Here is a 144179-nt window from a genome sequence, read left to right as displayed (position 1 = left end):
TTAATGTTGTACAATCGTGGTTTGTTATTGTCGTATGTCTCGTTGGTGCGTTTCCATTCTGTGTCTAATTGGTTATGAGAAATGCCTCTAAGTAGCCTCAGTCCCAGCGTTGAGCGTTTTCATAAAATGTAATTGGACACGCGGCAAAATCCTTGAAGTTATCTTTCTCGAATAGGCACGAGTGTACTCTTCGTCTCGTTTTGACGAATTTGTTTACCGAAACATAAAATCTTTTACAATTGCATCATGGTCACTTATTCCTTCCGTTACATATAAATGTGTTACTTTTTCAGGAATGGTTTATTGAGCAAGGATCAAGAATGCTGTTGACCCTCTTTAGTGCTCTTATAATTTCACTAATCGCGCTGGCGGTGAAGGGTAGTCTCGCGTGAATAGCGGTTTCTTGCAGCGGTATTAATGCAATTTTTGTCCCAGTCTATTGAAGGAAGATTTATGTCACCACCAACTATAATGTCGCATTTCATGTTCTTGCGGATGAAAGGCGTTAGTTCGTTATTTAAGGCACTAATGACATAGAGAGTGTTTGTTTTACCTTACTGCGATCTAATCAACCAAACATTAACTTTTCCTCCTTCTATAGAACTTAAGACTCGGGTGTTAAAACATGTCATGCACTCGATGAACATGTATACAAATTTACACGTAAAAATAATAACAGCATCAACATAAGTTGTGGTGACTTCAACCTCCCTGGTATCTATTGGGACAACAATAGGATTAAAACTCGGACCCGTGACTGTGACTCTTGCAATTCATTATTAAAATCAGTGCCGAAAAACTCCCTTCATCAAGCAATACCCATACTCACTGGTGGAAAAAACATATTGGATCTATTTCGCATACACAAACCAGGTCTGATTCTGTGGATAGGAAATGACGAGGGCTTGAGTGACCATTAATCCGTTATTGTCAACTTCGACGTAGAAGTAAAACAGGTTGCCGAACAAAAAAGATAAATTTATAATTACCTTAAAGCAGACTGATAATGTTGTCAATTAATTAAACTCAGGTTCAAAACGCGCTTAGGTCCTATCAGAATTGAAGAAACTTGGACAAAATTTGTAAATGTTATGCAGAGAGGCATCAAAGACTTGATTCCTATAAAATACTTTCAAACAAATCGCGAACCTAGGTGATACAATAATTGAGTCAGAAAAGCCCTTCGAAAGCGGAGAATTTTACATTCTAGAGTAAAGAAAGCAGGGGAAACATATCTTCCTCGGTGGATAAGCATTATGGACATGTGATATTCTAAAGTTGAATACAAAACATAATTATTTAGTGCCGTGCTAGAATTATAACGTTAAGTACTTTGCGAGTATTCGGACACTGACCCTAAAGCTTTCTGGTCGTACGCTTGGGAAGTAAAAGGGGGTGAGCACACCGTGGCTTGCTTAAGGGATTGTAACAATATAATTTATTCTGACAGTGAGGGTAAAGCTAACATTCTAAATACATTGTCTAAAGTGTTTTCATGAACGATGTAGCCACCGCGTATATACAAGAATCAATACATTCTGAACCCATGGCACATACAACATTTGAAGAACGAGGCATTGTAAATTTGTTCATTGAGATTAAGCACAACAAATCACAAGGTCCCGAAAATATACCAGCTAATAAAACATTTAGCTCTTAACACCGCCCCATATCTTGAGGTTTGATTTAATAAATCCCTTACAGGGTGTAGTGCAAAGTCCCCAAGAATCGGAAAACTGCGCAAAAACACCTATTTTTGAAAGTGGTGACAAGGAGGAACCCAGCAATCACAAACCAATTTCTCTCTCATTTCCATGGGCTGAAAAACTTTGGAGCACATTTTTGTCAGCTCCATAATGAGACACCTCGATAGCATTAAATTTTTAATTGACAATCAACAAGGATTCAGGGGAACCCGCTCATGTGGGCACTAATTCGAATTATTCACAAAAGACTTCATTTTCTAGGGTGAAAGTGGCAGGCAAGTGGATGCGATATTTTTGGAATTTAAAAAGGCATTTGATAGAGTTCCCCATGGTAACCTTATTCATAAATTGAAGAACGCAGATATAAAAAAGAGCGCAATAAATTGAGTGGAAGACTTTTTTTCAGAACGGGATCAGAGGGGTCTTTGACGGCGCTAGTTCCGACAGCGTACGAGTGACCTCGGGCGTACCTCAGGGAAGTGCAATCGGACCACTGCTTTTCTTGATATTTGTTAATGATTTAAACCGTGAAGTAAAAAGTAAAATTAGAATGGCAGCGGATTTATTGGGATATATTTGGGGATGAGGATAATTTAATACTGGTACAAGATCTAGATTGCATTTCAAAATGCACAAAATGCGGATTGTTATTAAACCATAGCAGATTTTCAGCAGTTAATTAATTTGAAAGAAAAACGGGAGTTGTTTGCAAATTAGTTCAATTTTATCTAGAAGTATAGTTAAAATATCTTGGTGTTACAATCACTAAAGATTTAACCTGGGGGACCCGCATATGTAAAATCAGCGGACTAGTAATTAAAAATTGGAATTTATTTTACGGATTATTGGCAAAAGTGACTCGAAGGTCAAGGAACGTTGTTACCACGCTCCTGTAAGGCCTCATTTAGAATACGCATGCAGCGAGTGGGATCCGAGTAAAAAAGGCCTAAATCGGGAAGTTGAGCAGGTTCAACGCTAGGCAGGCCGTGCCGTTAAAAAACAAACCTCCAGTCTTAAGCGACGTCTGTCGGATGAACCCACGCTGCTGCTGGAAAACAGTTCCGCCCCCAGTCTGGTGGCGAAAGAGTTGTCCATCAACTCACGTACGAGACGGTGATTCCCGAAAGCAGCATCGATTCAAAAAATTACTATCCACCCACAGCGTCTAGGGAATAATTAGTTCTTCAAACTCACTTTCACTAACCTCGTTTGTTTAGTAGTCAAAATCCTTCCCGCCAGTCAAATTCCTCGTCTCTCTCTCAGAGTGGGGGGGGGGGGGCACTCTCGTTACATTCAGCGTTGGGGTAAATTTGTTTCTTGTGTCCTTGGGGGCGGAAAACATTGTCTATTGCAAGTCCATATCGTAGTTTAAATTCACCTTCCTACTTTTCAAGTTTAGTTTGCTCGTTATTAGATACATTTTTACATCCTAAGATGCATGAGTATGCTAGTTGATACCTCATGTATTTAAATGTGTGTAAGTTAAAAAAGTTTTTGCATCAATGTATATGACACTAAGGGTGTAGGTTTGCATAAATGTGTTGATTTTACATGTGTTTTTGACCTCTAATACGGGTGGTGGTCAAACACCCAATGCCTCACACCATTGCGGCGGCTCGCGGGGTATTCTGTAGATGTGCAGTTGACATTAATGTACTTTTTGAAGCCTTCTTTAATAAGCAAGCTAAGTTACTGCTGATTTGGCCAATGTGCCTCTGACCACTACCTTCGAATACTCCATCGATAAATGAATCTGGGGTGGAGGTGGAGGCAGAAATAACGCCATTGGTATTAACAAATGCTCGAAAATGCGGTATGAGTATTAAACTGCAGAGTTCATTGCAAATTTATTCCCTCCAACTTCAAAGATTTAATAAATCTGTTTGGGCGATGACCTTGATATTTCACAAAATGTTCACTCGTCTTGTAATGCACTCGGACATGTTATTTCCAGCGTAATATTTGTTTGAGGAAATGAGTTTAGACAATGTAGGAAGCATAGCGTTCTCCCCCGTCTTCTCTTGTTCGTTGCTGTGCGTATCTTCCGCCGAGTATTCCGGGTGACCCTAGGCTTCCGCAGAGAGTTAAGTTGACGTTTCGCTCCGACTATTTGGCGATGTCTCTGCGGTCGCGGAGTGCGCCGAGGGCGATGGACGCATCTGGTCACGAGAGCGTGTGCAAAGGATATCCTGGACCGATGAGAGAAGTTCAGCCACGTCTAGCAAGTTCACCCTTCATCCGATGTGATGCATAGCGGCAAGATGCCGGGTCGAGCTTGACGTCCTTTTCATTCAAACCTTTCTTGCGAAAGAGATCGCCACATAGCCGTGGACGAAGTGTATTCTGAGTCGTGGGTTGGTTTAAGCTGAGGATTAAGAGTTGTTCTTTGGGGTCTAATATTCCTTTTCTGTGGGAATCTCCATTTGCAGTTCACTCGACGAGTAATCCCGAGGCTCAACACTTACTTTAAAATTATTAGTGTATTAGTACCTGTGGATATATGGTTAAAGTTGAAGAACTTCATCTTTGTCCACAAAATGGAAAGAGTAATGAATATGCAAAACGTAGTAGGACTAATGTAATGAACTTGGGGAGTTTCCACGACAGTAACTTTTGTCGAAGGAATCCACTTATGTGTAATGAAATGTAACAATTTCAAAGTGCGAAAATCGTTCCTCATGACCAGGATTCGAACCAAGATCCCTCGAAGTCCGACCGACTGCTTCAATGAGTTGACATTTCCGGGTGTAAAAGGACGCCTCTGTATCTTAATTGACTAAAGTAGTCGGCCAGACTTCGAGGGATGCGGGTTCGACTCCCGGTCGAGGGGAACTGTGATCAACAGTGGCTATGAAGGGGAATAATCAATTCCGTTGATTTAATTAGTTTTTGAATTATAAAACGTAGGCCAAATAAGGAATGAATAACTGCGTTGTTTTACGCCATATTAAAAAAATATTAATGGGCCATCGTAAAACAGGAAGCCTACGTGATATGTAGTAGTACGATAGGTAATTGTTATTTGTGGGCGTTTAAACCTATCTCTACTTTTGCAAATTTATCAAATATTTAATGAGAACCTTATAGAAGTTAATATCTATCCATTTTTTGGCGTCTTTGCATCTTCTTTAGCTTTTCGTGGTTGGCGTTTCCCCACGGCTTCGCACCTCGCGTGACCATCTCTCGGAATACTTTCTTCATTTTTTCTGTGGCATCCTCCGGCAAAGTAGACAACACACGTAATTATTGATAAAAGTGGTGCGAAGTACAGCACGCCAGAAATATAATGCTCCGATACTTTTCATACTGACATTAAATGATAATCTCTCAACGGTGGGTGTGGTTTAAAGATTTAGATGAAGATGGTTGCTTCCATTAACTGCACCACCTGTGATTTCCCCCTTAAAAAGTTACTGACAGCGAGGGAATCTGATCTTATCGACTGGATTTAAGATGGGCTAATTGATTGAATCCCCCCGTATTTGATTCCTAGAATAATTAGTGGCATAACGTTGAAAGAACTATGAAATCATCCCGCTTTTATGCGCACATCCTAACATGAGGTTTAAAGAATATTATTATTGGATGACCATGCAAATTTAATTATGTAATATGAAGTATAACTCTATGCAAAAGTCACTGAATCATTTACACAAACTTTTCAGCCGGTGGTGACCATACAGCGGCGTGTTGCTCGCTAAAACACAACGAGGAGGGAGGTGAAGAATTTTCTGAATTGAATAAAGATCGCCATCTTCCTATTCTCTGCGGAAACCCTTGGGCCAACGAAACCAAATTCAGCATATGCTCAGCTGGGGCTATCGGATCGCATTGGGCCGCGAAAGGCAGAGCAACTGGGACGCTCACAATATAGGGTTCGCGTGGTGGCACAGGAATCCTCTCGATTGCCTCGAGGCGCCTATTAAGGGTCGGTCCCTTCTGCGGTCGACCACGTTGAGGCTGCGATCTGACAAGGTCAGTGCGGAGGGCTTTGTGATCGACCGCATGTATCGCCACTATATGGGATAGCGCTCGCATTATGAAGAATAGAGAGGAATTTCCATGTGTAGCATATGAAGATTATGAATATCTTTGCAATTGATATTAAAACCCCACTTCGAAGAAACTGCCTGAGATTCTGTGACAGTAATTTTTTACCTCAAGTCATCCGCTGATACGAGTTAAAATGTAACCGTGTCAATGTTTTAAATTGATCCCCATCATTGCTAATGTTTTTTACACTCTTAAATTGTTGCATGCAAATCCATAGCTATAAAGTTAACATGTTTTTGATCGATAATACTGGGAAAAATCTTACTAACCCCTATGGATTTATTTAGTTGACTCTTCAGCCCGATTAACACCTAAAGCCATCCTGAGGAATCATTGACATTAAAAAAAATAATAATTATTATTATAGATTATAAAAACCGGTTGAGGTAGGTTTTGTATGAACAAAACTACCAAATAAATATTTTGTTCCTCTTAAGAAAATACTACCCAACATTCTCCTCTACAACAAGCACCTCTTTATCTCCCTATACTTATTTCCTCCCTTCATCCCGTTCAATTTCCCTATCGTATTCCTGCCCTTTTCCTCGTTTGCCCAGCATTCTCTCCTCTATTACAGACTTCTAAACCCCATTGCCATTCATTAGGTTTTGCGTCCATATTACCTGTCTTGTAATTCCACCCAACAAACCCCTCTCTTCGCCCATCATACCAAGTACTTCCTCATTTGTTTTTTTCTCCGTCCATTTCACCTTCTCCATTCTTTTCCACACCCACATTTCAAAAGCCTCCAGTCTACGTCTATCCTCCTGCTTCAATGACCACGTTTCCGCGCCGTACATAGCTACGCTCCATATCACCGTTTTTACGACTCTTTTCTTAATATCCTTACTCAACGTCCCTGTTATCAACTCCCTCCTCCTTGTGAAAGCCTCTTTGCCAAGCGCAATTCTTCTCCTTACGTCCCTACTACTTTGACCGTGTTGGTCCAAAACACTACCGAGATACGTAAACTGTTCTACCTGCTCTAGTTTTTGCCCTCCTATTTTAACGTTTAGCTTAGCCTTTTTCTTTATTGTAAATCGCATAACCTTTAAAAACATAATACCATAGTTAATTTATCCTAAACACTAACAGATTAGCACTCCCGGTTGCATATATTAAACGCTTAGAAATACTCTCCACCATCATTTTGTATTTTTTGTTCATTGTTATTTATTCAAAGTGTACTTAGTAGTTTTAGTGGGGGCGATTGCGGAGGTCATTTGCGGTGTTAAGGACGGATAGGAAAGAAGGAAGGGTGAAGAGAAACCTGGCGTCGGCTTTAGCCTACTCTTAACGAAAGGCACCAAGGGGTTCGCAACTTAACGTCCCATCCGACGGACATCGTACTCACCCAAAGTGCTCTCCACTAAGCACCTCAAGTAGGGGTCGGGACACCCCTGAAAAATACCTGCAGTCTTCAGTAATCAAACCCGGTTCCTGTTGGAGGGTAGACTGTGCGTTGGCCAACGCACCATCACGATCTCCTCATAGTGTCCTTTCCATCGGACTAAAAGACCAAATTATAAAGAATTGTGGTCTTAGCAAGACGTATTTATGGCGTGGTGCTCTAAGTTCACGGTGTATATAATGCAATATATTAACTTAAATGGTTGTATTAAATCTTGTTCGCATTTTCCGTGAGTCCTTGGCGTCCACGGATTGAATCTTTTCGTAACAAAGCAGAGATATTCTAGATTTGGCTTCACGTTGGTTATTTCAGGCTTAGCATTATTGTGTCGAGTTTGGGAGACGTAGGTGAAAATATTCTCGGAAGGGTTGCAATTTTATCCATAAGCACGCCTCACCTTTAATGTGCGTAGCAGAGCGATCGATGCTTTTGCAACTCGTATCAACCAATGAAATTCTTAGAGGATGATTAATGTGCCAAGAATGACAGGCATTGTTCGAGAAAAATATCATAGACGCGGCAAATTAGGTGCATGTATGTAATTTCTAAATACGATCTAATTATGTTTATCCCGTGGGGCAAATGAATGGTTTTTATAATTATCCAGATCAACATTTCATGCATCGTTGGTAAATGCAGTTTTCAAAGCAGGTTTCAGCCGCTTTGCTCTGATATAGAAATACCTAATTGAAATATCTCCCTTTCTGTATGTGTTAAGGTTATGGTATGGCCACAGACAGAATTCACGAAAAATGCAATATATCCTTTCTCCGGTTGGATAAATGGAAAACGATTTTTTTCGATCTTTTGCAGGACAAAAGGAGTGTCGGCATTGGGCATGTAACACCTATAAAACATATACACACAAACCTGGAAAATATGATGACATCATAGTTGTAAAGAGAACCACGCCATATGAGCAATATCACAGCAGCGGGCCCCGTCAGAATTTAAACCGTACTAATTGAGACGTTACTTGAGACGGAAATTCCCCGTGGTATCGACTGAGATGGCTCGAAAAGCAAATGAGAAACACCCAAAGAATAGAAATACCCACGGATTTCACCAATATTCAAAAAGGAGGAAAGAAAAGCTTGCCATAACCGTATAAGTGACAGCGTAAAAAGCTCATTTGAAGGCTCTACGGACGGATAGCTTAATTTAGCTTGGAGAGGCAATGGAATGATATAGAAGGACACAATTTTTTTTAAAGAATTTTGATGAGTATTGCGAAAAACTTAGAAACGCATATAGATTCAAAATGGCTTATTGCGTCCGTCCAAAGTATATAATGATGGATATTATGGATTGGAATGACCTGAAATAAAATTAAAGCCATTAAAGGGTTATATAAGACTGAAAAGCTACTGAGAATTTGAAAAGGAGTGCATCCATCGAATTTGAAAGAACAAGGATGCTGTATTTCACGTGCAGAATCCTTCAAATTGAATTAATTCAACAATTCATTTAAATTAATTTTTAATTTATTTATTTACAAGATACAGATCTAATTCTATTAAAAATTGGTCTTCATAGTTCCTGAAAGTAGGAGTTCAGTTTGATGATTCATACCTCTCTACACAATTATTGGCGGAGGACTTTGGCAGTCATTGCAAAATATGTTGATGATACTGCTTATATGGCACTAACCTTGACGAAGAACATATGTTTTGGTGTTCAGAAAAAAGTTTGAAATGAAGGGTTATTTTTCTGTAGGTTACTGAAGGAGAATACATATTTGTATGTTGGCGTAAGCAGCGTGAAATATGCAAAGGTCTAGGCTGTGTTCAAAATTCTCAAGAAACTGGGGTCCGCCGCGATCATACAACCGAGTATGCCAGGATGGCGGCAAAAATCGCATAACCCAAGATCAAGGATGTATGGGGAATAAAGGGATAAAAAATGAAGCCAATTGCTAAGCCAAGAGTAGGAAACAATCCAAAGAAAATACATATTTTCAATATCAAAGGATACTCTAAATAAAGTGATAAGGGAATGTTTGAATATACAGAAGATTTAACGTGATCGGATAGAAGGAAGAAGATCGTTGCGAGAATGAATATCTGCGAAGAATAGATGAGAATCGACAGTTCTTGAAAATATGCAATTGGCAGCTCTGATTAAGCAGCTGAAGGGGACGTCCGAGAAAGATAGATACAGAGGAGACATGGAGTGAAGGGAGGGCACTCACGGGGGGACGATGGAATGGGAACAACAGGCATAACGCAGTTTGATGTCTCGAAGTTTGCGGCGGGAAAAAGGCCAAGGCGGTAAAAAAAAGCAAAATGATGAACAATTGCCTTGACTTTGATAAAAAACATAACATATATATTAAAGGGTTATTTAATGATAATTCTATTCTATTTGCGGCGTCAGAAGTACGAGTATTTAGGCTGAGTAACATATTATTTTGTGATTTTCTTTAAATTAAAAATAAATAGGTTGGAAAGAACTCGGGTACTCCTTTCATTGGCGCAGAAAACTCTACCTCGGGTGGTTCAAACCTTTGAAACCTTAGTCGTGATTCGTGGATCCTACGCTATAGTCATCGACTAACTAAACTATAATATTATGAGGAACACATCATTCATGTACATAATACATACTGTATGCTGGCAATTATAACCAGACACACCTTTTACAATAGTAATTCACCATTTCCGGATGCGTCTTCCTTCCCTCCTTCCGTCCAACATCCCTATCCTATTTCCATCCCTCTCTCTTTCGCCTAACATTCTCTCTTTTATCGCAGTCTTCAATATTTCATCGCAAATCAATGCGTCCTTAATCCATCTTTCGTGCCTCGTTTACCCCGACAATATCCTCCCCTCCCTCCCAATGCCCCACTTTGTATTTGTTTGCCTCATCAAGGTTCTAAGAAGTGTTTCTTAAAATCCTTGCCAAATGTCACTGTCATCAGTGCCCTCCCCTTCTGAAAGCCCCTTTGCTTAACGAGTTTCTTCTTCTTATGTCCCTACTACTTTCTAAATGGAAGAAGGGACCATTAGGTCTCAATTCCGCCCAAATAAAGACCTCCATCTATCTATCTACTACTTTGACCATTAGGTTTAAAAACCACTCGAACATTATAAATTCTTCGACGTACTCTATTTTATGACCTCCTGTTTTCACAAATGATATAACGTATCGCACGTATTTTTGGATGCACTCAGCGATGCTTGAAAACCCTTGGCTGACTGACTAACCAGAGCCTGATAATTCGATGACCAAACTAATTTATGAATTTCCCACTGACTTTCATTCCAATGTCCAATTTCCCCATGCCCTCTTTACTTTTTCTCTACATATGGTTTGAGTAGTAGTAGTTTTTTGGGGAGGCGACCGACAGCTGAGGTCGTTTGCGCCATAGGGGGTGGATAGGAAAGGATGAAGGGTGGAAAGAAACCCGGCGTCGGCATTAGCCTACTCCCAACGAAAGGCGCCAAGGGGTCCGCAGTCTAACGTCCCATCCGACGAATGGCGTACTCACTCAAAGTGCTCTCCACTAAGCACCTCAAGTAGGGATCGAGATACCTCTGACAAATATTCAGCAAAGCCAGATTTGAACCCGGGTCCTCTGGGTGGGAAGCCAGTACATTAGCCCCCACACCATCTCGATCCCCTTATCTCGTGTCGCGTGGCTATTAGGTTCTGAAACATTATTGATCAATCCCGAAGCAATTATTTGCGCTCGTATCCGCCCATTTTATAATGATCATAAGCATTATAGTTGCTGCGAGAAAATCAAATTTAACGATTCAAAGCTTTCAAGCATAGATTTTTTCTTGTTTGGCGACTAACTCGACATCTGCCGAAATACTTCGGCCAAATACGTAAACGCTAAGATTAGACCTATAAAAACTCTCTCTCGACGTTTCCCTTGACATTAAATCAGTTCCTCGCCGATGTTTTGTTCTTCCACAGCCTTACTTGATTTCAATTTATTGAATGTCTTCCAAAAGGGTGCGTTCCAAAAGTAAATCGATTATTTTTTTAATGACCTTAATTGAAGACCTTATTGGCCTAAGAATTGACCTTAAAGGCCTTTAGCCACCTCGAAACTTGTGAGTCGGACAGAGCAGAATCCCCGTAACCCTCGCGAATCATTTCGTTAGTCTCCTTGAGAGAATTTTTTTCATTACAGCACAAAACGTATTAATCGAGTACCGTTGCTCGATCGTCGATTCCATTTTTTTCGTGTCCCTCATTATATTTCTCTAAAACCCTCTTATACTCCAATTTTTTCTTTCTCCTATCCTACTATCTTCTCTGTTTCACCCTTTTCAATCGGACGCTACACTTACTATTTCTATCAATTGATGATCTGAATCCACTTCCGTAGAAGTGTGCGGACCAATCAGGATGTTCCAATCTATAATGTAGTCTACCTGATATCTTTCTGAATCGCAGGGCGTTTTGCAAGCAAACCTACACAATTTGAGGAGTCTAAACAATTTTTTACTCCTCTCTCCAGTAGAACTCTATTTCTTTCTCACCTTGATCCAAAACCGCAGACCCCCATCAATCTGCCATTTCTTTCTTCGCCTACTATCACGTTTTAGCTCTGATCATTATGAAAATTTTCCTTCCAAGAAAAAAGCTATTATTTTCTTTAATTTATGATACATCTTACCTCTTTCTTACTCCTTCGATTGCTTTGTTGCACATATCCCTAAACAATAACAAATTTGTTGGTTTATTTCCAGTTCTCAATGTTAACTCTGCTACTTCCTATGTTTCTGTCGAATGTTATTCCCACCTATCGCTAGATATCTGATCCTCAGCTATGTACTGTTGTTTAATTCCCACTATCCTTCCATCTCAATTCGCAAAGCCCAAATAGTTTTTCATCATTTCTTGCTTTTTTTTCTAAATTTTCTATCCTTAACATCGGCCTAGTATTCTTTGTCAATGTTTCGACTTGTTTGGACCTCTTTTGTGCTCCATTCCGCCCCGGGGCGATATCGTGAGATGTCGACATTGCCTTGGAACCCTGCATCTCTCGTTGTCTAGCACAACATTCGACCCTTATGGCCGTGTTTCTTCCTGCCCAATACTCCTTCGAATAATAATGTTTATCTTCGGTTATAGTTTAATAATTGAGACGGCTTCTGCTTACATCTACTTGATATCCCGTTAGATATCGGGAAGGTGTGTGGCAGGGGGAGTATCCTCTGCGAGGACTGTTCAATAAGTATCACGACTTTTGCGTTTTTTTCAAAAATTATTTATTTATTTATGAATATCTATTTTGTCCCCTTCAAAGTAATCCTCATAAGATATTATGCACTTGCGCCAACGTTTTTTTTCGATCCTCGAAGCACTTCAAAAAAAATCATTTTTTGTGTTCTTGTTCAGCTCCTCCTTCCATGCAGTCTTCCTTATCTCGTCAATCGTAAGCGTAGCGTCGTCGTTTCATGGGCCTCTTCAGTTTCGGGAACAAGAAAAAGTCGCTGGGGGCCACATCTGGGGAATTCAGTGGCTGCGGCATCATTAGTGTGTTGTTTTTGGCCAAAAATTCGCGCACAAGTAACGATGTGTGAGCAGGGGCGTTGTCATGGTGCATAAGCCAATTTTTGTTCTTCCACAAATCCACAGGGGCGTTTGTGGCGGATTGCTTCGCTCAATTGCGCATATTGTGCAGGTAATATTCCTTGTTTTACCATTCTACCCTGTGTTAAGAACTCATAATTTACTACGCCCCTGAAATCGAAGAATACTGTAAGCAACACTTTCATTTTCGACCGAAATAGGCGCACTTTTTTGGGTCTTGGCTCGTGCTGCAGCTTCCATTGGGATGATTGAGCTTTAGTTTCCACGGCATAACAATAAACCTATGATAAGTCACCTCTGGGGCAAATGTGGGTCGTCTCGGACAGAGTCCTATACCTCATTAGCAATTTTAGTGCGTTGCTGTTTTTGGTCGAAATTGAGCAATTTTGGTAAGAATTTAGCAGCGACCCGTTTCATGCCCAAATCATAGTTAAAAATAGAATGGCACGAGGCAATCGATATGTCCTCAGCAACTTCTCTAACGGTGATTTAGTCAATACTATTTTCTTCACTTCATCAATGTTCTCGTCTGTTGTTGACGCGCTCGGGCGTCCGGCGAGCTCTTCGTCGTTCACCTCTTCTCGGCCCTCTGAGAACATTTTGTACCACCGGTAAACTTGTTTCGATCCAAGGTAGCTTCTCCATTTGCCACAGTAAACATTCCGAAGGCGTTCGCGAACTCAATTTCGTTTTTTATACAAAATGTGATACAGATTCTTTGATCCATTCTTTGGAACATGCAAATATCGGAGACAAGGCAATTCACGTCCAGGCAAATCAGCAGTGTGCAATTAACTGGAGATTCAAAATTGCCGAACTTTTCGGCATAAGTGAGAGACATAAGTACCAACATAACGCCACAAAAATATCGAAAATGAAATATACGCCATCCGCGGAAATTAAAAAATCGTGATACTTTTTGAACAGGCCTCGTATATTTGGTTGTATTTTTTCCTTTTTCATTTTGTTCATGTTTTCATGGTGCCTATGATATGTATTTTTGTCTGGCAGTTTGTTTGTTACATAAAATTCGTGGAAAATATTTCATATGATTTTTATTGATCTTCAACATCGTGCAAAGTACAAATGAGTAGTTTCAGGCGTGATGTGGAGGGAGTCGAACATAATGAATAACTAATCGTGGCACTTTTCCACTTGATAAACCTTGACCTGATGATGATGTAATACTTCGAAACCCGGTCGTTTAATGAAATTTTATCAAGTGGAAAAGTGCTATGATCAGTTATTCATCGTGCAAAGTGTTGGGTAGTCGTGCATAACTACTTGAGTATTTTTTCCTCACTAATGATTGTAAATGCCAATCGGCATGAGTCCACCTTGGACCGCGCACGATTCGTCGCTCGAACGCGAAGTTGCCCAAGAGGTGCCTCTCGCATAAAAAGGCGTGCCCTGGCGTGAGGACGGAGGCTGGGAGGGGAAGGGGGCCGAGAGGGGATTGAGGACCACTTTTTTTTCCTCGTCTCTACGCGACGCCTCCGCTCATTCTCCATGGCGACGTCGATGTTTGTTACCTTTGTTTATGCCCGCCTGTGGATGTGTTTACGCTTCGCTTTAATTTTATGCAGTTTGCTTTACTCAGTCGTAAAAATAACTCATGACCTCATTCCACTGCTATCTAACCTCGTCTAACCTTCGCGAGGGCCCATTAGGAGCGATTTCCCCGAGTCAAATGGCGCCGTCGGTCTACGGGTCTTCTCACCTTTGTCCCTCGCCGTCGGGGACTACGTGGTGCTTCCCGGGGGGACCCAGAGCGAAGGAGGGGGTGGGGATAGGAGGGATACTTTTAGACAAATACCCGAGGAAGTGATTGACTTGCTTTCCCGATCGATTACGAAAAAAGGGCGACGCTTTAAATCAGGGACCTTAAGCTTTCTACTGCGAAGGAAAGTGAAATTGCTTCAAGTTGCGATTCCAATTTCATCATCGAGACGTTCCCTTTGATCATCTTTATAACCGAAGTGAATTATTTGGAATCGTTGGAATATTTTTGGTTTCATCAACACTACAGGAAAAGCCCTAAGTTTTGTTTTTTAGATGAGGATGATACCGATACGTGTCGGAAATTCACCCATGGTGTCATAGGAAAGGCCTAATTCCTTCGTTCCCAAGATGTTCGGTTTCCGAGTATGATCGGCCATCGAAAGGGCACGGCTTGGGCGAAGCGGAGAGAGGTTGCCTCCTTGGGCTGTGCCCGGAGACTTCCGCTCATTGCATTGATTTCCATGTTCCACCCAATGGCAATAATATTTAATCCGGAATTTGCGATCACCGACATTTGACGTTTTTCTCACCACATGACCAAGCATGTTTCACAACTATTCTATGAGGGCATGCGAAATCTGCCGCTTGTTCCAGAATTCTGCCGTTGACAGTCATTATACAATTATTTCCCCAAACCATTTAGCATTCACTCATGGTACCTACTTTCGTTTTCCTAGTGTTTGCCATCTATTGCATCTAATAGAGTCATATCCAGCCATGACTACTGCATCGTTGGCAAACGAAAGACCGCATTCCTTGTCGCCTGCAGATTAAACACGAGAGTAATCCCCCTAAACATTCATCCATGAAAACATGGAGGAGCCATAAGCGTAATGGACATCCCCACTCAAGGAATCTCTATGCTTCACCGATCTCAAATCAATCTTTAATGGCCTATTATCACTTGCTCCGACGAGACTAAGTTCATACGTAGACGGTACTTACTGCGCCAATTTCTTTACATCATTCTTTACTTGTCATGCTGTCCATGCTCTCCCAAAACTTCCAAAAAGTGTTCTCATGCAAGTTTTTCATCATTTATGTTCGATCGCATGTGCCCTCTGAGTAAAAACTTGCGCACGGCACTCACATCCGCAAATTTATCAATTTCACCAGCAATTCTTACTTTAAGACATTGCGATCTTTCGAATATGCATTACAAAGCATATAACCATATTTACCCCTCTAGAATTTTTCCAACTTTCATTTAATTCCTACTCTTTTAATGAGCACATTAAGGATCTCCCGTTAGTCATTACTCAGTACTGTTGCAATGTTAAAATTTTATCCTTATCCCTTCCAATAAAATAGGGTTAAAATAAATAAATAATTTCTCAATTCTGATGACAAATATCATATTAAGATACTTCAGTATTTCGCATGATATACCGTTACATCATCCATACTCCAAGTTTCTTCCTTCTCGGCACTACGTGTTACTTTATTTGGAATTATTTGCAATTTTTGCACTTTGGTTGTCTATGCTTGGATCATATAATTGTTCCAAAGAGTCCCTCCATCACACTATTACCCTGCTTATGTCTTCTTCAGTTTATTCTTTGTCGCTTCCTTTGCCATGCCCTCACTTTGGTTCACTTTTTCAGTCACTTCCCCACGTTTATTTTCCACAAAACCAACGATTTTCATTCCACAAAAAGATGATTCTGCAGTTTTTGCTTCTGCCTCTCCCATTCATACTTTCTTTTTTCGCGAAGTTTTTCCTTCATTCTTTTTTTCTAATTAAAACTAGCACAATACCTTGTCACCTGCCTTACTTCCAGATAAAATAATCCTATTATGAAATTCGTTTTATGCCCTCGTAAAATATCTCCTCTGTTTTCCAAGAGATATCACTATTTATTCTCCAGACCTTGCCTTCAGCACGTGCATAAGCTTTCCGCCCATTCAACAAGTCATTTTTTTAATATTTTCCCCAGTGCCGCTCTCACACTCCCCGTTGCCATTTACGTATGCACTTCATCGCTTTTTTCCCATTTGTCGTATTCAACCTGATTGGAGAGCCTAGTATCGTCAAGCCGGTTCAATTCATTCGGTTGCATTTTCGTGATGTATTTTCAGCGTTTAATAAAAAAGGAGTCAGCCAACAATGCTGTTTTACTTTAATACGTTTGAAATAAAAACTTGAAAATGATGATTACCCATAATTGAGTTTCAGAACTTTGCAAGTTGAGATATAAATACTATAACTGAACATAATTAAGTTACCTATGTGATAATTGTAGCTTTAATTCCTGAATGAGAACCAGATAGTAGATAGTGCGGTGAATTCTTAGCTTAATAGCTAAAAGTAGTAAAAGGAGATAATAACATTAATTTTATATTAAAAATCCTCTATCCGGAAATGATTTCAGAAAAGAGGAGTGCCGAAATTCAAGACATTAATCAAATAAACTACAGTCTTAATTGCATTTTTTTCACACGGGATTATATCTGTCCTAAACCTTATCAGGCATTGTGTTGATTGCAAATGTTTCCACAAGTTCACTTAAGTACTATACTTGTGCAATGATTATAGACTTCAGCGGCATGCTCAATTGAAATGCTGGGGCATTAAATTTTGCCCAATTTAAATTAGTAGCAGCAAAAAAAGGAGGGTGGCCTGGAGTGAGGAAGAGAGCCTTACTTCCTTCTTCTCCCATTGCGGAAAGACACCGCATAGAGTCGAGGCGGACCGTCGACGGATCCGTGGGCTGGAAGTCAAAGAAGGAATAAAGCTCCGCTGCCTTGAATGGAGCGTGCGTGGGCGCGACGCTGGGAGACGGCGGAAATGAACAGCCTTGTTCCTCGCGTCTCATCTGTCAATGCCGAGGTTTCATCGTGGGATGCGGTATCTGCTGCATGGGGTTCATGTGTGTAGTTGGGGGCCTCTTTGGGCGTGTGTAAGCTTAAGTACTTACGCATTAGAGGGGTTCAGATAATACTTCAACAATGTTTCTCATATTGTAGATAAAGTGCATTATAAATACACGTTTCCGAATCCAAATTCAGAACATCTCCCACTATGCTGCGGGTAAATTAATTTTTATCCTGCGGTGGATTAGAGAACAAAAACTGGATATGTCAGCTGGGCGCCTAAGGTAAAACACAAATGCGCATGACTGAACACTCAGCAGTCTCGAAATAATAAAACTTGTTATGGCATCGTTTCATGAAGACCTATGAGTGGAGTCATGCATGTCGTGGATAAGAATACGAACAGTTGGATCGGCGGTCAGAATAAAGGTAGTTGAGATAAATTGCAATACTAACGCAGTAATAAACTAATAATTTTGTTGCAAGATAAAATTCTATACACTGTATCTATTAATAATTATGATGCCTCTTATGACTTCCCTCCAGATTTCTAATCTTGGCGTCCACAAAAAATAGTTGCATAATTAGCATTTAGAATTGGTTGGAAAAATTTGAGCTAATTTTTTGTTGTCCTGGTGCGTTAAGGAAGCCATTTGGGTAAATTATGTACTATTTTTAATTTGTCGTCATGTATTCAAAGGGTAGAAATATGAGAAATTAATTTTCAGAATGAAATTAACCTAAGGGTAGTGGCTTGAGCATTCAAATAAAGGTTGTCATTTGCCCGCATTGAACTAATTATAACTTCCACGTGGAATGAAAGGTATTAGATATGCTTTGTTGCGAACTAATATTATTTGATACCTCGTATTAATTTAAATCTGTAACGAAATAATATCCTATTGCAATAAAGCATTTTTGATGATATTTCTATGGAAGAATGAATGGAAAATCAGGTAAGATCTGGAAAAATTTCATCGTGATGTTTATCATGGTAGCAGATCGACCTCTCCTCTGCTTTCAATACCTTACTGCCGCTGTAGATCACGTTTAGGTATGCAATGGGGACACTGTACGCGTTCCGCCAAGCGGGAAACTCGAAGTCGCCCATTCGTCACAACTAGATGACGCGGAGCATGATGTTTACTGTTCATTAAAATTCCTTGCTGCAGTTGACATGGAAGGGAAATCCATTAAACACAAGCGGTCAGGTTGGGACTGTTGTGGCATTCACCTGGCAAAAGTAAAATTATGGGCTACAGAAGCACTTACACATCCTTGCTGGACAGGTCGTTTGTACGGACTATGGTTGAGCAGAAAAATTTGGATGCATTTCTTTCTAATGAGTGATTAATGCCCCGTGGGAAGAAGGGAGTGCTTTTGTATGCCATGGTTCATGGCATGACCTCTGAACCCTTGCGCAAGGTTACTCATCTATTATAAGTTTCAGAGCTTGTTCATCTAAGGCAAATCTCATTTCAAGTTTACTGGCGTTATGACTGTGAAATACAGAAGTAATATCTTAAAGAAGACTGGAATACTGATTATTTACTCAAGTAATTACCTACTTCTTTCATAACAAAATCAAATTTTTTAATGCAAACTTTCTCTGCTCTCAATGAGTTTTTGTCACATATATATATACGGTGCCGCATTGTAGACAAGTGGGGGTAAATTCCGCAATTCTTGGTGGTTGATTCTTTACCTGGCTTCGGAGGAGATCTTGAAGTTCAAAGAACAAAATTTCATTATTTACTCAGATTCATTCAGTGTTGTATGTAAAATGACGACAAATTAACAGAAATTAAAATGATCTGTAATTGAACTTGTAAATTTTTATCTCCGGATGATATAATTTTGAATAATTCAGAATGTTCCCAGAGTTCAGAAAGCTTATGAATGATCAGAAGTTTGATAATTGGTTGAACATCTTCAAGCCTGAGGAAAAAAATACTTTAACGGTGGGCTTCTCCTTTAAGTTTTCAATGATCGATTTATTTTTATTTATTTATTTTATTTTTTTTGTTTTAGAAAATTATCACATTCGAGTTATTTATCTGGAGGTTTTTGCAGGTTATTCTCATTTCCCTTAATGTGTGGGTGTTTTCCTGAATTGGGTTTAGTCCTCATTGAGAAAAGCCTTATTCTTTACGTTTTTCCCACAATTTTGTTTACCTCTCTAAACTCTATGTACTCAGGCATATTAATTGTAAGTCTATTGCCATTATCTAGTCCTTTTTGTATCATTTAGCTTTCAAATGTAATCATAGTTTCATTGAATGTATTCAACGATGGGTAATATGAAAGAAGGGACTGCCATAGTCATAATGTCAACCGAATAAAGCCGAATTATTATTATTAGGTTATGCCATGGGTATCTATTTGGATATCTAGTGCGTTAACCTTACATAATGCTCCCTGAATGGCACGTATGGCAAACTAAGGCTGCAAAATAATGGGATACAATGCTCATTCGGTTATTTTTGGACTCTGAAAGGCTAAAATTATTCTTTTACTGTCCGGGAAAAGTAGAATTTGCCATTTAGTTAGAATATATGAAGTAATTTAAGTATTTGATAACATTTGGGCAAACTAAGCGATAAGTTTGCTAATGATAGTCGCATAGAAATAAGAATTTACAGTCTCTCATGTTACGAAAACGCTATTATACGAGGCCTTTGCGAAAACTTCCTGGACTTTCAAGTAGGGTGGGTTGGAAAGCAGAGCCATCTTCTTTTTTGATAAAAAGTCACGAGTTCCGAGAGAAGAATGAGCCCAAGTTTTGTCTTGGTGAAAAAAACGACTCGCGGCTTCTCCAAATTTTGCGGGACGTTTTCGACTGATTCTCTCCCTTACGCGTTTGAAAACCCTCAGATAGCACTCCGAGTTAACTGAATGGCCTTAAGGTGGGTATTCTTGGTTCAAAACGCCCTCTCCATCGAAAAAAACAGCCAGCATCACCATCGAGCGAACTTGTCGAGCTTATTTGGGAGTTGTTTCACCAATCCATTGTGAAGATTGCTCTTTTGTTTCGATGTTATATCCATGACTCACTCATCACTACCTGTTATGAACCTGGACAAGAAGGCTTCTCTCATCTTCTCCAGCTCGATCAAACACTTCCTGATTGACTGGAACTCTATTTTGTTTCTCGTTTGATGTCATCCGTTGAGGCTCGAATTTTGCGGCGACTCGATGCATCCTCAATTTCTCAGTCAGAATTTCAGAGTACGAACCAATCGAGATGCCGCACTCTTCTGCAAGATCCCCGACAGCTAAACGTCAATTTTAAACGAACGAGATCGTTAACTTTCTCAATAATGTGGGGGTCATGAGTCAGCGTTGATTGTCTTCCGTAGTACTGGTCGTCTTCCACTGATTGCCACCCCTGTTTGTGCCGGGTGAACCACTCATAACACGCGGTGCCTTTCGCAGCATCCTCACCATAAGCCTAGGTAATTGACCCAAATGTTTTTCTAAGGGCTTTGCAGAGTTTCACGCAGATTTTCAGGGAACACGCGCTGGATCTTCAAAGAGCTCATTTCCGCGGATTCAATTTTTCGACGCACTCCACGAACACCCTATCACATAATCGGCCGTAACTAATCAAGAAAAGAAGATATCAACAAAGTGATTTTAAATGATTTTTTGATAGTTTCCGCAAACACAACGATTTCAAGCGGATTAAAAATAACCAACTGGAGGCGAGTTTTTCAAAAAGTTGGGAACCTTTTAAACAGCCCTCGTGTTATTTTCAATATCATTAATTAAAAGAAAATGGTTATAAATGGGAGCTATTTTGCTAATTTATGATTTTTATTCGCATAGAGCCTATCAGACCCAGTTAGAAGCAGTAATAAATGGAAACACCCATTTTTCTTTAAAAAAGAGATCGTTCCTTATCCAATATTTTACTTATCCATATTCTTTGTTCAAAACTTTTGCTATAGGTAAAATATTACGCTGAGTAGCAAATCCATCAAGTTCTTTTTATGTAATCGTTATTTAATGTAAGTAAAGGTTTTCTGCTTATTCAATATATTATGCACCTATTTCATAATAAATGTCTATATTCTTGGAATTAGTTACGTATTCTACGTTTCAATCACCGAAGAAATTAATAATACTCTCATTATGTTGACTTGCTTCATCTCACCCTGCGGATTTATCAAAGTAATGATTCATGAGTAAGAAGAAGTAAAGAAAGAATTGTAAGGAAACTATTTCTATGACAGAGGAAAACAATTCAGGAGAAAAATTAACTTCTATCATTACACTTTTACTTTTCCATGATTGTGAGGGAACTTCCTATCACGGGATAAGAAAAAATTAAATAAATAAATGACTAATATTTTCTTTACAATAGTTATTGGTAATTGAAGAAATCAAATGCAAAATGATTATTTAGGAAGGAGGAGAAGAGAGAAATTGAAAAAGACAGTATTAGGAAAAGATAACGATAAGGTGCTAAAATATTTTGAAAATAACTAGTTAAGTAGATGGAATTTTTAGTACCAATCCTCTGATAATCACCTGCGCTGGTTTTTTCCATGAAATCTGAATTAAAAAGGATAATGGAGCAGAGACCCTTGCTCATATTTCATTTGAAAACAGAACGGTATGATACTTATTTAATATCGTGACTGCAGGCTTACCAATTAATTAGAAATTTCCAGTACTAGTGGTTACATATCTCCATATCACCTCAAAATACGCCCTATACGTGAATGAAAACGAAGTAGGTTTAAGAACATCTCCTGAAATATTAATTAAACCTAGAATTTACAATGTTAAATGCATATAAATATATTCCTAATTGTCATTTAAATAAAATAAATTAGGCATAGAAAAACCATAATAAATTTTTATTATTTATAAATAATATTGGATTATTGATTTTTTTAATGCATTGATCAATGAAGTATTTTATTTCAACACAAATGTGTTCTCACATTTTAACACTGCGCACATAAATATTGCTTAACTACTCGTCAACATTTATATTTTTCTGATAGTTAAAAATAAATCCAGGTGATATGCATTAGTCCCGAATAAAAAAATGGTGTTTCAATTACAATTTCTTGGGAAAAAAGGTCTTTGTCGTCTTTTGAATCTGGTACGTAATCGGGAAAGTGAAAGTAGGTAATGAATGTATTATCCAAACGATTTGAATGGCGATACATTACTTTCCGGGAGGAGAAGCAGCTCAGTGGGTGTTGGTGTACTCTTCTTGGCTCAGCAGCGGCGATGATGGAAATTTTACTAGCAAGGAAAGCAGTTTTGGGAAGCATAAGTGGTTCAAACCCTTTCGCTCTTCTCCATCGGATGTGGTGGCCCTATTTCATCTATCCAGCCCCTGCTTTCCCTAGCATCTGCTTTCTCTCCATCCCCGTCGCCTCTCCTCCCTCGCCCGCCCCTCCCACTTCATGGCGTTCCCGTGCTCATATTTTGCGAAAGGTTTATCGCTTGACTACGCCTATGTCTGGCAGCATAAAAACTTTTTCTCAGCATGGAGGCGATTAATAACTTATAATAAATAACATGTACTTTTATCTCTTTCATACTTATTTTAAGTAATATGATTATTTTCACTGAAAAATTTATAAAATTCGGTCAATGGCGTATTGCGGTCATTGACTGGCCGTCGTAAAGGAATCCCAACTGTGTAGATAATAATGATGCTCACTATTATATATTACATTCACTATTATAAGTATATTATGCTTTTACATTAATGTATTATATTATCATTAAATTAAAAATAATAAATTAAAGCTGGAATATATATTCCTATAATAAATACTGCTTCCTATCAAATTGCAGTTATTCCGCAATAATTCTCCTGAAAACACTTCAAAATTGAAATTATACGAAAATTAAATATGCCAAATGCACCTATTTGAACATTTTCCACAGTTTCCTCTTCCCGATGAAAATTTAAGAGCTATGGTGAAGAATTCATTTATTTTTTTCCGAGGTGTATTTGAAAGGGAATGCCGTTTTCCTGTATTTAAATATTGGCGAGTCAGAAGAGAGCTGATCGCATGGATCGGTATCTATTGATTGTTTCCAAAGTCACTGATTTTTGGTTTTGAGTCAGTAACCGTTTGACTGTCGGTGAACGCAGATAACTAAGTCCGCGAAAATCATTTCTCTGGTCATTGGCGAAGTGCGTGCTGGGATCTGCCTTTTGTGTTCAAGAGGATTATCCGCTGCCCCAATCCATTCATGGAGATTTGCAGCTATTGTATGGACCTACATTAATGAGATTGGAGGAACGGTTAGAAAAGGGCCTCGAGACTTAAAAATTGGCCGTAAAAATATTTATGATATAGAGCGGAGTTGCAGGCCCAGTATCCCAACGGATTCCTTCAGCAAGTGGACTAAGAACTGCGATCTAATCGACGATTACTGATCTGGCTGATGAATTTTCTCTTTTGAAAGCACTACTCTATAATTTACTATTACGGAAAACCTCGGCTATGGCAAATCGTGTGCAAATTAGGCACCCAAAATGCTTGCTGACCAACACAAAGAGCAAATAATATTGATTAGACGAGCGTTTTTGGACCACTAACTACAATATAGAGATGACTTGACCTTGCAAATATCTACTGGTTCCTCTTCTTGCGCATGAAAAAGTGGCTTGGTGGAAAACGATTTAAATATGACTAGGAACTGAAGACCGCCCCCGTCGAGTGGTTCCATTCTCAGGTGGCAAACTTCTATGCTGAGGGATTAAATAAGCTTTACGAAAAGTTCTTAGAAGTGAACTGATATTACGCCCTAAAGTGATCTGCGTTTGTATGAAACGAAAAATTTATTGGTGTGAATGGAATCAGTGGGTATGGTTAGGAATTAATGAATGATGATTAATGAAAGAATGTTACCAAAGCATCTAATGATGTTTTTATTTAAACACATATTCCTCAGGATATTTGTAATGTTTTACCACTTAATTTTTGGTAAAAATGCAATGTGGCTTACAGGCTGTTAGACGCAGCCATAATGACAATTCAATGCTTATTTTTTCCAGGTTTTCTCTCTTTCCTCACTAAATATAACTTAGTTCATTAATTATTCCTTGTTTAACTTCTAATAAATGGTATGCTATTTTCATTTCAATGTATTTACAATTTCCTTATATTGTGAATAAAATTTTAATTTTTCAGGCGAATAATGTTTAATTTTAATCTTATTTTAAGTGAAAAATAGTTTTTCAAACTTAGTTTATGGAGTTCATATCCCTTCTTGCCATCTCGTTTTCGCATTTTAATGTTGATTTTATATTGCCAATGGGTTCCTCATCTATGAGATTCAACATGGGTATCTCGTAATTTATTTCGTATAAGGAGTTTGTTTTGTCAACCACAAGTATTTTCTAAACTAGCATTCTCAACCTCACATTAGCAGAGGCTTTATTTGTACACACGTACACTTTTGCATGTTAACTCATCTGGAAACATCCGAGCATTCCAGAGAATGGTAGGATTCGACTCATAATACCCTCACTTAACCCAGTAATACGCGTATACGTGCACTTATTGCCACAAAAATTAGTGACTTCTCAGAATTTGGAAATTGGTCATTACGCCCTTCGTTATTTTCAAAAACTCGCGTAGTCTTAAAAGGTCACAATAGTGTGTGCTCTATACTCGTATTTAAAGGTTTTCGTTCCAATTACGGGCTATTTATCTGCATGCAAAAAGCTGATCCATAGAGACCAATTTCAAGAAAGTGAATGGAAACATTGAAAATCCATTTTTGAATAAATTATATCCGAAATTTGAACGGGAATCGGAAAATGATTGCTGAATTTGGATAATATGGTAGTGCCTACGGCTTGTATATAGCTGCTGTCAACATATGGTTTCCTTCTTTGATACAGTCTGTTGGAAGCCAGGTCTATTTCCAGCGGACAACGGTGGATAGGTAATCGGTTTGAATACCTCTAATTCGATTTAAAATTATTTAATTTCGGATTTGATTCAAAATGTGTGGTGAGGAATTTTTATGGAGTCCTAAATTCACTCGTCTTAAACACTCGGACAATTCTCGTGGTGCAAGTAAATGTAACGTAAATACGAGGGTCATCCGGAAAGTAGTACCCGTTCGTGAAATAAAAAGACAAAAGTAAATATTAACAAACATAAAAAATTTTATTTGAAAGAGGATACTTTAAACTACTTCTCAACATAATCTCCAAGCAAATTAAGGCATTTGTCATAACGTGTGACAAGTTTCTGTATTCCTGCTGCATAGTCCTTCGCCGCCAGCTCATTGAGATACAGGGTCACTCCTTCTTTAGAAGGAGCCTTCTTTAGAGAGGGCGAGGGACCCATCTTGCACAAATTTTTGCATAATGCAGATGGTGTTTAACAATTTCATGAACAATTGTTCGAGAAACATTGGGAAAATGCTCACAGATGTCATCAATTGTGACGCGCCGATCGTTCCTCACGAATTCGTCAACTGAGCTCACCAGTTGGTCTGTAATGACAGACGGTCTCTCCGAACGCTCATCGTCGTGTGTGTTCCACCTCCCCATGTTGAAGTTGCGACACCACCGCCGAACAGACGACTCGTCCATTACATTGTCTCCATACACCTCCTTTAATTGGCGATGAATATCACATGGGCGAACGTTTCTTGCATTGAGGAATTTAATCACTGCCCTCACTTCACAACTGGCGGCGTTCTCAATTTTTTTAAACATTGTAAACAATCACAGAAACAACACAGGCAATGCTAGCGTCACGCAACTTGGCTCAGAGAAGGCAGACAAGCCACTGAAGCTATCTGACCTCGTCCAGCGGCTACTCGCGTCGTCAGCACTTCATGCGGCACGAACGGGTACTACTTTCCGGATGACCCTCGTATAATACATTCAGGATTCGTCGATATTAATATAAAATACTCTCTAAACATCCTGTAAATTGTAAGATAGGCAGTTTGATTAGCAGCGCATGTATTGCACCACGCAGTGACTTTGGTTTATCAAGGAATTTTAATGCGTAGGATTATACGAATAAGCCACCCTAAAAAAGCCACTCAATTCCTGTTTTTTAACAATCTCTGCATTCTCCATGTGAAAATTAACTTCGTTCGCATTTGGCCAGCCGCAGCCTCTCTCGTGTCATGCAAGTAACCAAGAGTACCATACGAGTTCCCGAAAGATTAGAGAACGGCGGAGACCAAGTCTCCCCAAGGGATTAATTCAAGTTTGGTCCGGCTACGGATTCCACAGCCGGTGTTTGGCACGACTCGCAGCCGAAGGAATTAGGCGGTATCTATAGGAACGAGGGTAGGCAAGCCTGTAGGCAGTTTTGGGGTCGGTTATGAATATTTGAACGCCCAGAAGAAATTTGTGCAGACAGGGTGGAGATTTTGACCGAAAATCTTATCTTCGGATATAATTGACTGCAAATGATTGACGCTACTAATCGTTGATCCAAATAAGCGGTAACAGCGTCCCGCATCCGATATATATATAGATTTCCTTATTATTCCTCAACGTTCAGGCCATCATTCGCCAATTACGGGTATACAGTTCAGAATGCCAATTTAAATCTTCAGCATTATCAGTTAGAAAGTTTTAGGACATTATGGATTGAAGTTGAATATTTTTAATTAATAGATAATTAGTTAAACGACTAAATAAGAGCAAACTTTTGAAAAGGTAGAGCATCTGACTCATGTGGGATACGCTAAATGAGATGGATATTGGAGGAAACGTATTTTCATATAAAATACTTTCTTAGCATCTCCTAAATCATAAGATAAACAATTTGATAGGAGCGTATTGAATGCACGACGCACAGAATTGGTTTTACTGAAGAATGTTTATGGGTAGGAATATAGGAATGCACAACAAAAATAATGCTCTTCAATCCCTAATTATTCCAGCAATTAATGCATTCACTAAATGAAGTCAATCATGGGATATAGAGAGTATGTCTTTTCTTGGAAATGGATAATTGGGGGGAGGGAGGTGACTAAATATAGATGTTAGGAGGGAATTAGTGCGACTCATATGAAGCCCATACATCGAGGAGGACGTCTGGAAGTTTCTCCATCCAGGAAGGAGTGCTCTCCAGCTTAGAAAGATGAAAATCGAACTGCGGTTGCTGAGGAGAATGATTATAAAGGATTCGAAGAAACAGTAAACAAGTGAACCATATGGTTTCGGAAGTGAGATGGTTTCTGAGAGAAGTAGGAGAGATACAGGAGTAGAAGGATTGGATGCGCGCGGCGATGGTACGAGAGTATTTGTTGGAAGAATTGTGCGTGTGAGAGAGAGAGAGAGAGGAATCGAGTGGTTATTAGTTGACAAACTTTTCGGAGTTGGAAAGAATTTTGATTTCAAAAATAGTCAGTGAAGCCAAATGGCCTTCATGTTAAACAGAGATTAGGTCCACGTATTCTTCCTAAGTTCAGAGCAGTAGGGCAAAAATTATGTTTTTCCTCCTAAGGCCTACATCTGGATTCCAAACACTTGTGGAGTACCACCTCTTCTAATCGCCACCATGAGGACTGCTGGTAAAATTTGTTCCTGGTGGTGACCGTTCGCAGTGGTGGATAATTTTATTGGAAAATCACTTATCGATTCGTTGGTCATTCTTTTAATAGTCGGAGCCTATCCCCCAATTTGGTCATTATTTCTCTTCAGTTACTCTTAGGACTGATGGGAATCAATAATTTTGTATTTAGTTGAACTATTGAGGGAACAAAGTCACAAAATGGAAATTTAGGCATTTGAATTGAATTTCGTATGAGCTTCATCGAAACATTCAATGACTTATTCACTTGGAATTTCCATGTGAGAAAACACGTGTATAAAACGAGGAAGATGACATTAACGTTGCTTCTGAAACTCACCATGCCCAAGTTAAATAACTGAACAATTTTCTAACAATAAGAGAGAAACATCCGCAGTTTACAACAATTCTTTTAAAATAAATTGGCATGATTGATTGATAAGTAAATTTCCAGGATATAGATATCAGTTTCCGGGGCCTGGAAGACATAAATATTTTGGAATAAGCTATTCGTTAAAATATATCAAAGTTCTATTGATGCAAAGAAATAAGAATAGCTCTTAACCAACTAGCAATAAAACAAAAATGTGAAAATTGCCCTGAGACGATTTAATTCAATCATTTAATGTCTATAGTAAAGTGCTGAAATTGCTGGCCGTGTTCGTGGGTTGCTAGGAAAAGCTGGGTCAAAATAAATGGGCCGTGTTCTCAGAAAGAAAATGTGCATGTATGTCGCCGAGGAAAATCGCACCACATCATAATATGTCATCATCCACCGAAACGACGGCCAGGATGCGTCGCGACGTTTCCATCCCTAGTGCCAGACTTGGGCCGGCGAACAAGACTTTGCGAATTTTTCCTTGCCCTCCTTCTTTAACATCTCCCGCGCGCAAGATGTATCGTCCCAGCGGAACTTACACTGATTTGACAAAGTTTTCCCACCTAATTCCTCACTCACAAATGATACCAATTAGTCCACAAAAACTCTCCCTCCCACGGTTGCCTACATCATAAATTAGTTCCGCGCAAATATTGTATACTCCCACGGACTTATTTCAATTCCCTGAATGCCCTTCCTATTTCACCAACAAATATATCCGGAAGAAAGACATCCTTATCTACGTCATATTCTCCTTCTACGGCTATGCTTGCTGTTTTAATATGTCCTTAAGTGCCTCTATATACTCTGCTTGCCGTTCTAATATGCTCTTGAGTGCCTCTATATATTCTTTCTTTCTCCTTTGAATCTACCCTGGTTGAATAAACAATATTCCTTTCTCATCTCCCAGCGTTTAAACGCATTTCCTCTGGCAGTGCTTTCCCCTCCCTGTATAGCAAACCAATTTAATCTTACCTCCCTAATCTCTCCAAGCCCTCACACGGCGTCTTCCACCAAGCTTCTTTCACTCTGTTTGTTTCCTGCCTCTCTTCGTTATTTATCTTGGATGCATCCTTTCTCCCAGCTCTGTGTTTATTTTCTTTACTACCCTTCTCTCATCTTTCTATTAATTCACCTCGTTCTAAATCCAAAGATGCCTTGTCCTTTCCATATTTACTTTTACCATAGTTTATTATGCGGCTTCCAATATCCATTTCTTGATATCTAATATTTTTCAGCTATTTTTCGTCTACTACCTCGTTCGCTGTTCTCAACTTTAATTTTTTATAGAGTCTGTGGATACTGTTTTCATGGTGTACACCTTAATTCTTCTTAATTGCATTATCTAGGCCTTACTTTATGTATATATATATATATATATATATATATATATATATATATATATATATATATATGTATATATATATATATATATATATATATATATATATATATATATATATATATATATATATATATATATATATATATATACACACACACACAATTCGTTTATTTTGAAAATGCCCCAAGTCTACTTGTCAATTATTTCCGGTTGCCTGCGGTTACATTCAAGTACAAGCGGTACAAATTCAAGTTATTTATCAATAAACAATTTGAGATTTTTTTATATACCAAGTAGATACGATAATTCTGGACACTTGAGTTTTCAGAATCAGTTCAGTAATCACATATTTTCCGAAGGCAGTGATGAAAGTAATTTTAATTAATTACAACAAGTGGACCTTTGAATTAGTTGAATAAGCAGTACGTTTAATTAAGACAATTAAACAAATTTAATATAACACTTGACATTTAAAATTTAATTTTAGATATTATGTCGCCCATTGGGAAGAACAAAACGACAAGATCTTTTATTTCACACAGTGGAGAAGAACAAGTAACGAATGATTTCAAAGAAAATCCAAAGAGAAAGAGGATTATAGATCAATTTTCGTCTTTAGGGGATGAAGATACAAATAACAATGGACAAAAAATTGATGAAGCATGCATCCAAAAAGTGCGAAAGATAAAACGGAATTGGGGAAAAAGATATCGTAATCAAACTGGAAATATTGTCCCTTCAAAAGTTTTACAACAAAAAGATCGCCGTTGTCGAAAAGCTAGCATACAAAACGAACTTTCTTCTTACGAAGAAGAAGAAAGAAAGAATATTTTTGATAAGTTTTGGTGTTTGGAAGAATTAACTAGACAAAATGTTTTTCTTTTACGGAGCTATCAAGCGAAAAACTGTGGAACTAAGACTTCAAAAAAATGTAAAAGGTTCGCAGGAAATTGGAGTTATAGGTATTTGTTAAGTTCTTAAAACAGAAAAGTTCTCGTCTGTGAAAAAATTTTTTTGTTACCTTTAAATTAAGTGAAGGCCGCTTAAAACCTTTATTAAACCCTACAGATGCGGGAATTGATGTACGTGGGCATATTGTTGGATCGTCAAGAAAAATTTCTGAGGAGGAGAAAAAGCACATCCAAAACCATATTATAAGTTTTCCTAATTTTGAATCCCATTATACCAGATCTCATAAACCTATTAGAATATATTTACATCCTAATCTAACTCTTAAGAAAATGTTTCATTTATGCGAGCTCCATTGCAAGGAAATAAAATTAAAGCAGTTGATGAGTGGAGTTACAGCAAATATTTAAAAACGTTTTTAATTTAAATTTCCACCAACCGCCTAAAGATATATGTATGAAATACGACTCATTAAACATCAAAATCAAAGCATCAAATGATGATGAAGGGAAGTATAATCTTGCCGAAAAACTCGATGCCCATTTAAAACTAGCAGAATAAACTAGAAAGTCACTAAAACAGGATCAGTAACAAGTATCACGTAATTTAGATTGTTATTTCGCTCAAATTGCCAAATTAATTACCCTATCCAAAGTTGACTACTTAAGTAATATATTATAAACGCAATATATACGTTCTAAATTTGGGTATTATATGTATATATTATCTGTAAAGCGATAATATTCACATGTACGTTTGGGATGAAACTATTGCATTGAGAGGTGCTCAAGAAGTAACTTCATGCACCCGAAACATATCCTAAATATTTAAGAAGTTAAAGACACATTATAGCTTACAGTGACGTGTGCAGGGTGAAAAAGAACCATTAAAGCAGTTTTGGCGAGGCTAAAAATTGCCCAAACTGTTGTAAATAATGTGGAAATCATATATCACAAAAATTTTAATATCAGGACATTCGTCTTTACCGTATGATATAGATTTTGGTGTGGAAGAAAAGTCATTAAAATATAATTTAATATTTGTCCCCCCCCCCCAAGATCATTACAAATTGCAATATTTTCAAAAGTGGCGGAGAGGTAACTCCATTGAAATGAAATGGGACTAGAAGAATTTGTTTTAAAAAATTATTAGAATACGTATTTTCAACGGTAAGGAATGCTAACAGAGAATCAATAAAATGGTTAAATATGTTGGATGTGTTTGTCCGAAACGAACCAAAAAAAAAATTTCTATAAAACATCAATGAATGAGAATGTAAACTTGAAGTTCCTGAATTTATTACCACGCCGAGGTAAACCAAGAAAGTTCGAAAATATTGTATTGACACCGTTTTAAAATGTCAGGCTAATAGCAACAGCAAAATTAAAGGATAGAGTTGACCTATTACGATACATACCACCGGAAAATCATGATTTCTTCAAATACCTATAACACATAAAATTTAATGGGTAGTATATTCTTCCTACCTTCATCGCTCCCTGCATCCCTTTCCTCGTTTGCCTAATATTCTCCCCTCCATTATAGTTTTCAACATCCCACTACCATTTAATACTCCCTTCCTGCCTCCTTAGGATTTTTCCCAACCACAATACCTAGTACTTCCTCATATGTTTTTCTTTCGGCCCATATCACCTTTTCCATTCTTCTGCACACCCAGGAAATCCTCCAATCTACTTCTATCACCCTGCTAAAGTGACCAGGTTTCCTCGCCGCTCATAACTACGCTCCATTTCAAAGTTTTCACGAATCCTTTCTTAACATCCTTACCCAACGTCCCTGTCACAAACTCCCTCCTCCTTGTGGAAGCCTCTTTGCCTAGAGCAATGCTTCTCCTTACGTCCCTTCCACTTTGACCGTATTGGTCGAAAACACTTCCGAAATACGTAAATTGTTCTACCTGCTCTAATTTTTGCTCTAATATTTTAATTTTTAGCTTAGTCTTTTTCTTTCTAGAAAACCGCATAACCTTTGTTTTGTTAATATTGATTCTCATCTCATACCTGTCGCACTGAATTTCCAATTCACTCAGCGATGCTTGCAACCCCTTGCCTGACTGAAAAACTAAAGCTTGGTTTTCAGCAAACCTAACTGATTTTACGTATTCCCCTCCCACTTCATTCCTACCTCCAGCTCTTCCCATGCCTCTTTGATCATTTCCTCTGCATACAGATTGAACAGCAACGGTGATAATGGACAACCCTGCCAAACACCTCTTCTTAACACTGCCCATCCGGAGTCCCCGTTCCCCACTCGTACCTGAGCAGTCTGAGAGATGTACAGGTCGCGGATTAGCCTCCTTTCCCTTCAATCTATTCCTATTTTCTGCAATATAGTCATTAGTTTTTCCCAATTCACTCTATCAAACGCCATTTACTTCTTACACCGCCCTAACTTTTTTAAATAAATACTCCTCCCTTATGTAATTTCACGGGTAAGCGTGCTTGCTAGCCATTGCGCTCCTTCCCGCTATCTTTTCCGAAGCTCTTTGTTATAAAACGTTTTATCGCGTCGATAGCGTCAGGGCAAATGGCATTTGCGTAATCAGGGAGGGGTTTGGTGGATGCTTCTATAAGTTTCGACGATAAGCCAAATATGTGCGAATGCATATGTCGAAATGACTGGCTTTTACATTCACTTTATAAATCACATATTTACCGCGGCAGTTATTGAGGAGTGCGGTGATTATTTGTTCAGTCGAAGTGCTCTTTTCCAGTGCCATTGCAGTACTATATGTCATCTCTGTAGTTGTTCAATGTAGCCAAACGCAGCTCTTTTCAGTTTTTTTGCTATTCTTTGACCATTACGTACCTGTAAGTTTCCTATTTGCTTCCCTCTTGGTGATTAGCGTTTCCAAATATTCGAGTTAAAAATGTCCGATTGCCTGCCTCCACTGAATGTCACAGGCGCTTTATCAATTATCAATTAAAAAATATGGGACTCTCCCTTTGCTTTCCCTTTCCAAACGTCATGAATATCAATGATTCATTCAATTTATTACTGGCGTTCTATTTTTTATAAGAGAAATGGTAAATACGAATCCATATTGTGATTAATATTTCATCTTTATACGCGCCACATACATGTATTTCCAATGACTGCGGCAAAAACGCGATGATTCAATTTCATTTAATCATTTGGTTGAGGCTAACTCGCTCACCGTTTCCCAATTCATTTTTATATTTACCAATAGTTTTTATCGGTGGTTTGTGCGTAAATGAATTCTAGATTCAACAGTCACTTGGTTCCATTTTCTGGCAATCCCACGATAGCTGGCCGATTGCGAATTTGGAATGCTCAGTTCTCGACTCACATTGACAAAGATTACTCCCGCGTGATCTCGGAAGTTTACTGTCATACTCGGTACGCACATTGTCCGTCCCAAAAAATAAGTATAATTAATCGGGGGAAAACTTTATTGCAATTCAAAGCACAAATTACTAAAACTCTCCAAATTGCTTCGTGATTTGTGACGAGCAAAATATTTTTACCGTTTACTGTTTGTTACTATTTTACTGTTTTATCGTATACATTCATTATATAAAGAATCGTCCACCACTCTAGTTTTTAACTATATTCCTTAATGTTTTTGTACTCGTTGCAAGTATATTGTCTAATATTTGCTAAATATGAAGCAACATTTGTTAAAGTGGCACCTAGCATAGGCATCCAAAACCTGGTATTTTCAAGATATTGCCATAAATAGACAATAAGGTTTGACTTGGGAGAGGAACTTGGTTCCTTGTTTTAGCCAAATATGAAATTAAGCCCGTTATCTGTCAAAATGTGCTGTAATGGTTTTTCAGTTTTTAGCGTTTGTCTACTTATCGTGGCTGCCTTATCAGTTTGCTCTTGTCCATCGTTGAGATAAACTATTTATGCATTTATCTTTCAAAAACTAGAAAGAGTTCAAGAAATATGAAATAAGGGCTTCATATTTCTTGTTCCTAAAAATATTTTTCCTTTTAATGGATACATAATGGGAACTCCACTACACAACTATTTCAACACTAAGATACGATTGAAAAGGTCCAAGAAAACATTAAGACAGGCTAGATTTAAAATGATTCTTCAAACACTATGTCGAGATGTGGATCGTTATTTCTTTTTCCACGATAATTCCACGAGTTGGTGGCATGGCACATTCATTGTTTGAGCCCCGCCCCTGAATATATAAGAACGCCGTAAGTGCCATGAGGACACCGTGAGGACAAAACAAGATGTCGTCTCGCGAATCAAACTCAGTTTAAACGGTGTTGTTTCTATCTGTTTAAAGAATAGGGAATAATTATTGCAAGAGTATTATATGTCTCGCGTGATTCGTACTTATTTGTAATATTTCATTTTATGGTAGTAGTTGTAGTTTCTATTATGTATCAGTTTTATGTTTTCAAATAATTAGTTCAATTTAAGTACGCATGGGGTTAACATTTTCTGAATCACTGTTTGACAACACTGTATTCTACGTAAAATATGAAACAAATATGCAACGAAATTAATGGGGAATAATTAAACTATTAATTCACGAATGAATGATACCTTACTGAAAGTAGCTTCTCCGCGGTAATTGTTTGACAAAGCGCCATATTTATTATTAAATCAATAAAACAGGATTAATTTCAATTACTAAGTGGGTAAGTGTTGCAATCCGTGCGTGGTAATACTTATTAGAGGGCTCAGGAAGTGTTCCTTCCGGACGGTGGAGGGGGGGAGCAGGAGGCGGGCGAGCGTTGGTCCAGAATTTAAGTTTCTGTGAGTTAAAGGAAGGAAGGGAGTGATTCGACGCGTCATTCGGCCTGGTCGGGGGGAGGGAGGGGACACGCGGAGGGCGGACGAAGCTCCCTCCTTCTTCTTTCACGGCCTTATTTAGTTACATCTCGCTTAATGCCCTTTCTATCTCATCATCGAGTATGCCTGGACCTAAGCTATCTTCCTCTACGTCAGGTTCCTTTTCTGTGCCTAACTTTGTTGGTCTAAGTTCTTTACTGTGCAGTTCTTCTATATATTCCTTCCATCTCTCTTGGATTATTCCTGTGTCAACTATTATCTTACCCGCCTTATCTCTAACTGTTAGCATAGATCTCCCTTTCTTATTTCCCGATAAAGATTTATCTCTGCTGTACAGCGCACCGATTTCACCCTTCCTCTGCAGACTCTCCATATCCTCGAATTAATTAGGGATGAACAAATTCTCGTAGCGTCTGTGCGGGAGCACAGATGGGAGATCTTATTTATCAGCAGCATGTCCTCTTGATGGAGGCAGGGACACGTTGGAATACTTGGGAATTTAGTGCATTGGGACTTGAGGAGAAAAGCTGGCAATGAGCAATGCGAGTGGTGAAGAGTGAGACTGTCGGAATCGTGCTTTCTCACCTCTCGCACTCCCGCATTTCTGCGTCCTGTATTGACTTCCTTTGACCAGTGACTTCACACGATAAACGAGAACATGGCAGTAGGGAATAAGAAGGCGCAGGTGTGGTGATTTTGATCAATTTTAAATTAAAACGGTCGTTGGAATTGAAAACTTTCTTTGAACGTCTATTGACCAAACAAATGTTTGTTCTGTCATAATTTAAAAGAAAAAGTTTCGATTTAATGTCTTCAAATTATTCATTTTAACACATCTTTCAGAATTCGCAATATTTGCAAACAATTATTATACCTGATTTGAAATATTGGACATTTTTCCGGAATTCCGACACAGTTTCAATCTCTCACGTCGAGTTTATTGATCTACATAAAAACTGATGATAAATCAAGCCGTTTTATTTGTTTGTTGACTCCGTTTCGTATAATTATAGAATGACGTCTTTTAACTCTCTTCAGACTTTCTACAGCGAGAAACTGTTTATGAATTCTGACCTGAAATATCTTTGGTTATTCGTTAAATCTCGTTTTTTAGAGGCAACACTTTTTAAAATTTATTTTTTTCACTAAGACTGACTCTCCGTTTTTATTTTTTAGTTATTCTGATTAAAAATAGAGATTTCATATCTTTTATTAAACTTATCTCTTAATTATCATCATCCATTCATCCGTTCCTCTCGTATTTACTCAAAGCACTTCGACTGGTAGTACGTCATCCAGTGAGTATTTGCGTATCGAGAGCAGTAAGTATACGAGAGGCTGGCAATCGCTTACCATACATACTTTACCTTTAATTTAGATACACCATCACCTTTAAGTTTCAAATAATATTTTTTAGCGTTAAATTCCACTTTCTTTCTAGATGAGAGTTTTTGTGGCTAGAACAATGTTCATAATTTCTCTATACCTATTATATCGTTGTACCTGGTTTGACAGGGATTCAATCACAGAAATATCGATATCTGGCGGAAATACGCTTTGGCACTTCTGGGCATAGGGAGTCCGCAGTGCGATGGGATATGAGTGGATATCCGAAAAACACTTCCAATTCATTCCTCCATTGTAAGAATATTTTTCGTAAGAAAACCTTTTCATTTAAGAATTCGAAAATGGTTGTACGAACGTAGCCAGCGGACCTGGACTATGAAATTAATACGTGAAGTTAGTAAATGAATATATTTTTTTCGAAAATTGATGGAGCAAAAACACTAATAAGATATTGCAATAATACGCACGAGAAAAAATAGTATTGTTCATATATAAGTAGTACCGTTTGATGCATTTCTTAGGAAATATATGAATATGATTTACATTGCTCTCATTGAAATAATCCAAGGGAATTTGTCTATTATGAATGGTCAACCGAAGGAAATTGAAGAATTTGATCTTATTTTTGTTTGCCAATACAAAAAGATGAATACTAATGGAAACACCTTAATAGCTATCAGAATGAAAGTCTATTTCGTCAAAGTGTGGGATTTATTTTTCTTCATACGTTTCGCAGAAAAAATAGTCTCCATATTTGAGTTTCCCAGAAGTTCCGCGCCATCCAAGAGCACAAGCAAATCCTCCGGAGTCCGTAAATGTGTTTGGCCCATTCCTTCCTTTAGATTTTACTTCCGTTTTGATGAAACGTACCAAAAAAGAATCCCATAAATTTTCTCAGACTCTGCGGCGTAAATCATGGAAAAATATCAAGAATGTAATCGGATATCAAATTTACCAAAATTCTCCTTTACCGGCTTCCTTTGAGCCTGTGAGGCAATTAATTTTTCGGAATAAAATCTTTGAACCATTTCACTTGCGAACTCTGAAGGTAAAATGAAAATTGGCGGACCTAGTCGGATTAATTAGAGTCAAGTTATAATCGGACTCAACATTGGGAATGAACTTTATGGTGCTTTCCTGGCATATAGTACTGATAAAACATTCAAGGGTTCTCCTCCATATGCGGCCCTCCACCTTCCTCGTCTTTTTCAGAGCAATTGCGATTCTCCTCAACCACTCCATCACGATGAACACTTATTCCAATCATGAACTGATGAAAAGACTTCTTTCCATTAAAAGGATTTGGCTCTGGTTTTCTTGTCTTTTGACGATTTCAACATTAAAACGTTGTTTATTATTGCTTATTTGTGATGTCCGACCGGTCTCTTCTTTTCCCTAACGGTCTCCCTCTTTTCAGAGTCTTCAACATCACATTATATGCATGCATAATGCTTTGCGTCCATCTTTCCTCTCTCCTTACGATTTATCCCAACGATTCCTTTTCCCTCCCAATTATGCCTACCGCTTCCTCATTTGTTTTCCCTTCTCTCCACGTTACCTTCTCCATCCTTCTCCGCACTCACAATTCAAAAGCCTTCAATCTGCGCCTTTCATACTCCTTCAAAGACCATGTATCCGCGTTTTATAAAACCACCGTCCATGTTAACTTTTTGATGAGCCTTTTCATAATATCCTTACTCAACTTCCTTGTCATCAATTGTCGGCGCTTGTTAACCTATCGCTGTTATGCTTCTTATGTCACTACGACTTTCAGCATTTTGGTCCAAAACACTTTGTAGCTGGTAGAAAGTCAACAGAAGACCTATTATATTTTATTAGCTCCTATTTTAATACTTAACTGTAGTTCTTTTTTTCTCGAAAAATTCTAATTACTGCAATGGCATCGTGCGGGCCTCTCCTATTTCTGTTTTCATCCCCCAAGTAATCATGTGCCTTTGCCTTTATCCTCTTTTTGATGATCCTCGGAACCACACAAGCTGTCTGCAAAATTGAAATGCGATTCTCATTTTTGGTGAAGTGGATTGAACGCAGATCCGAGGAAATCTTTTGGTCAAATTTTACCCTCTTAAACTATTCTCTTTCTCTCTTGTTCTCCTAAACCTTTAAGTAGTTCTGTAGAACTTTAATCTACCTCCACTACGCACATAAACTCCTCTATGGCCCTTTCTATTCCGCCATCAAAATGTCCTGACATCATCTTCTTAGCCATCTTCTTATGTAAATAGCTTCTCTTCTATGGGTAAAATTGCTCTTTGTGTTCCTCTGCGTATCTCTTTTGAATCATTCCTGGATCGAATAATAATTTGTCTATTGTTTTTTATTGTTGCATTAGTTTTTCCTTCATACTACTAGGCAGTGATTTCATTTTATTTTGCAAAGAATCCATTTCACCCTTAATTTTTAAACATTTCATAACCGTGCACTCCGTCATTAACCAGGCCTCTGTTACTCTGTCACCGTAATAGTTCCAACCCTATTATTATTATTATATTATTTATATTTCCTTCTGTGCTTTATCTACATGTCCATTACCCTATCTGTCCTTTGTTTACATTGTTACATTTCCTTCTATCATAAATCATTCCAATGCTCTCGTCCAAAATCTATTAATTTTTAATCGTTTCCTTATTTACTTTTCCGAGTGTTTCGCTTACGTTTCTCAATATTTATTTTTGATACGTCCTTATTTTTCATTTCCCTTACGCATCTTTCTGTCCCTACTTACGATGTACTCTACTACTCACTCTACTGCTTCTAAGGTCCATTTTCTTGACCGTCTTCCCTGTGTTGCCCTGGTAAATCTGAAGTTACATTCCATTATTACTTAATTATGATCTGAATCAGCATCCCCTCTCAGAAAACTGCGCAAAATATTCACAATTCCTAAATTTTAACTGGCCATAATTCAGTTTAACTTATATATTTTTTATCTCCGGCCATTATCCAAGTAAAGCAACTACCGTTGATGGTCGTAAACATTGTTTTTTGTGATTAACCTCTGTCGCCATCAAAACTAACTGCTTTCTCCCTGCGGTCATGCATCGTACCTAAACCGTAGTTCCCCACCTCATCACCATCTCTTCCTTCGTCAAATGTCCTCATCTCTTCTTATCAAATGTTTCCCTGCAGGAACAACCCCAATTATGACCTCGAAAGAACCCTCGTGCACTCTGTCGAATTCTTCTTCCTCCCTTTCATTTCTTGTTGGCATGTAGATCTGATCAATGACAAAGTTCGTTGGTTCCGCTTTTGATTCAACTCGGTTAGATTCATTCATTTGCTTCTTCTAGGTTTAATACACCTTTTCTCATTTTTATGTTCAATATTTTTGCCCTCTTTCATTGGCTCTCTTCCCATTTGCTGTTTATTTCTCTGGCTCTAGCTCCAGTAATCCCCACTATCCTTCAATATCACTCTGCATAAATCCTGAAGTATAAATATATATATATATATATATATATATATATATATATATATATATATATATATATATTCTCTCTCTCCATCTCACGCTTTATATTTCCTGATTTATCTGCCCTCAACATCCTCCTAACATTTCATTTTCCTATTCTAACTAATGCGGTTTTGTTCTGCGCAGCTAATTTGCAAGATGAAAACCGCTGAAGCCTTGTATCCTACGCTGCGCGGGGCGACACATTACCGATTGCCAATATTTTGCCGGATCATGTTTCCTCTGTAGCTCACATCGTAACTTCTAGGCATTAGTCATTGAGTAGGATGCACGTTGCCTTCCTCAAAAGGCCTTCTTTAACGTGTCACCATCGTTCAATGGCCTGGGGTTAGACGCCTTTGCATCCGCCTCACTGGGGAACAGACGCTGCTGCCCCGACCACCTTTCGCCTAGATCCTACCTTTTGACCTATCTGGTCTGGGTGACCCTATCTGAAGCAAATATCACTGCTTCTGCCAGCACACCTTTAGGGGTCATCAGAACGCACAGATCTAATAATTATGAGTTATGGGTAATTATAAACAATGCTGCTTTTGTTACGAATAAAAATTAAGTTATGGTCATAATCATTCTCAGTGGCATTTAAATTTTACATGTGTGCGTTTGTTTAATATCACGGACGCAATAAACCGAGTTCATTATAGGTTTATTTTGAAAAATTACGAATAATTGTTATGAAGAGATTGAAGATTCAATAGTAAGTTACGAGAAATAAAAGTATTAACTAACATCAATTCTAACTGCTGTAATAACTGCGGCACAAACGGCACTGCTATTGATAAAAATAAATAGTACGATTCATCAGTTTCAATATTCCTATCCGATGTCTCATGAAGAATTACTTAATCCCCACTCTTTCATCTTCACGTATTAATTCTTCAGCTGAAAATAGAAGTGAATTAAGTGCGTAAAAATGATTTCTGTTTCTCGTAGCAGATATAAAACTTGTGTACACAAATACTGTAAAGTGCCTTTTGAGTAAAATCTCGTAGCTCTTTGGCTGTGGTCATTGGAAAATCTTGGTTGCATACTTTTTTCCAAAAGAAATATTTTAAATACTTTCACTTATAATGAAACCAGTAAAGATATTGTTTTGAAGAAGTTTTGGCCTTGCGGTTCTTGAAGTATTCCCTCATGTAAAGTGGCCGACCATAATTTTTATCCGTTTACTTAGCTGACTCAATTCGTTTGAGATTCGACGATTTAACCTCTATCATTGAGGAGCTGGCGGGGCTGTTATTAGATCTCTTGTATTTGCTTGCATACCCCCGCCAGGACGTAAAGGGGCGAAGGTGGCGGAGAGAGAAAATTACGAAATATTCACCACATAGAAGACACACACCGCTGCTCGGAACTTCTCTCGGAATGAACGGCGTACTCGTGAGTTTCCCTTGATGTCGTTACCCCCGTGTAGTCATCTATTTTAATTCTACCAAATAGAGCGACCGGAGGCCGCTTCCTCGCTCTCGAGATAAACAGAACGAATGTGTTCCTCGTTCTCACGAATTCTTTTCCAGAATACGAGCAAAAGTTTGCTAAAAGGGAAGTCTTTGCGAAGAAAACGAATTTTCGTTAGAGGTCCAGCGCCACCTCTCGCCAAAAGAGCTGCAGCTAAGGACGCCCTTCAGACCGACCATTTTAGACATTATGAAGCAGGCAATTTAAATTAAGTCAATAGCTTTACTTTTTAATTTGAGAAATGTTTACAAGAAAGCAAATGTTCGTCTTCCATTCTCAATCAAGCAGGGAATGTCTGTTTTTTAATATGCACTGGAGCGTCATATTAAAATTGTTTACCAAACGATGGCAGAACTTACTTTCATTAACGCTGTTTATTTTCTCGAAAACTACACGAGGAGCAAAAGCAGAGGATTGTGCAAACTATAGGTGCACATTGTATTTTCAGGGTTCGATTGTTATTAGATTGGACGATTCCAAGTTTGGAGTGCATTTATTCGCTGAGAATGGATTTCGTAGATACATGTTGACATGCCCCATGTCAACGTAATTATTGCTATATAAGTGGAGGGATTAAAATTGGCCGCCATCACCATTCACCACATTCCTCTTCGGTCTTGTATACACCCTCTTTTGTCCTTTCCGGAATTTCTTTGCCTCCTTCAAGTTCTTCAAACTTTTTCCTTCCACCAAATAATTAGATGCGAACTAAAAAAGACTGCACAATAGGTTACTGAATAGTAACCAGGTTATCATGACTTATCTCTAGGCGTTAAAGAGGATGGCCCGCGCTGGCTGGTCCAGGGGGATCGCCTTGGCGCTCGCTATATTAATTTATCCTTCGCCATTGATTAAAACCATTTGGATTCGCCAATGTTAGGTTTCTGGGTTCAAGACGGTGAGGAATGCGTTCCTTTTCCATAGGTATTGACACCCCCCATCGCCACTCTCCCCATTCAGGGGCACTTTCTTCTTCGTTTTACCTTCGGTTTTTCTAGCCGTTTTCTTAAAGCTCTAATGCCAAAAAATGACCTAAACCTAACCTGGCTCGGATATATGAATGACATTTTTTGATACAGAGAGTACTGGTATTTCCATATCCACAATAAATTCATTGAAAAAATACGTTCATTTCTGAGAATGCTCGTATTTTCTCCATGCAAAATACTTCACTAGCAACGTAATGAACAACAACTGATCGTACTTTTCCACTTGATATGGAGTTGGAAGATGTCAATTGGAAAAGTGATACGATCAGCTATTCATTATGTTCGACTTCCACCACATCACGCCTGAAGCCACTCAATTTGTTCACTGACAACTTTACATTTATCAGGATGCTACAGAGGAAAAGAGTTAAAATAAATAAGGGAGGAGTTTGGAAAAAATTAGCGATTAGTTAAGATTAAATGAATCCGGTAAATATTGCGAGTAACGGAATAACGAATGTACTGTGACAGAAGGAAGAGAAGTTGTTAAGCGGTGATGAGGGAGGTCGATGATAAATAAAAATGGTTATCATATGGTTCTTAATTCTAATTTTATAGTGAATTCACTATTTGGATAATTTGGTATTTGTAAAAACATAACATAGGTTGGCTCGCTGAAATCTCTTTCTGTCGGTGCAAAGATTATGAAGCAATCGCTTAATAACCTTCCTCGATTAGCCCTCCGCATCTGCGCAACACCCCGCTATCCTCCGCGAGGGAAGTGTCGCGGTTTGTGTTTGGACACCAGCCATCCATGCCTAAATGTGAGCTTACACATAAATATCAGTAAACATTTACTCACGCACCCAATATTATTTACATAAACCCATAAAAGTTCTAATGTTAAGAAGGGCCCATTATCTAAGATAAATGGCATTAATCGTAATTTCCATTCAGTCATTTATGATGCTTTTATCATGATTCAGTCCAGGCGAGACAACACAGAATAAGAGTTTGATTTTCCGAGAGGAATGCGTGTTTTCGCACTGCTAGAGAGAGTGATTTTGAGGATTGGCAAAAATGTGGCGTTGAATATTTTTGCTAAGTATGATTGATGGTGGGTTTCTCTGCAAGTAATTTGGAACAGGTACTCAAGCGTGTCTGGCATTTAGAGTAATATTGAACAAGTATGAGTAAAAAAGAATGATGTATGAGTTGCATGATTTATTACAGTGAAAATGAAAAACCTACTCTTTGGAACGATGGTAATAACGAAATAAACGTGCCTTTATAGAGAGAAGGACCCTGGCAATCATTGTGCATCGGAACTATCTTGGAAGAGTTGAGCATGAAATTGATCCAAGACGTAGGGGCATATGAAGAAGAACGTTTTAGAGCAGGAGGTTTTTACTGGGAGAGCGAAATGAATGACTGGGAAGTTGAGTGAGGACATTAAGAAAAGTCTCGTTAAAACTTGACATGGAGAGTGATTATGAACGGTGCAAAAAAATGGTACTTAAAGCATTAAGGAAGCCGAAGATTTGAAGAACTGTGATATGCGGTGGACGGTGGAAAAAACGGAACGGACTAAAAGAGAACAAATGAGGTAATAATAGGTAATTGTGAGAGCGCAGGGCATGGGGTCCTTAGGAGAGATTCAAAGCAGCCAGTGAAGACGTATCCTGAGTATTTTTGTTGGCACTGGAATGCTGGAGACTGTCAACGAGGGGTGAACGTTTGGCAAGCAATCAAGGGGAAGGAACCGCATTGGTATTTTGAACCAAATGAAGGGAAGAAAGTAGAATACTGTGTTGAAGACGGGCTTAATATAGTTTTGCATGTCATTTGTTTTGTGGAAGAGGCAAGGGAGTTATCGTTACACCGTCGTAGAGCGTGTTTCCATAGAAAACTTACACTGAGTTAGGGCGTGTGGCGGGGGGGGGGGGGGTGTTAGGGCGCCAACCGTAATTAAGAAAAAAACTACATGCATGAGCCACAAAATCATACATCCACAAAACAAACCTGGCATAGATTCATGCAAGAACACTTACATCCCACACACAAGCAAACACTCAAACTACCAACTAACATACACATGCACCTACAAATATACCTGATATATCTGCAATGTTTAATTAAGTTCCGATTTGTAAATTCAATGTTTTTAATATTTCTAAGTGACACTTCGGTTTTTTACTATTATGATTTCTGATTGTTCGGGGAAAGAATGAGTATTTGTATCTATCTGTACTGGAATCTTTTTGGTCTGATCTACCCAAGTAGTGTGGGGCCATTATAATTCCTTCAGTGTCATAGTTAAACTTGTTTATTCTGAATCTTTCTCAAAGTCTAAGCCTCGCCTGTTCTCTCTGCACTTCAAGTGGCTCCCAGCCTAAATCCCCTAAGAGACCTGTCACACTTGTGCTCTTATTATGACAAATTTGGCAGATTTTCAGTGGACTTAATCTAAATCTCTTTGGCAATTTTTTCCCAGGGATCCCTAATACTTGCGGTTTATTCCAAATGAGTTCTAACTAGTGCAAAATAACGCCTCTCTTTGACTTTCTCATGAAACTTCCCCACCACCCTAATGGTTGTCGCAGTTAAACGATTGGGCATCGATGTTTTTCGGGCCGGCCGTTAGCATGGGACACCGCCGAAAGACCCTTCAGTCGAAGACTCCGCCACGTGGGCGGATGTGATCACCGCCGCTCCATTGCTCCGCTCTACATCCGCGCGAAGTGGCGCCCCGGGGGCGCCGAGGGGAGCAGGGGGTGGGGCGAGTGAGATTTGACGAGTGGAGCCGCGAAGGGGTTGGACGTGGGAAAACAAGCGAAAGGGGTGAATGCGTCTCCCCCCTCGTTCATTCCCTCGCGGTCGTTGTCCTTCCGACGCGGAACTTAACGGAGCAGAGAGTTTCATTCGCGCGCCCCCCCCCCCTCCGCCCTGCCTCCCCCCCCCCCCAACGCCCCTTGGGCACGCGGGCCCTGGGATCGATGGAGCGCTTGCCTTGTTGAATGCGGCACGTTCGGCGAGGAGCCGACGGCAGAGGGCGGACTTCCCCCACCCCCTCATTTCCACTCCCCTCCCCCCCTGTGTGTGTGTCCCGTGGCTCAAACACAGTCGTGTACTATTCACGCCCCCCTCTCTATGTTGTGTTAATTCGCGGATTTCAACGCCCTCTAAGGGTAATGATTAGCAACGAGGCGGTTGATTCATTGTGGATAGATCATTCGCATTCCTGAGCTGAGCGAAGAGTTGGGAAGTTGTGAAATCGAGCGACTCCTTTAAATGAGATTAGAAAAAAGTAAGAAATAACCGCCATAATAGTAAGTTTAGCGTGTGAAATTGAGGCCATTATCAGTGTACACATACCTATCCACTAAGAGGTGCCTTAAATATGATAATATGACATAAAAGTTTGACATTCGCAAGGTTTTATGTTATATTAATGCTGCACCATTAAAAGAGCAAGACCGACAGAATCTACTGTGCGAATTACGAGGACTCCGACTCTACTTGTAACCTTGGGAAACGGAAATACAAAAATATTTTAATAAACTCCAATGCATAAAAAAATTCTTCTATAGACCGCATATATTAATTTGATGAGTGTTTGTGTTGAAGCTTTATGAATTCGTATTATAAATATCTGTGGCCCACTTTATGTAGCACGTGTATATCTTTAATTACCATATCTTGTACTAATTCTGTTATGCGAAAATACAATGGCATCGCATATAATTTTCGTAAAATCTCTCGTATCTTATAAAAGTTTTGGGTCAAAGTCAATGTGCAATATGCATGGAATATTCAAAAAAATTGAGAATGAAATTTTTATTCGCGGATTTAATTTCAAATGACTCCATTATGGATCGCTCAGATTCATCGGAGCTGAATGATTTTTCGGGTACCTAATCTTCCTGCGAAACCACATGCGGCTCTTCCCTCTTTCCCCCTTCCTCATGTATGCACTTCACACACCGTTGGGCTTGGTATTGGGTGACTTCTTCTCTCCTCTATCAAACCGACTTTGGGTGGATAGCTGTTGAATTGAGAAAACATTCGATTTAATTTTATGTTGTCATCAAGTTGCAACATATTTCGTTCACGTACGACAGAGATGGAGATGAAGACGCGACGCTGCTTTGAAAGTTTGGTTTCCCATGCCCAAATCGCCTGCAAGACCCAAATAATAGTTTACGGTAGTTTCATGAAGAGTGAGGAGAGACGATCTATTGGGAGTAGCTAGAACCGGGTTTCGAGTCCCTGCTCTGACGCAAACCTCCACCTACTGCTGCCACCGAGAGAGAGTGATACACCATTAACAATCTCAGAATTAAAGAAACTCATTTCTTAATTCTGAGATTAGATTCACCTCTCACATGTTGGTAACGGGATAACTGCATATGAACATTAATTTTTCACGGTCGGTTCCTCGAATCCCACAGCGATATCGTAATTATCCTGCAAAAATCAATGCAAAATGCAAATATGTAAAATGTAAAATATCATCCTTTATCTCGTTTGAAACTAGCCTCATAAACCTTTCCTTAGTTCCTGAGCAGGATAAACACCGCATTGGAAAGTGTTTTTGGTCATCACGAGGAGGCGTTGGGAAACTAAACATGTTTCAACTGCAACGGCTACCAATATACTAATACCGGAGTCGTATTAGTATAACTTTTACCGCATTTTTGTCCTGTAATGGCCTAAAAATAATGCATAAATTAAAATATAAAACGATAATTAATGCAAAATTCATAGCCAAGTTTAAATTAGTAGTGATATCGAATCCTAACAATGAAAATGCATGCAGGTTGTTGACAAAATATATGTTCTAACAATTATAATTATCTCCACGCGTGCCGCCATCTATATTTTGATCGCTAAAACTACGAGGAAAAACGATATTTTAAATCAATCCATTCTATCATAAATCTCCCTGATTTAACGTTGGTGATCTGATCTATCCATAGTAAATCGTAGCTTTTAATATGCCCTCAACATCCTCAGATAAGTGCAGATAAGTAACCGGCTTCAAATTTACACAATAAATTGAACCTGTATTTAAGACCTCACTCAACTAGTTGCTCTCATCCCCACTCTTCCAATGCTCTACGTTCCACTCGATCTAGTTCCGTAATTAAGCCTATTTCATGAAGATTCCATACACCTGCAGCATAATCAAGGTAGGTCTTAACTAACGCAATGAAAAAAGCATTCAATACATAACACAATAAATGAAAGCAACCAAGAGCCTGTTGTGCCGTAATGTTCCAAGAGATAATTGCGCAAGACAGAGAATGTGCGAGAGCGCACCATGTTATTGTGGGGAACGCATGATTCTGGAGTCAGAGCAGAGTAATCATCGCTGTGTTTTTGAGCTCACTAAACCAGTGAAGCCGAATGGTGGCCGGCATTGGCTCTTGCGACCATGTGCTCTCAATGAAATCATTTGCTGTCCTAGATCGAGTCCCTATCACGATGCAACTCATCTGCAGAAAATATTGCAAATCCCTGAGTTACGTCATATGCATAGTTTATACAAAAGGTATCGAGAAAAGTTTCGGAAAAAAAGATTTATTTCACATGTTGCTACAAGGCCTCGAAATTTTCAAATTGCATCCCTTTAGCGTCGACACCCTTTTGCCAGTGGTTTTTCCACGACTCGAAGGTTCCCTGGTAGGCGGATTCTGGAAGGTCCATAAGGGTAAGCGCACAAGCTTCTTTGACGGCACTAAGGGTCCCATGGTGGTGTACTTTGATAGAGGATTTCCCTTTTTTGGGAACAGGAATAAGAGTCTGCTGGAGCGTGGTCGGAACTTTTCAAAAAGTCGCGATATTTTTCAACGCGTAGCGGAAGGTCTTCGCAAGCAGACGCACGACTCTGATCTTGGTCGTCCAAAGTCAAGACCTTCGGGAGGGTGATTTTAGCGCAGATCTTTCGCATCGCCAAATTTTCGGTGATAATGGTGTGCACTGTCATCTTATCAATATACGATATCTGCGATTAATCGCAAATGCTGTACGTGCACAGATATCGTATCGCATATTTTTTATCGAACCCGAATCCCTCGATTTTCCGGGCGAGGCATTCTCAGGCACTCCGAAATTTAGGGATTTTAAAGGAGCAAGATGTTGTGAACGAGTAACATGTCTTAAAAGTTTTTTGCTTTCAATCAGTTTACAATAATATATAGAATTTAAATAGGACGTACAATGAGGTCATATTTCCGTCAAAAAAGGACTTTTTCCAATTAACGCAAAACTGTCACAACCGATTTGTTTTTTTTATTGGCTCAGGAATGTCAAATGAAATTTTGCGCCAGATTTACAAAGCGAAAATCAAACAAACGATGTACTGTCAAAATTTTGATGTTTTTGAAAACAACCTCCTCGTGTCAGCTTTTGACACTGTTTCCAAGAGGCAAGAATAATTTATGGGTTTATGTACATTCTAGGGAATAGAGAAAATATTTGATGATAATACAATGTAGTATATGTTACTATTATTTCAATTCTATGCACATTTGATGAAAATCTTAAATTATGCATGTCATGATTAAAGGCGACCTAAGGTCGCAGTTTCAAGTTATATGGAGAAATTAACCTCAATGTATCCATTGATATCAGACAGTAGTGTTACATTGGTGATGAATTACACTGATGCTTATTATGGGTGAATGGTTGAAAATTGTTCAGCCTATCCAAAATTGAATTGCATGGCTGGAAACAGAATGCGTAGCACAACACTTGAAAGTTGATCTATATTCATGTTCTATTATTTAATTTTCCTTTTTCCGAAAAGATAAAACAAAAATCACTCAAATACATGTAAACGCACACATATGTATGTATGTATATATATATATATATATATATATATATATATATATATATATATGTAATTATATATATATATGTATATATATGTACATATATATATATATATATATATATATATATATATATATATATATATATAAATATACACACACACACATATATGTGCGTTGACATATATTGCTGAGTGAAAAAGTGATTTATATAATAAATTTGTAGTAAAGTATTTGTTTTTGATCGTATTATACGTCTAGTATGAAGTATAAATTTTTCCAGTGTATATCTTCCCATATACGGGCACTTTTAACCGCAAATTGGTATAGGTTTGTTTGTTTAAATTTCAGGTGAAAAGGTATAGAATCAGAGTTTAATGTTTTAGGTTCTACATTAAGTGATGAATAAAGATTTTATTGAGTAATTAAGTGTATATCAGTTGGTTTTAACTAATGTTTAGCCATTTAACACAATTTAGGTAGTTTGTCGCTCATAATCTGCTGTAAGGCAATTAAATGTTAAACCTCTGATGGAATTAGACTGAAACCCCCCTGCGTATTTTCAAAACTGCTTTCCTCAGACATCAACAGAAGGAGCGAAGCAGCGGAGGTTAATGAAAGGAGTTGCATCCAATTTTATTTCGTTCCCAAAGTAAATAATGATTTTAACTTAAAACCGTATTCCCTCTACTAAGAAGTCTTGGATTAATATTTAACCTTAGGATTTACTTTCCTGGGATAAGGCCATTTACAAGCGATAAGGAAGCATTTTCCATGTGTGCGTTATCATTTTTTGCTAGCTAATTGCGAGACCATAGAAATTGTAGCAGCTTTCCTGAAAAACATTCTACCTTTAATAATATCGAACGTAATCGTGCTAAAGACTGTTAGATGTGCTTCTGATACCGAATAAAACGTTTATGTAATTGATTGAATTTTTTAAAGTTGACAACATTAAAAAAACTGGATTTTCAGCATTTTTGAGAAAATTTTGAATATATTGGTATGGTATTAATTTAAATCTTGTTTTATGCATTTATGAACGTTATTTTTCTAGCTGGAGAAAGCATGATAAGGTATTTAACCATTTTTCTCTGCACGTAAATTGTCTTATTTTGATTATTTGAATATTTTAAAAGAAATATATAATTTTTAACGATAACTTTAAACGAACTTAAAAATATACTCTTTATATTGTGTGGATAAATAAATAAATATGCATAATATATGAACACATAAATGCATACACATACATTATATATATGTGTGTGTATGTATGTATATATATCCTCAAAAATACTATAATATCGTTTACATTATAGAATTAAAGCTCATATCTCTCGATCTTTGTTGACTGTTTTTCAGTTTAATTGAACATTAGCAGTTACCATAGCAGCCGTTCTGATAAATAAATACGAAAGCATGCCAAAATCACCACCTAGGTGTCGAGAGTCACCTTTTGTCCAAAGTAAGACGATTGTGACATCAAAGGAAATGGCCAGAGTTTATTTTTGAAATTAATGATGCCAAAGTTTATGAGTCGTAATTTGTTGGCTTCGTGTGCTCAATGATCCCCTAATAGCTAGACCGCGGGAAGCAGTTAATTGACGATGTAATTTGGAAAGGGATTCCTTCCTGGAATCGGAAGAAAGCGAATTTATACTCACGAGTTGAGTTTAAGACCCAATAAAAGTCGAGGCGGCACGATATCATGATGGAATCGCTGTCTGGAGGGTCAAATTTCTCAAAGGAGGAATAAATTACAGCACTCAAGCTAGAGTAGTCATTGTGGGGAGTTAACTTGCTCTATGAGGTCTAATTCATGGATTGGATAGGAAATATAAAAATCACCTCTTTGCTCCGATTAGCGATTAATTTTTCCTTTTCCTGCAATCAAATAAACAATATGCTTTTATGTTCGTGATAAACAACTGTAAAACTTCAAGGAAATCATGAAGGAATTATTAGCCGTATTAAGTCACAAGTATAGTATGAAATTAATTGAGGAAAAATACCTCACAATTGGAGAATGAAAGGCTAACGACAGTCATTTACGTTATAAGAATATACTTATCACGGTGTTAGGTTTTCAAGCAACAAACGAAGACAAGCAAAAGTTTTACAGGAAGAATTCATAAAAAAGCTTTTGAATTTTGAAAGAAACAATAAAAATCTTATGGTATGAATTCAATACTTGGCGATAATTGTCTAAATACCTTATATTTTCAGTAACCTAATAAATCAATAGCGAGCAGCATTGGAATGGTTTGGAAGACTAGAGTATATATATATATATATAACATAACACAAATAGAAAAGAATAGACACATATAAAAGAACACTTACACGGTAAATTGTTCGAGCTTTCGGCCCTCTCAGGGGCCTTCTTCAAGAGAGACTGAAAATATGCTATGGATCAGGAGAGGGGAAAGAGTTATGGGCGTGGAGGGGAGGTGTGGAGGGGAGGTGTGGAGGGAATGCTGGGAGGGAAATTAAATATGGCGGTTAAGGGTGGGAATTTTGAAGGAACGGAAGGATAGTATGTAGGCGGATTCACGAGTTCTCACCTCTATGTTGGTAGCTGAATCAGGTAGGGATTCTAGGATGCTGAGGGAAAAACACTGGTCGAATGAAAGGTTGTGGGAATTAGCGTGTGAAGGGATAGGAAGAGAAGAGAGTGAGGCAGAATTACAGGAGTACCGGTGATTATTCATTCGGATGGATAAGGGGGTAATGCATTCACCTATGTAGAAGGAAGTGCAATGTTTGCATGATAAAAGATAAATAATATTTTTTGAGAGGCAATTAGCGTGGGAACGAGGTGGGGGGGCTATGAGGGGATGTAGGGAGAGGGGAGTAGGCATAATAAGAGGACAGGTTTTACATCGGGGGCGGTTGCAAGTTGGGGAAATATTGGGAAATTTGTCACGGGGGGGCGCCAAAGGGTTGGTGGATCTCAGAAGGTTTTTGAGATTGGCGGGTCGTCTGTATGCGATAGATGGGCATTGGGGTAGTAAGGATGAGGTCGCGTCATTGTCATGTAAAATTGGAAACAGTTCTTTAAGGAGGGTTTTCAGTCTGTGTGATCCGGGGTAATAGGTGGTGCAAAGGTTGAGTCCTGCGTCAGATGTGGGCTTGTTATTGTGTGGTGTGTGTGGTCGGGTGGAACGGTGGATTTTATTTCGTAGCAACTTTTCTGGGTAACCGCGTTTGAGGAGTGCAAGGTGTAGATTGGCAAGGTATTTGTTGAGAGTGGCTGTGGTGTTGCAAATTCGGTGTCCGCGGATAGAGAGAGAGTTAGGAATCGAGCGTTTCGTGTGTTGAGGATGACAGCTTGTGTGGTGTAGGTATTGCTGATGGTTAGTGGCTTTGATGTGTACTGAAGTAGTGAATTTGTTGTTTTGAAGTAAGATGTCTGTGTCAAGAAAGGTGATGGTGGAGTCTGAAATGGAAGAGGTGAATTTAACCGTGAAAGATGAATTTAAGGCGGATAAGAAGTTGTTGAGAGAGTCAGAGCCATGTGTCCAGAGAATAAAAATATCGTCTATGTAGCGGACCCAGAAAAGAGGTTGAAGGGGTTGCTGTGACAGGAAGGTCTCTTCGAGATGGCCCATGAAGAGATTGGCGTATGATGGTGCCATCCTCGTTCCCATCGCTGTGCCTTTTGTCTGTAGGTAAAAACAATTTTGGAAAGTGAATGCATTTTTTGTTAGGACGAAAGTGGCAAGATTGAGGAGAAATTCCAAATACACAAGCCACACCGAGTTTCTCACCTCCTGCCTGTCCTTAGGAATCGTTCCCAACGGTCTAGTCATTTCCCTACCACTATCTGCTACTCTTCCCGATATCCACCCCATACTTAATGCATTTTCTTACCAAAAATCTTTAGAATACACCCACCTTATCCTTATGCAATACCAATGCATTCGTGAACAACACAAATCAAACCTTTTTTCCCTCTTTAAAATAATCTCTTTAGCTTCTGCTCACCTAATTCCACAACTCAACGCCATAATTTCGTCTGGCCTACGTTCCCTCCAACAAAAACGTCAAACTCTCCTTAAAAAGCTGTCCAACTTGTATATTTCCTACTTCCGAGTTGGTCTCAAAATTCCACACTCTCACCCTTTCCCGCCACCTCCTCCTCAACCACCCCCACTCTTTCAATATAAGCCTGACCTCCGCAGCATTTACAACCTTCCCCCTCCTCCCAAAGGCCCTCCGGTTTTTCCAAAACGCCAGCCACCACCGAACAATCCCAACACCCCCCCCTCCCCTCCCTCCGACAATGCCCATGACATTGTAAACCTTTCAAACACCAGCCTTTCAGACAATGAAATATCCGTTCTTAGCAAAGGCCTATCCTTCTCCCCTACACCAAAAATAAACCACATAAACATACTCACTGATACCCTCAATTTCTGCCGAAACCTTCGATGGCGCGCCTTCTGGAAATTACAAAGTAAACCTTTCAGTAACCGAAAAACCAATCCCGCACTTGACAAATTCCGCCCGGCTTCAACTCATGAGCCAAAACCTCTTCCTAGTAACCATCCTGTCGAAATTTTTATACGTCTTCTCATCGAAAAAGTTTCCAATCAATCCTTCAGAAAACATCTCAGACCGACGTGACGTGACGTGACGAAGGCTCGGCCGTCGTCTTCAGAATAGCGCCCCCCGGGGAGAGTGGAGAAGACTTGTGCGAGGGAGAGGTGGGGGAAGGGGAGGTAAGGGACCAATAGGAAAAGAACAAGGGGGTGGGGGGGATATGCAGGCAACCATATGATGCATTCAGTGGGCTTGGTTCAGCCCGGGCGGTTTAAATGATTGGGCCACCCAGATATGCGCCATCTCGCGGGTTCTCACCTCTCCCATTGTATTTATTGCGAATGCCAAGAGTTAATTCTGAAAAGCGTTCACCGAATTCGAAAGGAAAAGATTAGCGGAAAATGTGAGAAGTAATCCGAAAACATTTTCTTTTAATATTAGAAAGACTCGGGGAAATAAATCTAAAGGAAAGTCACTCAAAAACGACGCAGGCGAAAGAGTAACAAGTAGTTTGGAAATGGGAAACTTATTAAATTCCTTCTTTCAAAATGTCCTTCAAAATTCCTTCTTCAAATCGTCTTCAACAATATCCCACCAAATGTTTCCAATAGCTTATCAAATCGTTCCCTTCATCCGATGCTCAAAATTGAAATTAGTATCACATGATGGAAAAGAACGTTTGCCAAAATATATGAAGCTTAATAAATCTTCTGGGCCCGTCAAATTCAGGAAATTGAACTCACTCATGTCTGTCTGTCTCGTTCCATTGCCTGCGTGAGTATGCATCTTCACTCCTTTTCCACGTATCTTTCTCGGTCGCTCTTCCGCCTCTCGATGAAGAGCCGCTGATATCAAATTTCTAGGGCCATCGATCCTCCTCCCATTGTTCGTAGATTTCCGCACAGACTTTCTCTTGCCTTAACTAGTTTAACCTCATGTATGAGCGAGATATGAACGGTTTCCAACCTCAATATGAAAAAGGCAGCTTTATCTTTTTTTCTTTAAACTTTATCAAATCTTGAGCAATATGTTTCCGCATACGTTTCAATAAATTTATCTCATTTTCGCAATATCTATTGTTTACTGAATAATCCGTCGGAGGTGTAAATACAGCCATTACTTTTCGAGGTTATTGATTGTTCAATCGATCAGGGAGACTCCTGATGAGGGAGTCGTTTAAGCACACACGACTTCTTTTTACTCGGCGCCATTCGGAGACGTTTCGCCCTCGACTGAGCGTACCTTCTAAGCTAGTTCCATCACCGCCGTCTCCCCGCCCAGTCCCTTTGCATTTCGGGAGAGGTCTTTGCGATTTCGTTCCGCCCTCATTCAGGGCGGGATTACCGTTTCATCCCGTGCCTCCTCCTCTACCCCCAGAGATCCTTTCTTTCCCTCCAAAAGAGACGGTCTCCCCCCCCCCCCGGTCTCTCCCTCGCGGGCGGAGGACGAGATGTGAGTCCTAGGGGCGGGGGTGGAAGGATGGTAGGGTTCCCCCAAAACACCCACCAAGAAGTCGATTTTCTTGGAATCCCGCAGGTCTCCGCACTCGTTTGCTTCTTTCCGGCTGATTATTCTCCCCTCAGAATCTCTTTGGGGAACTTCCGCGTGTTGGACTCGTCCGGTTTCAGGTAATTCTACCTCTAGATGAGTGCATCGTATTATTTTTTACAAATCACTATCATTGATATCTGCATAATATTCGTGCAAAATATATCAAGATTAATGATATAAAAAAGCCACAAACGAAGAAATCAACTCGGAGGTGGATTTGGTAGTTGTCGGTGAAGTTCACACAGTATTGATCCCTTCGGTGTGTGTGATGTCCACATATCAGAGTAATAAGGGGAGCCGCTTCCTTTGCCTGATCCGACAATGGTTTCCCAGGAAGATCTGGCACTCGAAAACTCACAAACCTTGAGTGGAGTTGAGGCTGCCCGGAGGCGTGCTCGCGGATTGAACTCCGGCACAACGTAGTCCAAAATTCTACCCCGGGATAACGACGTCCCCATGATTACTAATAATGTCGCTAATATTTTTTGATGAATTATTTCTTGAATTATTATAAGGTAATTTACCGGTTAAGGTAGGTTCTTGAATGGACAGCTCCTAAATAAATATTTTGTGACTCCTAGCTAACCTAACATTCTCCCCTCAATTACAGTCTTCAACATCCCACTACCGGTCAATACCCCCTTCATCCACTTTTCCTTCCTCCATAGGATTTCTCCCAACAAACCCCTCTCTTCACCCACAATACCAAGTGCTTCCTCATTTGTTTTCTTCTCTGCCCATTTCACCTTCTCCATTCTTCTCCACACCAACATTTCAAAAGCCTCCAATCTATGTCTATCCTCCTGCTTCAATTTCCGCACGGTACAAAACTACGCTCCATTTCAAAGTTTTTACGAGTCTTTTCTTAACATCCTTACTCAACGTCCCCGTCATCAACTCCCTCCTCCTCGTGAAAGCCTCTTTGTCTAGCGCAATTCTTCTCCTTACGTCCCTAATACTTTGACCGTGTTGGTCCAAAACACTACCGAGATACGTAAATTTTTCCACCTGCTCTAATTTTTGCCCTCTTATTTTAATGTTTAGCTTAGCCTTCTTCTTTCTAGAAAATCGCATAACCTTTGTTTTATTAATATTGATTCTCATCCCATACCTGTCGCACTAAATTTCCAATTCACTCAGCAATGCTTGCAACCCCTAGGCTAACTGACAAACCAAAGCTTGGTCATCAGAAAGCTGATTTTACGAATTCCCCGCCCACTTTCATTCCTACTTCAGCTATTCCCATGCTTCTTTAATCGTTTCCTCCACATATGTATACATTGAATAGCACTAGTGATAATGGACACCCATGTTATCTTTTTGAAACTGACGCTACATTTCATCGCAACTAAAATATGTCAGAGTCCACATCCGCTCCCGGGAAGCTGTGCGAATTTATCACACTCTTCCTAAACCTGTGTCTAACCAGGATATATTCTAGCTGATACCTCTCTGAGAGACCTGGCATTTTCCATGTATACCTGCGACTTTTGTGGTGTCTAAACCAAGTGTTGGTGATGACTAACCCCAGTCTCCTGCAGAACTAGCGTTCTGCAGGAGACTGGGGTTAGTCATCACCAACATAATATACTACCTATTAATAATGAAAAATAATATACTACCTCCTGTTCGCAGGTAGAATATTATTTTTCATTACTTTATACAGCAAAGGTATTTGAAAGCTTTTTATTGTAACATAACATTATTCAAGAAATCGTTTTTGAGAACAATTTGACTTTCATATCATTGTCACAAATTTATATTTCCAAAGTATACATGATCCATTGTGAAAGTACTGCGCATGATCAAAGACACGATCATACTCCACCATGGAAATGCCCTCAGCCACATCATCAGTCAGCTCAGTCCTTCATCGTTACCAACTTCCTGGCCTGAAATACCACCCCGGTGATCCTCCAGCCCCCTTACAGTCCCGACTTCGGGACTGTAATGGGGCTGAGGGACCACACGGAGCTCGCTTACGAGCTTCATGTGAGTATTTTATTTTCCCCGACTGAAGAGACAACTGAAAGGAGACCCTGGATAATGCCCAAAATCCGCATTTTACTCAGCACTCCTGAGAGACATTTTCGTCGAGGAGTTTCAGGGTGCCTTCCAGGCGTGGCGACATGTCTCCGCAAAAGTATAAATGCAGGGAACAGTATTTTGAAGAATTTAAAGCATGTACGATCAAGAAATCTATTTTTCCCAAAGAATGCGCATTACTTTAATAGTAGACCATGTAATTATTTCATTTGACTCGTAAGGCATAACTGATGGCTGCATTGGATTACCAGAGCGATCATTATCGAATAATTCACGGCGAAAGGAAAGAGGGCCCAGGAGAGTGGTGGCCATATTATTGATCAAGAAGTAGTTGGAAGCGCAGTAAAGGCAGGGAATATGAGTGATGAAATATTATTAGTGGACGTAAGTGCTGAATAAAAGAACTTGGACATTTTTCAGATTTACATACCAGGAAGGTAACAATGGAAAAGAGGGAGGTTATAATGTTTTCGTCGCTTATTAAAGTCGGGTTGCATGGTGGGTCCATATTGTACAAGTCCATTGAGTCGCGAAACTTATATCGGCGAATAAAATTGGATGAGTATGACAGAGCAGCCCAGGGCCGGCGAATCCGATAACGGAGAGAAATGCTGTAGGCTCGATTTCTAGAAGCGCCCATCAGGCGTCAAAGGGAAGCGAGAAATTCTTACGGGGTGGTAGTGGTTTAAAACAAAAAGGTAGACGAAAGAATAGTAAACAAAGAGAAAACAAAGGTGATTTACAGACTTAATTAGGCGGCAAAAGCTGAACAAAGGAAATGATCATTCTTCTGATCTGCAAAATCCGTCAAATAATCGTTTGGGAAAATAAATGGAATATGATTAAGTCAATGACATAACACTAGGTGTTTCTGGATGTGAGACATTACTATTGTTGAGTGATTGGAACGAGATCGTAGCGATGGAAGGGTAGACAAGGTAGGGAACTAATGTGTTGACACGCCAATAGCGTTCTGCAGGAGACAGCGTTTAATCATTACGATAATCGTGTTCAAATTGGGTCGTTCAATAACTTCTTAGAGATGGCGCTCGTGTTTTCGGGAAATGTAAGCTATTATTAAGCCTGAGTTCTCACTGTATTGATGTTAAAATTTTAGCGATATCCATCTCTTGGTTTTATCCTCAGAGTTGACTGAAGAAACAAACTTTTATTAATGTATTTGCAAGAGGAAAAAATGAGTTTAGTGCGGTAATTATATTTAAATTTAAAATACTTAAATGACTAAAGACGGAAAGAGATCATAGACGAGTTGGATGAAGTTCGTGGCACCTTTACTCCTAAGTTCAACAGATTCAGGCTTGAGGTCGTGGAAGTTCATCATAATGAAATAAGGACAATTTGCACTTTTCCACAGTTTATTTAACGTACGACGCGTTTCAACTCACAGAGTCATCATCAGGTACAAGACTGTCTTGTACCTGATGATGACTCTGTGAGTTGAAACGCGTCGTACGTTAAATAAACTGTGGAAAAGTGCAAATTGTCCTTATTTCATTACCTTTACTCCTGTTTTTACGACTGTTTACAAATGGGTAAATGATGTTCAATGTGGCCGTATATCCATAAATAATGAACGACCAGTGGAAGTGACTTCTTTCAAAATTATTGACAATAAAATTGGGTTTGTTTGAACGTCGAATCAAAGTTCGTAAAATAGTTTAAGCCAGACGCATGTGCCAAGGTAGTGCAACGTTTGCAATGTTGCAAGTAAAATTGAGTGTGGATAAAATCTCGTCAAAATGAGTGCCACGTTTTTTCTCAGCAGGGAAGAACTGGAATTGTTTCGTCGACTCTTAGACTGGTTTGTCACTTTTCCGTCACATTCCTAGCGATATTCTGTGTCGGTATAAAATTGTGGAGAAAAAATGATCACATTATTAGCCTCCGGAGACTATGGAACAGAAAAAAAACTGGTTTCTAAAGGTAGTCTAGCTCCAAAGAAGGCAAAGACGGTGAAATCGGCCGACAAGGTGAAAGCCACGGGTACTTGTGATGCCTAAGAAGTAATCTGTGTGCATCAATTACATGCGAAAAGAATACGCGGGGAGTATTATGAGTCGACATTGCATCGTTCGAGCGATGAAGTGAAGAAGAAAAGGCATTAAAGTTCCGTTATTACAACACCCACTCTATTAACCTAATTTCGCCCTCAGTGATCGTTTTAATTTACAAACTTGGAAAAACTTACTCAGGGAAAAGGGATTCACGTCGAAAGAGGAGCTAATATCTCACGCATACCTATTTTTAGGACCTTCCAAAATCCTACTTTTTTGACGGCTTAAATAAGTTTGGGAAAAGTGTGCCGAGCTTAAAGCAGATTATGTTGAAAAGTTAAAATATCTCTTCAAAATAAATTGTTTTTCTATTTTTTCAAATGACCCATTGAACGGCTAATCACGGCAGAAGACTACATTTTAGGAACGAGGGATGATGACCATTTGGAGGGAACAAGAGAATTTTGTAGGGGTCTGAGTTTAATCATAACGAAAATCTTTTTTTAATTCGTAAACGAATTTATTATGCGTGGAAATTTACCAAAAATTCACGGAGATATTAGTTAAGCAATATTTTATTTCATAAAGTACCTAGGGACAGCGTAGATAACTCGCACAGTTCTTCAGGATTTAGATACAGATGTGGTTTCAGATTCTACTTAAATGCTAATGAAGTGATACGTCGTTTTGAAATGGATAAAACTGGAATGACGAGTGACCTGTAGAAATATAGAAGCGCCGATAGGAACAAATAGAAAGAAAAATGATAATTCGGAAGGAATACTTATGAGTTACGAAAAGGAGTCGAGGTACAGTGAATGAGAAACGGGAGCACGTCAGAAGAGGATTTCGCTACCACATATAAAACTATAGGAACAGTAAATAGAAAAAAAGAGAACTATGAATTACAGAGACATCAGTAGAGAGTTTATTGATGAAAGGAAATGAAAGAATAACCAAAGCATTATGCAGAGAAAATTTATAAAGAATCACTTAAAAAACTGAGGAGGGATACTAAGAGGACGTAAGGAGTGTGGAGGGGGTCGAAATGCGAGGACGAAGAGAGTTTGTAAAGGAAGGGTGCTGTGTGTAGAAAAGTGAAAGCACCTTTGGGAAATAAGAAGGAAAACTCCATTAATGATTTTTCAAGAAAATTATAAATGGAACTAAATCATTTAAACAGAGATGAAAAGGATGCGGAAACGATTGAGATTTTTAGAATGTGAGACCTTAGGCATTAGTTTTAGGCATTGTAAAAGGATATGACGGAAATGGTGAATACAGACTACAGCTAGGGCTACAGCTTAGGGCCTGAAATACCTAGTTGCGAGGTAGAAAGTACATTATAGGAATTGAATTCATGCAACACCTTGGAGTTAGTCAATGTTGCCGACCTGATGTTTGAAGGAAACATTGAAAGAAGAGTTTTAATGAAATTTTGTTACACTTTGGAAGAAGACATTTCGCATGAAGGTTTAAATTATCTAATAATGGGATGTGTACTCTTTTAACTCACCATTTATTTTGGTCAGTCAGTATTCTTAATATTTTAAGGAAAATATAGTTGTAACTCGTTGGTATTTTCTTGTATTACGAACCTAAGTTCAATGACCAATGGTTGAATTGGGACGTCTCCTCTATCTTGAGATTCTGAAAAGTTTACCAATTTATATTTTCCTAATGGCTTTTTGAATGGTAAGCTCGTTTTATTTTATGCAACTGAGTGCAATGAGTGCACTCTTCACAAGGTCACAAGCTGTTTTTGGAAGAGGCTCAAATTAAAAGACTTTTTATGAATACTTCTGCACGTATAATTCCGCCTTCAAAATTTTTATTTTAAAATTTTGAAGGCGGAATCAGAAGGCGTAAAATTTTTATTTTAGCTTGCATGGCTAAACTTTTGCAGAGGAAAGAGAAAGGCTGAATGCAGTAATAAGGCGTATTAATGTAGTAAAAAGTTAGGAAAAAAGGCAAATCAAAATTCTTATCGCATATAACGAAGCTCAGGGATTTCAGAATGCAAATTGAGGTGATGAAAAAGGGATCAGCAAATCTGATTTTACAAATTCCCCGCCCACTTTCATTCCTACCTCCAGTTCTTCCCATGCCTCTTTAACCATATCCTCTGCACACAGGTTGAACAGCAACGGTGAAAACGGGCAACCCTGCCTTACACTTCTTTCTAACACTGCCCATCCGGACTCCCCGTTCCCTACTCGCACCTGAGCAGTCTGAGACATGTACAGGTTACATATAAGCCTCCTTTCCCTCCAATCTATTCCTATTTTTTGCAATATACCCATTAGTTTTTCCCAATTCACTCTATCAAACGCTTTTTCGAAATCTACGAAACAGGGAAATACCTCCTGGTTGTGTTCTATATTCCTCTCGATTAATAATTTAATTGCTGCAATGGCATCACTCGTACCCCTCCCATTCCTAAACCTAAACTGGTCATCCCTTAAGTAATCATTTGCCCTACTCTCTATCCTTTTGTTTATGATCCTGAGAACAACTTTAGCTGCGTTGCATATCAAACTTATTTTTCTGTAGTCCTCAATCGTGTAGACTTTACCAGTTTCGGAATAGGAATTAAACTGATCTCACAAAGTCTTCCGGCCAGATTCCATCCTCATAGATACTACGGATCAGCCCATATAGCCCCTTCCTCCCACATTTTCCTAAACATTTTAATAGTTCTGCGGGAACGTTATCCACCCCCACGGTCTTCTTTAGTTTCTTCTCTCTTAATGCCCTTTCTATCTCATCGTCTAATACTGTATGCCTGAACCTAAGCTATCTTCCTCCACGTTCTATTCTTTTTTAACGTCTAACTTTGTTGGTCGAAGTTCTTTATTATATATAGTTCTTTTATATTCCTTCCATCTCTCTTTAATCTTTTCTGTGTCAACTATTATCTTACCCCCCTATCTCTCTTTGCATAGATCTTCCTTTCTTACTTCCCGATAAGGATTTAGCCTTGCTGTACAGCGTACCAAATTCACCCTTCCTCTGCAAACTGTCAATACCCTCGCACTGCGTCTTCGACAATTCTTCTTTGCTTTATTTGTTGCCCGCCTAAATTTATTGCTTAATTCTTTCTACTTTATTTTTCCTAACTCTGTATTTACATTCTTCCATTTTCTCCGCTCATCCATTTATCTAATAATCTCATCCGTGATACATGGTTTCCTAGTCCTTTTAGCGTTAACGGGTCCAATAGTGTCTTTTGTGGCTTTCGATAACTCTTTCTTGATATTTCACCATTTTTCTTCGATAGACCAGAGCTATTTGCCATCCTCCATGATTTCCTATACCGCTTGTTTGTATTCCTTCCTTTTCAAACCATTTAATGCTTTTACATTCCATTTTCTAACCCGCCACCCCTGCCTTGACTTTTTGAAACGGGCGCTACATTTCATAACAACTAAGTTGAGGTCAGAGTCCGCATCCGCTCGCAGGAAGCTGTGCGAATTTATCACACCGTTCCTAAGCCTGTGTCTAACCAGAACATAATATAGCTGATACCGTTTTGAGTCACCTGGCATTTTCCATGCATACCTGCGTCTTTTGTGGTGTCTAAACCAAGTGTTGCTGATGACTAGCCCCTGTCTCCTGCAAAACTAAACTGCTTTCTCCCCGCGGTCATTCCTCGTGCCAAAACAGTAGTCCCCCACCTCATAACCATCTCATTCTTCGCTTACCGTCGCATTCCAATCCCCCATCACTATCAAATGTTTCCTAACTGATCGTACATCCTAGCGACATCTTCTTTCTCATGGTTGTTCGGTGGCATATACACCTGCGTAATATTCAAGTTCGTCGGTTCTGCTTTCATCATTACTAGTAATATTCTATCAGTTACCTGCTCTATGTTGACTACGCTTCTTCCTACCTCTTTATTTAATACTATGGCAACCCCTCGTTGGCTCTCATCCCCGCCGCTGTATATTATTCTATACCGATCACTCAAGTAATCCCCACTATCCTTCCATCTCACCTCGCATAGGCCTAAAATACCTATATTTCCCCTTTTCATCTGTCGCTTAATATTCAGGGGATAATACTTAGGGGATGATCAGTTTGGGTTTAAGAAGGGGAGAGGTACGCGCGTTGCCATTGCAGCAATGAGATTATTAATCGAAAGCAATATGGAACACAAACAGGAGGTATTTGCCTGTTTTGTAGATTTCGAAAAAGCGTTTTATAGGGTGAATTGGGAAAAACTAATGAGTATATGCAGAAAATAGGAATAGATTGGAGGGAAAGGAGGCTAATCCGCAACCTGTACATGTCTCAGACTGCATAGGTAAGAGTGGGGAACGGGGATTCCGGTTGGGAAGTGTTAGGAAGAGATGTAAGGCAGGGTTGCCCATTATCACCGTTGCTGTTGAACCTGTATGCAGAGGAAATGATTACAGAGGCATGGGAAGAACTGGAAATAGGAATGAAAGTGGGCGGAGAATTCGTAAAATCAGTTATGTTCGCTCATGACCATGCTGTAGTTTGTCAGTCAGCCAAGGGGCTGCAAGCATTGCTGAGTGCAATGGAAATTCAGTGCGACAGGTATGGGATGAGAATCAATATTAATAAAACAAAGGTACTTTCTAGGAACACTAACTTTCTAACAACTTTCTAGGAAGAAAAAGTCTAAGCTAAACATTAAAATAGGAGGACAAAAACTAGAGCAACTAGAACAGTTTACGTATATCTGTAGTGTTTTGGACCAACAGGGTCAAATTAGTAGGGACGTTAGGAGAAGAATTGCGATAGGCAAAGAGGCTTTCACAAGGAGGAGGGAGTTGATGACAGGGACTTTGAGCAAGGATATTGAGAATTGACTCGTAAAAACTTTGATATGGATCGTAGCTATGTACGGCCCGGAAACGTGGTCATTGAAGAAGTATGATAGACGTAGACTGGATGCTTTTGAAATGTGGTTGTGGAGAAGGATGGAGAAGGTGAAATTGACAGAGAAGAAAAGAAATGAGGAAGTACTTGGTAAGGTGGGCGAGGAGAGGGGTTTGTTGGAAGAAATCCTATGGAAGCAGGAAATGTAGATGAAGGGGTTATTGAGTGGTAGTTGGATGTGGGAGACTGTAATAGAGGGGAGAATATTTGGCAAACGAGGGAAGGGGAGGGACAGGATAGGGGTATTGGACGGGATGAAGGGAGGAAGGAAGTACTCGAGATGAAGAGGGATATGATGTAGGGCAGGAATGCGGGAATTTGTGTTTTGTTAGGAGTTATAAAATATTTATTTGGTACTTGTGTCCATCCAAAAACCTACCTTAACCGGTAAATAACCCAAAATATATATATATATATATATATATATATATATATATATATATACATATATATATATACAGATGTGGATTTTTAAACCAATCTAAAGACGGCATTACCGTCGTCTTCAGATTAGCTCCTCGGCAAAACACAACACATATAAACGCTGATATAGATTTTTAAAGCATAAAATTTACAAAGAAAGGACAATCACATACGCAGAGGTTAAGTTCAATAGGTATCGGGATTGGTTCTCTGTAGTCTCAACGGAGCGATGGATGGGGGTCCGACCGGCCGACTCGGTAGTGGGGTCCCCCACTTTTCAGGTACACTTTAGTTCAGTCGCCTCCGGGCATGCGTTGAGATAGGAGGTGGATTTTCGTGACGTGTGATTGTTTGTGGTGTCGTCGCGCCAGAATGGAGCGCACCGTCGAGCAACGCTACGCTGTGAAGTCTTGCGTTCAACTCGAGGAATCTGCATCGGAGACCCTTGAACTCAGTAAACAGGCTTATGGAGATGATGCCTTTTGCCGCACGGTTGTTTGTGAGTGGCAAAAAATTTTGAAGGAAGGTCGGGAGTTCGTTGAGGACGAGCACCGCGTCCGACGCCCGACGACCGTTCGAACCGATGCTCAGGTGGCCAAAGGTAAAAACCTTTTGGACTCTGACAGACGTTCAACCATCGCCCTTATCAGTGAGGAGGCCAACCTTTTAGTCTGAACCGTCCACACCATTGTAACAGAGGATCTAGCGATGCTGAAAATATGCGCGAAGCTGGTGCCGAAAATCTTGAGCGAGGAACAAAAACTGTCGCGGGTGGACATTTCGCAAGAAATTAAGCAGTGTCCGGGAAGATGAATATTTTCTCGATAACATTATTTCCGGCGATGAAGCGTGGGTGTTCCAGTGCGACTCGGGAACAAAACGTCTAAGTTCAGAATGGCACGCGCAGGGGTCCCCGCGTCCGAAAAAAACCTCGGGCATCAAAATCCAAAATCAAAACCATGCTGATTGTTTTTTTTCGACTGACGTGGCATTGATCACGAGGTGTTTGTGCTTGCTGGAACGACCGTGAATGCTGCGTTTGACTTGCTAGTGCTGGGGCGCCAGCGAGATCGCATGGCGCGCGTGCGACCAGCCTTTGCGAAGAATTGTTAACTTCACCATGACAACGCGCCTGGCTACAGTGCGATTGTTGTGCCGCAGCTGCTGACGAAATTCGGCGTGGCCACTTTGCAACCCCCCCCCCACGGCCCCGACCTGGCTCCGCCGGACTTTTTCTTGTTTCCACGAATAAAAAGGGAGCTCAAAGGATATCGGTTCGACTCCATGGAGGCGATCCAAGCGACGACAGCAAAGATTCTCAACAGTGTTCCGGAAATCGACTTCCAGCGGGCTTTTGACGAGCGGCAGACGCGCCGTACTAAGTGAATCGATGCAGAAGTAATGTATTTTGAAGATTTTTAAGTAACTGTAAGGATAACTGCAATAAATTTTGATTTTTGGAACCAGGCCCGATACTTATTGAACGGACCCTGTATATACATATTTATATGCCTGTAAAATATGTTTGGCGATTTTTTTCTCAGTCATACTTCAAATGAATTATCTACGGTCGATTTCCCCCAGGAAATAAACGTTGAAATCATCTTTATCCTTCGAGTGGACGTGCACTGGCACGCATCGGAGTAGAGGGGAGTGAATAGGCGCCGGCGGTCGACTTCGACGATTGGACGGGTAGGGCAGCCTCGTTCGACGGTGCGGATGAAGTGGCGCCCATCTTATCGCTTCTCCTCGCTTCCCACGACCTCTGCTGATGTCGAACTACGAGTCGAACTCGGAATAATATGAATGCTTTTCGTTTTGTCGGTGGTAGGTAAACCTATGAGTATTGTAGCATTCGATAATGTACGGTATCCCGGTGTTTTTCCAAACGGATGAAATTAGTATTGCCTATGATTTACCCTAAATACGGTCATCACAATAGATTGGCCATTGAAAACACGAAAGAATGCTCCTCTCTTATGCCATGAATTACTTTACATCTCCATTTGTTGAACAACGTAGAAAACCCCAACCAGCGTAGTAATCTGACCACATTGGTGACTTTTTCTGAGCCAATGATAACATTTAACACTCATGAACTTGTGGCTCACGCCAACCCCATGGATTTAATGAATATTTGTGCATCTCGTATATCGTCATGTGTGTAAAGGAACAGCTTTCTCTTTATGACTTCTTCTTCTTCATTGCCAGTACTTATGTCAATATTTCTTTTTCCGGCGTTACGGTGAATTATTTTCTTTTTTTATGTAAGATACATGTAAGATAAATTATTGAATTCAAACTAACATTATTAATATAAATTATTTAAAAAAAATACTCCATTATCAATTAGGCCATGAAGGAACAAAATATACCTTATTTGTTCTAAAATTGCACAATCGAGTATGTTCAATTAACTACTGAGAGGCATATTGCTCCGTTACTACGAGGGAACTTTGACAAAAAATATGCATGATGTATAATGAACTGAAAAATTTCTTCTTGACTTTCCCTGTCTTTTAATGCGATTGCTGGATTTTTGACGACTTAAATCCAGATGCATACTTCAACACAGGAAGAAAAAACACCTTTTAAGTTAATAAAAAAATACCTATTTTACCATTGTCATCCTCCGCCACCATTTTCTTCAATCATCATACTAAATTCTGGCACTTCCTGAACAATATAGGCACAAGCAAGTTGTGTTATGTCCTGACAATTTAGCTTAAATTTTTTTTAAATTATGATTTATCCTTCAAATTGTTGACTTTCATAATTACGCTAATGTCATCAGCGTGCTTTTTCCATTCTTCATAGGACAAATTTTTATGAAGCGGTCGAGATGATTATTATGAGGCTTATCCCTAGCGTCTAGCCAGGTGTCGATTGAATGCTCTGTTGAGGAACGTCTGAACTAAGAGGATTCCAACTTGCCCAACCGCACTGCACTTATGAATAGGCGAGTGAGTCAGAGTGAATTCCTATAACCCCAGCAATTCGAGGACGACCTCTGTCCTCAAGCAGGACTCATCAATTCTTACAGGAGTAAGTACTTTAGGCAATGGTCCATCACTTAGACCCCAATAATTATGCTTTGATGTCAATTTTTACTCTGGATGTGCATTTATCAGTATGAAAACCACTAAGCTATTGCAGCTAAATGAACAGGTTTTTTGTGCATCACTATTCATGCGCTTTGAAGTTAAAGCAGCTATAAAGAATGTAAATATCTCTGGCGATTCAACACTTCCTCCGGCTTTCTCAGATACTGAAAATAGTTCCTCGTATTCTGAATCTTTATTTCCCTTGGCACCAAATACTCGTGTTAAAGTTTCACTTTGGCAATATATCTTCAGGAAAAACATATTTTCATTCTAAAAATCCCTGATTTCCTACGTAAATCCGACAATTCACATAAATAATGATTCTCATCTTGGCATAAGCCGTCCCTCAACGTGAGGCGACGAAGGCGCATGTTCCAGCATTAAATATGAATTTCCCATGGGAACTATTTCTCACGCACCCCTTGCAGGTGACCTCTGTCGACTGAGCGCGAAACTCTGCTGACTGCCAATTCCCTGGGGCCGCCGTAAACGTAGTCGTAGCATGTGCATCATCCTACTGTCGGGTCAACATAAAAGAGGGGTGGACTTTCAAAGTTTGCCACTCTATTGACATTTGGCACAGATAAAGGTATTACTAGGACTCTCAAAAATTAATATGTTCACTGAATTGGTGGTAAAAATTGGGTGGCGTGAAATTAACCTAATTGCATTAATTAATTTTTTATTTATTTAGTATTAGTCCGAAAACAGCACATTTTGGCCCTTACATCGAACTACTAACAACGATAACAATGGTCGCATTAAGCAGCATTAAACCACGAATATTGAATAAAAACGTGAAAATAAATTCACCACTTCGGTGGCCAATAGTAAAAGTAAACATATTTGTTTCTTTTGGCGCACTGACCCCAGATCCTTCGCAATGAATTTCAGGCCTACATCAGCCGCAGAATACCTCACTTTCTCCCGGCCTCGATGAAAGGCTGCTGCATTTATACTGAGATGTGGAAGTTTCAAAATAAATCCAAAATGAAATTCGTGTAATTTTATCGCTAATTTTGCATTTTTGGGCCATAATTGTTTTCCTTGCATGCCTATATGAAAAATTAACCTATGATTTAGAAAAAAATCATCATGTGATTAAATAATTAAAAATATATTATTGCCTTGATTTAACTAATTAATAATATCCCCTAGAAATAATTGAATATTATGTGTGTGTATGTATGTATATATATATATATATATATATATATATATATATATATATATATATATATATATATATATATATATATATATATATATATATATATATATATAACGATTGTACGGAAAAACTCACACGAGCGGCAAAATAATGGGCTAACACAATAATACACAAATAGTGTTGCAAAGAAACACTTGGTGACATGACATGGACGTTGAGTAAGGATGTTAAGAAAAGACTCATAAAAACTTTGGTATGGAGCGTAGCTATGTACGGCGCTGAAATCTGGTCATTGAAGCAGGAGGATAGACGTAGACTGCAGGCTTTTGAAATGTGGGTGTGGAGAAGAATGGAGAAGGTGAAATGTGGGTGTGGAGAAGAATGGAGAAGGTGAAATGGATAGAGAAGAAAACAAATGAGGAAGTACTTGGTATGGTGGGCGAAGAGAGGTGTTGGTTGGGAGAAATCCTTTGGAGGCATGAAAAGTGGATGAAGGGGGTATTGACCGGCAGCGGGTTGTTGAAGAACGTAATTGAGGGGAGAATGTTAGGCAAACGAGGAAAGGGAATGACAGGATAGGGATGTTGGACGGGATGAAGGGAGGAAGAAAGTACTCAGAGCTGAAGAAGGACCTGATGTAGAGTAGGATGTTGTGTTTATGCTAGGGGTTACAAACTATTTAACTCGTAATTATATCCATCCAAAAACCTACCTTAACCGGTAGATTACCATAAATAAATAATATATAATATATATATATATATATATATATATATATATATATATATATATATATTAATGTTAATATATATATATATATAATGTTAATATATATATAACGTTAATATATATATATATATTAATATATATATATATATATATGTATATGTGTATATATATATATATATATATATATATATATATATATATATATATATATATGTATGTATATATATATGTATGTATATATAAGAAATTTTCTAGTATGGTTGTAAAATATTTAGGAAAAGTAGTAATTCCGCTATCCTCTATCGTCTATGGTAAAGTTTCCGTTAGGCTCAACACTAGTTCTTCTTAGTTTATTGAGCCGTTGATTGATAAGACGCGTAAATCTCCTTGCTTCATGTCGCCTACATGCAGTGTTTTTTTTGTAAATAGCCATTCAAAATTACCTAAAAGCTAATAAATTCATAAATATTTCGTATTTATTCCACCATAAGAATTTGTTGAATTGTGCATTGTGCTATGAGTAATTTGCGGAACTTCTTATTTTACTAATACTTCGATTCTAGAATGCAGCCATTAAATCTTAATAATTTACAAGCAATGTCTTTAATATTTCATATCACTTTGACCCATTTTAATCACGATTACTGCGGGTGTAAAAGAATTTCTTTTGTGCGTTTACAATGTCAATATTTCGAATTGCCCTTGTGAATCCATTGAACCAAATACAATGTAGCGGCACTTCGGCGACTGCATTCCCTCTACCAATGAGGCAGCCTTCAAGTTTAAGGTTTAACTCTTCGCCGTAATCTCTTGTTTCTTTAGTCTCTCACTCTAACGCTTACGGTGATTGTGTCTGATCAATGATGGGTTAATCCATTGCAATGTTTGATGAAACGGTGTAAATTGAACTTGAATAAAATTTTAAGCGATTACCTAGCGTTTGAACATCAAATCTGATCCATATGAATGTCACTCATTCCATCAATGTGGTCTTTTGACCTAGTCAGTCATTCGATCAATAAATCATTAATCCACTCATTCGGCACAACGAAAACTGTCGTTACTAATCGTGATTTTTACGCGTCAACGCTAAGTGATTAAATGACAGAATATACTCCTCAATCGTCTAATTTCTATTATCCTTTTCCCGTGCATTCTTGAATCAGTGTATTGATTGGCATACCTTCCTAGGACTTATTACACCACCTTTCGGTGTAATAAGTCCTATTAAGATATTTATTTTAATACGTGATACTTCCCTGAGAGATATTGCGCGATAAATTTATGCGTCGTACTTAATAGCTATTAAATGTGTTGACAGGGTAATAATTTGATGACTGGAGTGAAAAATCACCCCCATGCCTTTCAAAAGGGATGACTAATGTCTAAGTGACGAGGGTGTGTACATAATACATGCGTTCTCAATTGACGGTATGCTCATGAAACATTTCGATTTCTTTTTTTTTGCTGCAGGTTTGGGTATCAAGACATTCAAATAACGTGACGTTTTGTATCTTATAAAATGAAGGCTAAAGAAGTCATCAAAGCTCACTTGCATTTTCGGGTAACTTTCCGTTCATTGCTGATTGGCACGGAGAAAAAGTTTTTCGGAAGTTGGGAAGCTGTCCTCTTCAAAGATGCACACTTTGCGGGACTATCTCCTTAATAATGTAACATATGCGCTCTCTAAGAATTAACTAATTTTTGCTACTTAGTTTAAAATATATTCTCTTACACTATTCCTTACTCTTGGTTCCCATAAAGTGTATGTTCATTGATAAGGATAGTTTCCCAAAAAAAAGATACACATTTAGAGTGGCTCCACATAAAACTCGACTATCTCCTCTGATAACATTGGTACAACTCCTTTGACCATTCAAGCGTAATTTCACCCATAGAGAGAGATATATTTCAGTAATATCATGTACGTTCCTGCCTTGGCGAGATAACTTCCCCGGCCTTCCTTCCTTTGAAGTGCTTCGAGCCGATAAAATAACAAAGGAGGGCATAGGAACTTGAATTTTTCCAGCGTAAATTGGAAATCTTTATGCCAGTGGAGTCAAAATATCGTCTTGGTAACTTCTGTTCCAATGGAGCAAATAATTGGTTTTTGATGGTGAAGAAATGGTCTCACCTTGCTTTCAGCTTGAAAGATGATTTATATCACACGCAAAATTAACACATTCACGGCCTTTTCTATAAGTTATCTCATTTTTTCCATTAGGCATCAATTGAAATCACCTCTAGGGGGATAACGTTTAGACGCTGATTTTGCTTTCCTCATGAAGTTATTTATCCAATATATTTAGAATTGAATATGGAGTTATGAATCTTGTTATACAACTAACTGTTAATTTCTTTTATAAGAATTTAATATGAAAATGAACGAATGAATAATGTAAAAATTTAATGATTGGATATAATTTCCTCTGTGTTAGGGCGAAATGATATTAAACACTCTAATGAATAATTTCATTGTTATTAAATTAAATGAAGAATTTAATATAAGCTTTGAATGATTGATAAGCGAGCTCTATTCCAACAAACAGCCGGTATTAGACTCGGAATGAATGCCTAAATACTAAATCTGCCCTGATCTTGACGAAATCTGATTTTTCCTCGTCAATTCGTATAATTTCAAAATCTCACTCAAAGCCTCTTGCCTTTTGATGCATGAAATTGAAAGAGCATTTATATCGGCTCAAAACTTGATGGCGCTGGAAGAATTACGATTTTCAGATGCTTCTGCTATGTTGCTCCACTTTTGCTCTGATGCAAATACAATAATGCTCGAGGAATTGCAGAAAATACTTATGTCTCTTTTTTGAATTATTTTGTCCCTCTTTATTTCATTTCTCTTTACAAATGATTTGTGATCATTTCAGGCAATTGATCGGATCATTTTTGCAAGTTTTCATTCGAGACTCCGTGAAATACAAGCAGGAGTGAAAGGGAGAGAGAGGGAGTGGATACATCTGTCCTCATCGCCTGGAAAGATGATGAGAGAGAAGAAAGATTTGCGTTTAAGATATGATTGATAAAGGGGGGAAGAGGGAATAGGGGAGAGATGTTCAAAGAAGAAGAAAAGAAATACTCAGAAATGGTGGGATGAATCTTGTGGTGGCAGGAAGATGTTGCGCACAGAAGGGTGGATGAAGGGAGGTGAATATGCCTCCCGGGCGGTATGGAGACGAGCTAAAAGTATGGGGATTGAAATATTTTGGAGAATAAACGAGCAAGTTGAAAGAAAACGTAACAATTTTAATATGCTTTCAAAATCATTCTTTCGATATTTAGACTGCCGATACCCCCTGAAATCCGACAGTTTCCGAGAAAGTTCCAAAACATTTATAACTTTCAAAATTCAATCTCTCTGCTAATTTATCTTTTTATTTCTATTTCACCGTTCAACCTTTGGTGCGCTGTAGATTTGATAAAAGTCGAATACTGTTTTCCTCGGATATTTTTCTGACCTTAAATTTCTAGATCCTTTAACTTCCAACCTAGACGAAAACATAAATGAAAAGCTCGAATACGTTGAGAGATACCCACCGAATCAACAATATCTTTGATGGGAGGAAAGGAAATAATACCGCGCCGGGGCATGTGCCCTATGCTACGCATCCACGTATTGTGTATTGGGCATTATTTGCCCTGGCAGTCGAGGTATAAGTACAAAGGAAATTTGTATGGCTTGATTGATTTCACGGGGTGGAGAAGAATTGGAGCGTTGAGTGTCCTTCCTATTTCCTCGCTCCCTCTTCCACCCTGGAGTCTTTCGCCTCCCTCTGGGGATAAGGGAAAGTAAGGGGCTGGAGTTCTCTCGACGCGCTTCCTGAAGGGTGCAGCTGGAGCTCTGGAGGAGGGCTAGGCGGGTGGCTTGGAGTGGGATAAGCGGGGGCAGTGTGCATGTTAGCGGGAGGTTAGAGGGAGGGAATGGGGGGAGAAATCCTCGCCGGCCCGTGCCACGAATCTCGTTTCTCTGATCAGGAGCATGTACATGTTACCCGGCAAGCGACCTTCTTGGATGCTTTAGGCGAGAGTATTGGGCACCTCTTTCATTCAAAGTTAATAATCTGCGCAAAACGGGTGTCAGTGAATAACGGAGTGCTTATAATTTACTCAATGAACATACGCATATTGTACAAACGGCGTTGCTTCTATTCGATATACATAAAATACATAAATAAAACTAAAAGTTTCAAGCTAGCATGGAATTGACTGTAACTTGATGGAAGAAACCTTCATCAAATTCTAAAAAAGTGAGCGAATTTAACACTTTTCCTCCTAGTTATATAAATAGAAGATTTATGACCGATTTAAGCAAATTTTGGTTATTTTCAAGAACATTCCATGTTTGCCATTCATACCTTAAAAATGAATTAATTGTGGAACAGATATTATCTTCAGGGTCAATGTGATCCTTTCCTATTATGTGTCCATCCATTACTCTGTTAGTGGGTCCATAAACTCCCGAGCAAAACATTTCGCCTAAAGAATCTGGCTTTTTGATGCATTAAAACCACTCATATATACGTAGTTTTTGCATTTTATCTAAAAGATTAATATTTTTAGTATTTGTATGGGTATTTGGAGGTCCGTGGTTCGACTTACGGCCAGGGAAGCTTTCTTTTGATTGAGACTGACACAATTTTACCGTTCCCAACCTACTATATGTAGTTTGTACTCGTCCTTAATGTGTATTTCTCTCTCTTTTTACCTGTATTTATACCCGTGTGGAAATATGTTCTCGCAGTTTGGTGGGTTTTCATGCTTAAATGAGAATTGGCCTTCCTTTATCTACATAAAAATACTCTTGAAATGACGTCAATTAGACGGCATCTTGGTTTGTTTGCAATGAACCATGGCGGCATAGCCAGTAAGCGTGCTTCAAAATTCAAGGATTACCTTAAAATAATGCACAATGCATCCTTCAATTTTGCGATGATATGAGACCCAATTTGTTGGCTAGAAGAAGCAAAGTCGCTCGCCGATATGAGCCATCAAAGGACCATCTATATTTTTTAAAAATTAATTGAACAGACGGGAGGTGGAGGGAGTAGAAGGACCGGATTTAAAGCCCTGGTCAAATTTCCCTAGTTTTTGAGGCACGACAATTGACATCCTCTGCAGTTATAATTATCCCACGGCATTCAAGATGGATGAGTGTCATGGACTTCTAGTTTCCTTACCCATCGGATATGGATGGAAGTTGATGTGATTTTATCGCTCTGATTTCGACTTGAGTTAACTATAGGGTAACTTTTAAGATGCAACCAAATAATTTTCTCAAGCCTACTCGCTCACCCAACATCACTTTTTCCATTCAATCCCCCCCCCATTCCTCCGATGAAACCTCTTCCTGCTGCCCAAAATTCTCCCTTTTACCGCGAATTATCTTAAAATTATTTTGTACAACTCAATATTTCCGCCATCAATATTTTCTCTCCCTCTGGAGGACCGCCCCTAACAGTCCCGTCCTATCCAAAGCTTCTCCTTTGTCTGCCCTCTTCCCCGCCGTTCTCTCTCCATTCCTCTTCTTTCCTCTCCATAACCTCAAATCGCCGCGTATACTTGTACTCAAAAGACTAGAGTTTTAATTTCGGAACTTTTCATACATGTGTTTTCAGAACAAAGGCAGTCATCGTCAAGTTTTTCATTTTGTAGCTTAGTTTAAGAGCAGAGGATCGGCTTCTTTCCGTCGAAAAATGCGGAAGCAATGGATTTCATTCGTCTCCTTTTTTGCGAGCTCTACGTGAAATTAAAGTTGTCCTCCTATAGTCCGTGTCTCCATTGCACTTTTTTCCGGATCGAGATCAACATTTTCTGAGTAAATCTCGCCGCATTTCTTTCTCATGAAATCTTCTGATAATTATCGATTTATAAGCAGGTAAGAGATGTTATGGGCAGGCAAGATAAGAAATGAAGAAGTATAGCAAAGAGGAGAGGAGGCAAAAAGACACTAAGCAAGAGAAGAGCAAGGTGAATGGGGCATGCCTTGAGGGTTGAAGAATTTGTTTTTTTCATGCGCTGGAAGAAGAAAAAGGGACGGGAATATGAGACGACCAAGATCAAAGATTGAATGCGTTGGCCTGCTTGGCGTAAAGTAAATGGAGAAGAATTTAACTTTTTGCGCCATCTAAATATTCAAACTCAACAATAACTTATGTGTGCCATTGATTGTGTATGTATTATTAGTATACTTTGGCGTGTTTGATCGTCGAGGCAAAATGCCTGCGGGGTATTCGCTAGTACTCTAAGTTTTACGATCTTTGTAACGACACCTTGATTGGTGACGTGACATACCACTATAAGTCGTATTAAATGATTAAATTAAAGAATATATGTCTAACTCTTCTAGTGACTTGAATAATTCCTATATAATTCGATAAATCTTAGGAAATTGATTATATTTCAAAATTAAATCACATTTGTTAATAAATGTTATTCGCTGAAAATCATTTCTAATTTATCTTGTTGTGTAGTGATTTTTTATCGCTTATTTTTATTTTGATGAATCGCGATTAGAATGGCGATTTACAAAATTAAATTACGAATTGTCATAAGCTTTCATTACGTGATTAATCTGCGCATACTGTCTTACTAGTATATTAACTTGATCATATCTATGGATGACAGCAACATCAGTATATTGCTTTTAAATCCACCATGCTGTATATTTTCGGGGGAAATATTTCGAGCCTAAGCAGCAGACAACTCGTGGTTTTAGTATTTCGTAAACTTTTGTGCTCGTAACAAGAACCATTCTTAGTAGAGTTAGGTGAAACATTTTTTAGACTGGAGTATTGTCTAATTTAATTATAATTGACTCAATAATACTGAACCAGGCCATTTTGAAATCCGAGAAACGAGGGTAAATTACGTTCGAACACAAGAAGTTCTGACTAGACCTGAAGAAAATCTAATTAAAGTTTGTAAACTTAATTCTATTCATGACGAAGCAGTAGTTATTAGTCCAAAAAACACCTTGAACCGCCCCCAACATTTCCTTAATCCGAATAATTGGTGAACTTCTCTTTCAAAAACTCGTTTAGTTTTATTTCCTTCTCATTAATAATTGCTAATTATCTAGGAACACACAGTTTCGAGAGATGGCTAAAGGCAATTAGTGTTTATAAACAGTGAGAAGGAGCAGTGAAAGACATATTTGAGTGAGAGGCGAAAACTTTGGTCCCGCTGATATTTAATGGAAATGAACATTTAATTCGTTAAATCATTGTGATAACTTGTGTTTATCAGAGAAAAAACCTCATAGCAGTTTGAACTGAAATGAGAATTTGTATATAATCTAGACAATAGCATCCTGGAAAAAATCATTGGGGAACAAATGTTTCATAAAATGAGAGCGGTCCTTGGTTTGATAACAATATCTTGAAACTGTAGGAATCTCTCATTATTTTTTTCCAATTTTGTAAATTGTCATCGAACCTTACTGATATTTTTTGATGTTGAATTGGAGAACCACCCTCGTCAAAGAAGAAAGTCATAAAACTTTAGTTTGCATGGGGTGGTTGGATTGCAGATAGTGTAAAAAGGTTAATATTTGAGAACCGGGACTCTTGTTCCAAGTGGAAACTACGCCTTCAATTGCCATCAATGGATCACCGTCGTACTCACGTTTTGAAAACATTTCTCTTGCTTCCATCCAGGTGCCGTTATTCCCTCTTCCGACTTCCCGATTTCCAAAATTTCTGATCATTCTTTCGATGGGGAAACTCTAAATGTCGGATCACGTTTCTGTTGTTCGTTTTCTCTATAAATTCGCTCACGTTTTGCAGCATCATGCTTATGGCAAAAGTTATACTTTCATGACGGGGGCTATTTGCCTGAAAAGCACGTTTCCAAAACTGGCGATATGACGTGAGACCTCGTCTGCCAAGGACAGAAGGGCCTTTATAGTTATCCGGGGAAGTTAATTTACGGCAAACGCCCATTGAGTGCAAGCGCAGGAGGGAAACGCTTGCTTAACTCCTGTTCCAAAGTGAACCTCGTGCGCTCAATTGTACATGTACTCATTTTACGCGGAGTAATTGATTGAAAAATAACAATTTGATTGATTGTCTTGGCCTTGTAGTTTAAAACAGCGTAAGCAGTAGTAAATTCAGTGTCTAAGGAGTAATTAGTTTTTCTCAAATGCATGTACATTCACTAACCTCGTGTGTTTTTTTGTCCAAATTCTTCCTGTATGGGACTCCCCTTAGAAGAACGTAGTGTTCTTTACAGCTTTTCTTGCCATGCTTTGTTTGTTTAAAATTTGTCCTTCCAATCCCTCGTCTCTCTCTGCAACGGGGAAGGGCTTCGCTGCCTGCCCGCTTCGGTGTCTCACATTTCCAACTTTATCTACGTCTTCGGGGTTGTAGACTATGAGTCGCATCTCCATGTGGTAGTTGCAACTCCCCTACTTACTTTTCAATTCTAATTTCCCACGTTATTGAATAGATATTTACTACATTTATAAGTGCATGTGTAAGTTAGTTGATAGTATACGTATTTATATGCATGCAAGTTACTAAGGTTTTCGCATGAAAATATAATTTTTGGGTGTAATTGGGTGTAGATTGGCATGAATTTGTTGGTTTTGCAGGTGGTTTTATTCTCTTCAACGAGTGGTGAACAAGTACCCCCCGCCACACGCCCTTGAGGTGGCTTGCAGTGTATTATGTAGTTGTAAAGTGAAACTAGTGCGTGTGCTGAAATTTTGGAACAATCCGAGTCACGAACTTTGCTTGTATTTAACATATATTTTATTAATCGCTCTTTTTACTCTTTAATCTTCCTTTTTCAAGTCCATAAATTACCAAACAGTTCATAAAAAGTGCATTGAAATGAATTTTAGGCATGCCCAGCATACTGGGACTTAGTATCGTATTCCAGTTTAGGCATTCCTTAGATTATTATTACCTCAAATTCTTGGACTACTTTCTCAATACAAGTAAATTATTCTGAAATGGGGAGGAAGAGCAAAGGATAATTAACTCTCTGTGTTAATTCAAATGCAATAGGAGAAACACAGATAACTCAGGGAAATGAAAAATCAAGTTTCTCCTTACGTTAGAGAATGCTTTTCAAAATATATTTACACTGAAAAACTCACTTTGATAATACTAATCCTATAATCCTAAACTCCGGGTGAAATTTCGTATTCTAGGGGCCAGGTGAAAGGTGTACGTATGCCCACCTATTTATTGTCTTCTGTCATATTGCTGCTGCAGTTTTTATTTAGCATTAGTCCAACAATCGAGGTCAGTGTTTTTAGACTTGTGGACTGAGCACTTCTAAGTATCTTGATTGGCCTAGGAAAGTTGAATTTTCATTTCTTTTAAAAACATTTTTTGCCTTTTCTTGCATAGAACTGAAAGAAATGTCATACACTCTCGTTTATCTTTCTTTACTCTTGAGTAAGCAAACTTGTTCACTTTCCGGTAAATGCGATCAACGCCCCAAGGATTTGGTAGTAACACAACCACCACCTACGTCCCTGGAATCATATAAAAATAGATACAGTATTTATAACTGCACTATTGATCTCTTCCAGTCTGGAACTGCAAACCTTTGATTTCCTTGAAAATATTATTTTATTATACCAGAATTTTTAACTCGCTACAGCATTATGTGCTTTGTCTGCTTATCCAGCATCTTTACGTTCGATTTTAGGTTGGGGTTAGTAAATTCTTATCATCGATTTAAGTCTGAGAGAATGCTTAAGATGGCACTCGCGATGATATTTGTTATTCTATAATTAAGGCATTCGCAGTGAAAACTTGTGATTCAGCAAAGTCATAAATATGGGTATTTTAAAATGAATATTACTGCATGTACGGTTTGTGTATAGGGAGTGCAATCGAAAATCTAAGGTTTGTTACTAGTAATTCGGGGAAAAAGATGTATACGCTTAAATACGGTAATGAAATTCATCAAATAAAAGTCGCTTCATGTCGTTCCAGAAACCACAAATTCAACGAAAAACCAACTGGAAGGAGCGGAATCACCCCGCACCGCACCTGACGCAGAAAAGCGCGCCAGGTGCGGTGCAGGGCGATGCACTGCACCTGGCGCGCTTAACGAACAGCCAAAAAAAAAGTAAACACATTAGATGAGACTCCACCCTCCTGCGTTTTATCTTAGCTTCATCAATCTTTTACAATGAAATATATTGGTGAGGTTTCGGGTGACCCCCTAAAACGTATTTTGAATGACCTGAACTTTCGCTTGCTAGCTCTTTGTTTTGCTTCTCCAGCCTTCATACCTTCCGCTTACCATATTGCTCTCTATGAGTTGTTTAATCTCGTTTTTTTAATCTTTTTAATTTAGATAGCAGAGATAAGTTTCGGTTAAAAGAGGCTTCAAGCAAAACTTATCTGTGCTATCACGGCTACTAGCATCGTACTCTGCCATCTGAAATTACATCCACGCACTTTTCTGCCTCTGGCAACATCATTTCTTTTCTCGCCATATTTAAAACTTGAACTCTAGTCTTTTTCTCGCTCTTTATCTCTCTCGATTCGTTCTCTCTTTCCTTCTCTGATGTCGCGGTCAAACTTATTTTCCGATTTTTTTTCCGTAACAACATTTCAAATGTCTAATGCCAGCAAAACCGTTTTATTAGGTCCATGTGCATCTTGTCAGGTTCGCAAATAATATAAATCGGTTTCATGTTTCATTTGTCTTGATGATGTTCATTGATTGTCTGTTTCTGGCAAATATCACGCACCCTCGTCGTTTGCCAGAGCAATCCATCTCAATCTGACCACCGCGTTTCATCTCACTTCATCCTTTCAAATCCATCCCCGGCTCGTCTCTCACGCCCCTGAATATCTCCCAAAGGAGATCCATCATTCATCCATTCTATTTCTGCGTATTCCCAAATATTTTCCATTCGCCATTAAGTTTTTTAAGAGTCCACAGTCGCTATTTTCAATTTTTATTTATCGCTGTTATTTAAAAAATATAACTTTATCTCTACCCCTTTTATATTTTAATCTGTTGATCAAACGTCTTCCTGATCTTTCAGATGAATTTAGTATCCTTCTACATGTAGTCGGCTGGTCCAGGTGGCAGCGAAGTAATATTTTTGCCAGCCCACGCAGTGATCGCGGGTCCAATGCCATTCTAAATGGGCTCTTGCATGTTATTGTCTTCAAAATAGTATTTAGGGGTTAGGTGGAATCTCGCCTCGAATTAGTCGTTCAATAAATAAATATACAAAAAACATCTCGAAAGTCATCAAGCAAATTTCCCTCTTCAAAGATCAAAGCTCAATTACCATGATCTGTTTCGTTGAATTCCAATTTATGTAATATTTTTTCTTCTCGATTTACTGAGGATGCCAATCATTTATGTTATCCTCTTTGAAAATTTGTTTTTATCTTCGCATTTCTCTTAGAAATCTCCTTACAAATTAATTAAAAAATAGCAATTTTCCACAAAATAAAATTTAATGCGACCGGTTTCAATGTTACTACATTATCATCAGGTGACATTTAAACCTCAGAGTCCAGTATATATATATAAATATATACTATATATATATATATATATATCATATATATATATCATATATATATATATTATATATATATATTATATATATATATATATTATATATATATATATATATTTTATATATATATATATATATATATATATATATATATATATATATGATTAAAGGCAAGTAAGGGGAGGGTGGAGGGGAAGAGGGGGGAAGGTGGAAGGCAGCATGGGTGACTATGTGAGTGGGGGGGGAAAGGGTTGGGGAAGACAAGGTGCAAAGACACTGGGAGTCCGAAGAGCGCGTCGTGGCCGAATGGAGGGGTGGTGTCTCGTTGAGGGTGTCCCACGGCGCGGCGCAATGCTCTTCGGGCCGCGGAGGAAGAGGACGGGATCGGGGTTTTTTCCCCATGGTCGTGGTCTGGGAACAAGGTATCAATACACAAATAAGCACTGAGTTAAAGGGTAAAGATTGGGATCACTGTATAGTTTTAAGGGGGTGCCCTAGTGAAGTTTTAGGGAAAGGGTGTAGGAGGGAATGTTATCAATAGCACATACACAATTTTATTTTTGTGGAAACTTGCTATTTTTTAATTAATCATGATATTCCACCATATCACGCCTGAAACGTCTCTTTTTACTCCTTCCAAATACTTTTAGTAGCGTCCAACAATTTTTTACGCTCCAGAACAGCCTCGTTTGTTCTACTTGACACTTTACTTGGCTTTTGTGGGTAATTAAAATGTTAGAGATTGATTTGTTTCAATTTCATTAATTCTAATAGAGTACTCTAAATGTTCTCCCTTAATGCACTCACAATGGCGGATCTTCTTTATCTGATTACAGATGGCTGTCTGAACATTGGTGATTAAAATAATTCATATTTGCGATTACCCAACAACCTCTGTAAATGTACTTGTATCTTTAGTTCATTCTCTTATATTATATTTTTGGTTACTTTCTTATATTTCTTTTGGTTGATGGTGAATATGCGTAGCAATGAAGTACAGTGTGTTTGTAAACTATCTTTGTGTTATTTGATAAGACTAAGACTATTTACTGACTGTTTACATATCCTTTATTGTCTGCTAAGCGTCATTTTTCAATTCTGATGACATCAGATAAAATGGTATAGATTAAACGTTTCAATTACACATGCGGTAATTATATTATGAACTTAGATGTGTCATAGGAAGCAATATTTTATTAGACCAAATTCACATAAATAATTTTCTCTATAATTCCTCTGAATACAATTTTTTCATTATCTGTGTTCCTTAAACGATCAAATCATTTTCAAAATAATTTTATAATAATTCCTGAGTGCACACTTATAATTGCTTGTTTTTTGCTCAAGTAATTCAAAGAAATTTGCTATTTCACTTTTAAGCAAGCAGTTTAAAATTCTTAAGTGAGAATGTATTATATTTTATATTTTTATCTTTATATTTAAATGCATGAAATTATCAAACGATTAAATTAATTAATTAAATAATTAAATTAAATGTTTAAATATCTTTAAATGCCTGAAATGCCTGAAAGGTTGTCGTTTGGGAAGAGTAATTTTACGGTAAATCAAGTTGTACGCTCTGCAAGCAAGTGTGGAATATTGTTTAGAAGTTGCGTGATTATAGTTTGATAATGCGAATGTACATGGAATGTATGTGTAGAAAGGCCGTGGCACAGTTACCAGTTTCCCATGAAGGTTGCTTTTAATGATGATTGAATGAGTAGATACTACGCATGAGATCGCTGACATTAGCGACATTTAATATCCTAATGGGACATTTAATACCCTAAAATTTTCTATTTTATGAAATACCTCAGGAAATGGTAGCAGAGAGGTTACATTTTAAATCTGAAAATTTTATTCACGGGTTTTAATTTCTGCCTCCGATTCGCTTCGCCTGTAACTTCGGCTTCCTCGTAGCCCTTAAAGTATTGTGTGTAGCTAAACGTCCAGGCGCTCATGCTTGTCTTAAGAGGCGATAAAAGAGGTTCTGCCCAAGTTAATGGGACGGACGGAAGGGAGCGGAGGTGAGGTGTTAATGTGAACAGGAAAGCCAAAGTAATTTTTTAAAAAAGTTCAGAAAACGCTTCTTCGTGCCAAGAACGTGACAAATTGTGTGATTTTTCAATACATTTGAAGGTTAATGGGCTTGAAAAATGCTCTGAGGAGACGTAGCGCCCCGACTCTGGCACGAAGCAAAACATGTCGTAATACTGTCAGAAAATCGAGCAAATACCATCACAGAGATGACTTTAAAACTCAGGAGAAAGGAATATTTTCTTGCAGTGGACGATACAAAATTAAAACAAATTTCCTTCCAACGACGGCGCCAAAGGAAAAATTGTTTTATACTAATTGGTGGGCATCACGTGTTGGCTATTCGACGTTTAGACGTTATGATATCGTGACTTTACATCATTGAAATATTGATAATGTTGAATTTGACGTCAATGTCGATGTCGACGTTCATATTGCGTTGACAATAATGGACAGCTCAACATCTAGTGCTGATTCGACACTGGTATTATCTTGTCTCTTAAATCGGCCTATTATGTCCATCACAGAAGCAATTTATTTTTTGAAAATCCGTTTCGTAACTGTCCGAAAACATTCCACGCAAGATGAAATCAAATAGAGAGAGGAACTCAGTCATTCCTACTAAAAGCAAATTGTTTGAAAGATACAAGTACTTTTTCAATTGCTGCTTTGTTATGTTACTTTGCCGATGCGCGTAGAATCTCTCCATATTGAGTCATAATGCTTGGAAATGTAGTAAATTATTTGTTTATCTCTTTATTGTGCGAAAACATATGTTACTTAACATAAAATCGGCTCGCGTCCCCGAATATGATGGAATTCATTTTTAAAATAGACATCATTATCGACGTAAATATTGCTTCTTCATTAATATCGTTATTGATATCAATGTTCTGATTAATTTCGATGTCCACATAAAAATCACCCTCCATACAAATAGTATGTGATTTGTCAATTGACAGGCCAATGTAAAAGTTCTAGTGGACTCCAACTCCACATCTATAAGTGTCCCGCAGCCCTAATGACGCGTCTGGAAGTGGATAAAAGTGTTTCGAAGGAGTTGATGCGAGGCGGAAATCAATCAAGAGAGATGCGAGGAGTGAGCAATGAGGAGAAAGAGACGAGGGAAGGAGAAAGTATGAATCAATTGTTCCCATGGTCAACGCTCGAGCAAGAAACATTACCTTCTGCCTAACGCTAAAAGGATAAACGGATTTTACTGCAGTACTCTGCCAGAATTATAGTGATTCAGTACAAGAAATTAAATGCGGTCGTGCGCCAAACATTTCTTGTTTCCACACAAAGTTTACTATTTGATTTGAATTACCTTGAAAGTTTAATGATAACGAATATTCGATTCGTCCCGCCAGTCGTGCGAATCAACCTACTCTAAATTACGCATATTGCTTATCTTTTTATCATCGTGAGTTTTCACGGAGGAGACCTGGAAACCATCTGAACTAAATTTCGTATATGATTCAAGAATTTTGTTGTCTCTGAAGTTATTTATGTATTTTTAAATAAATGTACCTCTTCGTTATATTTCTATAGCTCCTGGCTGATAACCATATCTATGCATGTAATGCATATTGAATAAAGTATATTTATACTTCGAGGAATATTTTACGGCATTGCCTCTAAATTTACTTAATATGCATTCAATTTATTTTTCAACTTGATTGCAAACAACTTAAGTGCCAAAGGTGTTAAAAATCCAGTCACTTTGGGTAAAATACCTTATTGAATATCGCAAGTTCAATATAACCGTATTTGGGAACAGTATACTGTACCTATTTTAGTCAGTTAAATGCAGAACTATATGCCTGAAATATTTTTATTCCAATGATATTTACATTCAAAGAAAATGTAAAAGGTCTTCTGTTTACCTATAACTTTTGGAGTTGACTGAAGGGTTTAAGTGAGTTATAAATGGTGGCAATATTTTTTTGAAGATGGATACGTAGTCTGAATTAGATTTATGGATTTGAAAAGGTATCAGGGAGGAGGTACTGGAGAGGATTCGCTCCTCACGTGGACTTCTTGGCCATTTCTCTTTCGGGTCTTCCCCTGTTCATCCACTTGCCCGGTAATTCCAAATAAGAAAACTTTCTCAAACACTCCGAAGACTCCGAGGGCAGCTGCTCCTTCTTCCGTGGGCTTTCCTGACCTCTTAGTCAGCAAATCGCGGTATCCGAGTTTAGGTTCCACTCAAAAGGAATTACGTGGGTCAGCTCACTCGGAAGACGACCTTTATACTTCGTTTTGACTTGAAGGCGATTCCAAAGCTTATTCATCCCATCGATGTGCTTTTATTCATCTGAATGAGCCTCAGCACCTAGCAACGTGATTGATTCAATCATTGCCGGAAGTTTGTGGGATGAAGTTGCCAAGGTGTCGCAAATTCCGAAGCATTTCTATGATAGAGTTTTATTTATCAAATAAATGAAAAACGAAAAAGTCAATTTTGCGGTATATTATTTGTCTACTTTTATCTTGCGTTTTGGAATTGAATGGCATGTTTAAATCGATAGTGTCAAGAGTTTCTTACCACTCTTTCCTATAATATACAGGGTTCGTCCGGAAAATAAGTGTACTGAGCTCAGGAAAAAAAATTTATTACACTTTTACATATCTTAAGCTAATATTCCTCAAAATAGGACCCTTGTGAGTCGATACACTTGTTCCAGCGGCGTTCCCGTTCCTGGAACGCTCCCGCGAAGGCATCATCGGGAACCTCTCGAAGACTCGTCGTCGACCTCTTCTCTGCCCTCCACGAACATCTTGTGCCATCGAAAGATCATGTTTCTGGACATGGCTGACTCCCCGTAAGTTTGGTTAATCATACTGACAGTTTCGGTAGACGATTTCCCAAGCTTTACCGCAAATTTGATGGAATAACGCTGCTCCAAAAACTTCGGCATCGCGTTCCGTGACGTGGGTCGAGCGTGGAGGTTCGCGTAAACAGAGCTCCTCACTACACCACAGCTCAGAGCCGACTGCCTTTTTCAGCGTCGCTTGCCAACATACCCCCCTCCAATCGCAGCCCGTCAGAGCGGTGCTGGGCGCGCCTGGAGCGGCGCGCCCAGCCCAGGAGTCAGTACACTTATTTTCCGGACAAACCCTATATATTTGCTCATTGGTTGGTATGGAAAAACACCTTTGGCATATGCATAGTGCCGGAATCCGCATGACTTGTTTCACCCCCGGGCCTTTTAATTCATAATTTCATCCCTCGCCTACGCTAGATATCAGCTCTGCCTAATCTCTGGCAAATACCTCTCCGCCAGCGCTTCAGTTTGTACCTTGTTGAGAGAAATAGGTGTTTTGAGAGGAAGAAGTACAGGCATTTTTCAGTCAGCCAACACCTGAACCATTGGCGTACACTTGTCGACGATGATTTGTACTAGAATACTGTTAAAGACAAAAAGAAAGATTTATATTAGTCATCGCCGGTCGTTATTAGCGATAACGCTGACCAAAATCTTTGGTGATGGCGTAATTTTAGGTAATTATCAAAACTTCACCTCATTTTATCGGCACCAAAGTTTAAGAAAATGCAGACTGTAATCATGTACGCAGTGAATAGTATGAACTGCTTGTATTTTGCGGATACATGTGTGCATTCGCAAAAATTTACGTATAATTACCTAATATTGATAGCAATTTTCGAAGATTTATTTACCAATTATATTCTTTTTAAGAGTAAATTTGAAGCTAATTTTAAATGTTTTGCTTTCGGATTCGTAGTCTATTGGGCTCTTGGAGTGAAAGGAAGCGTCACTGTTCACAAAATACAAACGCGACAATTTTTTAAGCATGATATGATGTAATTTATTATGTCATTGTAACATTTTATGCATGGCTAAATAACCCAAAACAAGTGCTTAAACATATAGTATTCTTCCCCTTATGTCATGTAAGTAAACTTTAATATGAAACATTCATGTCCAATAATTACTAATATTAGGTGTATTATATAGTATAAGTATTTTTGCATACATAGGAGAGATAGGTTGAGACGAAGTGGCTCCCGTGAATCTTTGGCTGAAATGATTTAGCAGAGACGGACTTGACTGGTCGGTATGGTCATTTTAGGAACGGTTTGGCCCCGAAATCGCTTAAATGATATATGCATGACAAATTCTTAAAGAGTAAGAGCCGAGAAAGCCATGAGTCACTAAGGTCAAGGTATTGTTTAGGAAATGAAGTCGCATGACCCAAAGAACATGCTAGAAGTAAAGCGTGTATTTGACGGAGCTGAGTATACAAGGAAAGGGCATTTTGGAAGGGAAGAAGCAACGGGAGATATTCAATAAACGGAGTGCTACGGAGCTATGTCATATGATTCAGCAAGGCTTTTTTAATAAAACTATGGGTTGAAGCCAGTGTTTTGAGTGGTACAGTCGTTTTAAATCGAGCAGAAACTCGACAGATTCGCCAACTGGGCGGCCTTCACCTCGGCAGACCCAACCATGCCAATTTGGTGCGTGCAAATCGCTGTTAAGCTGTTCGGGAGATAGCCGAGGAAGTGAGTATTAGTTTTGGATTCAGTCCGACAATTTTGACCGACGTTTTGGGTATCACGCGCGTCGCATCAATTTTCGTCCCTAAGATGCTGACGCGGGTGCGGAGTTTTTCGCCAGAACTGGAACTTCCGTGATCCCGCAGCTCCTCTACTCTCCAGACGTGGCTCCATCAAACTTCGTTTTGTTTCCAAAGTTAAAATGAACCTTGACAGGGCGACGATTTGACTCTATTGCGGACATGAAAACTAAATGTACGGTGGACCTGAAGAGGATCCCTAAGAGGGCTTATCAGGCAGGGTTATTGAGCTGGAAGGAAGGTTGGCAAAGGTGTGTCGTCAGCCAAGGCATGTACTTTGAGGGTGACAAGTTCGATTAAGCTGTATCCGTCTAAATGAACAAGTTATAAAATCAGTCCTGTCTTGCTTTGATCACACCTTGTATTTTTGCCACAATCCGTACTGCCTTAGTACTGTGGGACCAAAAATATAATATCAACATTATCGATAAAGAGACCGGATTCCAATCAATGGAAGAGATTTCATATGTAATTAAGCCGCTGCTCATTCAGTGAATCTCTCTTTTTCCCATTTTCTTTAATGTATGAAATCAGTCAACGGAGGTGTTTGCAATTCCAGCCAATTAGTTCGGCTTCCTTTGAAAACACCTTTCTTCTCGTCACATTTTCTTTCTCGTAATTAATTGGCTTTATCGCTTAAAAATAGGGTTTCTCTAAATATTTTTGAATATCTTACGTGATTCCTACACATTTGATGAATATTATACGCTTTCGTTTTCCAAAGGAAATGAGTTATCGAAGTTATTTTAACTCTTCCAGTATTCAGAAGCAGTCTTCGTGGCATAACATAGCAAACATTTAAACGCTGTTTTATCGCCCCACATACATATTTACCGATTAAATACTATATTTTACTTATGCTTTTTTCGCACAATGACGATATTTAATTAAGCAGGAAAAGCGTGTGTGTTATAAATTCAAGAACGAATTGTGATACATAGGTCATCATTAACTGGGATTTGCCCCCTCATTTGATTCATCATGAGTTGAAGCAAATGCAGAAGGGTATAGGTTAGGTTTCTGGGTTTGATTCTATGCAAGTGCCATGGTATTGTACTATTGGAAAGTATTCGACAATAAATATCGTATTATATGCTATTGCTGCTTATCCTGTTTAGGCAGGCTGAATTTAAACATGCTCTAAAGGGCTAACGTTATATTTAATTAACTGCCGCATCGTACGGTACTTAATCTATTAGAGTTTTTACGAAGTCAAGATCTCATGATTAAACAGGGACTAAAATGATTATTATTTATTATTATTAAGTTATCTACCGGTTACGGAAAGTTTTAGGATGGACACAACTACTAAAAAAATATTTAGTGATTCCTAACAAAATAAAAAATCCAGTATCCTACACTACATCAGAACCCTCTTCATCTCTATGTACTTTCTTCCTCCCTTCATCTCGTCCAATATCCCTATCCTGTTCCTTCCCTTTCCTCGTTTGCCTAACATTCTCCCCTCTATCACAGTCTTCAACATCCCACTGCCAGTATATACCCCCTTCATCCCCATTTCCCGCCTCCATTGGATTTCTCCCAACAAACCCCTGGCCTCGCCCACCATACCAAGTACTTCCTCAATTGTTTTCTTCTCTGTTCATTTCACCTTCTCCATTCTCCACACCCACATTTCAAAAGCTTCCAGTCTACGCCTATCCTCCTGCTTCAATGACCACGTTTCCACGCCGTACATAGCGACGCTTTATATCAAAGTATATACGAGTCTTTTCTTAACATCATTACTCAACGTCCCTGTCATCAACTCCATCCTCCATGAGAAAGTCTCTTTGTCTAGCGCAATTCTTCTCCTTACGTCCCTTCTACTTTGACCATGTTGGTCCAAAACACTACCGAGATACGTAAACTGTTCTAACTGCCCTTGTCTTAGTTCTTCTGTCGGAACGCGCAAGCCCTCCATTACGTCAAGGTTGTAGTCCGGGGAGGGGCTAGAAGAATTACATAACCAAATGCAAAAGGATAAAATAACCGTCACATGAAACATTACGTTTATTTGCATATCAGGATAATTTTGTTTGCTGATGATGGCGAATGAATCCTACAATATGGGTTCCAATTTTTAGACAAAACCGTTTACCTAATTGGTATTTTAAAGATTTTAAAAATTTCTCCTATTTAGCCAAAATACGACATGAAAATTCGATAACCTGATGAAAACCTTCCATTTTGTTGACCATTTTGGTAGTCTTGATTTTCAATTCCGATTGGGAATCACGCAACTCGATTCGCACGCCTTTTGGCAATGCAGTCCTTTCATCGTCTCAGCGAAGGCGTTCCTCCGAGGTAAATATTCCAAATTGACATAATCATTCCCGCAGTCAAATACTTATCCAAGTTGAGTGCTTACAGTGTACTTTCCAAATTCCTTTCTTTGATATTACATAACCAATTTTTAATTCCAATATGCCTGTTAATTCTGATTAAAGGGTGGTTGTCTTATTTTTGTATATCGCTTAATGTTGCGGTTATAAATTATTGTTTGACTAATGAGAGTTCGACAATGACTTGAGAGTGAGTTTGCTTAGCCAGCTTTTGAAGTGAGATTCATTGGGAGACAAGGGGTGAGCTAGTCGGATGGATAAAAATATTCTGTCGGTATCATAAAATGACATTTTCAATCGATTTTTAGTCAACTCTAGACCTAAATGAAAACGACGCTGCACTCCCTATCTGCTGGTCTCTTTCTTTTTCCCACGCATGCTTTTGTTTTATCGTCTCCGATTCATTTGTTATTCAGCCTTGGGGCGAGGGACGGGGGGGTACGAGCGAAGGGGGGCGGGGCCCTAGGGGGCACTGCCCCCTTCCCCCGATCCCACTCTCCTCCCCACGGAGGAGATGAACACTGCCTGTAAAATGCCCAACAGTACTTGGATGAGACCGGGAACGCGGCCGTTGAGCAAAATCCCCTTGTGAACTTCTCCCCTCCTGAGCACGTAAGAAGACTGGCGCAATATCTACTGCAGGTTACAGAATCTTATTTGGAAGTAATCTTCATCTTCATATCTTAGGAAGTGCAGATAAGAAAATTGACAAAAGAGACATGCAAGTGGTTCAAAGAGAGAGAGGTGAAGTCAATAACTAAGTAATAAATGGCGGAAATTACTCGATGAAACGTAAGCCCAAGGAGGATATGGACATATCCAAAAAAATTGAAAAAGGCGCTACGAAGGAAGGTGGAATGATTCAGGAATGTTCAATTGATAAGAGTTAAACATGAGCAAACTGTTTATTATAAAATAGCGCGTCAGTCCTGAGACATATTGGCATATTAATCTGGCAGGAAAATATTTGGTAAAATTATGTGAATTTCCAAAGACATGGAGAGAAAAGCTAAAAAGAATGTGCTATGCATTAGATCAATGAATATAGGGAGAAGAGAATTTGGCATCAACAAGAGCAGCTCAATGGAGGAATATAATAATATCAGATAAGGAGTTAGAAAAACATATCTGTAAATAAATAATAACATTTCATATTGAACCTATGACATAATTCCAGAAATGATAAAACATACAGGGAATTTGGGGAAAAACTTTTTTATGGGATTCTTCGAAGCATTTGTGTGGAGAGAGTTTTACATTATCATTTAGTTCGATAAATATTAATTCTATTAAACAAATAGAAAGCTTTCCGATATATCTATATTTTCAAGGATGCATTGAGCAAAATTCTACATTCTGCAAATTTAATGCCGTGGGTCACCAACGAGAATGAAAAATATCCTGAATAAAAATACGTGTACTTGTGAACAATCTGTTGAAATATAGTACGAGGAAAGATATGCTGCCATGCTTTATTCATGGCGAGGGAGCGGTAACCAAGAAGCATAAGTGAATTTGAAGAAGACATTGAGCAAATTAGAGTGGGCAGCAATTTAACAAAGGAAACCATGATAATGGTGTTAGTTAATACCAGCCTTATTTGAAACTTGTGTTTCAATCCGACAGCATTTTCTTGTTTAAATATATTAACGCAGAATTCGAATTGGTATGAATTAAAAAAGGTTGATGAGGAAGGGAAGGAAGAGTTCCTGATTCTAACATATCATTTTTTAGCACGTAGTTAAAATGGAAAGAAGAGCGAGGCGATGATTAGAATGCCATTCGATGGATTTGAATCGACGGGTGAACGGTCGAGAATTAACTTAGCAGTCTGCCAAGTGATTCTAGTGATTTAGCTCATCGCATTGCAGAATAATCATATAAAGTAATCGGGGTGAGAATAAAACATAAATGTTATATCAATCAATCGCTCAAAGGCGGTGAACTGATGCTATGGCAAAGTCGAGGAAACATCATCCGCATAATTCGAAGGGAAAGTAAGAAATCATTATTTGTATAATCAATCTGGAGCAAATTGAAACATAGTCTAAGAAGTCAATCCTAAGTAAACGAATGCAATGGGATCCCCAGGAAAGAGGGATGTTACTTGATATGTACTTTTGCCAAAGATGATGTTTCAGTAATATCAAGAAGGACTTTTGTGGACGAAGTAAATTATTTAAGGAAGGGAAATATACGTACGCAGTATATTTTTAATGACCCTGGATCTTGGTCGTTGCGTGAGAGTACGAAGGAGTTTGAAAAATATCCGACCTAATAAATAAAAGAGAAAATAATTTTTTCTAACTTATTTTTATTTGTCAAAATAGTCTCTTTTTAAGTCGATACACTTTTTCCAACAATGTTTTAACTTTGCGAAACCTACCAGATAGTAGTTGACGTCATTCTCCGCAAAATAGACGTGAATGTAAGCAATAGACGTCATCACCTTCCCGACCGTTGGAACCGTCTTCGCCTTTTTCGGAGCTGGTCCATTCTTCTTCGCAGGACACTGCGAAGTCTGTTATTTTGTCTTAGAAATGTAGCGGTGGACCCTAAGCTTCGTCTATAGTCATGAATAAACGTAACAAATCTGACTTGCTCTGCAACAGGGCTGTGGAAAAGTCCATTTTTAATGCGTTTTCAGCCAAAAGTGTGCGAAAGCGGATTTTACCGCGCGGGTAGCTAACACATGCCCAAATCTTCAGTCACTGTATGACAAATGCATTTTTTCGATATGCTCCTGGCCTCTGCTATCTATTCAATCTTAAGTCGTCATCACTTGGTGAATCTTTCCGATGTTATCGGTGGTTGCTGCAGTTGTTAGTCGTCCCGAACGCTCATCGGAAGCCAAGCTGGTACGGCCACGTTTAAATGCAGCTGTCCAAAATTTCACGGCCAAAAACGATATAGCTGGGACCTCGTATACAACGTCCAACTCGTCTTTGATTTGCGTAGCCGTATTGTCATTAAACAAAGTATGTAACGACAACTCGATAATCAGTTCTTTCGATGTTCCACAAAGGCTTACTCAAACTATTGTAAAATAATAACAGTGTCCGAAATATTAGTGAGCACCTATCAACAAATGCGGAAAAACGTTTCTCAAATTTTGTTGAAGAGTGCTGCAATCTTTGTGTTGAGGTCGGAAAGTTTTCGGACAACCCTATACTACCTTGATCAAAAATTTCCCGGAATTTATTCAGAAAATTAAAAATACAAGTTTATTCATCTAAATCTATATTGTCCCCTTCAAAGTAATCCCCATCGACTGCAACACACTTATGCCAGCGCTTGATCCAATCCTCGAAACATTTTTTATATTCGGTTTTCGGTATGTCCATCAGTGCTTCCTGCGATTTTTCCATTACTTCCTCTCGGCTGCTAAAACGCGTTCCCCGTAATGGTTTTTTAACTCGATTGAACAGAAAGAAGTCACAGGGAGCCAAATCAGGTGAATTCGGTGGCTGTTGGATGGTATTTGTTGCATTTTTCGTCAAAAAATTACGAATAATGATAGCACTGTGCGACGGTGCGTTATCATGGTGCAAAATCCACGAGTTTTCTGCCCACATTTCTGGTCTCTTTCGGCGAATTGCTTCACGCAAACGTCTCATAACGCCCAAATAATACTCTTTGTTTACTGTCTGGCCTTCTGGCAAAAATTCATGATGCACTACACCGTTGTAATCCATGAAAACCGTCAGCATTGCCTTCTTTTTTGACTGAAAACGACGTGGTTTTTTTGGTCTCGGCTCATTTGGTGAACGCCATTCACTTGCCTGATGTCTGGATTGCGTGTCGTACTCATAAACCCACGTCTCGTCTCCAGTAATGATCCTTTTGATGAATGTGGGATCGGATTCAGCCTCGCAAATCATGTCTTTTGCGACGTCAACACGGTCTCTTTTTTGCATGAAATTGAGGTCTTTTGGCATGCTACACGACGGAAACCCAAATCATTAACCACAATGTCTTGGGCGGATCCATAGGCAATGTTCAAGTCCTCCGCTATTTCTCTGATGGTTAATTTGCGGTTATTGACCAACATTTCTTTTACTTTATCAATTTTTTCACCGACTTTCGATGTCGATGGTCTGCCACTGCGTTCATCATCTTCGATTGACTCACGACCACTTCTGAACCGCTCGTGCCACTGGTAAACGACCGTTTTTTTTAGAGAATCGTTGCCGAAACACTTTTCCAACATTTCCAACGTCCGTGCGCCACTAAATCCGTTTTTTACGCAAACTTTAATTCAAGTTCGTTGTTGCAAATTTAAATCCATTTCTGCAATTGTAAAAAATCGCCAACACACACAGAGATAGATGTACTCTTGGCTACGTAACTTTTGCAAATGTCAAGTTATGACACTAAGATTTAAAGGGAATATCAACAACAGATGTACCAATTTAACAAAAAAAACAGAACTCAAATCGGAACGATGGGAGCGCCACACGGTGGTTATTCCGGGAACTTTTTGATCAAGGTAGTATGTGATGCCAGATACTTCTCTTCAATTAAACGGGCCCATGCTATAAATTCAACAGATTCGATTGAAATATACCTGACCCGGTAGATAGCTGATTTAATTATTACTAATCAGTTATGCACTTATCTGCGTAACGAAAGATTCAATCTGATATGGGTGGAGATAGTCATTCAATCGAGAAATGTTTCCCTTCTCCATCTAATTTTTTCCTCTGCTATTGGATGAGTGTGTGGGGGATCGCTTTGAAAATTCATCGAGCAAAGACGAAGCAGGATGGATGGAGAGAGAGGGCTTACGGAGGTGGGGATGGGGAGAATGCGGGGGGGGGGGGCGAGGAAGTGGGGGAGAGAGGTTGGATGGAGAGGGCAAGTGGGCATCTGGAATCCTACCTCCAGCGTCTCTCCAGCGATTCCTTCTCCAGCTCCTTGAATGCCCTAAATGCCCCTCATTTGTCCTTATTTTTTTTAAGTAGCATTTGAAGATGTTTTTGCTATTTCTCCGATCATAATTGAAAGTGCCTCGGGGCAATAAATATTTCTTTGGTTCTTGCATTACGTTATACACATATTTATTCAAAATTTCTCCCAACTAATTTCTCTTCTGAGTTCGTTTTTCCAAGAATAATGTTTCATATAGCTGTTCCTCTACTGATTTTAGAGAAGTAACGTTGCAAATATTTCTTTCTCGGGGGAAAATCATTGGTAAATTTAATGCATATTGTGCAAACATGTAACTCCGCGAATCAATTGGATACTTCTTACTCGATAAACTTTTTAAAGTTCAGAGAAAATTAAATGCACTAATTTCTTTGCTAAGTGGATGAGCGCCCAATTAAAGATTTCACATATTTAGTATCAGATCTGGTGGCAGAGGAATGGGATTAGAAACGATAATAAGGAAAGAGAACTAATAAGGACCAAAATAAATCAGACGCTTAGGCTAAATATTGAATTTTAATGGCACAAATAAACCTTGCAGAATTATTAACCCACTAACGAACTGTTTCTCTTGTTAGAGGAAATTTATTGGCTATACCTATATTATTATATGTTTCTATATACTGGCATTACTTTAAAAAGTTAAGACCTGTAGGCTTTGTTTTTCTTCCAATAGGAAATAGTTCTGACCAAAGTGCAAAACAAAAGATTTGAAAACGTTTTCGCGGTATCAGGAATTGTAGGCTCCATTCAGTATTATAGTCGATGGTCTCTGTCAAAGGATAATGAGTGCTTATAATCTAAAAATTTCATTGAATTGAACTTTGAATTTTTCATTGAATTTTTTTCGCTTAATATGCTTGGCATAACAATTGTATGTTTTGTTTGCAAATAGTTCAATTGCTCATGGTTTATGAGGACATTAAAGTTTATCGAGGAAAAGTTGTTTAAATAAAGGCTTGCCCAATAATTATTATTTGATTATACGAGTATGAAATCAAATTCATACATCCCAGTGATTACGCATTAAAATAATTAATCTGATTATTTTCGTGGGCTTAATATATGTTGTGAATTTAAGTTTTCTAAAACTTTGTTATAAACTGCTGTCTGCTTATTTATGAAGTAGAATTTTTTGTCTTAAATTTATCATGGTTTTTAAACTTTAAATTGGATTCAACCCTAGATATAAGCGGAAATATTTTGTTAAAACTTATTTTCGAAAACAAAATATTTTAATACAAGCGAACGATATCATTTCTACCCAGTCTTATTAGTATTTTACAAACATCTTATTGCTCGAGTATAGATATTTTTTTTACCGACCACGTCTGTTATTCTCTCGAATAGAGCTTGTTTAAATCCACCAAAATATATATTGTCATTTGGGATTAGAGATGGGATTTTGTGCGGAATCTCTTAAAGAATGGAAGGGAAGAAATTATAAAATACATTTGAAGCAAGTTATTTCGGTGCACCGAGACAATTCCTTGGCGCCTTTAGCGACAGTTTTACTTTGAATAATATTTAAGTATATTAGGTAGATTTTATCTTAATCATTTTGTAATTGCTATCGGCCGATGTTCTCTCGGACGCGCATTACATGGCATAGCATTAATAAATATTTTATCCACCATGTGCTGAAAGAGCTTTAGCCGTTAACCATAAGAGCATTTCCCTTTCTTTCACTATCGATATAATTTATTCGTTCATTTTGATTAAAAATTGCATACTCCGCACGGAAGAAAATAACAGTAATTTTAGATGATAAGTTCTTACAGAAATATCTACGTGACTGTAAAAAAGTTAACTTTTATTTTATATTTTAGATTCATAAAAATTTTAAGTACGAGTAAGCTATTTGGGTGCGGCCAAAATTTTGGCCATTGTTCACTGTTTTGCGATCGTGTCTCGAGGCAAACGCACTGACGACAATCATTCACCCCCCCCCCCCAGTCTTGCGATAGGACGGCGATTGATGTGCAATTGTAAAACTATATCCAAATATTAATAAATTTATGTCTTCCGGCAAAAAATAATGAATATTATGAAAAATTCAAACGTTTAGGACAATTTATTTGTTGTAAATTTTTAAATGACGTGCGTCTTCTCATTTCAATGGACCAATTTCAGAGAGTAAAAATCATTCGCCTTGAACGGAATTCGAACCCGGATCCCTCAATGTCCGGAATAAATGTTCAAATCCCGGTCAAGGCGAATTTTTGCACTCTTAAATTGTTGCATTGAAATGCATATTAGCAGACGACTCCGTTAAAAGTTACTGTTGCGGCGCCTTCCGTGGTTTCTCGGAATTTATCTTCTCATTCAATAGCATTGAAAAAATTGAAGAATTTTTCGGAGGAGGAAAAAATTCATTTTTTGTGGTTTTTTGGAAGGTCCTGGCGTTATTGCAGATGCCATTTGAAAATGCGCTCAGTAAAATTGACTCGAGGATTCCACCGTGGCTCTTCAAAAGACCCTCCGCGTTCAGCAGGAATGTTCTCGTCTCAACGGACAATTTGCATTTCCATTTGAAATGCATCTTTGAGACTGTCTGGCCACACTAACTTCTTTTTAGGTTATTTCCTTGTCTTTTTTATTTGTTTTCTTTCTCCCTTTTTATGATCGTCAATTTATAACCGTGATATGCCTCTTATTGTCATCTTTGATTGAGAACAGCTTCTCCCAATTCACGTCTACAACTGGAAACATGTTATCCGACGGATAGATCAGTCTCACTAGTTCCGAGCATCTGGAGTAGATATATCCGCTCTGAGTATCTATCTCGCCTCATGGGTACAGATATCTCTTGTCCTCCCCCTAATTTAATTTTCGGAGTAAATACCTTCCTTGTTCAATTATCAGTACTTTTTTCCCGAAAAGATGTGACATAAAAAAACTGTAAAAATTGTCACGCCAGATTTTTTTTAAATGAGGTTATTAAGCGTAGCGATGATATCTTGGCTTCGCCCAACAATTTAGCCCTATACATTTTAGGACGTGTTTATTCCTACCCCTACTATAACAGTCGCAGCCACGAAATGTTATCCAAAGTAGCGAAAATTCTTATATCTTCTCAAGAAACACCAAAATATATGCACTCAGATTTTTCTCAAATTTATCAGGTTAGGTACTTCAAAATTTCAGGCTTTACTTTGTTGGATTGTTTGATGCCCATATGTAAAGTGTTTATAATTTTCCACAGACTTTATTTCATGCGAACACCGCGTTTCACCGACTCGCGGTATTATCAGGTACAAGTGACTCGCACAGCTGTTGAATATATTCCCATCGGACAGAGGACGGGGGAAAGTTGAAGGTGGGGGGAGCGCGTTTGCTGGGTCTTCAAAGTCGGTGGTCTTGGCGTTTTTGGTTAAAGAGTGGTGGCGCCTTGGTTATGACTAAGCATTCAGTCTGGTCCGGGTTTATTGGCAAGGAGCGGACGGCCACTTAGATCCGTTGGGTTTGTTTATCCTCGGGGAGAGGGGTGGGGTTTGGGATATTTTTCGAAAATGAAAGTCAGGGGCCGAGGAAAGAGAAAACAAATCGGAAGAATGTTGTTTTTCTGGTTATGACTTTCCATAGGGTCTGGTCATGGCGTAATTCGACTGAGCAGGTTGAACCGTTGGATTTGTTTGCCCTCAAGGTAAATTTTTCGTAAAGGAGTTGGGAGGTAAGGGCATATAATTGCTCATTACAAAGTGTTGTACTGGGATCCGCCAAGTGTCTTCGAATCTCGATCATCACTAGAGCGTCCATCTTCATTTTTTTAGGGAGGACATGTAGTATTTATTGGAAAAAGTTGCTATCATGGTTGAAATCTGAGAGTTGTTTAGCGAAGAGGGGATTGGGGTTTTACTTTTTGTAACACCTAGCGTGTTCTTGGGCTCGTGTGTTTTGAAACTCCTCCCAGTCTGACCGACATGATGAGTGTCGCTATTGTCGCATTCAAATTTGTAGATGCCTGATTCATCAAATATATCCTGCTTGTGTTTGACATTGGCAGAGAGTTTGGAGAGAGTAAGGGGTGTGTGAAAGGCTGCTATTGAGTGCACTTGGAAGGCGATTTGAGAATTTGTAGGAGATATCTATCTCCTAGAAAGTCATTAGAACTGGAAGGCTGAAAGGGGGAAACTCGATATTTGGCCATTGTTTTCCACTTTTTATGCATTATTTTTCCGACCAGGTTTGGGCAGTATCCATTTCTGGTGGCTATATTTGCAATTGCTCAGAGCTCCTTATTGGAATTCGTGGGGGAAAGGGGGAGGGGTGTGCAGGAGCCGGTGTATTATAGTGTATATGGCTCCATACTTGTGCAAAAAATGGTGGGCGGAATCATTGGGAATAATATGATCCGTATATTTGGGTTTCCTGAAAATAGAGAACTCGTGTATATTTTCTTTTATAGTTTATGCTTGTTCGAAGAACTTAATTGCACGATTAACCTCTTTTTCCATGGAGAAGGAAATGTTTCCATGGGTCTTGTTGAGGTGATTGTGGAAGGCGTCTGGCGCTGGCGCTTCGGCCATGCCCACAGGCAGGTGCATGCCATCTACGTAGCAAAACCACCCGTCCGCTTGGATATAACCATTTGGGTTGAAACTGAAATAATCTTCATTAACTGCTACTTTTATGAGGGCAATTGATTCGCTTGCTATAATTGGGGTAATATTAGAGTCAGTTGACATGATATTCCGTATTTACGAGAATTCCTAATCCCCATGCATTTTATGGCCACATTATACAATAGGAATCAATTTAGTGGATGCCCTTTCCAATACTGGACTTTGAAGACGTTCAGGCAAGCAGAATTTGACCATGGTGCTTTGTGAAATTTTCCCATTCTTAAATTATATCTAGAGATAAGACACCAGTTAGTGTTTGGGGCTTTGGGATGATTTAAGGAATATATATTATGTGACTGATTTCCCGCATTAGTGCAACATAACTGTCTCTTCATCATTATTTTGCCATAATCTCCAAGATTTTAAATATAATTTGAGTTTGTTATCTTTAAAATTGTTAACACGCTTACAAAACAAATTGAGTAGCTTCAGGCGTGATGTGGTGGAAGTCAGACAAAATGAATAACTGATCGAATCACTTTTCCACTTGATAATTTTTTTTCATAGTTTACCACCGGTTTTCGCTGTATTACGTCATCACTTGGTGATGACGTAATGCATCGAAAACCGGTCGTAAAATAAATAGAAAATTATCAAGTGGAAACGTGCTAAAATCAGTTCTTTATTACACTTATAAAAATAACCAATGTATTTAATTGGTACATTTTCTTCACATTCTTGGCATTTATGGACCCCGAAATGATGAAGTGTTTTTAAAAACAGCACAAATGTACCTGTAAATTGACCTCATAGCGTGTTTCGCGAATACCTACATATTCTATACCAGACCTTCACAATTTTGACGCAGTAACTGTAGCAAATTATTTACAAATATGTTCATAAGAAATGTTATTTTCTGCAATCTTCGGCTAAGAAGAGATTTTGTGTTCCAACCCCAGACGTGTCAAACTTTTGCCGCGTGAATATACCGATCACTTTTTTTAGCGTTCCGTAGTTCCTATCCTGCTTTCCATAGACGTATGCCTTAAAAACTCGTAGCAAATGAAGAGATCATTTTTATGTTGTGCATATAGTGGCATGCTGGATCGTTTTACTGAGATGAGTTCGGCTAGTTTGTTGGAGGATCTCAGCCCAGCAAAGTTTCAAAGGCCTCGAAACTTACGCCTCGGTTTCTTGCGTACTTCCGAGGGAAAAACTCCATTAAAGTCCGCGTTTCCCCGTCAGCGTGACGTGCTCTCGAACTCGAATCGTTAATCGAATGAGAACGTCCCTTCACCCCTGGGGCAGCAGATGCTACAAGCGTACAATAAGCGCGTCAACACCCCACCCCACCCCAGCCTAGACTCACCATCTGAGGTAATTAGGGCTTTAGGCGCCTAGTGGGAGCTCGTGCTCCTATCGGTGAAATTCAGAACTAATGGACCTGAAATGATCTCCGTGGCCGAATCCTCTTCCATAACTAACGCTGTGTCCTTGAGGCAAATTTTGATAAAGAGCATTTCGTGGTACGTGACAACCACGTGACTTGTTAGAGTTTATTTTTTGAATGAATTAAAACGTAATGAATAAACACTTTAATTGCGGTGGAAACCTGTTATAAATATAGTTTAAAAATAAATTTGAGTTGAAATCAACTTACAATCTTTGCATATCCTTGCTAATGTACGCGTATTGAAAACATTAACCTGATTATGCTCGTGATCATGGATATTGTACTATTATGACTCTCATAAGTACGAAATTCGTAGTCAGCGAGTATCTATTATGAGTGCATATAATGGTTATATTCATGGCCTAATTTGAGGTTGGTTTTGACCGGGATTTGATTGAATGGCTTCGTTCAGCCCATAAAAACTCACAGCGTGTACTTTTAAATTGGGTAATTTTAGCCTCCAGTTTTAGCACATTTTAAATTCCACCTTCGAGATCGCTGTATTCTATATTATTTTAATGGCATGGAAAATGTGAAATGTATATGCGCAGGATTTATGAGCACCTGCCCTATCTATGAGTGTCGGAAATATCATCAGAACGTAAAGCCTCTGGTCTTTTCCATGGATTGGATGAAGAGGTAATTAATTCACTGAGCTTTGTATATCATATCGCTGAATTATACCAGTATTCAAAATCCGCAATCGTTTTTAAATGCTCAAATTATTTTATGCTTCGATTCAATTGTTTAATAAATATATAACATAAATGATGGATACTATTCCAACAGTCCGGAATGTATTCTGAGGGCTATTGGACTCTTTTGACTATCAATCAGGATGCATGGAGGGCGCAAATATTTCCCTCTCACGGTATTTATATTCAATGCTGTTGCTGATAATAATTTTTCCTGGATCACTCCCAAACGCTAAAAGTTTTAATCGGCCAGATATTATCTTTTTCTCTGCTAAATAAACTAGATACTTACACGATTCTCATATCCATTGGAAAATCTCATTCCAAATGGATAATATTATTTAGAGTGATCAGTAATGGTTTAGCGGTCTGCTGCATATGTATTACTATAAAGATGGAATGCTTTCGTTCTTTTGAGATTTATTCGCGTAAGGAATTATAGTTTTTTTATTGTCCAATGTGCTTTAGAATGTTTCTGCTATTCAAAGTAAAATTACAATAGCCATTCTAATCTTTAATGATATCCACCACTGTCATATTTCTTCAAAATGTTCTGCCAGCGAATATGGCCAATGAAATTCCCAAAATATATTCCTGATTTCATGAGTGGAAACTTTAAGTCTCCATGACGGAAATAAATGAAGCACATCGGTTTTCTGCTAATGTTAATTTGACGTAAGTACGTGAAAATCGCTAGACATCAATGCTCTTTTGATGGGTTATGTGTTTTACGAAAAGTTATTCGGCTATCATCACAAAAATCTACCGTTGGATGGTAGTATTATTTAGAACGTATTAGAAAGAAGAGGGGAGGAGTTACCTTCTCGCTCGGACACGCCCCCCCACTCCACCCCATCCCCAGCGAGTCCCTCTCCCACCCGCCCCTCTCCGCACTCAGTTTTATTCCGTACGTGCCGAGGACGAATTCCGGGGTTTGGATTCTTTCTCTTGACGACCATTTATCTTCTTCCAACAAGAACTTCGCTCCCTCTCCCTCTCTCTCCCCTTCTCCTTTGCCTTCCGACATCTTCACGCGATGACCCCTTCTCGCCCACGCCATGCGCCGAGCAGCCTAGAGACCGGTGCCCGTCGTGTGCCAAGGAAGGGGTGGCACCCCTCCCTCCCTTATCCCTCGGGATGAGGCGGAGGTACATGGAGCGGGATGCGAATGGCTCTCCGGAAAGAGCGCAGGGAGTGATGGACGCCCGCTTTCGTTTCCCCCATGCCGTCCTGCTAAACTCCTATTTCCTATAAACTTTCCGATATTCATTTTCTAATATCGATTGTCTAGATAAAGAAGCACCGATACGAAGTAGAAGAAATAAAACCGATGCATTTACGTCAATGGTCAAATCATCAGTCAACTGAATCTGGGTAGTGGATATTAATAACTTATAATATGATGCACAAAGTGACAATTCCGAGATTTGAGCCATTGTAATTAGAATTTTCTAATGACGTTATGTAAGTTAAGCGTCACACATAGCGTTTATTTTATCTCATGTAATTTTAATATTACCGATTGGACTCAAGGAAGGAGTAATGACTTAATAATATTTACTTTTTGCTGCAAAATCTATAAAAAAGAAAGATTGAATTATTGTAATTTTTTTAAATTAGCTAAAATTCAAATTAGTTACTTGCGCCATCAGTGTGCATTTCTGCAGTGCAAGTAAAGTATTGAAATCAAAATATTTGTCAGAAATGCCAACGCCTGCAACGAATTAATCTCCGCACGCCACGCGAAATCGGGGCCCTCCGACAACACTGTTTGTTGCAGTCGTTTCAGGTGATGTAATGCGCACTCTATAACTTTTTCTCGACTCTATGAGGAGCTGAATAACAATTAATGTGTCGATAAATTTCGCGTAATCTATCGATATCCACGAATTGGACTGTTTGAACAATTTTGATACAACGTGGCGATTGAATTTATCGCATATTCATATCGTTTCTTGGCACTACATCGAAGATCCATTATATCGTCATAGACAGCACCAAAAATTGGGGAATTACTTGTGTAGCCCATGTGATCGCATCAACGGTATAAATCCTCATTCATTTAATGTTTAAGGTAAGTAATACCTGTTGGCTAATCATGCAATTTATTTCATCCCATTTTCATTTTATGCTATAACCCGTTTAATTGATAATACGGCTAGCAAAATTTAATTTTGATGAAGTATTCATTAATTCTGTTAGCGGTGATGAAATATTTAGTGATACAAGTGAATAGAATAAGACTCCTAAACAGAAAATGCAAACTCTACGAGCTAGCTTGATCATCCGAAGAACTAGCTGATTTTATAAATTGTCCACAAAATTTCATTCATATGTGTAGTTCTTCCCGTGCCTCCTTAACTATTTCCTTCACGTTTGGGCTGAGAACTACAGATGCGTATCATGGAAACCTCTGTTTTACCCCCTTCCTAACACTTTCCAGACTCCAGACTCTCCATCCATTGCTGGCACCAGAGTAGTTTGGGACATGTACAGATGACGGATTAACCGACTATATACTCCTATTTTCTGCAATAAGTTTATTCCTTCTACCTAATTCACTTTTTCAAACGCCTCGTCAAAATCTGCGGGGAACAAATATCTTGATTTTGCTTTAAGCTTATTTCCATGAGTGATCTCATTACTGCAACCAAATCTCGCGTGTTTTTCCCATCCCTGAATCCAAACTAACCATGCCCTAGGCAGTCATTTTCTCTACTCTACATCCTCTTATTGATGATCCTGAGAACAGATCTAGCTGCGTGCAATTTCAAAACTAATGTCCCGAGGTCCTTACATATGGCTTAATGGGTTAATATTCGTCTTCGAAGCAACGCATTATTTCTAACATCAAAAATGGCGCTCACCGCTCACTGAAAATCTTCGTTCTCCATTCATATGACGTGCTCTCCCCAAACCATTTGGCTCACGATTAGATTCCGTTCCATTCCGTGACGCTTGTCCTGTTTGAGTCCGTTTGGGGAAGGCCCTGGGTGTAGTTCGTTCTTGAAAGAATATTTCATCACGATTGAACCTCCTTTTTATTCGTACTTTTCCTTCGGCCGTCACTTGTTAAATAGTCTTGGTGACTGGACATTTCCCTCCCATCTCTCTTGGTAACATTTTCCCAAGCACTCTTCTAATATTTTTAATTTACATTTTTTTTACTCCCTTACATTTAGCCTTTTACAGTCTGCATTTTCAGTTTGAAATTAACTCGGGAATATGAATTGTTTATCTCTGCCGTTTATCCTTCGCCCGTTTCCTATTTACTTCATAGATAAACACCCTATATCTAATTGAAGGGAATTATTCCAAAGAATCCCTTTGGTGCATTCAGAGCGTTTAAGTGAGTTGGATCATTCGGGGTAGCGCTTTTAACCTCCCATTATGACGATGGCCGCGCGTCTTTGTGTTTTAATTGAACTATTCTAGGCGCAATTCCTTGAAATAGATCCATTATGAAGTAGAACTTGTAATAATATCTGTCTTTCACGAAACACACGAACAAAAATTTTAATATTACACGCCAGATTTTCGGCGATAAATCTCTATCAAATGTAAAATTTTTACCTGAAATTTCGTTTGGAATAAAAATATGCTGTACTAATTGATGACTGTGTTTTTTAATAATTTTAAGTTGCTCTTGGTTGGTTAAATTTCCCTGAGTTTGCATTTTTACTCAGGGGACGTAGTGAATGTACGAAGAAGAAAGGAGATAAGACCTTTTAAATGAGGCCATGAATATGAGGCGTTGAGGGCGGTTGAGCACATTTTGGAGGAAAACTGAAAGAAAGCAGGAAAACCATAATACAGAGGACGCTAAGAGATTGTGGGATGTTAAGCGGACATAACAAACAGAATAAAAGGTCGAAGTAGATTTTTTGGAAAAGTTGGGAGGATAAACATAGAAATAGTTAAAATAAAATATTTTTAAGCTCTCTGGGATTACTGTAAGAATATAACAAGTTGTTTAAAAGACACAAAAAAAGCCTAGGACTCACCGTTTTCATCCGGGACTGGCCTCAAAGCGGTGGACAACCCATTATGATGGCTGCCCTACTTTTACTCCTCATGCTCGCTACCCCTCACTCGCAGTTCTGACAACACAATTCCCGCGGCCCGGTGGCGGAACTGAAACGACAAGCCGACAATCGCCCACGCGAAAACTCGCGCCTTGATGCGCTTTGACCTATTTTCATGCTGCACCCTTGGCGTGCAAAATGTAGGTCAAGAGTGGATACTGCGACGGCGAAACCTCTCGACTCATTGCGCGTCTTGAAGTGGGCTTTTGGGCAAAGAGGAGCCCATCCATCGCCCTCCTCACCCCACCTCCGCTCTTGTCTCGCCGCGTTTTCCCACTCTAAATCATTACTCGACAAGTTTGTTCAATGGAAGAGAACAGACACCTGTTCATTCCCTTCATGTTCTCTCCTTTGAACGGAGTTGCTTCGATTTTTCATTTTGACGAAAAGCTTTGCGCAAGGACCTCTCAAACTGCTCTGCATTCCAATTTTCCAATAATGTCTCCTTATTACTTCGGTCTGCGCATCTAAGAGGATAGCTTCTTTGATTATCTCGAAATATCAAATGAATATTTTGCTCTAACTATTGCAAGCTTAGCGGAATAACAAATGAACCTCCACGAGCGATAGTCTTCGAGAAGAAGGGCCAGTCTTCGCTCTCTAAAATCTTCACGCTTGCCAAAGAAAGACGGGAGGGAGGAATGGGTCAAGCGTGCCGCGCTTGTCTTTTTAGCTTCGAACAAAACGTTCGGTTTCCCTCGGTTAGGGTCGAGTGGGATGGCGATGAAAGCAACATGCTGATGTTCGCATATGATTTCCCGCTTCTTGTAATCTCTTTCACTTCCTTTGCAGAATTCCAATTTCACCCTTCCCTTGTAAACTCTCTCGTGTCATCGCACTGCGTTTAACACCACGCCTCTTTCGCTCAGTTAGTGTTAGCCCCTCAATTTAATATTACGTTTTTGCTTATATTATATCTGCCATTTATCTTCTTCAAGCCAGTTCTTCTTTAGAATCAAACTGTGTCTCCTGCAAAAGTCTCTTAATTTCCTCTCGCGGTCACTATATGAACGTTCTTGTACAAAGCTCTCTTACTAGTACTTCTATCTCTTCATTGGCTCACCAAACTCTCGTAACTACGAAATCCTCTTTTCAGGAACTCTGTTTTATTAGTGACCATAAGTTTTATCAAAAAGTGTCCATAGTAGGTAGAATATGGGGTATCCAGCCCAGCTACGCGCACAGAAAAGCAAGTGCGCGCGGCGGCCATCTTGGAAATCCGGCGCCGGTGCTGCCGCCTATATTGAGTTTGAAAACAAAAGCGCAACGAAAAGCGGCGCTGGAATTCCAATGTGGTTTTCGGGGGCCACGCGCGAGTTGGAAGGAGGAAGTACTTTGCGGCGGCGGCGGTGGTGGCGGCGTTGGGCCGGGGTGGGGGGCTCCCTAACCGCGTGACCGCAGTTGCCTGAAATTCTTCTGAGATGCATGCTTTTAAGAATGCTAAAATTTTATCATTGCTTTTATATTGGTATGTTTGAAAGCGAAATAATTTTACAATGGAAGCCCCGGCCCCCCCCCTCCCCCTAACCGCGTGACCGCAGTTGCCTGAAATTCTTCTGAGATGCATGCTTTTAAGAATGCTAAAATATTATCATTGCTATTGTATTGGTATTTTTGAGAAAAACAAAAGCGCAACGACAAGCGGTGTGTTTCCCCCCTCCCCTTCCCTTCCCATCCCTTCCCATCCCCTCCCCTTCCCTTCCCCTCCCCTTTCCCTTCCCGCCGAACTTGTTCATGCTTGTTTATTTGGATCAATTTAAACAAACACTATAGGTGAAAACATTAATGATATTAATTAATAAAATTCCATTTATATTAAAACAGAATAATTAACAACACTGAACACCAGCCTTTTCGATGCTTGTTGCAACACGCAAGGGATACTTATTTAAACTGGAACGGGAGAACAGGATTAAGAAATAAAACACATTATCACACTTTTTTCATTTTTATTTTATCTTTTTTCATCTACAAAATAGTTATGTCACTTTGGGGAGGGGCGCTCTGTGATTCCAAGCCGCAAATGAAATAAACAAAAAAAGGAAAAAAACATCTTTTACAATCAATGAATTGAAAAGGTTACATATAATTTGAAATATAATTTGAATTTTACATATAATTACAATCAATGAATTGAAAAGGTTACATATAATTTGAAACTAGTGATAGTGAAATGTAGATAGGATATTATTACTTATATATCACTATATATGGTCTGTTTGTTTTGGAAATTTACATCGATTTAAAAATAGCCAAAATTGAAAGAAGAAAAATGTCATGCAAATAATTACTCGATCAATGAAATGTCCAATACAAGACTGAAGTAAAAAGATAATACATACCAGGAGAGGATAACACACCGGGTTCCGTCCCAGTTCAGGCTCCATTTCTCATCATTGGCATTATAAGTCTTTAAATCACTTTCATCCTCAAATATTGAGGTATATCGTTTGGGAAGCCAAATCTTCCGTTTGGCTTCCCCTTCGTATTGAATTAAGGCTACCAACCCCTCCCCGTACTTCCCGTTAACCTTTTCTAGGCTTAATATTATATATTTTTTATTAACGCTCAACTCCTCTTTTTTTAAAAATGCAAGGGTGTTCTTATTCACCACCGTCAGTAGGCCGTTCAACTTATCCATCTGAAAGGAATGAATTAATTTGTGTATATTTTTTTACATCGGTAAATTGTATTAATAGGTAAATTGTATAAATAGGTAAATTGTATTAATAAAGAAAAAAATGAGAAAGGATACCTTACCTTTCAATTGGGTTTTTTTGTTAAAATCGATGTGAGCTGTTCGAAGGAGGAAGATAAAAATTAATGAAAGAAATATAAATAATAAGTAATAATTTTCTAAGGCACGTCATCTTACCTTTCCCTTGTCTTGATTTACTTCGAATGGCGTTCAGGGCGACACCCTCTGGATATATATGCGGAAAAGAGCGGATGTTTTCATGAGAGAACCGGATGGATTATATGGAAAATATTGCCAATGTGTCTAGTTTAAGGTTCGTTACAGAAGAAAAATATTTTTTTAAAACGTAACGAAAATATTTTTTACCAAGTGGGAAGGTCTCTCTCTCTCCCTCGACGGAAACGTGATGACATAACGAATTTGTTTTTCCAAGCGGACGAGCGCTAGCAATTCATTTCATAGCATTGACGCAAAAGAAATGGACGCCCCCCCAAATTGTGTTCGATCTTTACGATAGGGAAACATTTGGTTATAAATTGAAACAACGAAAATGGTGGGACAAAGTGAAGTTAAGATGGCTTTGTCTTGACGCTAGACTTCCGTTGGTATGCGTTAACCATATACGGGCCGAACGGCTAAGAGAATGGGCAGAAAAAGAGGAGGATAGGAAGGATAGACTGGAGGCGAGAATAAGGTAAGCAAAAGAAAGTAGCGCGGTCGCGGCATTCCAATGCTAGAGGTGGAAGGATAGACTTATGTTCACTTGCGCTGTTGCATAAATGGAACAAATTAACATAATAAAATTTGTTTCACGCAGAGAAATAACTGGGCAAAAATATAATTCGAAGCTAAACGAAATTTGGTTAAAGAATCGAATGAATGAAATTGTTGAAGATACCGATGCGAACTGTTGCATTAAACATAAACTTTTGAAGCAGTTATACCTAAACTTAATTCGAATTAATGAAAAACCTAGCAAACTAATGTCCGAATGTAAATTATATTACAATCCAAATTTCATTAATAATTTCGAGACATTAGCGGGTAATAAATGTCGAAAGTTGCAGCAAAGAAAAAATAATTTACTATGTTACGAATCCATGCCACCTACCCCATAATGAATATTGAATTAACTTAATAATCTCAAACGTTAAACATGAGCATGGTATCGAATAAATTACGACACGATGAGACAGACGTAATTGGTTGGGTGACGTCTGTGATTCCTACCTCATGATAAATAAAAAAAGCATACATATATATATAAAATCGAAAAAAACCGATATATAGTAAATAATGTGGTCTCGAAAAATGACCACCCTTAAAAAACCCCAGTGTACATCATGAAATAATAATACATAGGCCTATGCGTTATAATATTATTTTTCTGGAAAAAAAATAAAAACTGCAATGCTAAAATTTTAGCCTTCTTAAACGCGTACATCCTCCCCATGCGAGAGGAGTCCTCGCTCACCATATCTTATCTCCCCCGCGGTTTCCGGCTCTGCGCTCCCGCCGCTGTCTGTTCACGGGAAAAATATTTTCCTTTCCGACTCCTCCCGTCTTGTGCTGCCGTCAGTAGTGCGAAGCCGAACTAAAATATATATAGTTTCCGCTTCGCCCCCATCAGTCGCTTGCTAGCATTCCACGCGTGAGTAGTGGGGGTGTTTGTGAAGCAATGGAGCAACAATTTTGTGACGTGTGCTACACATATTATCGAAATTTGCAAAGCCACCAAAACTCCGATGTGCACCGAAGGCATGAATTACGACAATTTGGCGGTGAAAATCGACCATTAATCGAACTACAGTCGGCTGCGCAGAATCGATTGAAAACATATTGGGTGAGTAGAATCGAAGAAATATCCGATGTTGTAACATTTTTGGGAGCAATCAAAAGCACAATAAGGGATAAAATAACCGAACAACTTCGAAGTAATCCATTGAAAATTAATGTAATTTTAAAATGCCGATTTGTTAAAGATGAGCAATTCGATGATCGATGTTTCAAAACTAAGAACGTTAGAGTGTTTCAGGCCGACGATGTCGATGAGATATTAGATTTAATGTATTCGAAACTATTAAAAGAAAAAAGTGAGCATAGCACGAGAGGGAGTGGATGGATTTTATCGGTGGTTGAAGGGTTAGAACTCCGAATAAATAGATACACCCCTTTGGGGGGGTCTACATATATTGAACTTCCAAAGAAAATCAAAAACACCGGAGCTGTAATTAACGTAAAAAATACCGATTTTTTTTGTTTTAAATATGCAATTTGGTCGAAGAACATATGCCGACATCCGCAAAGAGTTTCGAAATATAATACCGAAGCGTTCAGAACCGGTTACGATTGGGAATGTATAAGCTATCCAGTAGAAATCCGAGCAATTACAAAATTCGAAAAAACCAACAATATTTCGATTAATGTTTTCGGTTTGGATGAAAAACAAAATGTATATCCGTTGAAAGTAGTCGAGCGAGAGTTTCTAGACCACAGAGATTTGCTATTTTTGACCGAAAACGAAAAAAAGTCATTTCTGCTGGATTAAGAACTTTAACCGACTAGTGAAACATCAAGTGACGAAACATAAGGGATTCTGTTATGTATGCAAAAGATGTTTTAAACATTGCCAATCCAAAAAATCTTTTGATGCTCACAAGGAAGATTGCAACCGAAATTCGCCATCGAAAATAATCCTCCCAACCGACGACGAGGCTTTTTTAAAGTTTAAGAATTACTCGCATACAACTCGAGTTCCATTCGTAGTTTACGCCGACTTTGAGTGTTTGCTACCGCGCGTTTTATGTTGTCAGCCGTTGAATGAGCATTCGTACACGCAAATGCGACAACATCACGAAGCGATGTCATTTTGCATGCTTATGGTTTCCAGTACGGGGGAATTTTTCGAGCCCGTTCTTTACCGCGGGAAAGATGCGATCCAGGTCTTTCTGGAAAAACTCAAACAAAGAAATGGCGCTTTTTGCACGAGACAAATACCGAAATGTAGTACCGATGCAAGCAATGAGCGAAGACGAGTTGATTGCATTCGACACATGCTCTATTTGCCATATATGCGGCCTCGAGTTGGGCGCGGACCGTGTCAGAGATCACGATCACCTCTCCGGCAAATTTCGAGGTGCAGCCCATTATGCGTGCAATATAAATTGTCAGAAACCCAGATTCCTCCCAGTTTTCTGTCATAACCTGTCAAATTATGACGCGCATCTCATCGTGCCGCATCTCGGCTCGGATGATTTCAGAATACCATGCATACCGAACAATGAGGAAAAATACATTTCATTTTCGAAATATGTAGATTCAAGATTCTCATACCGATTTATCGATACCTTTCGATTTATGAGCACATCAATTTCGAAATTGGTCGATATTCTTCCAGCCGAAAAATTTAGGCAAACTGCGCGCATCTTCCGAGATAAACTAGAATTCGTCACACGAAAAGGCGTTTTCCCGTATGAATATGTAGATTCATGGGAAAAACTCAACGAAACATGCTTGCCACCGATTGAACATTTTTATAGCACACTGACGGAAGATACAATTACCGAAGACGATTATGCATTTGCTCGAAAGGTGTGGGACGAATTTGATTGCAGTACCCTGGGAGTCTATTCCGATCTTTACTTAAAAACCGATGTTCTTTTACTATCCGATGTTTTCGAAAACTTCAGAGATTCTATGATATCGATCTATGGGCTGGACCCCGCATGGTATTTCACTATGCCAGGCCTTTCTTTCGATGCTATGCTTAAGCAAACCGGAGTCAAACTCGAATTGTTAACCGATTATGATATGATTCTTATGTTCGAAAAAGGCATTCGAGGAGGCATAAGCCAATGTATTAAACGGTATGCCGAAGCTAATAACGAATATATGAATCAGTTTGATCCCGAAAAGGAGTCGAAATATCTAGGATATATCGATGCAAATAATTTATACGGATATTGTCTATCGGAATCACTTCCGATCGGAGGCTTCAAATGGGTTGAAGTGGGGGAGGCGGTGGACGTTATGACAATCCCCGACGACTCTCCCAAAGGCTATCTTTTGGAAGTCGATCTGAAATATCCAACCGAACTTCACGATTCACACTCCGATTTACCATTTTGTTGCGAGCATAAGGCCCCGCCGGGGAGTAAACACCCAAAATTATTAACGACGCTTGACGATAAGGAGCACTATGTTGTCCACTACCGAGCATTGAAACAGGCGATAGCTGCCGGTTTACGAGTTACGAAAATACACAAAATAATCGAATTCGAGCAATCCCGATGGATGAAACCATACGTCGATTCCAATACGAAAAGGCGTAAATTAGCAAATTCCGATTTCGATAAGGAACTGATGAAATATGCAACAAACAGCGTATTCGGGAAAACATGCGAGAACGTACGAAATCGGAAAAATATCGAACTTGTCAACAATGAAAAGCGATTAGACAAACTGATTTCGAGTTGTATGTTTCTCGATCGAACGATCTTTGCAGAAAATCTCATAGCCGTTCACCTGAGAAAAACATCAACCAAGATGAACAAGCCGCTTTATATTGGGCAAACCGTTTTAGATAATTCAAAAGTATTCATGTACGATTTCTTCTACAAGCACATGAAAAGAAAAAATGTAAACTTGTGTTACATGGATACCGACAGCTTCATAATGGAAATGCCGATAAATTTTTACGAAGATATTAAACGGAACAGCTCTCTTTACGATACATCCAATTATCCACCCGACCATCCTTGCTATTCAAAAGCTAACGAGAGAGTAATCGGTAAAATGAAGGACGAGTGTGCTGGAAAGATTATGACGCATTTTATCGGATTACGAAGCAAATTATATTCCTACCGTGTGCAGGGAGGATGTGTGAGGAAACGTGCAAAAGGCGTAAAAAGAGCAACGCTCAGCAAGACGATCACATTCGAAGACTATGCTACCTGCTTACGTGAAAATTCTACGGCATTCAGATCGATGTTTCTGATTAGATCGAAGGAGCATAAGCTGGCCACCGTAAAAATAAATAAAATTGCATTGAGTTCCAATGACGATAAACGTTATGTTTGCGAAGACGGAATTAATACATTAGTTTGGGGGCATTATAAAATAAATGCGTTTTCCGATACGTGAGTTGCCAAATGTTAACATCGGTTGCAATGGGTGGATTTAATATATAAATAACGTTTTTCCGAGTCGTACTCAGTCACTATTCGCAATTGGTAAATGAAACATCGCGGGATTCGCGAAACTTTTGAGCATAATCATGAGATTAATATTTTTGGTCTTGTTTCTCACCGAGCTTGGGTTGAGCATTTCCGGTATCATACCAGACAACAACCGCACGTATTGCATATCGAGTTATCTGCAACAATATGGCTACCTGAATGTGAGCGAGAATGGACTTGCCAACGTAAAACCGGCGGAAATAACAGAATCACTAAGAAGGTTTCAAGAATATTATAATATCAGCGATGCGGGTGGGCGGATGGATGAAGAGACTGTGGATTTTATGAAAAACCCCCGGTGTGGCGTAGCGGATGATTTTGCATTCTCAATAACCCCGTACAAGTGGCGTAAGAATGTTATCAATTGGCATTACATCTTCGTAAATGAAACCTACATTGCATTGGCAAAGAAAGCATTCGAGACATGGGCCGAGGTAACGAATGTTACATTCGAGCAAAATTCTAGAACACCCGATATCATTATCAGAAATGCTGCCCTTATTCGTAAAAATGTTGGTCCGGGTTTCTGCGCCATGAGTTTTGATGGAAATGGCGGTCAATTAGCCCACGCAGATTATCCGAGGGCTAACGGCGAGTCAGTAGAAATTCACATTGACAAGGACGAGGATTGGTATTTAGGATTTGATAGGGCCGAACTAAAATACAGCCTTCTCGCAACACTTATCCACGAAATTGGTCATGCTTTGGGAATCGCGCACTCCAATTATAAAAATGCTATCATGTACGCAATATACAACGCATCCGATTATAGAATAGCTTTACACGAAGATGACATTCAAGCGATACAGCACATTTATGGCAGACCTGCAGAAAAGAAAGAAAACGAAGGAGGGGGGAGTGGTGGAGGCGAGGTGGAGGATGGGAATATGGGGCGAGAAAGAAATGACCCCCCTCCCATGTTGTGCGAATTAAAAAAATTAGATAAATATCTTATACTAAATCACTTGTTATACATATTTCACGGTCAGTATTTTTGGTTCATGGATATGGAAAATGCGGTCAATTCGGTTATATTTGGCCCCCAACGGATTACCGATTGGCTTCCCTTTCTTCCGGGTAAAAATATTACGGCAATTTATCAAAGACCGAGCGGGGAAATTGTAATTTTCATTAAGGAAAGGATTTATATGATTCAATACCCGAGTATGCAATTGGTAGAGGGTTACCCTTTGGCTGCGTCATCCGTAGGACTGCCGCGTAATGCTAATATTCAAGCGGCCGTGAACACATATACAGGGATGACGTTAATATTTCACAGTAAAGATTTTAACGTTGAAATGGATGAATGCCATTTTAGACCTAAAACTCAATATCGCTATCAAAAGATGTTTCCGCAAATACCATCAGACATCGATTCTGTGTTTAGATACACTAATGGAATCTTGTACTTTTTTCGCGACGATAACGTCTATGAGTACAGCGAGTTCAACAACACTCTAGTGAGAGCAGGTAAAAATAACCTAGGACTATTAGGAATAGCATGTCCTAAGAATTATTCACCAGTGTTAACAAAGATCGCGAAAGAGTTGAAGGTGCTCGCGACGCATATGCATGACATGCTCGAAATATGAAGATAAAAGCACAAACTGAAGAGAGGAGTGTTCATTTTTCTATTCGCATCTCGCGCGTTGTTTTCGATCATGATCAAGTGGAAGCATCCTTTTACGTGTGTGGTGGCCGGCCCTTCGAGCAGCGGAAAAACAGAATTTGTCTTAAAGTTTCTCAGAAATTTAACGTCAATGGTGGATGGGAAGATAGATAAAATCATATGGTGCTGTAGCTACGGAAGTGTACCTAATGCAATCGAGACTTATAAGGTTCAGTTCTTATTCAGTCTTCCCGAAAGCTTTGCAAATCCTAAGAAGGTACCAACTCTGTACATCATAGATGACTTGATGCGTGACTCCTTCAGTGACAACAGAGTAAGCGAACTTTTTACGAAAGATTCGCATCATTCAAATATCTCCGTAATTCTTATTAGCCAGAATGTTTTTTATCAGTCGCGTTTTTCACGTACCATTTCACTAAACGCAAAATACATTGTATGTTTTAGAAATCTCCGTGATCGGTCGCAATTTAGACATTTGGCCTGCCAGGTTTATCCTGAAAATCCCGCAGCGCTCACCGAGGTATATAGGGAGGCGACTTCGAAGCCATTCACTTACTTGTTACTTGACTTTGCTCAAGAAACGGACGACTGCTTGAGGTTCAGAACGAACATATTTCCCGACGAAATCGGTGAAATTTTCGTCCCACCAAATTTACTAAACCGCCTTCAAAGTTAACCCAAGATGAAGAAAATGAAATTAGCCAGATTAAAGCGAAATGTTAACATTTTAAAAAAGATAAAGAAGGCCTCGGCTACGAAGAGAAGATCCATCATTAAGACGGCAGGTTCGGATGTCATTAAATCTTTGAGCGAATGTTGTCGAAACGTATTAAACGGTAATTGTAAGATTAGTCCGAGGTTGAGAAAAAAATTGCTCAGATACAAAAAAGCAATCAGAGAGATAGGTTGCTATAGAGCACCCCTGAAAAGAAAACGCGTTTTACTTAGTCAACAAGGAGGATTTTTGTCAGCTCTTCTTGGTGCGATACTCCCACTAATCAGCGGCGGAATAGCTAGTTTGATAAAAAAATAATGAGTTTCAAAAAGTTCGTGTTAGTGGATCCCGCCGCCACCGCCACCACCACCACCACCACACATGAAAAGGGGCGGAATATTAAGAACGAAATGACAGAGTTGGATAAACAAATGCAAGGAATTCTTAAGCGGATTGATTTGAACGATTCGCAAAAATGGCATTATTACCGAAAAGTATTAGATTCATACTTAGACGCAGTAGCCGAAAGTAGCGAATATAATGTATTATCACACCCCGCCGTTGACCGTCAACTCAAGTCAACACGCCGCAAAGGAGGAAAAATTACTAAGCCGTCCGAGCCTGATCATTATTTCATTTCTGGAGAAAACAATGAAATAGCTCTTGACGAAAAACTTAGAGAGATTTTAAATCGAAAGGACCTCCCCGACCGGCAAAAATGGATTTTATATAGAAGAATATTGAATTCGTTAATAGAAAACGTATTAAAAAAAAATAAGCAGTTCATTCCATCGTCAATATTTGATGATGATGGTCATTCCGACGAGGCGGTGCCAAGGAGTGGCATAATAAATTCTGGAAAGGAATTATTGCAAGCAGTCGCTAAGTTTGGGAAATGGGAGGAAAACCAAGTGAAAGGAATAGGGAGGATGGAGAGCCTGCTGAACGACTTGGAGCAGCAAATGCGAGAAGGAGAAACAGCGGCGGCGGCGGGGAACGTGCCAATAAAGGAAGAGCAGGAGGGAAGAATGAGCGAGGAGGAGGAGGAGGAGACAGTTTTACCAAGAAGAGGAAGACGAAAACGAACGAAAAGGCCACCATACACTCCACCGTCAAACGACGGCAAGAGGAAGGGAAAAGTCTCTCAAAAAGGAGGCAAGATTCGAGCTTGGACCTTTCATCCTTGAATAAAATTTACTACGACCCATCACATCCGGCCAGTTATTCGACTAGGAACGCATTGTGGGAGGCTCTCGGAAGAAAATTTTCAAAGAATGCCATTCAAAAATGGCTGGATTCGCAGGAAACATATTCATTACACAAACCTATCAGAAAGAAGATTTCGCGAAATTATTACGATGCGTCTTACATTGATGAAACTTGGCAGTGTGACCTCAACGACATGAGGAGTTTGATGAAGTTTAACGAAGGCTATCGGTATCTCTTGACGATCATCGACTTATTTTCTAAATATGCTTGGGCCGTACCTTTGAGGAACAAGAAGGCTGAAGATGTCATCCAAGCTTTTCACGCTATTCTCAAGAAAAGACGGCCGTTGAAGGTGCAAAGCGAAAAGGGAACCGAATTTGCCAACGAAAAATTCAAGTCATATCTCGGGAGAAGAGAAATAAAATTCTATACTACCAACCAACCTGGAGTCAAAGCAGCTGTTGTGGAGAGATTCAACAGGACGTTGAAAGATAGAATGTACAAATATTTTACAAAGTACAACACATACAATTACGTGAAAGTGCTCTCGAAACTGCTCCAAAGTTATAACAATCGAGTGCATTCTAGTATCGGAATTCCACCTTCGAAGGTTAATGTTTCAAATGCTTTTCAGGTTGCACAGAAGCTAGCCCAATCAAGACGTTTGAGAAACAGAATGGGCAAGAAAGCAGCATTTGAAGTGGGTGATCACGTTCGAATCAGCAAAGAAAGGACACCATTCGCAAAAGGATACACCCCCAATTACTCCACTGAAGTTTTCAGAATTAAGGCTTAAGTACAAGGCTTGAAGGTGCCGACCTACCAACTGGAAGATTTAAACGGGGAAGATATAAAAGGAACATTTTACGGAGAGGAGTTGGTTCGAGTACGGTTGAGTGATAACACCGAATATCAGATCGATAAAATACTCCAGCGTAGGGGTAAGGGAAAAAAGTTGGAGTTTTTCGTTAAATGGAGAGGTTATGGTAACGATTTTAATAGTTGGGTGCCGGCGTCTGCCGTGAAAAGATTGCAAGATGTTGGATAATTTTCACATAACGCTTCTCAGCGATAGTTCTGGTAATTTTTTTCCTGATAATACCATCGCACACTTTCGTACGAGGCTCCCTCATCGGATTTTACTGGAAAATGGAGAGTGGACCGTGCGGTTGGTGGAGATTTTGATACCGGAGGCATATGAAACACCCGTGGAAGATGTATCGGTGAGAGTCCTCCCGAATCACGTGCTGAAATTGGATCAACATTACTGCTCGCTGAAAGAATTGATTCATGCGATGCGAGATTATGTGCCTGCAGACAGCCAGGCGGAATACAACTTCGAAATTGCTAAAACCATTGACGGTTTGACTTCTGATCCACCTATGACGACGACCATGGATGATATTACAGTTGGTAATAGCAAAGGTGATAAGGGTGCAAATGAGGAGGAGGAAGCAGACGTGGGAGTGGAGAAGAAAGCTACTTCGGATTGGCGTGGTTATACAGATAGGCATATGATAACAAAAGAACAATATAGCGTCCTTAAAAGAGCGGTAAACTGGTCTAATAAAAGATCCGCTCGTCATGCTGAAGATGTGAGCCATTCCGGGACCCTCTTCGTGTACACCGATTTGATAAAACGACAATATATTGGTGATAAGTTGGCGAGATGCATGAGAGTTATCAGTACAGGGAGCGGAAGACATCAAATATTTCAAAATCCATATTATTTACCCATCGAACGAAGGGAATTCGATAGCATTGAGATATTTCTCACAGATAAAATGGGTAAGCCATTTCCATTTTTTGATGGTTTGGATCCGGCTGCGGTGATACTACACTTTAAATTGAAGTGATATCATTAATTTTCATTAGTGTGCATCAAGATGGCGAATGATACGAATCGCTATATAAGATATTACGTTTCGAGGAGTCAAAGAGGCGGCGATGTCGGATCCGTTTATCGTGCGAGCCATTTCAAACAGAGAGGAAAGGGGCTTGGGTCTTTTTTCAGCGGATTGTGGAGATACGTCAAACCATTTTTTAATTCCGGGTTGAGAGCAGTCGGCGAGGAAGCGGTGAAGGCCGGGGTAGGGGCACTTTCCGACGTCGGCTCGAAGTCGGGGAGGGAAATATTACGAACGCGTTTAGGAGAGGCAGGAAGCAGCCTTAAGAGGAGAGCCGAAGCAAAGTTGGAAAGAATGGCGGGCGCAGGCTTGCGTATTGCAAAGCGACCGCGCATTGCTTCAAATAATGTGAGGATACCTGCCGACGCTGTCATCAACATGAATGACATATCCTCACCTCCCACGAGAAAGAGAAGAAAAGTTGATAGGAAAACAAAGTTGAACCGCAAGAAAAAGACGCACCGCAAGAAAAAGAATATCGTTACGAAGAAGAAGAAAAAGGGGAAAGGGAAGCAGCGTGGTGGTGGAAGGGACATTTTCTCATAAAACCGTGATTTAACGCAAAAGATAAACAGTCTTTCTAGAGCTTGGGTGTGGACTACATCATCAAACGAAATGGAGCAAGTCATTCCTTCGTGTTTGGACCTGTTCAAACAGCTTCCTATGCAAACCAGTATTCTCGGCCACAGGACGGTAGCGTACAAACCAATTACCGCAATTGATACATATTCGGAATTGAAATTTTCAATCAAAGGCAATGGAGATAGGTATCTCGATCTAAGCAGCATATGTCTCAATGTTAAATTAAGACTAGTTAAAACTGATGAAAAGTCTTACGCGAGTGTTGACCCAAATCAACCTGGGGTCGTGAACAACATCTTACATTCCATGTTCGAAAATTGCAACGTGTCCTTGAACGGGAAAAGGGTGACCACCTCGGAATACTATGGATACAGAAGTTACATTGAAAAGCTCCTGAACTATGGTGAAGACGCTGCTCGTACGCACATAATTTGCGATGGATGGGCACTCGATGAAGGCGACGATTTGGACAAAATTGAATTGCCGAACAGAGGTTTCGTAAAACGTCAGACTTGGTTGAAGGATAGTGCCTTGCTAGAATTAGAATGGAAACTCCACGCGGATGTGCTGCATCAAGACAGATTGTTGATCAATAATGTAGACGTTGATATAGATTTATCATTCGCCAAGCCTGATTTCTTTTTGATGGAAAAAGAGGGGGGAGATTCCATTTTGAAAATTGAAGAAGCTACACTATATGCCACGCATTACGATCTAGATCCTTCCCTTCTCGTGGCTCACGCTACTGTTTTATCCAGTGGAATGCCGATAACGTTACCCTATAAGCGAGTCGAAATTAAAACATTTACTATCCCAGCAAATAGCAGCATGTTTAGCAATGATAACCTAATATTAGGACGAATTCCAAACACGCTAGTCGCCGTTCTGTTAGATAGCAATTCATTTCTCGGTAAAAGGAATAAAAATCCTTTCAACTTTCATCATTATAGCATGTATGCCTGCTCGGTCTATGTGGACGATCAAGAATACCCTTGCGGAGGGTACGAAACTGATTTTGATACCACTTCCAAAAAGTTTTGTACCGGAGCATACCGTCAGCTGTACCGAGCCCTGAGGCTTCATCATAGTGACGGTGGAAATCAAGTGACCAAGGAGATGTTCAAGCATGGGTATTTCATTATGGCGTGGAATCTCACTCGCGACGGTTCGGGGCACGAGACTCACATTTCCCCAACTCGTACGGGAAATTTACGCTTGCAAGCCAAATTCAAGAACCCCATACAAAACGCCGTGACCGTCCTCGTTTATGCCGAGTATGATTCGGAGATTTTAATTAATAACAATAGGGAAGTAAGTTTACTTTTTTCATAAGGTTCACAACATGCAAACTCACGAGATTGACAGAGTTCTTACGCAAAATCCGCTAACACGAGACTCATTTCGCGGAGTTTTCGCCTCTGACATTTTACCGAAATATAATGTTAAACCTGGCGTGTATATAATTAATTTTGACCCATCAAGCAAACCGGGGATTCATTGGGTTGCAGTGCACGTCATCGATTCGCAACATGCGGAATATTTCGATTCGTATGCGATTCAACCTTTCGTTCCCGATATATTAATCTTTCTTTCAAGATTTTCGTCCTTACGAACGAATACTACAAGTCTTCAGAATTTCAAGTCTGATTTGTGTGGGGAGTACTGCTGCTTGTACACACTATTCAAATCCACCAAACGCTCTCTTTCGCAGTTCATTGGGGTTTTCTCACACCCTCACATAAATGATTGCAAAGTCGCTGTATTGTTTGCAAAGTTTTTCGGTAAAGTCAGATGCAAACGCAAGTGCCATCCAAAATCGCAAGTATGTTTTTCGTTAGCTGAGACTTCGGCTTGGCGGCAGAGACTGAGACATATGGTTGCACGAGCTAATAAAATAATCATTAACCCGTCTGCTGGCAAACGGAGAGCACCATGCCGCATTACGAGAAAAGGAATAAAAGGAAAAATAAAAGACATCCGGGAGTAGGCGATACATTTCTAGACATATACGCGAAGGAAATTACTAAATTAATGAACACGTTGGAATATATAAACGATACCATTTCCATAAACAAGGAAACGCGACATCCGCAAGTACCCGATCAATTTCTAGACGAATTCGAGGGGGAAATTACCAGTATAATAACCAACTTGGATGATATTTACGATATCATTTCCGTAAAAAATCAACTATGCCTTCAAAGAAAATTGAAAAACATTCGAAACGTTACACAAAAAAATATCCCAGACGAACACGTAACCGGATTGGTTAGAGATAATGAAAAAAGACCGGATGCAAAGAAGATAAGAAGTCCGGAAATAAGCATATAAAGAAATACGAAGCGTCAAACAAATTTTAAGTCAATCATCATGCAGTCGTCAGATAATCAGCAGCACCCGGAGCAGCAACAGTCTCCTCAGTCTCCTCATGAGCAGCAGCATCCACATCCACAGCAGTGCGAACAACTCATGCCGTCACCGGATCATCAACAACAACAACAGCCGGTGCATCAGATACAGCCTCCTGCCGAGGAGCAGCAGAGTGCTTCTGACCCTCGCATCAAGCGAAAGATCAAGACAGGAGGAGGAGCGGAAGGGAAGGAAAATATACAGCCCAAGAGAGCGGTGAAGAAAAGTAAAACATACGAACATTGCAGTTTAGCTGCGTTCGACATTTTGGAGAGGGAAATAGAGGACGCGATCCTTGGGGCATTACACGCAGATAAGCCCGACGCGGTACCTGTTTCACCACCACCACCTCCTCCTCCTCCTCCTCCTCAACCATCATCCACGACCTCTTGTGTCGATGAGAAACATCTATCTGCCATTAAACATTTATACTATTTTGGTGCCATCCTAAGTGCAAGCAAGAAAATTCACATTGCGTGGCAGCTGAGGCAGAGTGACGGTGGGCGGGCTTACGTTAGATTGTTAAATATACCAGACGACTGTGACGAGTTGAGCGGGCTGGACTTATTCGATTGTGACCTTTGCGCCCTACGCAACTGTGAAAAGATCATTACTGGCTTCTTAAGCAGATCGAAGGGAAAGCCGAAAACAATCCGCCCACTTACGAATTTCTCCGTCGAGTTTGGCACGCATAACGGTGGTAAAGTTGTAGCGTTTGTTCGTAAATCGGGAGCTGCTCTCCTCGATCAACGGTGGGGTAAAACTGTTTTGCTAAACTTATCGGAATGGCTAGAGTTTTCAAAAATTCTAAATGTACTCATAGATGCTATCCTTGTTGCCAATCATTGGAGCCCGAAGCTGGACCAATTCTTCACGCCCATTCGGGATGCCGTAAGCACGGTGGGAGGGCAACACATGAGAATAACCTTTGGCATGAGGTCGACCGCCAGTCTAAACGTACCCTTCCCGTTCGACCCATGCCGAGCACAAGGATGAGTAAAGTCATTGTGGACTTCCAGGCAGGAGTTGATGGAAAGGTTTTGGTGATCAGAGAATTGGCTATGGAGGATCTGGAATCAGAGTGGCGAAGGTCGTGGCTTTTCCAGTTTCCACCCGGCATCCCAATTCCCGCGATGGAAACGAACCAGTGGCTCACTAGAAATTGGCACGGGTTAGATTATGATTCGGGCGATGTACCTTACGACGAATTGAACACTATTCTGAAAAAGGAAACCGAGCCATTTCAATATGTTTTTGCAAAAGGGTTGGAAAAATGTAAATTTTTGTCGGGAATCATTGATCGTCCAGTAATAGAACTGGCAAAGTATTTTAATGTCCCAAAATTGTGCACGTTCCCACCCACTTCAACAAAATGCGATTTTCACAAAACGGAGAAATTAGTATGTGCGGTGAAAAATTGTTCAAAATTAAAAGCTTGGATACATAATAATGTGCAGCATGATAAATTTAATTCATTTTTAAAATTTATTTAATTATTCTGCTTTGAATTCCAATTGTAATGTTATAGTGCTTGTTCTAATTGATCATATTCCTATTGTAATGTTATAGTGTTTGTTCTAATTGATCATATTCCTATTGTAATGTGTATTTTTTATTATTTATATATAGAATAAATTGGTTGTAAAAAAATTTGTTCTTTTTTCCTAATTCATTTTCCTTCACCTTCCATTGTATAATTATTTCTCTAATAATGCTACTACTATAATAGCAATGATAAAATTTTAGCATTCTTAAAAGTATGCATCTCAAAAGAGTTTCAGGCAAGTGCGGTTAGCAAGTTTCCTGCCTCCCCTTTCCGGTTTCCTTTTTTCCCCTCTCCCCGCGCGTCGCGTGATACTCATCTCAAATGAACACTTGAGCATTGAGCTCACAGCCATGGATGCGAGCAGTCATATTATGGAGAGAGTCAACGACTCCATCAGAGCTTGCATTGTCGCGAAGGGCGAAATTAATATACTCTCCGACGAACACGTCGCACACCTGCCTCTGGCTTTTCTAGAAATCTACCGACCCAGCCAGGTGCATGTCTTGCTGTCGAGGCTGCCAAGAGGAGGCCATGGTACCGAGTTCGATTTGTGTTACCAACACTACAATAAAGGGCGGACACATATCGACGGACCACCACCATTGAAAAAGCACTGCCATGGATGCGAGAATAATATATAAGTATGCCACACTTTTAAAGTCGCAAATATACAGACTCCGCTAGTGCAAACTTATATAGAAATATATATATATATATATATATATATATATATATATATATATATATATAATAAACTTTAATATAAATAAACCGACCTTTTCAAGTCGCCATTTTTTCATTCCAAAACCCCCGAAAGTCGGAAAGGGAGAGAGAGGGAAGGGAACGCAAGAAATCCGAAAAAAACATGCACGAACAAGTTCGGCGGGAAGGGAAAGGGGAGGGGAGGGGAAGGGGATGGGAAGGGATGGGAAGGGGAGGGGGGAAACACACCGCTTGTCGTTTTAACTTTTTGTTTTTTCTCAAAAAATACCAATATAATAGCAATGATAATATTTTAGCATTCTTAAAAGCATGCATCTCAGAAGAATTTCAGGCAACTGCGGTCACGCGGTTAGGGGGAGGGGGGGCCGGGGCTTCCATTGTAAAATTATTTCGCTTTCAAAAATACCAATATAAAAGCAATGATAAAATTTTAGCATTCTTAAAAGCATGCATCTCAGAAGAATTTCAGGCAACTGCGGTCACGCGGTTAGGGAGCCCCCCACCCCGGCCCAACGCCGCCACCACCGCCGCCGCCGCAAAGTACTTCCTCCTTCCAACTCGCGCGTGGCCCCCGAAAACCACATTGGAATTCCAGCGCCGCTTTTCGTTGCGCTTTTGTTTTCAAACTCAATATAGGCGGCAGCACCGGCGCCGGATTTCCAAGATGGCCGCCGCGCGCACTTGCTTTTCTGCGCGCGTAGCTGGGCTGGATACTCCATATTCTACCTACTGTCCATGTCTTATGTTTCCTTCTTAATTCCTAAAGTAACTTGTTGGTTTACTCACCTGAACAATGAATTTAACTTTGTTCCGCTAAGATATCCTACAAATCCGCTAATTATTCTATACTATTCTCCATGTTTACCACGGCAAATCCAGCAGTTTTGTTCAATACAAATCCGCGCTCTCCTTCAACCTAACCTCCTATCCCTAAATCCCAATGCCTCCCCTCTTCATCCCCAGCTTTGTATGTTTCAATATCCCTTTCCCAGCATCACAAGTCCCAATATTTACTAATTCGGTTATCCACAATGAATTATTCCCTGCTAATGCTGTTATTTCAGAATACAAAGTATTTATTGTCATGGCAAACACGGAAGCCATACCTCTCCCACTCTCGAGCATAACAACACATGGCTCAGACGGTTGATTTTTGTTTTGTTTAGGACCCATATTCATACTTTGTACATTCTACGTCGTTTAATCAACAATTGAGGTAATTTCCCTTTGCCTTAATGAATTATTTTGTTTCAGCGACTCCATCACAGGTACGGTAGACCAACATATCAACAACCCGAAGGTTGATTGGATAGGCGAGGATAAGGCTAAACTATTGCTCTACAGAACGGCACGTAAAATTATTATATAAGATTAGGGGGGTTATTTTTTATCCCCTTCCTGCTTGCAGGTTCCCGGAAAGATATGGCAACAGCCAATTCACGAATTTTGTGTTGGGAAGAGTGTACTTGCTGAGCATTTTATTTTTTAGCTCAGAGATAAAACATTAAGATACTTGTAAAATATTTTTATTATTTTGTCATTTGCCAGTTGAGTTAGGTTTTTGATGGACACCCCTGCCCAAAAAATATTTTGAAACCAAGCAAAAAAATCTAGCCATATGTTAGTCCAGTGGGTAGACCGTTGGACTGGTCTCGGGTTCGATTCCCGGGTGAGGCACTCTGGGCACTTGCAGCTCCACCCAAGCTAAAGTGATTTTTCGGGTACCAGGTCTTCCTGGGAAACCATAACGGGCATAGGGAAAGGAAATTCCCCTGATGTGTGAATTTTCACACGCCGTATAGGGCTTAGTACTGGGTGATCTCTCCGACCTTCGGGTTGATTGCTGTGTTTATGGTTTATATGTATGCATATATATTTATGGATCGATATATATACGGTTACACACACCTATATATTTAGTTTTTAGAAATGCCTACGCTCCGAAACATTTATTCAGCAAACATTATTTAAATGCAATTAGGTGTATGCGTTGCAGCATTGGTATGAATTGGATTGTGGGCGTTTCGGTCACAAATTATAATTCACAATTTTTTCAACTCCTATTTTGTATGGTGGCTTCGTTAATAGGGTTAAAATTTGCAAAATTCTTTCCCTCCAAACATATTAATGGCTTGGGAATGCCTTGGAATAATTTAATGTTCCAATCATGTTTGAATAAATTACGACTTTGATAGAATGACTTTATGCACAAGAACGCGCTGAGTTAATACGATGCATTTTTTTGAGGGTTTTTGAAACTTTCTACCATACAAAATGCCACCGCTACTTAAAGCAGTCCCTGGATTGTAATGCAAATTGCCAAATCATTTTATCTATGACCTTTTTGTTAAAAGGGTAACGATTAACCAACCCAGTTAATTGCTCCAAGCTGCACCATAGATCATGCGGATACTTTCACTTGTTCAATGTTCCTTGAAAACATAAAAGAATTAAATGTGCATTTGCGAAGTATTTCTCACAAGTTATTCAACCGCATTTTTACGAAAATATAATATCGGCGATATATGAAACGCATATTTCGTTGAAAAAGATTATTAAACTTATGTCTAGGGAATACTTTTCCATTGATTAATATTTCAATTATTTTGAGGGATTTGTGATAAAAATGTATTTCGGTGCTAAAGGGAAGTCTTTCTAAGCCACTTACGCGTATCATATGCGAAATCATTAAACAAATAGTAATTTTTTAATAAAATTTTCACAACTTGAATTTCGCAGTCCTGAATTAAAGTGTTTCCGTATATGTGAGAGTGGCAAAGAGGAAATCGTTAAATTCCTGCACTCCACCCCTAAAAAAGCATACATGTTGACAAGGGTGTCTTTAATATTCCTTTAGAATCTTTTTGCCCAAGTGATTCAATTAATATTGCCAGTGAGTGGGTGATTTCCGTGTTTATGCAGTCGGAAGGGGAAAAAATTGATGGTAGGGGGTGTTAAGTTTTATCGTTTCCCCGCATGGTTAACGAAAATAGAATGTTAGAGAACTCTTAATATTTCTCAATAAATTTATAAAAATAAAATATTTTCTTAGCCGTCTCCGCAGAAGATTAGCAAATAAATTACATTAAAATATTTTGGCAGTTTAATATCTAAAAATTTAATGATAAACTTAAGGTATGTATTTAATTTTTTTAATTAGGTAGTCGAGATAAGAGAGTCTGTATGTTATTCCCATTAAGAGACCTTAATACAAGACTGTTATGAAAGAGTATGTAATCAATGAACTCAAAAATAAAAGTTTGGCTTCCGCCAAAATTCACTCAATGCATGTCAAGACTGTTTGTTTGAATGGGAGCGTCTTAGCGCTAGACACTGCTGAAAAAGCATTGAGCAGTGACGTTTGAGGGTGGCAAGAGGTGAGGGAATAGGCTGTAACATTTCATTCGGGCCTCACACATTGGAGTGATATTCGATTTGAAATGGCCGCGGACAGAACACTCTTTGAGAAAACTTCGGTTTGCGACTTCGTTGTACATACTCGATACATTTCGTCGCTAGAATTTGAAAAGATGGTTTGCATATTTGTCATATTTTTATTCTAGAAGTGGAACATATCGTGTGACGATAATCTTTCTCTTCCGAAACAAAATAATAAAAGCCTACGAATTTAATATGAATATTTATAAAGTTCGGTGAAAGTTGTCTAGGAGTACTTTATGTTGAATAAAAACTATTTAAAGGTTATTTTCTTCTTTTTATATTAATTCTTCCATTAAATACATAGCGTTGCAGTCTCTGTGGGTGTTTCACGAACCGTTACCCAAATATATGGACTCTATTCTATTGTTTCAGGCTTCACTTCGTGGAAGTATTTAATATCCATACTAAAAAGAAAGACTCGTACTTTTCCACAGATTTTATCATACGGTACAACGCGTTTCACCGACTTGCGGCATCATCAGATACAAATTTGTAAAACAGAAAGAGCAAGAATATGTTCCGGCCGCAAGAGTTGTCAACCTTAGTCACCATACGATCACTGAGGAGGAGAGTAATATCTTAAAGAAAGGGTTGAAGTTTGCTCCCTCTAAGAAAGTTTCCAAAGCCGACATTAAAAATCTAGCCGCAGATTGCGAGGTTGCCCTTCGGAACCAATCTCTGGCTACCAAACACCAAGTTGCTGAAATCATCATGTCCTCATTGAAGGAACCAGTGCCAACAACGACCCGCTCTTCCAGCCTTCAGCAACAGACGTCCACCCTCCGACGCCTGAGGAAGACAATTGGCAAGGAAGACCTCATCATCAAGAAAACTGACAAGGGATCTAGTGTCGTAGTGTTGGATAAACGAATGTATGTGGAAAAGTGCCTTGAGTTCATCAACAACAATCCTATTTCTCCGTTATCCAAAGACCCAACCGCGAGTTTCCAAAGTGAAGTGAAACGTGCAGTGTCCAAATGTCAGTTTTTAAATGCTAGGGAAAAATTTAGTTTAATCCAAATGAACCCCTCCGCCCCCAGGTTGTACGGGCTCCCCAAATTACACAAACAAGCCATACCTATTCGGCCTGTCATCTCAGCTGTATCCGCTCCTTCACACCTTCTGGCACGAAAATTAATCGCAATGCTCCGAGATCTCACAGGTTTTAAACCTAAATATGGAGTTAAAAACTCAATAGAGCTAGACCGAAAATTAAAAGATATTAATGTCCCGGAAAAAGCGAGACTAGTCTCCTTTGACATTAGCAATTTATTTACTTGTGTACCAATATCGGAAACCTTGCTTAGGGTGGAAGAACTACTCAAGGATTCCACCATTGCCCAAAATATCTCAGACAAATTGGTATCCCTCATCAAAATGACAGTTAATCAGAATTATTTAATTTCAACCACACTCTTTACAGCCAAACGGATGGGTTAGCTATGGGTTCCCAACTGTCCCCCTTCCTAGCCGAAGCCTTAATTCTGTAGAAGAACATCTTTTCAATGCTGACAATCAGCATAACAAAAACGTGGGTTATTGGTTTCGTTACGTTGACGATATACTATGCCCATGGACCGGAACCAACCGACAGTTAGACTTCTTCCTTAATTTCCTAAACACACTTCATCGGAATATTTCCCTTTCCATGGAAAAAGACGTCAACGGCACCATCAACTTCCTCGACTTGACAATCACAATTAGGGAAAATAGACACGAATTTGCAATTTATAGGAATCCACTTATACAGACCACATAATTTCTAATGATTCCGCACACCACTTTTCCCACAAACACGCAGCCCTCCACTCAATGATCCACCGCCTCCTATACATCCCCCTTTCCCCCAAAAACTTCAACATTGAACTCCTGAATATCACTAATATAGCTACCAACAATGGTTACAACCCTTAACTAGTTGACGCATTACTACGGAAAAAACAAAAAGCAATGGTCATAAAAAGTATTTTCGTATCACAGCCCGCAGTATCTAAGGATTTTAAGTGGTGCTCGATTCCATTTCTGGGAGATATTTCAGATAGGATTTTTAACTGCCTACCCACCTCACTCAAAGCAGCCTTCTACCCACCCATAACCCTCTCCAAACTTCTAGCCAATGGAAAGACACCCAGGATAGCCTTCTAAAATCAGGCATTTATAAACTGAAATGCGAGGATTGCGACAGCGTTCATGTTGGTCAGACCGGCAGGAATATCAAGTTACGAGTCAAGGAACACGCTAGGTGTCACAAAAATCAGAATAACAACTCTCTCTTCGCCAAGCATTTACTAGAATTCGACCACAGCAGTGACTTTGTCCCAGAGATATTACACACACTCCCAAAAGGATTAAAAATGGACGCTCTCGAGCAATTAGAGATAAGAAGGCACTTGGTAAACCCCAACACGACCCTTTGTAATGAGCAATTGTTCCCATACCCCTCCCCACTCCTCTCCGAGAAACTAGCCTGGAAATCGTCAAAACAACCCATCAACGCACCTGAGAGCCCCCACCCCTCTCAGGCCCTTCCAACCCTCCCCGCCCCCACTCTGTCCTGAGGGTATATATTCTTGCTCTGTCTGTTTCACATATTTGTACCTGATGATGCCGCAAGTCGGTGCAACGCGTTGTACCGTATAATAAAATCTGTGGAAAAGTACGAGTCTTTCTTTTTAGTATGGATATGGACTCTCTTTGAATGTTGATTTCCTCTTAAATGCCCCACCGAGCTCGCTCACGTAAGGGTAATTTCTAAGGGTTTGGCGTTTGAACAGGGTCACGTAGGGTTTAGTCGGGGGCGGAGTTTGGGGATTAGATACATGCACGCAGCATCCGTATCCGAGGCGGAAAAATTCTCGGCCCGTTCTCCCTGAGCGACCGCCGCTGTTCTTCCTCAAGTCTTGGCCCTGACTTCGTTTATTTCCACCCAAGCCCTCTCCAACTTCCCCGTCCGAAGGCGTTGCACCGGGAGTGCGCTCTGCTGGGGGCGCGTCGGCCCCTTGGGAGTTCGTGACGGGGGTGATGAAGTGACGGGGTGACCATGACTCCCATTCAATGGCCATTCGGAATGGGAGTTTGGTTTCGTCGATCGGGATGCACGGCGCCAGTCCGACGCGCTCGGATACATAGAAGATGATGCCCTCGTCCCTCCGTCCACGCGTCTCTCCCGGTGGAGGGCTTAAAAGTTGTTCCTCGCACCACTGCAAACGCCCGTAATTTTTGACGTTCACATTCACACGGGGATTGGACTTCGAAAGTCGATGATAGTACAGGAGCTTTCTTCCATATTCTCAATCTGAAACATTCCGATGAGTCAAAACTCTGAGGAGCCATGTAATGTTAATGTGTGTTTATTTAAGAAATTTGCTAAATGCATTAATTTTTCATTTGAGGTAAATAACCCAATTTCGTGTATTAAAATTGTTTTACACTGAAGGGGAATGAGTGTGCCCTAAGGTCAACAGGTTCTTCTGCTACTGCATATAGCGTCCCGTTGTAAAATGTTCGAAAATTTCATAAAAGGTATCCTTAAACTAGTGTCCTCTTAAGGAAGGGTGGGAAAATACTCACTCGTAAAAGTTGTAGCGACGCCATGATTGCAAACTCTTCATCGCCCTTTTACGCCCACGGTTATTGTCTTCTCAGATGCGTGCCAGTGTTCATTTCTATTTAAATGCATTTCATTTAATCCTCGAGGAAAATTTTCAAAAACCTTATAAATAATGTTTTAGTATTTTTGCTATTGTTTTCTCTCTTGAGTACGAGCACATTATTGTAGTATTGTTAGTTATTTAAAATGTTACCTCAGGGACGTGAAATAAACACATTCCGAAGAATGAAAATATTCCTTGAAAGCGTTTAAACGCGTTATATTTCGATGAAACACGCTCGGAAGTGAGTATTTCAAAAGGATTATGTTATGCCATTCGATGGAATGGCTTTTTCTTGTAGATCATGAGCATATATTAAGGACTAAAATCTAAATTTGTATGCCATTAAACTATCTGGACTAAACTCCAGCTGAGTGTTTCTTTTTAGTTTTCTAACGGACAAGTTCAGCTCGTATCCAGTTTGATCTAAAAGCAGTACCAAACCGATATTAGGCATATAGATGGTTTGTATAAAACTGATCGGGAAAAATTACGGAAAAATAATTTATTTCAAATATTGTTACGATGCCTCAAAATTCTTCAAAGGACATCCCTTGAACATTGGCAAACTTTGGCCTGTGGCTTTTCCACGAATCGAATTTCCCCTGTCAGGCGGATTCCAGAAGGTCCTTAAGGTTACGCGTGAAAGTATCTTCGACGGTACTTAGGGGCCCACGGCGTTGTCCTTTAAGGGAGGATATCAATTTTGGGAATAGGAATAATATTCCGCAGGTGCCTAGTCGAGACTGCCCAAAAAGTAGTAGTCGTCCTCTTCTTCAACGCGTTGGTCTACTAGGCTCTGCTCTTGGTCGTCCGTTCATACATTTCGGGACGGGCTTAGCGCAGATCTTTTGCATCGCCAAATTTTTTGTGATATAATGGTGTGCGCACTGTCATCTTATCAATGTCAATACAATTGCGATCATGCTCACAATTAACCGATGGTCCGAAGTAAGCACTTCACGCAAACATCAGGAAAAAATTGCTGCTGATACTTACGCATGTTATTATTATCCAGTAAATATTATTTGAGGTTCTTCCGTACCAATGGCTGCATCGGAGGAGATGCATTTAATATATAATGGTTTCAAAAATATTTTTAACATTAAGACACTACATGAATCGAAATGTGATAATTGGAAAAATTCTTCAAACCGCTGGAAGTACAGAAAACCAAATATATGTGTAATGCGTTTTGTTACGAGCTTGAACACCAAAAATTAAATCGCTAAATTTCCTCGTCAAGAGTTTTTTTTTGACATTATAGTTTACTAACTGCACTTTAGGCATTAGTAGGTCAAATGCGCATCGAGCATTGTACTCCCAGGGGATAACGATCGTAACTGTGGGGTGAATGGGACACAAAGAAATTTCATCTGATTTTTTTAAGCCATTGCGAACGAAAAGATAAAGCTTCTCGCACATTTCGCAAACCCTTGTGCGGGAGTCGATGGGAGCGAGATAATTGCAACCTAGACAAAAAAATTCAAAACTTGTGAATCGTATTCTGACACGATGGAGAGAAACCTACCTTCCTTAAGCGTTATTAGGGGAGACCATTTGAATGAGTTAGAAAAAAAGAGACCTGTAAAAGGATATTATTCGCAACGAACATTTCAAGATGGCCATTGTAATGCAAATGCGCAACCGTCTGAAGCACCCGAAAAAATAAAAACAGCATAATTCAGTTGGTGCATTATCTAATGTTTCTCAAATCGGACCTATATCTAATCATGAACTTAACTCATTATCTCAAACGCCCTGCTAAATGTATGTATGGTGGATAAGAGTGTACTATGCAGATTAGGGCACGAACACGGCGGATTACGGTAAATTCCAGGTCACTGATTCCATCGCAGCGAAATTCGTGAGTAGGCGTGGAGTAGGCGTGTTACAATAACGTCCGAGTAACATTAGTTTTCGATTGCGGTAATTAGGGCAAATGCCATTATTTTAATCTAAAATAGCAATGATTTTAACATCAAATATGTTTCAATTTTTCAGTTTCAGTTTTCATTGTTTTCAATTACTTCAACTTGCTGAGCGAATGTTTTCCTCTGATTTCTTTCTGTTTTCAGTTTATGTGCGTCATTTCTTTTTAATCATCTCTGTTGGAAAAAGTAATATTTCGAATGATAAACATTGAATCACCATGTATTTTATGAAATTACATACCAAATACTTGAATTTGTGATACATAAGTCAAGTTCTAGAAGGTTCAAAAGTGTTTTTGTGTTTTTTCGTATTTATGTATATAAATATATTCATAAATGCACGCATATATATATATATATATATATATATATATATATATATATATATATATATATATATATATATACAGATGTATACATTTCTATGCAACCACTAAAATATACGCGATTGTGTCCTCTTATCTGATCGTATCTCCTATCGGCCACTTCCTCTGTATCGATGCTCGGTGGCATGTATACCTGAATAATGACCAAGGTCGCCGGTTCTGCTTTCGTTTCTACGAGTAATATTCTATCCGTTATCTTTTTTATGTTGACTGCGCTTCTTCCTACCTCTTCATTTTATACTATGAGAGAGAGTTAGGAATCGAGCGTTTCGTGTGTTGAGGATGACAGCTAGTGTGGGGTATGTATTGCTGATGATTAGTGGCTTTGATGTGTACCGAAGTGGTGAATTTGTTGTTTTGAAGTGAGATGTCTGTGTCAAGAAAGGTGATGGTGGAGTCTGAAATGGAAGAGGTGAATTTAACAGTTAAAGATGAATTTAAGGCGGATAAGAAATTGTGAAAATCAGAGCCATGTGTCCAGAGAATGAAAATGTCGATTATGTAGCGAACCCAGAAAAGAGGTTGAAAGGGTTGCTGTGACAGGAAAGTCCCTTCGAGATTGCCCATGAAGAGATTGGCGTATGATGGTGCCATCCTCGTTCCCATCGCTGTGCCTTTTGTTTCTAGGTAAAAACAATTTTGGAAAGAATACATTTTTAGTCAGGACGAAAGTGGCTAGATTGAGGAGAAATTCCGTCGAGGGGCGCTGGGGTAAGGGGCGTAGAGAAAGATAATGCCGGAGGGAGGATAAACCTTCTGCATGGGGAAGAAAAGTACAAAGTGAGGTAATGTCGATGGTGGCCATAAGTAGGTTTGGTGTGGCGGGAATAGAGACAGAATTTAGACGGTTGAGGAAGTGGTATGTGTCTTTCGTGAAGGAGGGCAAGGAGAGTACAATTGGTTGTAGGTGGTGGTCAAGGAATGCGGAGATTCTTTCGGTGGGAGAATTGTAACTGGAAACTATAGGACAACAGGGGATGTTGGGTTTGTGTATTTTTGGGAGGAGATAAAACTGGGGTGTTCTGGGGTTTGGGGGTGAAAGTAGGGATATGTCTTTGGAGGTGAGGACTCCTTCCGGTCCGGAGTGTAGGAGAAGAGACCGAATTTCGGTTTGGAAAGTTTGTGTTGGGTTAAATATAAATTCAAGGTACGGGGGAATGTTTGGAGCAAAATGTTTTATCACCTTATCTGGAGTATTTTCGAGACCCGGGGATTTGTTGGGTTTAATCTCATTAAATTATTTTAGAATTCCTTGATCTTCCACTGTTATTTTTTCCATGGGTTGAGTATGTATTGTTTCTTGGAGATATGCGGTGGCAACATCGTTCGTGAAAACGCTTTGGAAGAATGAATTTAAGATGTTAGCTTTACCCTCACTGTCTGTATAAATTACATTGCTACAATTGCTTAAGTAAGCCACGGTTGGTTTACTCCCATTTACTTCCCTAACATATGACCAGAAATCTTTGGGGTCAGTGTCCAGTGCTCGCTTTTAAATTCTAGTAAGGCGCTATGTAATTGTGTTTTGGTTTCTATTTTAGAGGATCTATATGTGTCCCATAATTGTTTATTCTCAGGGGATGATGTGTTCACGCCTGCCCTCTTTACCCTAGAGTGTAGCATTCTCTGCTTTCGAAGGGCTTTTCTAACGTCTTTATTGTACCACCTGGGATCGCGATTTGCTTTAACGTATTTTATGGGGAAGAAAATTATGATGCTTTTTTGCATGATATTGAACATTTCTGTCTAAGTTTCTTCCTAGTTTGCATGCCTTAAGCGGGTTTTGAACTCGGGTAGTAAGGAGTTTAATTGATAGGCAAAAGTTTCAAAGTCTGCTTTATGGTAATTATAAATTTTTCTTTTTGGTTTAACAATCTTTTTTATTTCTATGTCCAAGTGGATATCACCTGCTTTATGGTCACTCAAGCCCTCGTCAGTTGATACACTAACAATACGTTCAGGCGTGTTTGTAAGAAATAGATCCAATATGTTCTTTCCACGGGTGGGCATGCGTACTGCTTGATTGAGGGAGTTTCTTTCAACCAATTTTATCATGGAATTGCAAGATTCGCGATCGCGGGTCCCAGATTTAACGATATTGTTGTCCCAATCGATACCAGGGAGGTTAAAGTCGCCACCAATTATGTTGATGCCGTTAGTATTTTTACGTGTAAAATTGTAAATTTGATCATTGAGGGTATGAAGCGTTTTCAAATCTGAGTCCGGAGGTCTGTAGAAAGAGCATAAATTTATGTTGGGATGACTGGTCCGTAGTAAGGTGCACCAAACACTTTCTATGTTATTATTTTCAAATGAAACTTGCCTGCTTTCAAAATGACTTTTAACTGCCACGAAAACCCCTCCTCCGGGTCTTGTATCTCTATTGTGTCGGTAAACTTTGAAATCTATTGGGAAAATTTCTTTGTCGTTTATGCCATTGCACAGCCAACTCTCTGTGCCTAATACTATATCAGCGGGATGAGTTTGGATTATGTGTTCTAGATCCGCTGATTTGTTCTTGAGGCTTCTGCAATTTATAACAAGTATAGTTAAATTATTTTGATGTTGAATAACGTCCTTATTTGTGACTGGCTGTAATTTAGGACGCCTTTTTGGGGAACCGCGTGTCACAAGTCTTTCTAAATCAATGCCAGTGTTGTCGGTGACTTTTATATTTTTATTAATAATATTATACGCGCTATCCCCAGATGTTACTGACCCACTAAGTGACCTGCCCTCTATCCTAAAAAAGGCCTACAGTGGTCGAGTATCCTATCCGCTACCTTACTCGCCGCTTCCGCCTTGTAATGGACCCCAGATCGGTTAAGGGGAGTCCTACATGATCGGAGGGTTGGCCTCAGGTCGACGAAGGAGGCTCCCATGTCCGAGCAGAATCTCGAAAGTCTCTGGTTTATGCCTTCCACTCGGCACCAAACCAGAGACTCGCGATCCTGCCTTGGAACGATGCTGCAGACCGTTAGTCCCAGCCGAACTCCCTCGACGCCCTGGACGCGGTTTACCTCGGAGCTGAGTTCTCTAAGGGAACGGAGGACCTCCAGGGATCCACTGTCCGTGACGTCGTTGGTGCCCACAAGGGCCACAGCCTACAGCCTAGAGCACTTCGTGCCTTTGACCGCCCTCTCGATCGCCTTCGTCGCCTGAGGGACTCCTCCGCCTGGTATACACCAGGCGGTCACCCCTTGATCGACGCCTACGCGGCGCGCCCTTTCCCTCAATGGGACCATTTTAAGCGGGCATTGGAGCTACCTATTAATACCATTCCCTCCCTTCCCGTTCATTGACGTCTTACCCTAGGCAGTGCCCTCGGAGTAGGGGTAGGGGCTGCGGGTACGGTGGTGCTGTCATCCGACAGCACCTGGTACCTGTTGGAGACGAGGATGATATCTGCATCCGCAGAGTCGAATCCTCACTGCAGCGTTACCTTCCCCTTGTCCCGAGAGACGACCCTCCAATCGTCCGACCTACGGACGTGAGACACTCCCTCGTTGAGAGATGGGACACGGGGTAGGTCTCTAATCGCCCAGCCACGTGTATCATTCGGACGAATCCGTACATCCCTATGGGCATGGCGGGTTTTCGTATTCCCACCCCAAGCACCATCTCTCCCGAGGGGAGCCCTCCGGCCAGCGATCTCCGATCGAAGCTCCCGCACTATTCTCTCCAGCATGACAATCCGGGCCCTTAAAGCCGCGCATTCGCCAGTGCCTTCGAGCATGGCAACAGGGGACCTAGATGAAGCCATCTTAAATAACAACCGAGTTCCCAACAAAAGCTAACTTGTATACGCTACTCTATAATTTCTAAGAGGGGTTAGTTAAATTTACCTCAATCAATAAGTTACGCTTTGGAAGATAGTAAAGAAAGCAAAGAAAAAAGATAGTAAAGAAAAGAAAGGACTCACTGATAACCAATTAGATTCAAAGGACGAAAACCACCGCAAGCCACTAAGAGTACCCACTAGGAATACCACCACACTATTAAAAACTAATAACAAGCAACACAAAAACTAAATAAACTAAACTATTTCACAAAATAAAGCTAACATTGAACTCGAGCACGTCTGTTCTCGGCAGAAGGCAGGCAGAGAATGATTAGTCTAGGAAATAATTAGTTCTACTTAAATGCATGCTCTTCCACTAACCTTATGTGTTTTGTTATAATTACCAATTCTTTCCGAATGACCTCATTAGTGTTCTGTTCATCTGTTTTTAAGTCTCCCTTTTAATCCTTCGTCCCTCTCCGCGAGTTAAATTCCTACACTCTGCAACGTTGGGTCGCATTCCCTGACTTTTAGTGTCTCCTCGGGGAGAGAGTGTTTTGTGGTGCATGTTCATGTGTTGGTTCGGTTTCACATTCTTGCCTGTTGGGTCATGGCTTGCATGTTGAGGGATGACTGTCCTTCTGCTGTGTGCGCTGCTGTGGGTGTAGTTTTCCTTGTTGTTGTTTTGCATGTGGTATTGTTCCATTTTACGGTTGGTGACCTAACACCCCCCGCCACACGCCCTTGCGGCGGCTTGCGGGGTATTATATAGATGTAGATGAGCAGTCTGTAAAGGTTGTGGATTAGCCTCCTGTCCCTCTAATCTATTCCTATTTTCTGCAATATACTCATTAGTTTTTCCAAATTCACTCAATCAAACGCTTTTTCGAAATCCACGGAACCGGCAATTACATCCTGGTGTTATTCTATATTTCCCTGGATTAATAATCGCATTACTGCAATGACAACATGGGTACCTCTCCCCTTCCTAAAGCCAAACTGGTCATCATCTAAGTAATCATTTGCACTACTCTCTATCCTTTGGTTTATGATCCTTTGAATAACTTTAGCTGCGTGGGATATCAAATTTATTGTCCTCTAGTCCTCACATGATGTAGCCTTTACCTTTTTCGGAAAAGGAACTAACGCTGATCTCACAGAGTCTTCCGGCCAGATTCCTTTCTCATAGATACTACGAGAGCGAGGAGCGAGCGTCGCATAGATACTACGCGACGAGAGCGCCATGGCAAGGCGCGTTGTCGTGATGAAGCACCCAGCAGTTAGCAATGGCCGGTCGGACTCTTTTCACGCGTTCTCGGAGGCGGGTGAGCACCTGGTGAGGGTCTGCAATTTATTCATTGGCTAAGCGTCGGTCTGTGTTCAGCAGTGTCCTCACCTTGTCCACATTCGTGTCGGTTCTTGACGACGACGGCCGTCCGGAGCGATGGTCGTCTTCAACGAGCTCCCTACCTTCTTAAACAACTTGTGCCACTCAAATACTGTGGAACGGCTTAAGGCAGTGTCCCCATAAGCCTGCTTGATCATATCGAGGGTCTCAGTTGCCGTCTTCCCGTTTCGCACAAAACTTCACGGAATAACGTCGCTCTAAATTCAGATTCATTTTGTTTTTCGACGCGGACAAAAAACTTGCTTCACTAAAAACGGTGTCCTCACTGAACGACAGCCCGCAGGCGACTGAGTTTGGTTTCGGTCTGTTGTTAAGAGCCCCCTCCACCTTACCCTGCCAAGCAGACCCCCTCCACTGCTCCATTCGCGCCAGATAAAATCAATCCTACCACTTTTGGGTAAAACCATGTATGCTGGCTACGCTTTTTCCTACCTCTTCATTTAATATTATGGCAACCCCTCTTTTGCTCTCTTCCCCGCTGCTGTATATTATTCTATGATTATCACTCCAGTAATCCCCGCTATCCTTCCATCTCACATCGCATAGACCTAAAATATCTATTTTTCCCCTTTCCATCTCACGCTTAACATTCTCCAATTTCCCTGTCCTAATCATTTTCCTAACATTCCACGTTCCTGTTCTAACAAAGTTGGTCTTCTTCTCCTGCGTCTTCTCACCTACTGCTGCCGATTTTCCCTTCCAAGGGTTTCGTGGGATGACGGTCGCGAAAGCCTTGCCTTCCCCGCTGCCGGGCACGACACACGGCCGATTGGGCCGAGCCCCGTAATTGCCAGGACTCAAAATCTCTGTATCGTTCATCATGTTAATCTTTGGAATGATAATTGAGGTGGTTTGCCGTTGCCTTCCGCAATAGTGTTTTTAACATGTCACCATCACTTATTGGCCGCCCCACTGGGGTCAGACGCCATTGCAGCCGCCTCACCGAGGAACAGACGCTGCGTGGACAACCTTTCGTCTGGCTCTTAACCTTCGACCTATCTGGCATGGGTGACACTACCAGGAGTAATAATTATTACTACTTTCTAGTTAATTGTATAACCTTTATTTTATTAATATTGATTTTCATCTCATACTTGTCGCACTGAATTTCCAATTCACTCAGCAATGCTTACAACCCCTTGGCTGACTGACACACTAAAGCTTGGTCATCAGCAAACCTAACTGATTTTACGAATTTTCCGCCCACCTTCATTCCTACCTCCAGTTCTTCCCATGCCTCTTCAATCATTTCCTCTGCATACAGAACAGTAACGGTGATAATGGGCAACCCTGCCTTATACCTCTTCCTAACACTGCCCAACCTTACTCCCCGTTCCCCACTCGTACCTGAGCAATCTGAGACATGTACAGGTTGCGGATTAGCCTCCTTTCCCTCCAATATATTCCTATTTTCTGCAATATACTCATTAGTTTTTTTCCAATTCACTCTATCAAACGCTTTTTCGAAATCTACAGAACAGGAAAATACCTCCTGGTTGTGTTCTATATTCCTCTCGATTAATAATATCATTACTGCAATGGCATCACGCGTACCTCTCCCCGTCCTAAACCCAAACTGATCATCTCCTAAGTAATCATTTGCCCTACTCTCTATCCTTTTGTTTATGATCCTGAGAAGAACTTTATCTGCGTGGGATATCAAACTTATCGTCCTGTAGTCCTCACATGATTTAGCCTTTACCTTTTTTGGAATAGGAACTAAAACTGATTACACAAAGTCTTCTGGCCAGAGTCCTTCCTCATAAATACTACGGATCAGCCCATATAGCCTCTTCCTCCCACATTTCCCTAAGCCTTTTAAAAGTTCCGTGGGAATGTTTCCACCCCCACGGCCTTATTTAGTTTCATCTCCCTTAATGCCCTTCCTATCTCATTCTCCAGTATGCCTGGACCTAAGCTATCTTTGTCTACGTCATGTTCTTTCTCTATGTCTAACTTTGTGGGTCTAAGCTCTTTACTATACAGTTCTTCTATGCATTCCTTCCATCTCTCTTGGATCTTCCCTGCGTCAATTATTACCTTACCCGCCTTATCTCTAACTGCTATCGTTGATCTCCCTTTCTTACTTCCCGATAAAGATTTAACTTTGCTGTACAGCGCACCGATTTCACCCTTCCTCTGTAGACTTCCCATATCCTCGCACTGCGTCTTCCACCATGCTTATTTTGCTTTATTTGTTGCCCGCCTCAATTTATTGTTTAATTCTTTGTAATTCATTTTGCCTAATTCTGTATTGACCTTCTTCCATTTTCGCCGCTCATCCATCTTTTTAATCATGTCATTCGTGATCCATTGTTTCCTAGTCCTTTTAGTGTTAACGGTTCCAAAAGTGTCTTTTGCAGCTTTAGACAACCATTTCTTGATCATTTCCCATTTTTCTTCGAGAGTACTTAGCTCTTTACCATCCTTCATGATTTCCTCTAACGCCTGTTTGTATTCCTTCCTTTTCAAACCATTTAATGTTTCTACATTCCATTTTCTGACACGCCGCCCCTGCCTTATCTTTTTAAAATGGACGCTACATTTCATAACCACTAAATTGTGGTCAGAGTCCTCATTCGCTCCCGGGAAGCTGTGCGAATTTATCACACTTTTCCTAAATCTGTGTCTCACCAGGATATAATCTAGCTGATACCTTTCTGAGTCACCTGGCATTTTCCATGTATACTTGCGTCTTTTGTGGTGTCTAAACCAAGTGTTGGTGATGACTAGCCCCTGTCTCCTGCAGAACTCAACTGCTCTCTCCCCGCGGTCATTCCTAATGCCTAATCCGTAGTCCCCGACCTCGTCACCATCTCTTCCTTCGCCTACCGTCGCATTCCAATCCCCAATCACTATCAAATGTTTCCCTGAAGGAACACACGCGATTATGTCCTCTAACTGATCGTATATCCTATCGACCTCTTCCTCGTTATGGTTGCTTGGTGGCATGTATACCTGAATAATAACCAAGTTCGTCGACTCTGCTTTTATCTCTACTATTTATAATGTATCCGTTACCTACTCTATATTGACTACGCTTCTTCCTACCTCTTCATTTAATGCTATGGCAACCCCTCGTTGGCTCTCGTCCCCACCGCTGCATATTATTCTATACTTATCACTCCTTTAATCCCCGCTATATCTCCATCTCACTTCGCATAGACCTAAAATATCGATATTTCCCCTTTCCATCTCTCGCAAAACATTCTCCAATTACCCTGTTTTCATCATTATCCTAACATTCCACGTTCTTATTATAACTAATTTGGTCTTCTTCTCCTGCGCCTTCTGTCCTGCTGCTGCTGGTTTTCCCCTGCAAGGGTTTCGTGGGATGACGACCGCGGAAGCCTTGCCTCCCCTGCTGCCGGGCACGACACACGGCCGATTGGGCCGACCCCGTAGTTGCCAGGACTCAAAATATCTGTATAGTCCATGTTAATCTAGGGAATTGTAATTAAGGTGGTTTCCCGTTGCCTTCCTCAACAGTGCTTTTAACGTGACACCATCACTTACTGGCCGCCCCACTGGGGTAAGACGCCATTGCAGCCGCCTCACGGAGGAACAGACACTGTATGGAGTACCTTTCGTCTGGCTCCTAACCTTCGACCTATCTGGCATGGGTGACCCTACCAGGAGCAATAATTATTTCTCCCGCCAGCACAGCTCTTGGGGTCATCGGAACGCACAAGCCCTTCCATCACGTCAAGGTTGTAGTCCGAGGAGGGGTGTATGTTATATATATATATATATATATATACACATAGATATACGTGGGTGATCTTTAAAGTTTCCGACCTAGATAATTTTAGAAAATATGTCTTGTATCCTTATGAGGTCGAAAACTTTTGAGATCACCCTCGTTTTTGTATGAGAATAATCTGTAAATTAGCATTTAAATATTCACATACAAATTTTATACTTGTATGCATTTAATCTGGAAACGTAGTCTTGGGGTAGATATTTTGAGTACTGACCCTAGCACGCCTAGGAGCACCCTCTTCTCTGTCTTACTCATAGGAAAGAAGGGAGTTTGAAGGGGGAAAGGTGGTGAGGAAGAGGTATGGTAAGCCAAATATTCGAATGCGTTAACCAGGATAGCTAAGCAGTCATCTAGCACTTGGCTGGTTTTCTAGATGCAGACGTCCAAGGCGTGCCACTGGAGTCCGTGGCTTTTCGCTGTCCTTGACGTGTACTATGGGAGTGCATTTCTGCGGTTTAGGCGTTGGTGGGCTGGACAAGGGAAGGGGGTCGGTGCCGGGCTTGTTGCTTGAGAGAAGATTGACGAGGAGGAAGGCTTCTGCAGACATCGTTTTGGTCCCCTAAGGATGATGTCCGAGTGCTCTCTTTTCATCCTGTTCCCGGACTCCTTTGCCCTCGACCGCATATGACCCTCTAAGCCTCTGAATTCACGCTCTCGCCCCACCAAGGGAAGAATAATTTGATAGAAATCTCGAGTCTTATTACATTACCCTCACTGTTGAGTGCACTTCAGGAAGCGTTCATTAGAGCTGACGGAAAGCAATTTTTTTTAATTCTAACGGGACTTTGCGTCAGATTATGAAATTACCTGAAAGAAAATCAAATGTTGACACTTAAGTGTAACTGTGTGTATATCTTCCTGTTTTAATCAGTGCAGTGCAAAATAAAGATCACAGAGATTGTCCAAGACTTCAATCCTAAAATATCAGAAAATGTAATGTCAGGCAATATCCATTATGAATTATTAATTTGACTGTTAATTATAATTTGAATTAACGGCTCTGTCTTGCTCTGATTGCATGGGGCTTTAAATTGATCATTTAGGTTTTTGTTCGCTAAGGAATCCCTG

Source organism: Hetaerina americana, unplaced genomic scaffold (genome assembly GCF_022747635.1).
Source record: "Hetaerina americana unplaced genomic scaffold, ioHetAmer1.1.p SCAF_25, whole genome shotgun sequence".
NCBI lineage: Eukaryota > Metazoa > Arthropoda > Insecta > Odonata > Calopterygidae > Hetaerina > Hetaerina americana.
The sequence above is the reverse complement of the archived record's forward strand: the minus strand, read 5'-3'. Positions refer to the sequence as shown.